This window comes from Motacilla alba, chromosome 18, assembly GCF_015832195.1.
Source record: "Motacilla alba alba isolate MOTALB_02 chromosome 18, Motacilla_alba_V1.0_pri, whole genome shotgun sequence".
NCBI classification, from domain to species: domain Eukaryota; kingdom Metazoa; phylum Chordata; class Aves; order Passeriformes; family Motacillidae; genus Motacilla; species Motacilla alba.
The window spans coordinates 1,710,029-1,828,759 of NC_052033.1; the positions used below are offsets into that span (position 1 = coordinate 1,710,029).

A 118,731-nucleotide genomic window follows, 5' to 3' on the forward strand; every position below is an offset into this window, starting at 1 on the left:
TGAGCCTGCTCAGGATAGCTGTGCCCTGCAGAGAGGTGATCCATGTTCTCACACAGCCTGGAGCATTCCAGAACACTCCAGGAGGAGACCAGCCCCAGAGAGGAAGCACCTCCAATCATTTTTTGAGGTCTCAAAAGCATGAGTTTCCCTTCTCCCTTAGATGTGGGAACAGTGGAAAGCTGCTGTTGACTCCATCAAGACACAGATTTTCAGCACCTCACTCCAAAGCCAAGAGCCATACAAGCAGGGAAAAGCAGACAAACACAAGTGTCCAGACAAGCCTAGGAAGTAAAGGACACCAAAACTGGGAAAAATCTTTGAACCACAATGATCAATCAGACAAATCCTTACAAAAACCATCAACTAGAAATTCTCTTTTAAATAGAGAGGGTGCAGGTTTGGCCACCAGGCAGTGGGATCACTCACATCTCCCTGCTCTGGGAAAACTCAGGAGCTCTGAGCACAGGAGGGCTGGGTGAGCTCCTGGGGGGATCCTGGCTCCTGGGCCAGGCACAGCACTGCAGGGAGTTCTGGCATTTTCAGGGCAATTGTGGGGTGCTGAGCCTGGTTTCTCCCCCACCACTCCAGCATAGTCAGTCCAACCCACTGGCTGCTACAAAATAAAGGGGCTGTGTGGGGGAAATGGGCGATTTGGAGTTTCCCAGCTTGTATTAGACATTGGTGAATCCACAGAGGGAAGCTCCCAAAGCCTACTAATGTGGGAATTCCTTCAGGGGCATGCCCAGCAGCCCTGTCCCATGGGAACTGGGGCTGGGGGCAAGGCCAAAATGGGGCTGGGTGTGCTGTGGGAGCTGGTGGGGGGGTCTCCATGGGCTGAGCAGGGTTTTGTCTTTGGGTTCTCAGGGGGTACTTGAGTTTCACTCCATGAGCCAGGGGGTTGAAGACAGGGGGGACAGGCTGAGGGGCCCCAGGTCTGCCCTTGCTGCTGCACTTCTGCCCTGATCAACCTGTCACCCTTTGCCTGCTCTTCTGAGGCTGCCCCTGCCAAGCCCCCCCACTTTGAACAAGGCAACCCCACAGGGGGCAAGCCCAGAGCAGGGGCTGAAGGCTTTGGGAACACAGGAGCAGCAAGGGGACTCCAGGGACACAGCCTGGCTCTCTGGGGAGGTGAAAAGGGACACAGAGAGCACCAGTGACCCTTGCAAGTGGGCAGGTGCTCTCTGGGGTCAGATGAAGACCTTGCATGGCAGTTCCAGCACCTCATGCTGTATTTGAAGGATGAACAACTTTCCTTTTGGAAACAGAATGCCAATGTGGCAAAGGGATAAATGTGGGAGCTTGAAAACCTGAAAGAGTGTAAACCTGAAAGAGCTAATGCTCAAAGCCCAGGCAGAAGAGAAAAGGAATGTTACCACAACAATGAGAGAAGGTGCAATTGGAAAAGGGGTTTTTGGAGGTAGGATAGAGCTTTTCTGGGACCAAGTTCCTATCTTGGGGAACTATCTCAAAGAACAAGCTTGAGTCAGCATTTCACTTGCATCTGATGGGGGATGAGTTCCACAAGAACCCCCAACCCTGTCTGAAAAGTTCAAGAATAACAAAATGAGGCTGTGCAAGGACCAGTCTATAAATTCCACAATGAACAAGAGTTGAGAGGCACCCACCATCCCGAGGGACCAGACCAGGGACAGTGCTGGAACCCAGGCTGGTGACACAAGTTCTTCCTCTGTTTTCCTTCCTTTCCTTCTTCCTTTCTCCCTCTCCTTAGAAGTTTAAATTGTGGCTGCCACGGGCTGTTAAGAAATTGCTGTTTCCACATGTAGTTCAGGGAAATTTAACTCATAAGCTGTCCATTGGGGTAGTTGTGTAATCCACAGGCTTTTCATCAGGGAAGTTTAATTTGTGGGTTGCTCAAAAAAGTTGCCACATGTTGTTCAGAGAATTTTAATCCACACATTGTAGATTAAACACTTAATCTGTGGGCTGTTCCTCTGGGAAGTTTAATCCACAGGTTGTCCAGGGAAATTTAATCCACAGGCTGTTCAGGAGTGTTTAAATTGTTGCCACCACAGTCTGTACAACCTATCATAAGGTTTAAATCCTTGCTGCCAAAAAACTACAACTTTCTAATTGACAGTTTGGTGCTGTTTTGCCTTAATACAGCCCCAGGGCATCCTGAAGGTCCAGGATCACCCTATCATGGCACACGCTGCCAGAGCCAGGTCATGACCTTCCCTCCTGGCAGGGCAGAGGTGGGTCCTGGGTGCTGACCAAGCAAGGACACAGTGTGAGGGCTGGTTGGGATGGCAGCTGTGGGAGCCTGTGCCCTCCCCTGCCATCCCTGTGGGTCCTGGGCAGCCACGAGCAGCTGCTCTTTCAGAGGGGCTCCATCCTGGAGCTGCCCACTCCTCGTGCCTCCCTGAATGACAGAAACCTGTTGCCATCGGGAGGACATCACCAGCACCCCCACAGTTCCATCACTGGCTAAATGGGTCTGATGCCAGGGCATCACACAGCTCCTGGCTGTGACAGCCAGAGGGGACAGGGCCAGAGCTGTCCCCAAAGGCATTGCTGTCCCCATGGCACTCAGCTGAGTCCCAGCCACACTGCTGGACAGAGGGTCCATGCTGGTGGGTGGCCTCGTGCTGGCTGCACCCATGGGATGGAGGTGTGGGTGCTGGGGGATCCTGGATGAACGCCCCAGGAAGCAGGACCCTGCACTTGCCTTTGTTGAATTCCAAAAGGTTCCTCCCCAGACAAGGCTTTTGGGTGCCCATGTGCACCAAGGAGGGGCTGTGGTGGGATCCAGTGCAGCCAGGAGGGGCTGTGGTGGGATCCCATGTACCCAGGAGGGGCTGTGGTGGGATCCAGTGCAGCCAGGAGGGGCTGTGGTGGGATCCAGTGCAGCCAGGAGGGGCTGTGGTGGGATCCAGTGCAGCCAGGAGGGGCTGTGGTGGGATCCAGTGCAGCCAGCAGGGGCTGTGGTGGGATCCAGTGCAGCCAGGAGGGGCTGTGGTGCGATCCAATGCACTCAGGAGGGGCTGTGGTGGGATCCCAGGCACCCAGGAGGGGCTGTGGTGGGATCCAATGCACTCAGGAGGGGCTGTGGTGGGATCCAGTGCAGCCAGGAGGGGCTGTGGTGGGATCCCATGTATCCAGGAGGGGCTGTGGTGGGATCCAATGCACCCAGGAGGGGCTGTGGTGGGATCCAGTGCACCCAGGAGGGGCTGTGGTGGGATCCAATGCACTCAGGAGGGGCTGTGGTGGGATCCCATGTACCCAGGAGGGGCTGTGGTGGGATCCAATGCACCCAGGAGGGGCTGTGGTGGGATCCAATGCACTCAGGAGGGGCTGTGGTGGGATCCCATGTACCCAGGAGGGGCTGTGGTGGGATCCAATGCACCCAGGAGGGGCTGTGGTGGGATCCAGTGCAGCCAGGAGGGGCTGTGGTGGGATCCAATGCAGCCTGGCCCAGGCTCCTGCTGTTTCTCCCACCACCCTGAGCACGGCCCTTTTCTGAGCAGAAAACAGAGAGCACACTGGAGCTGCCCTGGCTCTGCCTGTGCCAGGCTGTGCCTCCTGATGGGATGTGCAGGGAACAGGAGCAGAGACCTGGGGCATGCAGTGGCTGGAGGTACTGGGGGCTGCAGCTGCGCTCCATGGGCAGACCTTGGCCTCCTCTTCCTCCTTCTGCTTTGCTGCCCTCCAGGAAACCCTGCAGCATGTCCCAGCACACCATGCTGCCACCTCCTCTGGGCTGCAGAGAGGCTGGCAGGAGTGGAGGGAGCTCCAGGTGGGTTGGGATGAGCTCCCCCATTCCACTGCCCCAGTGCAGTGAGGGGCAGACCCAGGGGGCACCAGTGGCAGCTCACCGAGTCAAGGGACTCCTGGATGCTCCAGATGTTCTCTGCCACGTGCTCTGCCTTCAATTCTTGAGCTCCTTGTGGATCTCCTGGCACAGAGCCCTGACCTAGGAGAGGGGGATGGTGGGGTGAGCCCCAGGGTAGAGTGAGCCCCAGGGCAGGGTCCCTGGGGCCCGAGTCCTTTGCCCCCACCACGGTCTGCACAGAGCCAGGGGCAGTGCAGGGCCCAGCCAGGCTGGCACAGGGCACTGCAGGCAGGGCTTGGCCTTCAGCACATCCTCAGCAGCCAAAAGGGGCAGCAACTCCCCAAAAGCATGAGGGATGCAGACCCCAAAGGAGGGGGTGGCTCAAGGGGAGCACCCAGAGGGGCTGGGAAGAGCTTCTGCCTCGGTGATGTCTCTTCCACTGGCTTCCACTTCCCTCCTTATCTTCTCCATGTCTGATGGGCTGGGAACCAGAGGGGCCTCTCACAATTCCCTGCAGTGGTTCCCTGCTCTCCTGGGCAGGCAGATCCCACAGGCCCAGGTGTCCAACCATCCACCGGGGAGGTGGTGACAGGAGACAGAGCAAGATGGGCACAGCCAGCAGGCTCCTTCCTCGTCACTCTCCTCCTCATCCTGGAGCCTGCATGTCTCCCTGCCTACAGCTGCAGCCAAGCCCAGTGCTGGAGACAATTCACTGCAGCAGCAACTCTAAGGGAGAGCTATGGAGGTACCCTGACCACTGAAACAAAAGGTGATCAAGGATAATGCAAACAAGTTTTAATGAGAATTTCAACCTTGGTGGCATCTAGTTCACTTCTGACCCTACCAACAGTAAAGCCACAGATTTGCTTTAACAATACACAGTGCTTTGGTAAACCCTGTATAGCCAACCACTGCAGCACTGGGGTTAAATCACCACGGAATTATTTCCAACACAACACAGAGTATGGGCCCAACAAAATGGGAACAAATGGCAAGCTGTCACTGTTGATGTGTGTGTTGTACAGGAACAACAGGGATTTATTTGGAAAGTAACACCAATGCTAATGCCCAAGACATTTGTCTTGGCACTGAATAAAATTTTGAAACACATCCTGCTGAAATGCTTGTAAGTGTACTTATATACATTGGGAAGGGTAAGAACTATTTGTGATTCCATAGAGACCACACCACTATAGAAATTAGCCATCACTCAAATATTTGGGTTTGTAGTTTTCTCCAAAATTAGAGGATGCAACTTCAACTATTCAGTTCTGTCACAACCCATGAATTGCTACAATCTGCCTACACATCCCAGCAAGATTTCCTGCTCACCCCCACTGGAATGAACCTTGCACTGGTGGAAAAATTACTGCAGCACAAAGAGCTGTGTTCACTGCTGGACGGTGTCTAAAGCAATGGACACAGCTCTAATCACTGTTCATCAAAATCAGAATAGAGATATCATGTGATGAGAAATGGAGAACATCACCAGTGGGATTGTGTTTGGGTGGTCACCCACTGCAACAGGAATTCCAGATCTAACATTGCATCCTGTTATAATTTTGCTGATTTCTGTCATTTTATGCTTAATCGTACTGCAGTGTTCTATATGCCGGAGTGTTTATATTAGCTAGACAGGTAGCACTGTCCCACAGATGTCCTTGCATACATAATATTGTTCCCTCACATTCAACAGTCTTAAAAATCACAGTATTTTGCTAACCTGGTCAAATATTTCTACCAATTTTTAAGCTGGACACAATAAATCCCTGTTTATAGGCACAGAGGCAAGAGGTGACCGCATAGCCACTCTGTGGAGCAAGACAAGTTGTTTTTAGTCACAGGGTGGATGCTGGTGGTGCCTTCCCCCAGCTCTTGAGCTGCACTATGATCTCAGAAATGCTTGTTAGGCCTTGGCCTTGAGAACAGCACCTGGGCTGAGCAACTCTCAATCTTATCAGAAACACTGTCTGCTGCCAGGAACTTGTGCTGTCTAACAAACTCCTGATTCTTAACAAACAGCCTTGGAAAACTATTTTTCTTGCCTCAATAACAACCCGAGCGGAACAACATTTTTGTTATTGAACTTTCAAAGAAAGCTGCTGACCTGAACTGTGGCCAGGATGGAAAGGAATTATGACCATTCCTTGAGGCTCAACTCTTTGCCTGTTGAGAAGATGCAAAGACATCTGATGTATTTCCAGGAGCTCGAGGGGAATTCTTCAAAGGTTCCTTGTACAGGCTCCTTCAGGTCTGTGTGTGAGTGGGAATGCACTGCAGCAAATACACTGTGGACACTGCTCTCCTAAACTCTTAAGTATTTTAGATTTTTAAGTAAATGCTATATGAAATTGTTAAATTGTTTAACTTCAGCATAAGCAATAACTTAACAGCTTATGCTGTTACGTGCTGTTAAACCTTTGGGCCTAAGCTGTTGGTCAAGTCTGGAGCTCAGTTTTGCAAGGGGGTCAACTCTGAACCTCGTGACTCATCTTGTGTTCCCTTTTTATCCTTGCCCTTTCCTACCCTTCCCCTTCCCCCCTTCCCCAGCCTCAATGTAGATAATTTTTGGATTGATTTTGGGTTTAGATTGATTGGTTTTAGATTTTAGTTTGCTTTTACCAGGTGGTAAGTAGTAGAGTGAACCTTGCCAACAACTTAGTGGAACTTTCACTTCTATACTAAACCAGCTTTTGCTGATACCTTTGGTGATTCTTTAAGCAACCGTAAAACATTCTCTCATGACAATGGCCCAGGGCACACAGGCACAACCCTCTGCTCAGTGGTGCTGTGATTCTATGGTTCCTACCCAAATACAGCCCAGCAAAAGCAAGCCTGAATGGGGCAACAACCCTGAGCCCCAACCTTGCTCCTGGCAGGTCTGACAAGCACTTTGGAAGGGAGAGAACAGCAGTACTGCTCCCACTTTTAACACTGGCTTCCAGCATGAAGAACATTGTGCAGCACTGGCTCAGAAGAAAGGGGGCACAGACATCTACAAGGACTCCACAGCTCCAGATGATCTGTTCAACACTTGCAGTACAGCATCATCCCCTCCAGGCCAAGGAGCCAGGCTGCAGTCACAGAGCACAGCTGAGTTTTGTTTGTGGTATTTTGAAAATGCAGGAAAATCCATCAACAGCTTTGATACCTCCTCCAGTTCTGCACATCCCTCATGGAATTTGGCGTGGAGGTTTAATTCATGCTGGATACTGAAGGTATCAAGAACTCCATGCCAAGGTCCACTTGTTTGCCTGGTATTCAAAGCTTGTCCTGCTCAGTCCCTGCTGGCCCCTTGGCACATTTTATATGTTGGAGTGGAATAGAAGGGTGTAGAATAAGGATAACCAAAACTAAACAACTAAACATTTCCTGTGCTGTTGAAGCAACTGCTTTCAGCAGCTTTTATTTGTTCCTCACATCAGCAGACTAGTGGTGTAGGTTTTTCTGGAGTGTGTTTATCTCATCAAGGGGAAAGATCAGTTTGGGAGTTTATCCTTTTATCATCCTGGAAACAAAGCCCTCCACATGCATCTTGTGCTGCTTCCTCAACTGTCCCCTCCACCCAAAACTTAGTATCACTCAAGAAAAGAGTGATCAGCCAGTCCTACTTCCCCATGGAAGAAGGCTGCAAGCTGCCAAGTGAGCCTTGTTACAGCAACAGCCCCACTGAACAGACACAGCAGCTCCTCAGAGGGCACAGGATTTATAGGAAGCACCAATGCTGAAAAATCTTACATTTTTTTATTGCAGGTTCAGTGTTAGTGTTTTGGAGAGCACAGCTGCATTAGAAGCAGATTGTTCCAACTTCCCTTCCCCACAAGACTCTGCCACAAACCCAGCCCCAGGCAACTCCAAAAATCACGCCTGGTTTTGCAGTGCAGACAAGTGTTCCAGAGAGGACCAAGACCCTCACGTGACTCGTCACTGAAGAGCAATAATGATCCAAAGCTCGCAAAATGAAAAGGCCAACACATTAACTAGCATTCCCTGCTCTGCTGGGACACACACGTGAGCCTGTTCCCAGCTCCCTGACCCAGGGATGGGAGCAGCCCTGCCAATGGGTTGCCCTAAGCTGTCCTTTCGCGATGTTCCGCTAACTTAGTTTTGATGAAAGTCCCTGCTCTGCTGTGCAGGAGAGGAGAGGCCACTGAGCTGGCACAGAGCTGCTGTTGGCTCAGCTCTGCCAGCAGCACAGCCTGAACATTCCCTTCCATGCTCTGGGGTGAGACACAGGCAGAAACAACCCCAAAGGCTGCTCTCGCTGCCCACACAGCAATGAGCAGTCCCTGTTCCCTTCTTACAAGCTGACAGCTACTTCTGTTTAGCTTTTCTTTCTGCCTCTACAGGGCAAGAGAAAACACACTAAAAAAAAAATCATTAAAGGAACTTAAAAATTCAACACCACCTCATTTCTCCATCTCTCTCAATTAAGGTGTAATTCCCCCCACTACCAGTGGCCCCTTCTATTGACTTGTAAAGTGCTGGTCAGGTTGATTTTTTTTTTCTATTAGATCTCACGGCTCAAGACCCTGAAAACCTCAACACTCCTACAAAAATAAACAGCTGTGTTATGCCTATGTTTTATGGTATTGCCTTTCCATGCAGATTTCCTTCTCTCGTGGAATCCAGGACAGGGGCAGGCTCAGGTCTAGTCATCGACAGTGATGTTGCGGAAGAGATAGGCCATGGACTCGCCGTTGTGGATCCGCCGGATGGCCTCCGAGAGGATCAAACTGATATCCACAGTCTTTATCTTGGGGCACTGCAGCTTCTGCACCTCGTGAGGAACAGTGTTGGTCACTACCACCTAGGGAGGGCCAGAAAGGAAAGGAAGTTGGGCTGCAGGAACGTTCACCCTCCCTGAGCAGCCACCCTGAGGGGTGTGTACTGCTGTTTCACAGTTCAGGGGGAGAAAACCTTGCATATTAGGAAAAAAGATTAAAACAAATGGTCTCCCCTCTGTGACAGTCTGTTGAGGGGACCAGCATAACCAGCACTCTTCAACAGGCTGATGGGTCCACTCAGATCACAGGATCTATTACTAAGGTTTGAAATCCTGCCCTCTTCAAGTACCAGCAGCCCCAGATCAGCTGGGGGAGAGGGGCTGCACACTGAGATGGCAGCCACACAGCTCCCAGCTGCAGGGAGGGAAGTGTCCAGGCAGGGATGACTAATATTTTTGTTAGGGAGAAAATACACAAGGGAAGCAGATCTGATCTGAGCAAGTATTAATCACACACACTTTTTTTTTGTGTGTGTTCCAGTGAAGAACCAGCTAACTGAAAGCGCCTGATTAAATGAGTGATTCCAGACATAAGCTACGTGCCTTGGGAAGGACATCAATTAGTGAGTTTTGGTGCCAGGACCCACTCTGCAGTCTGGAGAGCAGGCTCACCTCATCAATGGAGGATTCCTCTATGAGACGAGGGGCATCTGCTGACAGGAGCCCATGAGTAGCCATCACAAAAATCTTGTAGGCTCCACGCTCTTTCAGGATCTCTGCAGCAGCTACAAAGCTTTCCACATCATCGATGATGTCATCCTGAGCAGAAACAGAAACAACATCAAAACCAGAAGTTTACAGAGCCTGCAGGGCAGCAGTGGATCTGCAGGCTACTGCAGCTTTGGCCATGCACACAGATGAAAAATAGAATCCCTGCCTACTTCAGCTGCTGCTGAGGACAGCCACGTGCATGACTAATCTGTGAATGCTATTTCCCTGGTTTAATGACCCTTTTGCTAGTGTGGAGAACAAATGTTGTGTCTTGGAAACAAATCAGTCCCTGCACATGCACTCAGTTTATCATCAGCAAGGCGTATTTTTCCATGGGGCAGGAGCTGCATGTTGATTACTTACACTGCAGCATGGCATAGCAAGTAAGAGAGGCTTGGCAAGTTTTTGTTTGGGGTTTTTTAACACTTCAGGAGTTTTCTCTGTGTGCCCTGGATTTATTCATTACTTGCAGACATCTGACACTTAGAATCAAGGCAGCAAGGACATTTTAGGGCTTAAAGAGCTGACGTGCAAATGGTTTTCAAAAGAAAGTTGAAATAACAAAGCCACCAGCACTACCGGTGAAAAGAGTGTCTAAAAAACACATTCCCACTCCTACACCAGCCATCCCTCTGACCCTCAGGGATGGAACAGCTGAAGCAAAGATGCTTGAGGAAGCCACCCCCCACCTGCTCCCCTCACACTCATACCACAATGATGGCAATCCTTCCTCCAACGTCTCCAACCACAGTTATGGGCGGTTTCTCCTTGGCCATCATCACTAAAGAAGAAGGGAAAAAAAGAGTCCAGGTGACTCAGGCTTGAGTCAAACCCCAACAGTTCCACCAGACAAGAGGCTGAACCATTAAACATCTTACACTGATGCAGACACAGAGGTGCTTTACATGCTCCTGACACCCACCTAAGTGAGAAACTCTCATTTAACCATAATTTTTCTCCTCAAATGAACAGCACTGCTGCATAAAGAGGAAATTCTGTTTCTGTGGGGATTTTGTACTGACCTCAGAAACAGAAAGCAATTCCAACTCTCTAACAGACCCCTGTGCAAGGAGAGTTACAAAGCAGCACCTGGTTTATGGGCAATATCAGTGACCTCGCTGTGCTCCAGCACAGCACTTGAAAAAGGGTCCCTTCCATGAGTGGGAACAACAAATGGGCTTTTCCAAGCAGCACCTCTCAAAGGGCAGGTGCTTTACAAGGTGCAACTTTTTACCTCTTGGACTCAGTAAATCATCTGTAGGACCAGAGACTTGCAAAATGCAGCTCATTTGCTTTCTCACATCACCAAACACAGAGGGGTCTTTGAGAGGGTGTAAGAACCTTAATACCACCTGCTCAGGCAAAGAAAGCTTAAGGAAGCTTGCAGAAGAAAATTTGCTGATTATTTTTTAAGTGGATTAATGGAAAGAGTAGGACAAAATCCAGTTGAAACTCAGTTCAACCAGCTCAGTGCAACCAGCAATTGGATCAAAGCATACACTGACAAGCTGTGCTACCTGGCACACAGTGAAGAGATGGGAAATAAGGGAATACTGGGAAATAATACTGGGAAATAAGGTTCCATTCCCTCCTGACACTACTTTTGCACTGACAGGGATCATGCAAAACCACATCCTGCCAAAATTCCAGCAGCATCATGAAAATACCAGAGATCTGAACTGAGATGCACTGAGAGTGTCCAGACGTAACACAGCCTTCAGACTTACACCAAACAGCAACCAACCTCCAGTACAGGCCAGGGACTTGCTGTCCATCTGCCAAACCTCTCACTTGCCATGGGGTGCTGGTACAAAAACCTCCAGCATGGAAAGGACACTGTGCTGGGCAGACATGTGTCAGTAGGTGACAATCCGAGCTGATCTAACCACTGAAGCCAAGAGGCACCTCCAGCATTTTGTAACACTTACCTGGCCCACCTCCACACCCCTATTTTATACTCTCCACAATGAGTGCAAAGTGTCCTACCAAGGCACCTGGTGCCCCTCCTTTTGTAAGCTCAGGTCTTGCCAGGAATCTGGCCACAGAGGCTTCTCAAGTGCCTCAAGCAGTTCAGACACAGCAAGATTTTTCTCTTTTAGGATAATCCACTTCAATGTAATGCCTGAGCAGCAGGAGAACACAAGCCATTGCCCACCAAAAAGCCTGTCTAAATACTGATCTCTGCTCTCCTCACCAAAAATGTCTTACATCAAACTCCTCATCCTGCACAGCAGGATGATCCAGTAGTATTCCCACATCTCATCAGTGCCTGGGAATGCTTAGAGTGCAAGCACAGCTGGGTGAATGACTCACACTGAGGGATATGATGAAAGCAATTCTAAGCACCACAACTTCGAAGATTCTTGTGTAGAGCTGTTCTTCACATCCATGACCTACTCCATAGGCTGGTTTTCCATAAACCTATCAGAACTGTATAAAAGGTGTCCAGTAATTCTGTTTTGCCCAAAGTCCCATCACTCATTGCCAGGTCTTGCAGTTAAAGTCACAGCTACCTTGGACTGAAGAGTTAATCAATAGCTCTTCATGGCACAGCCTCCCTTGCATGGTTATTTCTCAGCTTCCTACCAAATGCAAAGTCACATCTAAATCCTGAAGGAAAAATATTCTTATGAGAAGGAAGATTATTTATAATAAATGAAGATTAAGCGCCAGCCAGAGATAAGCAGATCATAAATTTCAGTTACAGGCACTACTGACCTGCTCAGATTAGTTATGAGTTTACTATCTAGTCTGGACACTAATAGAGCTCCTGGTGGGAGCTGTGAAGTATCAAAAGGATTCCACCTGGCTGCCATCCCAGCCTCTGTGTGTATCCACTGATGAGTGCCATCTCTTTTTACAACAGCCAGGTCAGGGGAAACTTTTCTACACAAATGGTGAACAGGCCTGGGGAGCTGAAATTCAGCACTATTTTACTCACAGAGATATGGAGTTTCAGCAAATCAGTATCCTTCTACTCCATGAAGGAAGCAGACACATTCCTTGCTATGCTTAAAGGCTAACATGGCAACCAGCAACATTAGCAGTGCTTTGCATCTCTGTCTGTTTTTTAAAAGCTGTATTTCAATTTTGGTTTATTTTTAAAGAATGGTAGGCAACGTGTCGACCTACCCGGATCTTAAAGAGATGTTCTCCCTTTTCCTTGTTCAATATTCTCTGCAAAAAAAAGAAAAAAAAAATTGCAAGCCAAGGATCTACCCACAACCACATCAAATCTCAACTGCTCCAAGGTGATGAGAGTCTACACAAGGGTTAGTGCAGCCAGCTTCTTCTTCAAAATCTTTGAACATATCAAGATGTGCAAGTCAGAACTGCTACAAGGAGGTGCCTTGAAAAATGATTCAAATAATAAAAGAGTATTTTCCTCCCAGACACAAACCCTCTGTGTTTGTAGACAGAAGAGGGTAACAGAAATAAGCCATGGTGGTACTTTTGCACGGTGTAACCCCTTGGATCATGTACAAGTTTGGTTGAAAGAATTGCTGTCTTTCTGGAGAGTAAGAAAAGATGCTTGTGGTATCTGCAGCTTCTGAGAGGGAAAAATAAAAGAGAAAAACCTAGACCAACCACCATTTCTTTATAAAACAAGAATATCAAAGAACACTTTCATTCAGATGTGCATAATATACACCAAAGTACCACATGTTAAAGGCAGGATCACTGGCACTAAGAAAGAACATTCCCAGGTGTGTAAACATTTGCTTTAATTAAGTGCTCAAAAACAGGTTAAGAAATACTAAAATAAATTCTGTTTGGAGCTGACAGTGCAAATTAAAGTGACAATCACCAAGAAATATAATGCTGCGTTTACAACAGAGCCTGGGAGCAAAAGGTTGCTCAAGAATGAACTGTTTTGTGTAGAGATAACCTTGGAAGGACAGAAAACACCCCTGTGCCCAGCCTAAACACAGGCAAGATGGGGGTAGGGAAGTAGGAACAGACCCATGGTCACTCCAGTTTCTCCCCCAAACTCCCTTTGTGGCAGCTTGCTGGGCTCTGGGATTCAAGCAGACCATTAGGTCTCTGTATAAAGTACTGAATTCCAAAGGCACTGAAATGATTTAACAGCTGGTGCTCCACTCTTTTTCTCCAGGAAACAGGCAAAGAGTCCCCATGCATTTGTTAAGGCAGAGCCCTGAGCCAGCTGCAAGCTCTGAGACACAAAAGCACACAATCAAAGGGAATAACCTTGGAGTGACATCCTGTCTCCAAGGCTCTGGTTTCAGGGGCTGCAGTGCTGTGGGCTCTTGCTGCCCCTCTAGTGAAGCATTTTAAGTGCAATTAGAAGCACCTCTGGCATTTTTCTGTTGTGGCTCCCTATGAGTCAGAATATCACATCAGGCCACACTCAGAGGACAATAACTAAGCCATTCCACTGCCTAGCACTCATTAATTAGAGGCACATGATCCCTGCTAGAACAGAGGGAGAAGGTGCATGCCAGGACACAGGAGCCTGGCCAGTTCAGCAGGAAGCCCATGGAGAATGGCACAGAGCACAAGCCATGGCTGTGGGGCTCTGGGGCTGCTCCCCAACACAGGTTTCACCTCTCTCCTGCCTCTAACACAACTGTCTGGAGCTTCAGTTGCCAAGCCTGGGATGCTCCACACTGATCTGGTTGTAGCCTAGAGTGGGATGCTCCACAAGAAGTCTCAGCCACTCCCCAGGAACATCCCCAAGCTGCCAGGCCCAGGTTTGGTTGCTGAGCCAGGTGGACTCACAGACCACTTTTGTTTTGACAGGTGGAGGGTTTTTTGGTGTTAGGAATATCCAGTTCTGAGCAGCAGCACGTGTCTGACCTTTCACAAGCAACCACACAGCTGAACCCTGCTACACACTCTGCCCTCAGAGCTTTCACCAGCAAGAAGGGAGAGCTGAACGAGGGTTGGGAATTATGTGACATTTGAGGTGGGAAGATGTTTTTCAAATGACTGAATTGGACAAGAAATGAGGCACAGCAGAGAGGGTCAGCACAGACACTCACAGCACTGCCATCCCAGCTGCACTTTCACCTCTGGCTGGCAGAGACTGTGACACAACCAGAATGCACAGACTGCTTTTAGACAGGGATGAGCTCAGAATTCTGCACCTCCAGAACCCAGCTCACTCAAAATCGGGTATCTCTCAGGTTAGAAAACTGCAGAGAAAAGCAACTTCTACTGAGAGTTTTGGACAAGTCTGCCCCACAATCCACACCATGACAGAGAGCTGCCAAGCCACAGCTCAACTGTTTTACACTGTGCCTTAGGCATGCTGGGATGTAAGGTCATTGGTCAAGTGCTGAGTCTGTGAAGCAGGAGATAAAATAAGAAAGTGGTGATACACAGCAAATTAGTTTGTGTTTGGATAGCTGAGGACTGAAAACAATTTCCCATTGGATTCATAACTAAACTGGACAAGGGCACATTTCTGTATGAACAACCATTTACAGGGTTCTCCAGCAGCACAACCTTCCACAGCTGAGCTTCTTTGAAGTGACATGGCTGGAAATAAAACGACAATCACATCAATTCCTCTGTAGCAGACAAATGTCAGCTACTGATATTCTGGAGGATAGCATCCTCCAGAATAGGAGGGGAAGGAGAAAGTGAAGAATAACCATGCAAATTCCTGCTTTCTTGGACAGGCATGAAAAATATCCCCTTGTCAGAAGCAGAAAAATAAAGTCCCAAATCCCAGTTCCTTGCCAAACCCCACCTGACCCCAAGGCCCAAGAGGAGTTTCACCAGCAACAAAAGCACTGTTCACTGATTGTATTGCAGTGAGATACAACTGGGGTGACATAAAATGCCTGCATCTTACTTGCCTCCTCTCCACAAGCTGCCCACAAACTGGTTGGATGCTCTCCCTAAATTTCCAAAGATTAGATGATTATCAGTAGCCCAAACCACTGCTGGTGTTGCCACACACAGCAGCACACAGCCTTTCCCATGGGCACTTCTCAGCCACCTTCCTGCTCCCAATTCCTGTCCTGCCACCACCTGCCCAGAAAGCTAAAATCCTCCCAAAAGGGAGCTGGATTTTGACTGCACTGTTGTTATTTGACTGCTGCAGGAATACAAGCAATCCTGAGGATGGCATTTCCCAGAACACAAGTTCTGCTCCCAAATCAATGGCAAGAGCTCCAGAAGCAGGTCAACAATGCTCCTGGAGAACCTATTCACCCCAGCCACATAAACCTCAAAACCTTGTCAAAACACACATTGGAATATGATCATCTGGGAGCCAAGGTGAAGAAGATTTCCAGCAGTAACAACGGCTGCAGAGAAGGAAAGACAAAGACCAGCCCTCCCCTCCCCAGTGGAGCCAACAGCCTGTCTCAGTGGCTGTTATCTCATTACTTACACTTTTACATCTCCCTTGTTTCATCAGCTCAATGAATTCTATTGCTGAACACTGTACAAGCACCACCTTTATCAGAGGTTTGTCAGTCTAACACTACAGAGCAGGCACAGCCAAGGAGAAAATACTGATGCTCCGCATGGTCAGAAGGAGTTAAATAAAAACCTTCCCCTGTGACTTCTCCCACAACTCACTGATATCAACCTTTCTATGAAAAAAAATCCCCCTGGTCTAACTGCCTTTAGGTTGGTTACACCCACACAGATAAACCAACAGAAATTTCGCACCAAGCTTTTCTTTTTTTTCCCCCACAAAGGTGAGCAGAGAAGCTTGATCTTACATGGCAGCTCCAGGCCAGGATGCACAGTTGCATTTTTGAGCATGGGAGGGGAGTGACGCCCATCATCCATGTCCTGCTCCGTGCACTGAGCCTCCCCATGGATCACAGCCAGCCCCAGCCGCAGCCTCTCAGCATAAGACTGAGCCCTGCAAGACAAAAACAGCCTCTCAGCAAGCTGCTGGGCTGATGCAGCTTCACAGCCCACAACAGCAAGTCTCTCCCACACCAACAGCAAGCAAAGGCTGCACCTCTGTGGCTGTTTCTCGGCAAGAAACCTCACTGGATGGGACTCTTCATTCCTCATTAATATCCCAAAGCCCACTCTACCTCCTGGCTCCACCACAGGCTCTCCCATGTTCCTCCACATTGGAAATGCTTTCTGAGATGGTCAGGCACTGCTGAAACTCCAGCAGCAAGTCTGACGCCAGGTGAACCATTTCAGTGAGACTGCCAGAGTTGATGCCCATAGGGGTGAGAATACCAAGTTCAGCTGTCTATCTGCACCACATCCATCCCATTTCCAGCCACACAAGAACTGTGACCAGACTGTCAATCCATCTGCCACCCTCCCATACTTTCCCTGGTAAACCTTCCACCAGCTCAGGTATTTTCCAAGTAACTTTTAACCAGCTAGCAAAGCATTCATTTACCTTTTGGCAGCACCAGGAGATTTGGCTACAATAACTGCGTTTCTGTAATCGGGAATCTGGATGCGATAAAAAGTTAATTGATTAAAAAAAGACCTTCTTGCTAGGGAATAACTGGTTTGATACATGGCTGAAAAATCGCACCCATCCTCCTCCCCAGCACCAAATTATCATTCTGTGACAAGAAACTAGAGAGGCAACTGCACTTGCCTCCAATTTGTGTATTCTGCAAAGGTGAGAATGTTCACTATGTTTAACCCTCCCCATATGGGGAAGCCTTGCTGTCACCATGTGGGAATAAATCATCATCTTTTGCACATGGAGAATAAAACCTCCGTGCCCTGCTCCCAGCCCTGCTGTGCTCAGCACTCCTACACTCAGCCCAAGACAAAATCTATCAATAATTCAGAGCAGACAGAAATCCAGCACAGCACAAAGGGAGAAGAGGAGCAGTTTAACAGGATTTCAGAGGTGATTAGAGGCAGAGGCACAAGTATCATCTCTCAAATGGCACTAACTCCACAGAGAGCAAGCTCCTCTCCTGCTTGTGCTGCAGTTCAGTTTCCATCCCATCAGAGAAGTGTAACATCTTTCCATGAAACATGCAATAGGTACCTTCTGAGAAAGAATTCATTAACAGAAGGCTTGACCTAGAGCGACACCACCACCTCTACTTAAGCAGAGGCCCAATCCCATGAAAATGAGTTCAGACAAGTTGATATACACAGAACTAGAGTAACCTCACTTCTTCCTGTATATACTGCAGCAAGAAAGGGGATGCTCTCAGGTTGTCTACTGGAAAGCTGAAGAAGCCTTGGATTTCCTTTTGATGAAGGTCCATAGTGATAATGTGTGTTAAACCTAAGGGGGAAAAAAAGACAACAATTTATTGAAAATATTCCCACACGGACTTCCTTCAACACCTCCATTTTCCAGACTGTTTTAGCTATTAGTCAGACTATTATGCCATGTCATAAAAGAATCATGAACAGATTAACACAGAAAGTTCCACAGACATAATGAGAAAAGGCATGTGATGCCACAGCACTGGGCTGACGCTGTATTTCACTGTAACATTTCTAGGCCACCTCCCCAGGTGCAAGTTACAAAGAAACACAAGAAAGCTGAAGAAAATTAATTCCCCCAAGGTGGCTCAAGACCTCAAGAACACATCCCCACATCAAACAGGAGAATGGAAGGACAGGTGACCTCTGGGATGCCCAGCAGCACCAAGCCTGCTGTGCTGCTGCTCCCTGGGACACTCACCTGCCTTGGCAAGCATTGAAGCCAGCAGTTTGCAGACTATGGAGCCCCTCTTCCTCATTTTGCTCTGTTTGCTGTAGGGGAAGTAGGGGATGACCCCAATGATGTTCCTGGCACAGGAAGTCTTCAGTGCATAGGCCATGATCAGCAGCTCCATGACAGCAGTATTCACATCTCTAGGAGATTTGAACACAATTCCAAATATTAGCAGGTGTTTTTCCAATGCAACTCCTTTCCCATTTACCCCTCACCAAAATTCCAAGGAAATAATGTTACATCTCAGATCTCAGGCTAATGTATGCCAGACCCAGATTGCAGCCACACAGCTCCTTCCACCACGCCACAACAAATTACAATCAACTCTTACACAGACAGGACATGACACCAGCACCCAAGAGCTGTGGACTGGAATTTGATTTTATGATCTAACATAAGGTGTATGATGATTTCCCTCCATAATCTGCCAAAAATGCTTTTTATAGAATTTACTTTGGAAAAAATGTCACTTGACGCAGCATAATTTGAAATAAAATAGTCCTTTAAAGAAGCAGCACACATGCAGCCAACATAACTTCATCCACACTGGATTTCTTAGGGTATTTTCCTCTTTAACAGTGTAAGGCAGGTTATTTTTCCTGCTTTAAGAACTACTGCAATACAAACAGCAGTACAAACTCCAGACATAGCACTTTGGTGGACATCAGCATCTCCACACTCTTTAGCTTATCTAGAGATGAAAGGAACAACAGCACAGGAAAGGCTAAAGGACTGTTTCTTGAAAGAAAAAACGACCAAACAAAAAAGTAACATAGGCCGAGGAATCATAGAATATGCTGAATTTGAAGGGCCCCATCAGGATCTGAAGTACAATTCCTAGTCCTGCACAGGACACCCCAACAATCCCACCCTGTCCCTGAGAGTGTTGCTCAAATGCTTCTTGAGCTCAGACAGGTTTGGTGCTGTGACCACTTCCCTGGGGAGATGCTCAACAGCTCTCTGGGTGAAAAAACCTTTTCCTGATATCAATCTAAACCTCCCCTGCCTCAGCTTCATGCTGTTTTCTTGAGTCCTGTCACTGGTCATGAGACTGAAATATCCCATTTACAGTTTGCTCCCCCACAATGACTGGAGTGGCCCGGTAGGAGTGTATTAATCTGCATTTTAAATCATTTTGGGATGGGGAAAAAAGCTAAGTTCCCTTTAGTTCCCCTTTATTTCTTAAGAGACGCTGTCTGCATCACCACAGACTGACTCAAGAACTTTTGGGAACTGAAGAGCACGTGCTTCAGATGGCAGGACAGACACTCCTGCAACACAGACCCCCTTGCCTGGGGGTTTCCAGCAGGCACAGCTCCCAGTGACACACCAGGTCCCCAGCCCAGTCAGGAGGGCACTGCTGGAGTGGCTCAGCTGTGCAGCCCACGGTGACAGGGCAGGGGCTGACTGGACCATCTTTCCACACAACAGCAGAGGAGCAAACAGAGCAGCCTAAAGCTCTGCAGAGCTTTCTGGACATTACCCAGACATTGCTCAGGCCCTGTTCTCCTCCTGAGACAGCCACTAGAGACAGCTTCTCCAAATGCCCAGAGACATGACCCATGACAAACCTCTGACCATTTCCATTTCCCCACTGCCCTCCCCTCCTTTGGAAATTAACCTCCACTTGTGCCTCTTCTTTTGTGAGGCTCCGGGTCTCTGTTGTCCCGCTGGCCCCGGCAGCCTGTGCACACAATGCCATTTACACACAAGAAAGCTTTGTTGGCTCTGGAGCACCCAGCCAAGAATTACATAAAACACAGCCCCCTGCCACACAGGACAACAAAGAACTGTTTCTTCCCTTTGGTGATTTAGCTGTGCCAGTGGGGCTGTGAGAGAAGAAAAAGATGCTACTATCAGTGTCATATAAAAACAAAGTGGTCAAACTGAAGTCTATTTAAAGTTCAACTGAGAAACTTAGTATTTTTCATCATTATTTTTTAACTTATTCTTTGAAAATACATACATATTCACATAGAAAGCAGGTAGAGAACAAGTCTGGGGCTTCAAAAGGCACCAGCAGTCTCGGTGCTGCTGCAGGACATCAGTAGCCACATGGATGGAGAAGTTATTCAAGGAGGGTACTTCTCCCAGTATTCAAGCAGGATCCCAAGCTGGCCTCTGCAGCTCCTGCAGCCCAGCAGGCACAGACACTAGGCAGAGGTGGATGTGTCTGTCCCTCCAGCAGGGCCCAGGGTGGGTGGGCTGAGATGGCTTCATGCTGAGCCACCACTGGTCTACTCTTCTGCAAGGGGCACTGACCCCAGCCAAGGGCACCAGCTGGGGAAAATGACATTGGTGGAGGAAGCTGAGCCCCAGCATCTCCAAAACAGGTACCCAAGAGAGCATCCCAGGCTCCTTGCTGCCCTCCCCATCTCCAGCCCTGAAGCCATGCTCAGCTAGTTACTGCTGAGAGGGCTGAGCCAAGACCTCACACAGGGGCTGGCAGCTCACTACCAGGACACTCAGAGACAGCTCAGCTATCCCCAACACCCTGCTTACCACACCAGAGCCTCCCTGGCTGCTCCTTATCTCTGCCTGGGCCACCCCTGGCCACCCTGCTCTGGAGGCTGAGCAGACAGTTTATGTGACACTCTCCATGGCCTTGGCACCAACCAGCACCAACACTCAGCACTAAAAGGCTCATTTTGCCTTTAGGGTATCACAAAATGACCAACTCCTTCATTTTTCTATTCCCTAAACATGAGCCATTTGATCTTCCCTCACACAAACGCCAGTCCACACACCAGTCTTGGATGGTAACTGTCCTTGTCACCTTTTTTTGGTTGTGCTACAGCTTTTATGACAGAGAGCCTGTATCAAATATTCAGGTCCTTCTGTGATCTCTGTGCATTTAAGATGCAGACTGTGAATTCACACTGTAGCATAACAAGGTTGTTTCCCTCTCTACTAACAAGTCCTCACATTTTCTTTTCAAACCACTTTGAGTGTAGAAGCCCTATTCTTAGATTATTCCACACAGTTGTTGTTTTGACTCTCCTGAAAAGCTCCCTGAAACCCACTGCAAAATTGAGATGTCCTTGAACCTGTTCTCTCTAGCACTGCAGCAAGGTACAGCTGCAGTTTAGGAATGAAAGATGACTTGGCTGCACAACACTGGCTCCTCACCTGGAGGGCCTTGAACATTCTGTCTATAAAAGATCCATTTCTTGGCCAAAATCACTGAATTCAGTTCATGGAAAAACAAGGGGATCAACAAGTTAAAACCAAAGGGGAGGTTTTCCCCTCCCAAAACTGTTCCTGTCCCTAAAGCTCTGAGTTAGCTCTCTGAACACTTGATCTGTTTCATGTTTACACAGCTCTCAGTTACAAGTTATTCCAGAGAACTCCTTCACAAGGGACAACAGAATGGCACCATTCACCCGAAACATAATCCTACAGCAGGGGATTTTCATCTTGCAGAGATTTAGTTGCTCCCTGAGGGAGGAAACACTTGGGGCATCTCTCTGGAGAGAGATGAGCCCTAGGAACATGTTTCTGCCTGCAAGAGGAATTCCAGAAGCGAGTAAGCTGGTCTAGTCGTCCTGCTGATTTCTTTGCAACAGGCCAAGCATTTCACAGAGGAAATGAACTTGAATTCTCAGTGGGCTCTCTTTCTTTGGCAAGCAAGGAAAAATCCCGTATCCAGGCAATTCTGCTCCCTGCTACTTTTGAGCTAAAATTGAGCTCTGCTAACTTATTACTTCTTGTGATCTCCAAAATCTGAGCAGAATTTGGTGACTTGGAAAAAGCTATCAGAGCAGGAATGTCCTTGGTTTGTTAATATCAATACCTCATCTCTGAAAACAGCACCTCCCCTACTCACAGCAGGTCAATTTGCAGTTAGTATTTATTTGTAGGCTCCCTTCCCATCGCCCCAGTGCTGTCCCATTGCTCTTCCTGAGCCAGCAGGCAGCAAGGTTCCTGGGATTACACATGGTTTTCTAGCCCCACCCTGCTTACTTGCAGCACTTCCTGTACTCCAAGCCTAGAATAGCCCAAAATAAAACCCAAAAAGCCCACCATCATCACAAACTGTAAAAGCACAGGAGGGAGGCTATAGGTTTCCACCTGAGGTCAGTTCCACACCACTACAGCAGAAGGGGAAGAGTAATCCAGCCTGCAATGAAAGCAGCAGCTGCTGTTTGATGGTGGCTCCGTTGCTTGGTGGTTGGGAAGCAGAGGAAATCACCCATCCTGGGATGGAAATGCCAGTCAGAAATCACCCAACAGCTGAGCCTGGAAGGCCACCAACACACAGAGCAGGGATGCTTCAGTGGAAAGCATCAGTCACTCCTGTTCCTGCCTCAAGTGATACATTCCAGCTATTTGATGGGAAGAATCTCAGTGCTGCAATCAATCCCCTGGGAATGTCAACAGCTTAGCACTATGTGAGGCCCTAATCTAAGTCAGAGCAATGACAACTCTGCAGGAGTTCCACTGGTTATTGTGCTGGTTTACAGTGAGCAAACCACTGAACCATCAGCTGATCCAGGTATTCAAAGCACATCCCAGGTGCAAAACTGAGCCACAAGTGCCTCACCTGGGGATTGTCTGTATGATGAAGATATCCTGTCCACGGACAGACTCTTTTATTTCAACTCTTGTTTCTGAAAAGGATGGAAAACAGAGTCAGTTTTGTTTCCAAACATCAGGTTGACAGTGACAACATGCCATGTTGTAGCAGCAACCTTGCCCCCTGGTCAGGGCAGGTGAGGACACGCTCCTCTGCCCTTTGTGCACACACATACACAGATGAGCCAAGTGGATTTTCCAAAGGCTGGACCTGAGTACAGCTGGCATAACATCAGTGAGTTAGCTGTATTTACAAAGCAAAAGCAGGCTGAATAGCTGTTTATTTTGTATAGAATTTATAATTTCAGAATTTAGAAATTAGAATTTTAAAATTTAGAAGACAATTTATCTAATTCTCAATGAGAAATCCTTTTCAAGCTTCCATGGAGTGCTGAGAGCTGTCAACAGCATATTCATTAGTAAGCAATTAACCACCCAAAGCAGAACAACCTTCAGTACTTCCAAGAAGGTAACTCAGCACTTTTTGCACTTTGCTCTTTCACCTTACCATGAGATCAGCTCCACACTGCCTGAAGAGCTCAAGGCAACACCAGCAGCACCAAGTTCAGAGCAAGAACCTCCCAGTCTCACTGTCAAGGTCAAGACACTCCAACACTGACACAGGCTGGAAGTCTGGGTCTCTGCTGAGCACCACTCCTGCAGTCCCTGACTCAAATGCAGAAGCTGAGCCTCGAGCAGCTCTGCAAAGCCCAAGCAATGGCTCCAGGTTTCCCAAGGTGCCCGCCTTAGCCATTCATTTCCCACACAGTCATGAGCTAGAGGGCAGGGGTACGGAAAAGGAGACACACAGCTCCTCAGCTATGGAATTCCATGTCCAATTGCCTTGCCCTGGCAGTAACCCTACAGGACTCTGCTGAGAGCAGACTTATTTGCTGTGCAGTAATGAAAAACTAATTCAGACCTCAGAGCAAGCAACCTGATTAAAACCAACCCCAAAGGGCAGCGAGCTCTCCCGGGCAGGAACACACCAGCCATCCCAACCATAACTCCAGCAGCTCTCCCACTGTGATGCCCATTCAGGCTGCAACAGCAGCAGCACTACCACAAATCCTCCACCCCTTCCTCTAGCCTGCAGCAGCTCTCTGGCTCTACTCTCTCTTGCAAACAAGGTATCAGAGGTGGTGAAACAGTAAATGACTCTTGGCCACAGAACTCTGCTGGCCAATACCCTCGTGTTTTAGCCCAGCATCTGAAAATGGACACTTGCAGAGTGTTAACCTCCTTAAAAACAAAAGCAACCTCCAAGAGGCATTTTCCCCAGCACAGCCATGAATTTGCAAAGCAAGGGCAGCTGTAAATTCTGTGTGGCAGGGAAGGGCTGAAAGAAAGGGACAATTTAAAAGCTCACAAGGCAGACACTGAAAAAGCAGGGCATTACTTTTAAATCTGGAGATGTTTTGCTCAGCATAGGAGCATAAATGATTTGGCAGCAGCTAAAACCTGAGGCAGGACTCTAGAGGAGAGTTTGCAGATGGGCAGACAAACAAGATAACCAGGGAAAACAAGAAACATGTTTAATTGCCTTGTCCAAGGTCAGACGTGGAGGTTTAGCAGTGCCAGGAGCAGCAGTAACATCACAGTTGAATCACTGCACTTCTTAGACAGGTTTGGCCAATGGAGTTACCCAGCATTTCTAACATTGCCTCAGAACAGTTGCAAATAGCAGAGATTTCTCTTACCTCCATTGGTTTCCTGGTACACCACAGATTTCCCCAGCTCAGCACCGAGACGCCTGGAAAGAAAAAAGGACATTAGAAATGGAGGCACCCAGCAGTTTGTGCTGCAAAACAGGACTGGACCACGTTACACACCACCAAAACACAGCACTGCCCAAGAGGGAGCCGAGTGAGCCAGCCAGGCTGCAGAACTACATCCTCCCCTTCTCTGGGGGTCTCCTTCCTTCTGAGGTCCCTGAGAGGGCCCTGGGACACACAGCTCTGCAGCAGGTCACTGCTGTACCCAAAGCTGTATGACTGACCACAGGCTGTGACTCCTGATGGCAAAGGACACCTTGCCAGCCTGTGCAATGCCCCTCGGGCAGGTCTGATGTGCAACCAGAGTTGAATGATTTACTCAGACTCAATTAATGGCACCTGAGTCACTTCTTTTGACTCCCACCTCTTTTGCTTTTTTTTTCTCCTTGAACTTTCCTTCTGAAATAACTCAAATGATTAATGAGATTTTAACTTCAATTTTTTTTTTATTTTTACAAATTACTCCTTCCTTTCCTCAAATATCAAATCTGCAACAAAGATTAGTCACCCTCCTCTTTTTAATTTCTTTCTTACAAAACAAAGACTCACTTTGAAGAGCATTTTAAAACGCTCCAAAATGCAGACTTTTCCCTCAGGTGACACTTCAGTACTTAACTGTACTGACAAGTAATCCATTAGTAAGTACTTAAAGGCTTTTGTGCTTTAACCCAGAGCCTCAGAGACCTTGCAGCAGTGGAGATGCTTCTTCGAGGTGAGATGGAGTGGGGCAATTCCCTCCTCTTCCAGGGATCTGCTCTGTGGCCATGGCCACACAATGAATTAGGGAAGTTTATGCCTGAAAAATACCTTTGTTCACCGTGCTGATTATGGCAGCAGTTTCCTGCCTGCACTTGTACAGTATTTACCTGGATATGTGCCAAAATTCTGCAGATCAGGACTAACTCTAAATAGAAGAGTCCATATCTTCTGCTGGTTTGTTTTTTTTTCCTGGTCTACAGCCTTCAGCAGTCAGTCTCACTCCATCTCCTTACCCACTAACTCGGCCTTGCTCTTCAATTGTCACAAAGATCTGTGCTATCAGAAGTGAAAGAGCAACACAGCCTGACCCTGGCATGCTTCTGTGCCATCAGCGACTGCTGGGCTCAGCTGTGAGCCAAAGCTGGAGGTCCCAGCTAGAAGCTGGCCTGGAGAGTGTGCCTGGGACAGCTGAGATAACAAACACTCGGATGCCATGGGATATGTTTGCTTAGCTGGCTCCAAAACACGTCTCTGGCACGCACACCCTCCCCACTGAGTGTCTGGCAGCACGTTTTGCAATGGCTGGGCTGGTGACTGAACTGCCACCTCGAGAGCTGGACGTGCCAGACTGTCAGCAGCCCTGCTCAGTACCAACTGCAGCATCCCCCTGCAGCCCAGGCCAGGCAAGTCTCACAATCTCTGACTGGGCTCCTCTCAGCTCAGCTGGGTTAAAACTTGCAGCTGCAATGCAAAGGCATCCTCAGCACCTTCAGTACCTTCAAAATGAGCTGGCAGCTGGTCAAGTATAAGCAAGCCTGGGCACCTCAGGGATAGATTGACACAGAGGTGAGCTCTGCAGGTGGGATCCTGCTGTCCTGATGAGGATGGTCTGGCATTTGCAACCACCAAGCTTAGTCCTAATCACTGCTAAGGCATCCAAGTCCAAACAAGCTCAGAAACATACACACACACACACCCCCACCCCAGAGCAGTGTGTGGTGGGAAATGTTTAATGACTCACACTTGTTCCTCCACAACTGCAAGTCTTGCAAGCTTCCCTTGGAGGCACGTGTGCTCTGACTTCACAGCACAATCCTACCTCAGTACTGGAGAAAAGAAATCCGTTGGAGAGACTGTGCAAGTGCTCTTAGTCAGCCCTGAATCTCATGGCAGGAAGGAAAGCTTCAAAACCAGTCCAGCCAGACTCATCTCAGCAAAACATCCCTTGGAAGGTGGCACTTCCAGTGCTAAGTGGTGGCAAACAAAACCATACTTGTGTTGCTCAAGGGAAAATGTTCTCACATTGTACTAGGGGAGGTTTAGATTGGATATTAGGAAACACTGCCCTGAAAGGGTTGTCAAGCCTTGGAACACACTGCCCAGGGAAGTGGTGGAGTCACTGTCCTTGGAGGGATTTAAAAGGCATGTAGATATGACACTTGGGGACATGGTTTAGCGGTGGCTTTGGCAGAGCTGGGTTAACAGCTATGCTTGGTCTTAAAGGTCTTTTCCAACTTGATGATTCCATAATGTAGCCAGCAGAAACCAGAGCCCAGTGCTCTCCTACTCACCAAAGAACAGCAATGCAGTTTGTGTGCTGCTGAAACAAAAAATCAGAAGTGCAAATTTGCTCCCATGGCAAGAGGGAGACCAAAACAGCTTGGCTTGGGGCATTAAAACAATTCAGTTGTCAAACCTGGGTGCAGAGAACAGAAGACACAAGACAGATGCCAGCTTAGAGGAACGAGCAGCTCTAGTCAGACAATAAATCCCAGCTCTGCTCCTGCTGTTGACTGCAAGTAAACAAGAGCAGTGGATATGAGATAAAACTGCCCATGAAAGTCCCAGATCAGCCCTGCCTGCAGCACTCCAGAGGAGCCACAGGCATCACAGGATCCAGAGGCAGCTCCCCCAGAGCAGCTGAGGTATGTGCATCCCAGGGGCACACCTTGCACCAAATCCCTTCCTTGAGGCTTCAGTTAGACAAGGTATCAGTCAGGGAAGGAGTCTGATAAACCCCGACTGAGTCAAGAACAATAAAGAGGGGACTGTTGGTGCAACTCCTGCTGTGAAGCACCAAATTCCAGAGGACTTTTATCAAAAGGGATATTTGCATGGAAGTCAAGGGCAGGGCACAACCTTATCAACCACACAGCCTGGCAGCAGCCAGAGTTCAAAGATAAATTTCCCCTTCCTATTACCTCTCCCTTGTTTTCTCTTCCATCCCAAATCTTTTCTCTCAAAATCCTCTCCATCCTGTCTCAATTGGTTGTTGCTTTAGAGGATAGGGGAATTGAATTGACAGCAAGAACTGTTTTCGTCCAGCTCCAGAACCAGCAGCATAATCACATGAACCTGGGCTACCACAGTTACTGATCACTCATCTGCAGACCTGCCCTAGGACAGAGAAGGTGCCACTGCAGGTAACCCAGACCACACACCCAGCAGAGATAAAGCTGCTTCTGGAAAAAATAACATTTTAAGTCCTGCAGATAAATCACATCTCCAAGCAAAATAAGCTGCTGTTCTCACACTAGCTCCATCACTAAACCAACTCCTCTGGGGCATGACAGCATCTAAGAGAAAAAAGAAAAAACCTCTTTATGGCTTTAAAAATCCTACTCAGAGCAATTGGCCAGTAAAAATTCCTATTGATCTGGAATCTCTGTAAACACTGCCCAGGAAGGATGATCTAACTTTCCGCAGTCTCAAAACATGCCAAGAGGATGTTAAGCTGCGAATACAAAAGTGTTTATAAAACTTGTCTCAAACTCACATCTAAATGCAAACAGCTCAGGAGTCACCTATAGTTTAATGAGGAAGTGACACACTGCAGCATTTTAGGAAACATTGTATCAGACTGTACTTTAAAATGCTCCACTGAAGACTGTCAAAAACCACTGAACCGGGCTCTTGAGACAAAGGGCAGCCAAAGAGACTCCGTGTTCAGCTGAATCAAATTTCCAGGGGCAGATGTACTCACAGTATTTTGTGCCATCAGAGCCTGTTTCAGTGCACTGAGAAGTGCCCTCAGCAAGGCTGTGTTTCCTTCTCCCCCTCTGTGACCAGAATCCAAGACATTTGTCAGGTTATCTCTGTAGAGAGCTTCCGGCCAGCTCACAGCACAAACATTCAATTTGAAGAGAAATCTGCACACAAAGCTCTTAATTATGATATTTCATTTTGGCAACATCCTCTTCATTATAAACACTTTCCCTGGTCTCAGCTCTGCAAACTCGCAACTCTTCCCCCATCTACAGACTCCAGGAACTGGTGCAGACTCAGAAGGAGCTGGAGCAGAGGACAGAGGGTCTGTGCTGTGCCTGACTGTGGCCAAATCAAGCCACAGCCTGACTCTGAATTGCTTTTCAAACTTTAGCAAATCTTTAAATAAAGATCAGTCATGGTCCAACCAGCACAATGGCAGCTCTGCTGTGCACTTCCTAATCCCCCAGTATAAGAACAGCCAGGAAAGGAAAGGGAACGGCAGCTTCCTGGATACAATCTGTTTAGATATCCTTAAAACTATCTGAGCTCTCCTTTGCCTCTCTCCATCCACCCAGCATGACTGGATATTTGAAGAAAAGTCCCTACTGTTCATTTGCCACTAGAATCACTTGTTCCAGCCACGCCAAAGCCATGCAGCCCAACTACCGGCAAACACCAGGCAGACCTTCCTCTACTGCTACCAGCAGTGAAGGAACTCCTGGTGAAGGAACTTCCTCTAAAGCTGTGCTGGCCAGCACAGAAAGCTCCACACGAGCCCAGCCTGCTCATCCACATTCTGCGCTCCACCTAAACTGCACAGAGATGCTCTGACTCCTCTCTGCCACCCTCTCATGTGCTGGCAAGATGACCTAAAGAATATATTTCCAGAAATCCTCCTTCAGCTGAGGGAGGCTGCTGCAAGTCCTCTGAATGTACTGTCTCCCCCAAAGCAGGGCTCACCTCCCACCCAGTCACAGAAAACACCACCCTGGGTTTAGTGCTGTGACCCAGCTCCCTGCAGCCAGAGGTCAAAACACAAATCCACGTTTTCCTAATTCCTGTTGTTTAGGCTCATGGCAATACTTCAGCTTCAGATCACCAGCATTTTCCATGCTGCAAACTGAGTGAATCTCTGGAATACTCACATCCACAGTTGGCAGTGAGACAGTATCACATCCCACATCACAGAGCTGCAGGAGCACTGGGGAGGCATCAGCAAGATTCAATCACCACCCCCCTCCTAGCCAAACACATAAGCAGTGAGTAGAATCTAATATTTGTACCTGCTGAGCCAAGCACTGCAGTCAGAGGGAGATCTAAATGCATCTGTTGGATTAAAGATCAAAAAGACTTCCTAAATCTCCCTCTCCCCAGCAGCACACAGGCCCAGTAGGGACCAGAATTAGGACCCATTAGGTCACAGAAATTATGTTTCTCCCCTGAAAATGCAGTTTGTAATCAGGTCCCAAGTCTCCTAATTACAGCAAGAGTTATCTTTCCATCATGGAAAGAATTTAAAATAAAATAATCATTCCTCTCAACTTATAAGAGAAAAGTAAATATATGGGTTTATTTATGTTTCAGTGGTGCTGAGTCTAAGGAACATCTTCATTATTTCAATTTTCACATGGTCCTCATAATCCAGCACCATCTCCTCTCCCTGGCAGTCACTACCACCAACTAAAGCTCTGAAAACCTAAAGTGAAAGTAAGACTAACCATTAATCATTGTCCCAAAACTAGAGAATGCTCAAGGGGAATGATGAAGATCAGAACTGTGCCAGAACATGATGCTGAGAGTCTGAAACGAAAGTAGCTCAGGAAGTTTTGCAATAAACAAAGCGAGGAGATAAATCAGGTGTCTGGAAATTGGTCAGTGTCACACTGCTCCTCTCCAGGCTTGAGATTTTAAGAAGGGTAAGTCAGAACCACTTAAGTAGAGATCTTAAGCTCACACCTACAGGTAAAGAACAGAGCCCAGATGGACAGGTGTCTCAAGGGGCCCTCCTAATATTGCGTGTTGTTTTAAAGTTCTTTTAGTACTTTTACTCAAGGTGATAAAAAAACTTTAAAAAGAACGCACAATATTAGAGGACAGACTCACCCTTGCAAGATTGCTCCAACTCTATTTAAAGGTGCAACTGACCTTCCCAGCAAAGAACAGGCTGAGATGTGAGACAGGGGGAAAGGCAGCAGCCACGCATCTTTTGCAACCTGAAAGAACAAGGGATGTGTTACAGATCAGTTGAAACAGCCCTTGAGCTCCCAAGGGAAGGCAGTGCAAAACCACTGCACTAGATGCTGAAAATATCTTTAATTTTGGGAGACTTTTTACTGTGGGCAAATCTGGACTGCGAACAGTTCCAGATTTTGCACCCACAACAAAGATAAATGTCCTTAAGCCTCAGTTAAGCGGCAGCTGTGTGTCACAGGGCTGTGCTCGTGCCACCACCAGAGCATCCAACATCCCACTGATGGCAGAGCCAAGGGAAAAACCCCACATTGCTCCTATCAGAAATTTACTTGGTGAGAGATCAAGGAGGGAGCGGGGAGGTCATTCCGGATCCAGATCCTGCTTCTTTCCCCCCCAGAACATCCCTGGGATAACGTCAGCACATCATCCCAGCCAGCACTGTGGCCTGGGGAAGCCTCTCCACATCTCTTCTCATTTCATCTTTAGAAAGAAGGGAGTTATTTTTAAGACAGAGAGCAAAGAAGAAGGATTGCCTGTTTGCTCCTCCAGTCCTGAGAACTAGGAGCTCATCCCCAGGGGAATTCTGTTGTGCTATGCTGATGCAACAGAACAAGCCCTCTTAAACTCTGTCCCATCTGCTGCAGCAAAACTTACTCTTATAGAGAGACACATTAATTTCAGAGTTCAGTGAAAGAACTGACCAAAGATAGCAAGAATACATGAGCCAAAAGAAAAAAAAAAAAACAGCTTTCCACTCCCCAACACAAGGATTTTCCTCTTAGCCCCTCACTTAAAGAAGTTCATCACTATTATCTGACACACCTCCCAGCCAAACAGCCAAGTCAGCTCCGTGGAGATAATCTGTGCTGAGGATTGAACACTGTTTATTAAGTGAGCAGGACGAACAGCAAAGTGTTTTTGTAGTTTAAGGTGGCAGCACACCTGTATTTAAGTCCTACTTCCAATTTAAGCACGCCCTTGGAGATGGGAATGGGACAGCAGATGCCTAGAAAGGATAATTGGGATGCTGTAACCTGCAGCAGGGAAATAAGCACCGAGACCCCTCAATTTTGGGATCAGCTGCCTATGAACAGTAGCTAAGAAACAGCATAAAGAAAATCCAGATCCTGTTCTAAGTTGACAGCCCAATACACAGATGCCCTTCTCAGAACAGTCCCTTCAGCTGGGACTGCTCCAATTTGAACCAAACTCATTCAGCCCCAAAATTCAAGTGCTGGGGGAAACTCAGAGCTCTGCGCACCAGGAGCCCCACTTTGGAGGCAGCTGTGACACCCTTCACTCAGCAGGACCCAGCGCATCCGTCCCGGACGAGACAAGGTCAAACTCTGCCTAAACTGATGGGCTGAAGAAAATGGGGCAGACTTTTACCCCGAAGCAAACAGCACAGGCTGCCCAGCCCTCCCAAATCCACCCTGGTCAGGGCAAGGTGCTGTGCCGATGTGCACATGGACACTCCCCTTGCCCCAGGCACCGAAGCTGTTGGGAAAACAAGGGCAGGAGTCGGAGAAAGTTCTGAGCATCTCCCAAACCTGCTATAAACGCTTTTCTGAGGTTTCTCCAGCCAAGTTTCACCTCCTTCCTCCCCAAAAGTAACAGCTTTTGCTGCAGCCCAGCCTCTCCAGCAGTGCAATGGACGTCAAAGAAGGGAGAAAGCGGCGGGTCCATGTCCATCGCTGGGTCAGGCAGAGCTGGTGAAGATTCCCAGTGCAAAATCTCCACAAAGGTGTTCGCAGGAGACGCCTTGGGAAGGCGGGGGGATGCCAGAAGCTTCTCCAGCCGCCCGAGAGGGCTCCTGCCCGCGCAGGGGAGAGATGGGGGAGAAAGAAACTTGAAAGAGAAGGCAACTTACTCCGTGATCTTCTTCGCCAGCTCGGTGGAGGCTGCGGTGGAGTTGGCCGAGAAGACCCGGTAGCCACTTCTAGCCGCGTTCATCGCCAAAGAGTCATGCAACCCTCGGGGAGCTCGAAAGTGAGAAAAAACAGATTTATAAGGCAACAACAGCTTCCGTGGCATCCTTTTCTTTCCTCTCCGCCGCGATCACCGCCCCTTAAGGGGTGGGGAGGAGGAGGGGGAAGAGGAGGGTGGGGAGCCTTGCGCTACCTATGGACTTGCTGGTCCATTCCTGCGGCAAAGTATGAACGGGAGAGTGGAAATTATGATTATTAAAATAAAATGGAGCAGCGGCTGCCTTGGGGAGTAGACAGGCAGACAGGCAACGGGTAACCCAACCCCACGCCCACCCAGCGGCCCCTCATGCAACAGGGGAGGGATGACCCCAAAATGAGGGCGGGGAGCAAGGCGGAGAGGGCTGCCTTGGCTGGAGAAGGTGCGGGTAAGCTGAGGGAGGAAGGCTGGGGGGTTCTTTGTGATGCAGCAGGGCTGGACCGAGGTCTCCGTGGCGGGGTAGGAAGTCCCTGTGAAGGGGGAGGTCTTTTTGCGGGACGGTCCCGTCCCGCTCCCCTCACCCAGCCGAGCACGTTCCGCCACCCGGCCAGAGCGCCGCTCCCTCCGCCGCCATCTTCTCGGCGGGAAAAGCCCGCCCCCGCCGCCATCTTAGGTGAGGGCACCGCCGCCGCGCTCCCCGTCGCAGCGTCCCCTCACCGCCTGCCCGAACCGCGCCGGTACCTCGGGAGGACAGCGGCAGAAACGTCCCTGCTCGGGGGAGAAATACACTTCCCGCTGCCCGAGGGCGTCTCGCAGCGCGGCCGCCTCCCGCTTGTGCCCGGCGGTGAGAGGCACCGGGTGTAGGCGGTGGCTGAAGTGCCCGTGCCGAAGATGGCGGCGGGGGAAACGGAAGCGCGGCGGCGGCGGCGCCCTGGCCCGGCTCTGTGGCGGCGGCGGGACGATCCGCCCGGCCCGCGGCTCCCGCGCCTCTCGCACCTCTTTCCCGAGGGAACGCTCCGTGCTCGGCGCTCCGCTGTCCGCTCTGGAATCCTGACGGGTACAGGCACTCGATGGTTTAGTTAAACAGGAAAGGTCAGCTCCAGCCAATCTGGCAGAGCGCTGGGCTGACCTTTCCATGCACTAAGAGTATATAACATCTATATATAACAAATATAGCACCTATAAATTATAAATAATATACACTTTTATAGGTAAAATACGTAGCCTATATGAAATATTAAATATATTACATAATATATAGTGTGCATATCACATATAATATGCATACTATAGAATTATATATAAATATATATTATGTGCTATATAGGTTATATGCATGGAATATATGTATCTTGATATATATGAGGAGGTGAAACTTGGCTGAAAAAATATATACAGGTATTTACTTTTTTTTTCTTTTTTTGATATATATACAATTACATCTCAGCCTTGTTAGTTGGGAAAATGACAGGAGGTGACAACACTGTGAGGATCCATCCCCTGTGGTCAGGATGGATCAGAGCACCCCACAGTGGAGCAGAAATGAGGGTATATGACAGAAATTATGTGTTGCAGGGAAGGCAACTGCATTAATTTAATCACCAGCATCACCCCACATCACTTGATTCACTCTGGAAGGTTTTTCCTGGCATTTCTCCAAGTTGCCTGTGTCCTCCCAGCTGGGAGTGAGGGAGAAGGAGGAGGAGGCCTGGTGGGCTTCATTAGGACATGGATGAGGTTCCCCTCCATGACCCAGTGGCTTTCCAGCTGCTCTGGTGTGTGACAGCCACAGTGCCTCCAGCAGCGAGTCTCTGTCACAGCCTCAGCTGGGGGCTGCAGCGCTGCCATCAGCCCCCTTACGCTGACACTTCATTAAAGGTTGTCTCTCTCAGACATGCTCAATGCAAATGAGACAGAATTGTCCATGTCCCCTCTGTACACCAGCACTGCCCAAGGACTCGGATGGAGAGTTTTGTCTCCTTCTGCCACACCTGGTGACACCTTACCTGTCCCTGCAGTTCCAGCCCCACATCTCCCTCCTGCTCTGCCTCCTAAATTCGTGCCTTGTCAGAGCAGGGGCTATTCCAGCTCGGCTGTAGAGGCTATTCCAGCTCGACTCCCACATTCCAGCTCATTCCCCCGAGGCGAGGCGAGAGCTGACAGCATCAGCTGCCCGAGTTCACTCTGAGGAGGCAGCACAGCCAGGCGTGGGATTCTGATCAGCCCTCCAGGCTGGCATCATCCTGGGATGAATCCACAACATCCATCAGCCAGAGACCCCAGACACCCCTCCTGGGACCCCAGCCCCAGGCTGAGAGCAGTCACAGCACCCACTGTACAGGCAGTCACTCCTCACAGGTTGCTGCCTTTGTCCTTCAAAAAATTTGATGGGAGCCAGGCTCTTTGTGATGTAGGAAGCTGGCTGCTTCCCGAGGTCCCTCCTGAACCCACCAGAGAAATGGCAGTTCCCAGAGGAGCCAGGGACATCTTGCTGTAGGGACACCCAAGCAGAGGGGCATGTCCAAAGAGTGGGGAGGGAATCTTGCCACTGCAGGAGCCTCTGCAGAGCACTCAGCCCTCCTCTATAAAGCCCTTCCCTGCCTGGAATCAGGCATGTGGAGAAGGAAGGACTGTTTATCCCCTTCCCAGCTGGCTCCTTGCTCAGCAGCCTCAGCACAGCAGCCCAGGGATGGTGCTGTGGCATCTGAGTGCCATCAGCCTCTGCTTTGCCCTCCGGGTCCCCCAGCACCCTCCTCCTGTCACCATTCCTGCTGTCCTGTGAGGAGCTCAGAGCCATCCCAGCCATAGGGAATGGATCTCATCAGCATTGTCACTTCCCTGCCCTTTTCCCACCTGCTGAGGCTGAGATGCAACAAGTTTGTAGGTTCTGCTACAGGGCAGCCCCCGGCACAGCAGACAAGGTGTGCACACCTTGGAGGGGCTGGGTGTCCCAAAACCCCCCATTCTGTGCTCCTGAGATTCCCCCTCAGTGAATCACGGGCTTCATCCCCGCGGGGAGAGCACAAAGCCTCGCGGGGGTGGCCCTGCGAGTCCCACCGGGATCGTTGTTGAAGCTGCAGGGTTGGGATCAGCCCTGGCAGGGGTGGCGGGCAGAGATCACGGCGTTATCACTGCCACAACCAGCCTTTCTCCTGGAAAGGGGAGCGACTCTGATTTCTCTGTGGGCTGAAGGTCACACTCGGTTTTACAGCCACGCAAAAGAGAAGAAAGGAGCAATTCTGTTTACTTAGGGAGTCATTAATATCCCGGCTGCTGGCATGTACCGCGGCAGCAGGAACCTCCCCCACAGAGCAGCAGAGAGCGAGGCTGTGCAGCCCTTTATTATTCCATTATCAGCCAGGCAGGATTAGGAGGGCGGGTCAGGGAACAGTGCCGGCTTTGAGCAGGTTTAGCTCCTTTCCAAAGGCTTATCCCGGCTCAGTCTCACTCTCTGGACTCGACTCACATTCTCTACGTGGAGGGGTTTGAGTAATGCTGGGGAGAGAGTGGGCACGGGGTCATGGAGCTTTAATAGCCCAGCAGGCAAAACCTGGGAGGTCCCTTTAGCAGGAACTCTTTTTATATGTTGAATTTCAGAGACCAGGGAGGGCAGTTTCTCAGCTCCACCAACTCCTGCATTGCTCCCCAGGGAAAACCAAGCCTTGGCGCTGCTTTGGAGCAGGTCTGTTCTCGGAACAACCCGGTGCTGGGGCGGGACAGCCATTCCAGGCGGCTTCCTGTAGAACTGGACGAGGTTTTGCTCTTTATTCTTACCCAAGTTTCTCCCTGGAGCCCGGGTGGGGTGGCTGGAGCGTACCGATCCCAGCCCGGCAAGGAAGGAGGAGCCGTGGGAACTGAGGCAGCAAATCCCTTTCTTCTTCCAGGCCAGAAATGGGGTCTGATGATGGGATGTTTTGTCCCCCGTAAGTAATTCTACTCTGGGAATGCTGCCCGCCGGCATCGAGCATCGCAGCAGGGATCACCCCTGGATCGGGATCGAGCGTCCCAGCCTAGCCCCAGCCAGGTGGTTTTCATTGCAGCCTCTGACTCACCTCCCAAAAATTCCAGCGCTCACATCATCGCAGGAAACCGCTACCGGGAAGTGGTAAAACCCCTGGACGGCTTGAAATTCAGCTTCCCCCAGCGAAGGGGGAGATCAAACAGCAGCCTTTGGCCTCAGTCCCTCTGACGCCAGGGCTTGTCATCGGGGGGACGTCTCGGCCAGCGAGTGGTGGGTGTGTGGTTCCTCCAGACTCAGCAGCTTTGGGAGTGTTTTCCCTGCGGAGGCCTGAGCTCAGAAATATTTTTAAGCAAATTATCAGCTGTGAGGAATGAGCTCAGCTCATCGGCATTGTTCAGGGCCTCCCGGTGAGCCCTGCAGTCCTGGGCTGTGCCGGCTGCTGCAGGGAGCTCAGTGGAGGGTTAGTGTAGGGGAGCAGCCCCCAACAAAGTTGCAGAACCTGGCTGTGATTTAGGACCTGCCACAAAAAAACTGAGCTCCTTGGAGGCTGAGAGAAGATGGATTTTGGGGAAAACCTGCCCCCCCTGGGTCATGGGGGCAGGTAGAAGGTGTAGCCACTTTCCTGAGTTCTGCAGCAAATCAGTGGCAGAGCCCAGACCTGTGTCCTAGCTCGGGTGGGATGTGATCGCAGTCACTTTCCTCCAGGAGATCTCTGTTAGCTCTGTCCCCTTCTGCGCTGTGCTGGACCCCGTGTCAGCCCCAGCCCCAGGGCTGAGCGGGGCTGATCCGCAGTCCCAGGGCTGGGTCTGCATGGAAATGGCTCCATCTCCTCCCCGGCCGCTCCCGCAGGAGCTGCCTGGAAAGTTCCCACTGCTGCAGTCGGTGCCTGTCCCCCTGCCAAGCCTGCAGCCCTGCCAGCCCCGATGCAGCGCCAGCCGCGCTATTTCTGGCTCCACCTTGAGACATGTACCTTCAGCAGTGGGAACGATGCTAAAAGAGATGGATTCGGGAGGAGTGCATCCCCCTCCCGTTCCCGTCCCCGGGTGGCTGCCGGCGGACGCGGCAGAGCGGGCAGAGATGTGGAGGAGCTCTGTGCCTCCAAGGGAACCGCTGCAGTTCATCTCGCAGCAGAGGCACATCCTTTGCACGCCTCCTCCGGGGCTGCGATGTGGCAGTGGGCATCGAAATCCGGGCCTGCCCTAGCACCGAGGGCCCCAGTTCTCTGCTGCAGCCCCCGGGGGCACGAAGGGTTATGGAAGGCGTGGGAAGCCCCCAGGCTCTATGCTTTTCTTCCCCCAGGGTAACTCCCAGTGCAGATCAACTCCTCCAGCAGCTGGGGGCAGGAGTAGGAGAAGCCTGAGGGATGTTGTTGGTGTATTTAACCCTTGGCTTCTTGCACAACTCAAGACAAACCTTGTCTGCTGTTTCTGCCTCGGTTTCCTCACACTCAGGGCACACATCATCTTGCTCAGTGGACCCAGGGCACGGTGTTTCAAATGTACAAACCTTCTCCACCAAATGATGTCTGTGGACTCTGCGATACCCCAGGGCTCCTCCCGGGACAGGAGCTGGAGCGATGTTCGCTCTTGAAGGGAGACCTGTGGTCATGGCTGGACTGGACACTCTGCTCCATGGGCGAGTCCCCATTGCAGTGAGGAAGGAAGTGGGGGGATTCTCCACGGACTGTCCCCTATCACGCCAGCTCCGTGCCACATCCCCATGTCACATCCTGGCACTTCCCTCCCACACGCACGGCCCGAGCAGCGCCACGCGGGCGGGAATGGAGCCGATCAGGACAAACCCGACCGGCAGTCGCCTGCCCCCACAGCCTGGGAGCTGCTGAGCACCCTTCGGGCTGCCCTTGGGGTCGAGGGGCCTCAGTAAGGCTCTCATAATTAAGATAGCCCCAATCGACTGGATATCAGCACAAGGAAGGAAGTGATCCCACTTCCGCCTTAGACATCACATCTGGAGGCAGACAAGCGGTGTCTGTGTGGGACCGGGTTGAATCAGCCTGTGGCTGTGGAGAGCAAAGGGACCTGCCTGGGGCTGGTGGTGGCCACAGCGCTGGTCACGGCATGAAGTGGGCATCCAGGGGTGGTACAGCACCAGGCCATTCTTCTGGGAAGTCCCCACAGACCAGAACTGAGATGGAAAAGCCGTGTCTGTGTCCACCTGCCATCACAGAGGCTGAGCCTGTGCCAGTCCCATTCCCCATCTGAGACAAACCTGGCTGCAGCCCCCAGCCCTTGGCATCCCCACCGTGCACAGCCCTTCCCCAGCCCTTCCTGCACTCATCTCCAGCCCTGACACCTCTCGATGAAGCCATTCTCAGCCCCTTCCTCCACAGCATGAGCATGGCCAGCGGAGCCTGGACGGGCATTCCACTCCTATTTAAAGCACAGGCTGGCAGGACGAAGGGGGATCCCTGTAGCCCCAGGGCACAGGGCCTTGGACGGATGTAGCATGGTGAGGACAGAGCCCAAAGCAGCCTCATCGTCCCATGGCACCTGCCAGGAGCAATGGGACAGCTGCTCTCACATCCTCCCAACACGACTCATGCCTTCCTGAACGGAAATTGGGAGCGGGTTAGTCACCGAGAAGGGTGAGGGGCAGGTCAGGACGCTGCACTCCCCGGCATCCAGCCATTTCCTCCCATGACACCTTGCTGAGGAACCTTGGAGCTGTTTACAAACGCTGGACTGTGTCATGGCAGCGGACGGGGAAGCGGCTGAGCCTGAATCTCACCCAGAATCAGCTGCGAGTGCTGCAGTTCCCAAGCCAAAAGCATCAGGGCTGGGAGCAGGTTTTGCCCCTCTGAACATCCCTTTGTGCCCACAGTTCCCAGCAAAGTCTTTGTGGAAAGTGCAATGCTCCAAATGACAGCATCTCAGCTTTCCTCATAGGTCTGCTCTGAGAAAACAATACTCAACCATGTTATCTGCCCAGCTGGTCATCCCGTGCCCTCCCTGCAATTTCTTGGCCAGTTCCAGAAGGTTTCAGCAGGGACAGAGGGCTCGCTGCTAATTAAACTGCCCTAAGTGTGAGCAGTGGTGCCTCCCTGAGGTGCAAGCTCAAGGTTAGGACAGAGTTACATCCATGGGGAATTGGTTGGCAAAAAAAAAAAAAATCCTTGTTGGGCTGGGCCAGACCCCTTGGAGCCCAGCAGTCCCTTGGGACGGTGAGGTCAGTCCTGTTGCCAGCCACAACTGCTGTCAATGATTTTTGCCAGCTGCCGTGAACACAAAGCAACTCCCAGCCTTGCTGGCACCCTCCAGACAGGTCCCCTGGGCTCTGTCCCCAGAGCTCTGTGCCCCAAGGTGGGGTTCACAGCACAGCCCACCTCCACGGGCTTCATGCCCATGGCAGGCTCGAACCCCCACGGATACCTGATGGCAAGCCACCAGTACTGGGTAGGACATCATCCCTCTCCGTCCTCCTCCCCACTGTCTGCCCACCGTCCTCACCCCTCACCTTGCCTCGATTTCTCCAGGCCTCTGCCTCGCTCCTGTCGTGCTTGGAGAGATGCAGAAATGGTATTAAAATTCTGTTCAGTCCAAGGTGGGGGCTCTGGGGACACCTGCCAGCGCCCATGCGTGCCTTGCTGGGAATGATGTGCGGGAACTGGGGCGGGGGTGGCTGCCGGGTGCTCTGCCTCCCCTCTGCCGGCAGGACCGTGGGTCTGTTCTTCGCATCCCCAGCACCGTGGGAGCACCCACGCCAGACACCCACCCCAGCAGCGCAGAACCACCCGCGGCAAACCCACGGCGTCCCTTTGCCCCCGCCCGTCTGCAGAGCCGGTTCCCCCGCGGAGCACTGCCCGGAGCGCGGGGCGGCGCTTGGGGAAACTGAGGCAGCTGGCGGGGGGGTGTGGGGGCTACCGGACCAGCCCCGGGACGGGCCCCCCTCGGCGGGGGAAGAGGTGGCTGGGGGGGTGGGTGGGTTAAATTTTTATGAATGGGGCCGCCCCGCCTGCCATCGCCGGGCGTCAGCAGCGAGCGGCGGCGGGCGGCGCTCCCCGGTGCCTCCCGCTCCGCTCCGCGCCCGCTCCGCCGATGGCCGCCGGCCGCCGCGCTCCCCCGGAGCCCGGCGGGGGCCCGGTGCTACTTCAAGGCATCTTCGGCGCGGGGCCGGCCCCCGGTGCCGCCGCCTGCTCGCTGTCCCTGACGGCCCGGGAGCTGCAGGTGCGCCGTGCCGGCGGCTGCTCGGGCGGCTCGGCCGGTCCCGACGCCGCGCTCCGCCTGGCCGACTGCGTGGGCTCGGCCGCTTTCCCCGCGGCCGCGGCCGCCGCCTGCTTCTCGCTGGTGTGTTACCCGCTGCGGGGGCCGCGCTGGGGGCCGCCCGCCCGCCAGCGCCTGGAGCGGACCTTCCGCGTCTCCCGGGGTCCCGACGCCGAGGGCAACCTGCGCATCGCCCAGGCCTGGAGCCGCCGCATCCGCGAGCTCGCCGTGCCCGCCGTGCCCGCTCAGGACGGTGAGTGCCGAGCCCCCCCGCGCCCGCCCGGCGCCGCTTCCCGCGGGGCTCGCTCGGCCGGGGCCCTGCGGGGGTCGGGGGCGGGGTCGCGGCCGGGGTCTCTCCGCCGCCGGGCCCTACGAGGGACGTCTGTGGCCGCGCCGCGGGCGCTGCGCGGTGTCGCGTTCCGGGGGCACCGGGGGGGACGCAGACCGGGGGTGACCCGCGCCACCGTGGGGTCACTCGGACACCCCCTCCCCCCACTTTCGCCGAGTCTGGGGGGACAGGGCCATCCCCGCTCGCAGCCCCAGGCAGGGGTTGGTTGTTTCTCTCCCCTTTCACCCTTAGGTTGAAGGGGCGGCAGGGACGTGGCTACACTATGGGGGCCCTTTGCACCCCCCATCCCCGTTGCTCCCGTTCGATAACTCCAAAGCTCCAAAGGGCAGCATGATCCAAGGAAAAAAAGTAATCGTTGCTGACGCAGGCAGGACGGGAGCCAGGCACTGTCCCCAGCAGGTCCCATCCATCACTTGGGATTTGGGGACAGGCAGATCCCCCCAGGACCCCCGCGGTCCAGCGGGATCTCAGGGCAGCCTGGCGGGTCTGCGTTTCTGATCCTGCTCCCCTCGGGAGCTGTCAGTGTCTGGAAGGGGAGGGTCCTGCTCGGGGGCCGCATCCCCCAGCTCCCGCAGGCAGGGCAGGGCGTGCTGGCAGATAGTTGAACATCTGAGCAGAGATTCAATTATATGCACTACTTCATTTATTTGGCTGTCCAGTCGCTCTGATCAGACTTGGAAATTAAGAGGCATGCGGTTAGAGGGATCCTGTCAAATCACATTGAGCCCAGCTCTTCCTTGCTTGGATTTTAAAATGCAGCTCTTTTTTTTACATGACCTGCAGCTACAAAACAACTTTCTGTCTCTCTTCCTAAAGAATTACAAAAAAACACAGTGGAATGGGGTGAGGGCAGAACCAGTTCCCCAGCTCTATTTCCAGCCTGAACTCTGCAGCTGGAAGTCTCCAAGCGCTTTCCAACCCTCGCCCTGTGAGCAGGCGGTGCGAGGGTGCTGGGGCAGGAGCAGCTCATTGCACGCAGGGCCCTCGGGGCAGCGGGGGGAATGAGGATGGGAGAAGGCAGTGCAGAATTTTGCAGTCACTTTCCTCGCTGAAAGCCATCAGGATTTGCAATCCTCCTTCCTCAGTTTGGGACAAAGCTAAAAATGCCCCTCGTCCACGCCCAGTGCTCGCACGTGCGGGCAGAGAGGCCTGTGCGGGACTGATAAGGCCGTGCTGGAAAGCTGCGGGTGAGTCCGTGCAGAGAGTCCTGTCACCCTGTCCCTATGGGGAGGGGACCTGGGGAGCCACCAGCGATCCCATCCCGGTGCTGTCGCAGCTCCAGCATCCTCTGGGATAAAAGCCCTGCGGAATGCTGCAGCAGGGATGGAGGGGATGATTCCCCCTCCTCATTTCACCCCAAGGGATAAACAGAAAGTTCCTCGGCAGCTGATAACCCCAAAGTTTGGGCTGCCTGCAGTGTGCCCCAAACTGCAGCTATCCAGGAGGGAACAAATTGCTCCCAGGCTTGTGTCCCAGCAGGGAAATCGAGCCCCAGGAAGCTCAGCCCCAGCCTTATTCCACCTGGCATGCTTGCTCCTTGTGCTGAGAGTTTCCAGAAGGATGCAGGGATGCAGTGGAGTGGCTTGGGCTGGACAGCAGAGCTGTGGCAGTGTGGTCCCGGCCTGAGCACAGCCAGGGCACATCACACGGGAGGATGTGGGCAGAGGGAGTGGAGCAGAGTTTGTGGCAGCAGCTGGAGCCCCTTCCTCCTGCTGACTCAGATTCTGTTCTACTCAGCATTTGAGGCTGAAAGCGACCACACTGTGCTGGGAAGTGGAATCTTGCTGGGATGCCAGGGACTGGCCGGCGTTGTGCAACAGGAAGGGTTGGATGGGTCAGGATGCTGCTGAAATCTGTCTCCCTGTGCATCACCGTTGCTGGGCTCCAGCTGTGATCCAGCACCCTCCAGTTCCACCACAGGGCTGAGCCGGGGGCTGCTGGTGTCACCAGTCCCACACTGGGATCACTCCTGTCACTACTCACAGCCTGGTACCAACAATCTGTCCCTCGCAGGGAGGGAGTTGTGGCATCCCTCTGTGCCCTGAGCAGGGTTTGTTTTCCCCCTCCAGCCAAGGAGCTGATCCTCGCACCCCAGCTTTTCCCTGCTGCCCAGAGGACGACACAGGGCACCACCCACAGGTCTGGGCAGGATTTTTAGGCAAGACTCAGCTGTAGCTCCGTGTTTGAGTGAGAAACTACGTATCTGGTTAACACTGCAGGGTTAAAAACTGCATTTAGGCTTTTGAAGTGTTTTGGCTTTTGCTTTTCAATATCCAGGGCTCGAGGGAGGAAAGAGAGAGAAAGCCCCCCAGAGAGAAAGCAGCTGGGCTTGGGTTCAAAGCCTGTGTGGGCTCTTGTCTGCATTTGCTTGCAGGGGATTCAGTGTCTGTGGGGACCAGGGAAGCTCCAAAGGGCTCAGAGTAGGGTCAGCCCAGCCCTGGGCTGCTTTTTGTTATCCCTGACCCAAACTGGAGTGGCCTCTGCTCTGGGTGCTTCACTGCTTTCCCCGAGGACAGCTGGTCCCTTTGTGTCTGGAATCCACTGATAAAGGGCTGGGGAGGGTGGTGGGGGGGAGCCACTGGCCCTGGGCAGCAGTGGGGAGAACCAGCTTGGAGCCGGTGCCTGGAGCCAGCACCCAGGGCCAGCTTGGAGCCAGCACCCAGGGCTGGCACCCGGAGCCAGCCTGGAGCCAATGCCCAGAGCCAGGCTCAGCCCTGGGGCTCTCACAGGCAGATCTTTGTTGGGGACTTGGTGGCAGGTCCCAAGCAGCTGGTGAGGGGACCAGGAAGTGTCCTGGATGGTGATAGCACCGCTGGGTGATCCATGGGGCCAGGAAATAATCCTGGTGGTGATAAAGTCAGCAGAGTGTGCTCCCAGGGCTGGGACAGGCATGGAGATGGGATGCTGCAGCCCTACCTCCCTCCGGGCAGCTTGTGGAGCTCATGGCCATGACCGGTGTGATGCTGGATGTCACCCAGGGCTGGTGACACTTGTGGTGTCCTCCATGGCCCCATGCTCGCCACTCCCCACCGCTGTCCCCACTGTGGGTGCTAGGAGGGTTTAGCTGTGAAACCCCAGCTCGTGTGTTCAAACAGCTCAAATCACTGCGTGTGTGCAGATGAGGTGGGGGCACCCCCAGTGCCACAGGGGCTGAGAGGGGATTCCCAGCCCAGGATGGTGCTGGGAAAGGCCCCTGCTGCCCTGACTCAGCAGCTCTTCCTGCTGAGTCAGCAGGGGCAGCCTCACACTGGGCCCATGTGCTGGGGTGGGCACCCACACCCCACCCCGGGCCCAGGTCACAGCTTGGGGCACAGAGCTGGTGGGGACATCCCTAACAATCCCAAAACTGGCTCCTCACTGCAGAGCCAGGGATCTCCAGAGGCACTGGGGGAGCCTGAGGCTGCTGCCCTTCCTCACTTCAGGGCTTGGGGTGCCCAGCAGCACCCGGGGTTCCTGCCCTCCTCCTTCTCCCCGTGCCCCCCTCACAGGGCAGCTCAGTGGCCTCCCCCCGTCCCCCTGCACAGGGACCACTGGGCTTGGGGAAGGAGAGACTGGAAGCAACTGAGGAGGCAGAAGGATGGGACCCCTGCCAGGCTTGTAATTACAGCCCGGCCGAGGCCTTCGCAGGCGAAACCTGAGCCCCGTGGGGAGCAGGGAGCGGGAGCGTCCGTCTGCCAGCACAACTGTCTGTCCTGGCCCCGCTCCATCTGGGTGGATACAGGCAACTGGGACCTGGAGTTCTCATCCCCCTACTCTGGTATGGCTGGAGTGCTGCAGGGCTCCATCCTGGGTGTGAACATCTCTGCTGATTGCAGGGGAGCTCAAATGAGTCCCTGCAGGCCCGTGTCCTGTCTCTGCCTCCTCCCCAGCATTCCCAGCAGGGACCCTGGATCCCTGCTCACCCCCGTTGCCTCTGGGTAGGGATGCAGCCCAGGGAGTTTGTGGGGATGGGGGAGGGCCAGTTCCCCTTCCCGTTTTGGTTTTGGCAAACGCTGCCCTGGCTGGCAAAGCCCTCCCAGGGCAGGGCCATGACCCAGCACCCTGAGCCCCCTGTCCCCCCCAGGTGACAGCTATGGGGTGCTGCCCCGGCCCTGCCACGCGCTGGTGCTGCTGAACCCACAGAGCGGCTCCGGCCGTGCCCTCGATGACTTCCAGGCAGTGGTGCAGCCCATGCTGGCTGAGGCTGACATTGCCACCACTGTCTTCGTCACCGGTGAGTCCATGAGCAGCTCCTCCTCCTCCTCTTCCTCCTCCTTCTGCCTTTCCTGGGATCCTACCTGGGCCCTGCCTCGTGGGGACAGGTTACTCCAAGGGCCTCTGACTCTGCATCAGCACTGCTCTGGGTCCTGCGGAGGAGTGGTGGCTGCCTTGCCTCCTGCATCCCTGGCTGGGGTCACCATCTGGGGCTGGGGTCACTGTCTGGAGGGTGGCAGCAGGTAGGGCAGAGGGATGGAGGGTGATGCTCCAAATCTCTCCCCTCTCCCCAACAGAAAGACCTCACCATGCGCATGAGAAGGTGCGAGATGAGGACCTGTCGCAGTGGGACACGTTGGTGGTCATGTCTGGGGACGGGCTGCTGTTCGAGGTGAGGGGCACCTCGGGGCTGGGCAGAGCTGGGGTGCCTGGGGCAGGAGCCAAGCCCTGAGTCACAAAGCCAGGCGGGGAATGGCAAAGGAGAGATGGCACCAAGCTTGGAGCAAAGCAGCCATCACCTCTGTCGTGCCCTGGGCAGGGGCACCGTGGGCTCTGCTGCCCCCAGGCTGGGCAGGGGCTGCTGGGTTCCTTGGGTACCACAGGCTCCTTCATCCCCACAGGTGGTGAACGGGCTGATGGAGCGTCCGGACTGGAAGGAGGCCATGAAGAAGCCACTGTGCATCCTGCCAGGAGGCTCTGGGAACGCCCTGGCTGCCTCTATCAACTACTATGCAGGGTGAGTCCCAGCCCCGCGGGGCAACCACTGACCCCTGCAGGCTGCACTGGAACCAGGCAGCGATGAGGGATGAGAAAGGCTGAGGGGCTGCAGCCCAGGGAAAGGTGCTGGGATGCCCAGGGATGCCTGGCAGGGTCTTCACTTCCCACAGGCTGGTGCAGCACCGCCCCAGCTGAGCAAGGGTTAATTCCTGTGTATCCTACTCCCCCCACTCCCTTTCTCTGGGCTCAGGGACTGGTAAAGCTTTAACCCAAAGGACCCACCCCAGGCACAGCTAATCCCAAGGTGTGGGGGACCAGGATTGCCCTGGCTCGGTTCCCTCTTTCAGGAACTGGTTTATCCCTCCCATCCCCAGCAAAACTACTCCCAGCAGCTGTTGCTGAGGGACACTGTCACCCAGCAGGGATGTGTTCCAGCCGTGACACAAGGGTGAGGTCTGCAGGTGGATGCTGGGGCAGCAGGAGAGTTCCTGAGCTCCAAACTCACTCTCTCCATCCTCACAGCTATGACCACGTTGCCAAGAAAAAGCTGCTGACGAACTGCACCTTCATCCTGTGCAAGGGGCTGCACACGCAGATGGACCTGGTGTCGCTGAGCACGGCCTCGGGCAAGCGCTTCTTCTCCTTCCTGGGCTTCGGCTGGGGCTTCATCTCGGACGTGGACATCGACAGCGAGAAGTACCGCTGGCTGGGCAGCGCCCGCTTCACCCTGGGCACGCTGCAGTGCCTGGCCAAGCTCAGGGTGTACCAGGGCCGCCTGTCCTACCTGCCCATCGCGGCCGAGCAGGGCAGCTCCCCGGCACCGCGGGACCCCCCCGCGCCCGTCACCAACGGGCACATCCCGCAGCCGGCGGGGACGGAAGCGCCCGGCTCGCTGCCCCCCGACTCGCTGCTGGTGCCGCTGGGCCAGCCCGTGCCCGCGCACTGGACCGTGGTCCCCGAGGAGGAGTTTGTCCTGGTCTACGCCATCTACCAGTCCCACCTGGGCACCAACCTGCTGATGGCACCGGCGGCCCGGCTGCACGACGGCTGCATCCACCTCTTCTACATGAAGGCCGGCATCAGCCGCGTGACGCTGCTGAAGCTCTTCCTGGCCATGTCCAGGGGGACCCACCTGGACTTGAACTGTCCCCACCTGTCCTACGTCCCCGTCCGGGCGTTCCGCCTGGAGCCGCGGGTGGCCGCGGGCGTCATGACAGTGGACGGGGAGGCGCTGGCCTGCGAGCCCGTGCAGGGCCAGGTCCATGCCCGCCTCTGCCGCGTCCTCACCGGCTCCTGAGCTCCCCGTTCACCCTCCCTGCAGCGCTGAGCTGCCGGCACGGCCCGGCGCGAGGGTGGCAGAGCCTTCCTCCCACTCAGGAACCCCCTCCTTCCGTAGCAATAGGTCTTGGGGGGCGTGGAGCTCATCCCCTCGCTTGCCCCCACGCTTAGCTTTACCCCTGGGGACAGCCACCAGTGCTGTTCCGAAAATGAGCCACAAGCCCCAGCAGGTACTCGGTGCCGGCGAGACGCCAGCGTGTTTTATCCCGGTACGAGGTCCCGGCCCCCAGGCGGCTGCGCCGGCACAGCCCCGTCCCCTCCCCGGCTCGGACGCACACGGTGGCATTGCTGCGTCCCCGCCCCGGAGCCAGTGCCACCCCCCAGGGAGGGTCAGGACCAATAGATCTAATACAATAAACCGACTTTTTAAAGAATGTTTCTACCCAAAGCTTCCTGTAGAAGCGGAGTTTATTCTTGTGAGAAATGCAAAATAAATATCTAGCGTTTGCAAAAAAAAAAAAAAAAAAAAAAAAAAAATTCCTTCCTGGGTTTTGAATCCGAGCTCACGGCTGCCCTCAGGGGTTGGGCTCACCCTCGGCACACGCTCCGCAGGACAGTTCAGCTCAGCGCCGCAGCCCTTCGCTCCCCGACAGCCTGACGGGAGCAGCGCGGAGCCAGGGCCCCGCGGTGCTCCCAGGGGAGGTGCTGGGGATGCGGGACACGGCATTGCTGCCACCACCCCCCCCCATTCTCGGGGTGCAGCGATGCCTCCCTGCTCCGCCTCTTGTTGGGGCGGATCGTATCCAAGGAGCTCAGCCCTGCGGTGACACCTGGGGACATCCTGAGGAAAGTTCGGTGCCTCTGAGGACTCATGGAAGAGGTTCAAGGAGCGGTCGTTTGGCTTTCTGCCTGCAGCAGGGGCCTTTTGGGGGACCCTCGCATCCCTTTTCTCGGGCTGCCCGGGCCAGCTGGAGCCCTGCTACAGGCCCCGGCCCTGGGGCTTGCCTGGGGGGGATTACTCAGCCTCTTTGATATAAAATTGCAGTAATTAAACCTCATTTTCAGCGCTCAAGTACAAAGCAGAAGAGTAAACAGTGGTGGCTGTTTGCATTTGTTCAACTGCAAACTATGCAATTAGGACGGCAGATCCGAGAAAGAAGAGCACGATTGTCCTCCCCCCACGGCCTCACTCGCTCATGGAGAGGAGTCCTGTTCCCGAGCCAGCAGGGCAGGCAGCAGCTGGGAACCACCTCCCAAAATAAAGTTATTTCCCCCGTGGCATCGGGCCAGGTGTAAAAACAGGCTGAGCAATAACTCTCCAACCCTGCTGAGCCGCTGGAGGGAGAGCCCGTGGCAGGGGATGCGCTCCGAGCTCTCGCTGTCTGTCACCGCACACGGGGCAGCAGAGCGGAGCCGTTCGGGCTCACGGCCCCTGAAAGGCTCCCCGCAGGCTCCTCCGGGGTCCTGTGCGGCTCCCAGCAGCAGGTTGGCCGGGATCTGCCCTCCCTTTCCCGGGTTTCGCTGCGCAGCTCTGCCATCACCCATCTGCTTCCAAAACCTGTTGGACGGGGAGCCCCCGGCCCTCCTCCCGCACAGCCCCTCGCTCCTCGGGCCGGGGGAGGGGGCAGAGGGTGCTGCGAACAACGCCAGCACACCCAGAGCCTGCCCGGGTCGGGCACCGGCACCTCGAGCTGTGTTATTGAGGGTTTTCTGGGCAGTCAGGACTTGGTGGAGCAAAGGAGAGATCTTGACTCCATTTCAGAAGGCTGGTTTATTATATGATGATATATATTACATTAAAAAAGACTACACTATAACTGTACTACAAGGAACAGAGAGAAAAGAATCATCAGAAGGCGAGACAGGAATAGAAAGGAATGAATAACAAAGTTCTGTGACTCCCAGAGAGTCCGAGAGCTGCTGCCTCCTCGATTGGCCACCAAGTAGAAACATCCCACACTGACCACTCGAGGAAGCACCTGCTGCATCCCACAGCAGCAGATCACAAATTGTTTACACTTGAAGCTGAGGCCCTTCAGCTTCCCAGAAGAAGAAAATCCTAACAAAGGGATTTGCACAAAATATTACAGCCACAGAGCTGCTCCTGCAGGGAGGACCCCCAAGGGGACGAAATCTGAGTCAGGACTCCCGACTCCATCACTGCTCCAGATTCCAGCAGCACCCGGCAGGCACCGGCCACGGCCGTGTCCAGCCTCATCTGTCACACACTCACCTGAGTGCCGAGGGAGGGACAGGGCAGAGCTCCCAGGGCCAGGCTGGGGGGCTGCGAGAGGTTTTCTTTTTGCCTGAGCCTGGCCATGAGCCCCGGGGCCACCAGAAGCTGCGCTGGGGCACGCACTGAGCCACCCGCAAGCACCAGGCACAGCAAGGAGCACAGAAAACAAAGAATCCCAGCCTGACAGATGCCCTCTGTACATCAGAGTCTTGGGGAACAGTTTATGGAGAGCCACAGAGGCAGCCCCTCCCTGCCTGGATCCCTCTGGCCTCACCGGCCTCGGCTTCAGCCAGCGGGACCCTGTCCAGCGCCGAGGCTGGCACAGGGATGTGCTGGAGAGGGGCAAGTGCCAGAGGAGTGGCAGGGGGTGGTGGGGGAAAGAAAGAGCCAACTCACAGATCTACTCACAGAGGCAAAATTTAATGGCAAGTCATCTTCCCTCCTTTATTACACCTTGGTTAGCCAAACAAAAAAAAATCTGCAGGTAAAAAAAGTTTTAATGGTCACACAGCACTTTATACATATATCATAAGCAACCAAGCATCCACATCTGCACGTGAACGACACACCTCTAAGCATGGCCTCAATAGTCAGGTTTGTTTTTTTATTCATTAAATACTGTACAGAATCAAGGCTACAAACTGATTTTGTAATGTTTCTTCCCCCTCCCCAGCACTTAAAACAGTTACAGGCTGCTCTCATTTGTACATCACACAGTCGTGTAGCCAGTTTTAAGGCTAACAATATGCATCATGCTTTGGCTTTTTTTGTGTGTTTTTAAATTTTTTTTTAAGGTTTTAGCCTTTTAAATTTTGTTACCCTTAAATATTACATACATACACAAAAAATTACATAGCTGCAGTGTGCTCACCACCAACCTCATCACCCAGGAGCTTCACATTATCAAAAGCTTTAGAAAATTTGTAAACCTCTGTGCACGCTTGGGTTTGGGACAGCTGCAGAGAGCGAGCGGTGCCGGGGGCAGCAGTGTCCCCTTCCAGAAGGCCAACATCCACCTCCTCAGAGGGAGCCCAGCCTGTGCAAAAGCTCTTGTGTAGGATCAGAGACTTTTTGGGCAAAGAGGAGGACGTGGTGCCTGCCCTGTGAGATGAGAGCTGCAGAGTAAAGGAGGGGAAAAGGGGAACTCAACAGCTCCTCCATCTGCAGTGGGTTTCTCCCTCCCTCCCTCCCTGGTCCTGTGGGTCATGGGGCAGCCACGGCCCGGCTCTGGGGACAGAGGGTGTCAGTGTCTGGATCACTGTGGATGCGCCTGGACTCATCCTCTGCCTGTTCTTCCCCTGCCCTGGAGCAGTGGCCTCACCTCTTGCCCCCAGCCCTCTGAGACACTCCATGCTCTGCTCAAAGGGTTCCACCCGCTCCCGAACGTGGCCGTGGCTCCAGCTGCAGCCTGCCCTGCCCCACCCACGGCTCCCAGCTCCTCTCTGCACCCCAGACCAGCACCTGCCCGACTTCCCACTGCCAGGGAGGGCTCCTTGAGCGGGGCTGGAGCTGCTGCAGATGCTGCACCCAGAGAGCAGTGTCTGGAGAGCTCTGCAGCACAGGTCTTCATCACAGCCAAGCCCTGCATCCTCTGGAGCACCAGGAGGAGGAGGATGTGTCTTCCAAAAATCCTAGTGGTGGATGGGGACATGAGAAGGGCTTTGTGCAGCCAGCCCCTGGCTCAGGAGCATCATGGGGGCAGCAGTAAAGAATCGGGAGCTGGGGGGTGGATTTGGGCTGTTGGGTGCAGCCCTTGGTGTTTCCGGGAGCAAAAAGCACTGCACCAACGTGCTGGGACCCTCCCGCTGTTCTCCGTTCAGAACTGCAGCCACACTGAGCAAGAGCAGAAGCAAAGGAGAGCTTTGGCTCCATCCTTACCTCTGGCAGAGCCATCTGCTCAGCCTGACTCCTCCCTGGGAAGCCTGGCACCACTGCCTCGCTGTGCAGCTGGAAGGACTCTCCCTGACAGACCGTGCTCCCCGTGGATGCTACGTGGGTGCCTCTCCAATGCCTGAGCACTGGGCAAAGGCAGCAGGGCGGCAGCGTGACCGCCCAGCCCCAAGTGAAGGTGTGTGCAGACTGGACCAGAGGCCTCAGGGAGGGGACTCGACCAGGGGACTCTGGCAAGTCACTGCTTCAAAGTGCTCGTGGTCATCAGCTCAGGCTGTGAAACACAGGCTGCCCTCACCAGCTGCTTCACTGAGTGTCCAGCGGCAGCGTGGCTGGGAGCAGGGAGAGGAAGCGCTGTGCCCACAGTGCTGCTGGCCACAACCAGGCCACCGTGGGAAACAGCTGGCAAGGGAAGGAGCTGATAACAGCCCAGACCAGCTGCTGCAACAGTGCAGGGACCGGCACAAACTGCTGCTACCACAACAGGGCCTCGCCATGACCCCGGCTCCCACGGCTCCTGAACACCCATGTGCAGCTGGATGAGGGAGCAGCAGCCACACCAGGCTCATCCAGAACTACAACAGGCCCCAGGATCACTCGCTGCTGCCTGCCTGAGTGAGGCCGGGATCCAGGGTGGGGGTAGTGCTGTGTGACAGCCGGGATGGCTGGGAACAAAAGATACGGATTCCTAAGCAAGTAACAAGGGCAGAGCCTTGAATCCCATGTATTTCTAGAAGACAGGCATGCATGGTGGGGAAAGGGAAGTTTGCCTCACTCTGGAGAAAAAGAAGTGGGGATGGCTAGACTCGCCTCCAGGAGACTGACCTGGAAGTTGCAGAACTGCACGGGAAGCCTGCAGCACTCCCAGGGCAGCACAAGTGCCAGTGCAGAGCTTTGGCCCTGCCTACCAATCCCAACTGGAAGAACCTTGTAGCTATGGGTGAACAACTAAGACTAGAGCAACTCCGTATGGTGTAGACAACTCCAACGCAAACACAATCCAATGTCTAAGTACAGATAAGCTGGGGTAGACTTCATAGAACCCATGGGAACGCTGAGAAAAATAAAAGACTGGAAGGGCATTGCCCTTCATTTCCAGAAACTACAGCAATCCCTTCTCCTGGCTGGAACCCCACCAGAACAAACTGCTGGGTGTGGAACTGGGTGGGAAGAGTCCTTGTGTGGAAAGGTGCCCCAAGATGAAAGTGCAGAGGGAACGTGGCTGCAAGACTGCTTCTGTGCAGGTCTCAAATCTTACCATTGCAGGGTCAAACTCGCAAGAAGAGCACGTACGTGGGACAGGGGGAAGGAAGAGGGGTTGGGGGAAAAGAGTTACTCATGCTTAAACAACCTTTCCTCAGAGGAGCAGTCAGGCCTACCACCTTCTCTGGAACAAACCAAGCTGAGGAAGAAAAGCTGGAAGGAGAAGCCAGTTGATTGATAACAGCATTTGCCAATTTACTTTCTGCTGCTTTCCCTTCTCCCCTGCACCTGCCTGTCCCTAACCTGATGGTTTATTTGTCCTCTGTCCACTCTGGGATGTTGGCCCCTGCTAAGGCAGCCCGGTACTGCTGCAAGACACCGCGGATGCTTTTAATGAACCCCTTGGACAAAGGGAAGAGGGGAAACCCAATATCAGGGTAACCGCTCTTCTCCGGCAGGAAACTCCTGTAGCTCTTTCTCCTTTTCTTTGGTTTCACGCTGGGCTGCGAGGCAGAGTCCTGGGCAGCCTTCCCCTCGTCCGTTCGGTCTCTGGCCAGGTCCCCCCTGGCTTGGCCCGTGCTCTCCGAGTCTGAGTACTGTTGGAGGTCGCCGGCGTCGGGCGTGGCGCTCGGGAACTCCGACTCGTCCGGCTCCTCCTTCGCGTCCAGCGCCGAGTCGGACAGTTCGGCGGCCAGCCCCTGCTCCGGGCTGCCCTCGGCCAGCGCCCCCGCCGTGTCCCCGGGGCTCTCGGCCAGGCTGCCGCCGGCGCACGGGAGGGAGGCGGAATCCGCCCCGTTGGCCCGTTCGTGGCTGCGCTCCACCAGCTCGTTGGTCTCCAGCCAGGACTCGATGCGGGACACCAGGCGCCAGCCGTTGCAGCGGAAATGCTCCCGGATCTCGTGCTCGAAGACCTCCACGGGCCGGCGCAGCAGCTGCATCATGGACTGCACCACGCGGATCAGCGTCATCTCGTTGTAGCAGCGGCTGTTCTCGTAGCCCTCCTGCAGCCCCCGGTCGCTGTCGAAGCCCGCCTCGTTGTAGTAGGGCTCGTTCACCAGGATGAGACCTGCCGGGACAACGGGACGCCGAGGGGTTAAGGCAGGAACAGCGGGAATCACCATCCCCTGCCAGCCCACTCCTGCCAAGAGGGTCAAACACAGGCCAGGCTGAACCCCCAGAAGCTTCAGGATGCAAAGGTCTGGTGTTGCAAGGGGAGCGCAGTGTGACGTGGCAGGGACCTCAGACTCTGCAGGGAGTGGCACCCACGTTCCCTGGCTGGCAAGAACAGCCCTCTGCCAGCACAATGCAGAGGGCACACAACAGCAGAGGAGGTTCAAAAGGGCAGGAAGGGAGAGGTTTCACAGCTCCTTTCACTTCCCTCCTGCAGAAAACCCCACAAACACAACAAAAGCTTTTATTTTCCTCCTCCTCTAAACCAGAACAAAGGCCAGACGGCAGCAACAGGATTTGAGTGGCCAGGTTTTGCTCTATCCAGCAGACTCCCACCAGACATTACAGTTCTGAGACACACAAGACTGTGACAAGTCGCCTTTACCAAGATTCTCCTGCTTACTTCTGGTCTAATGAAATTACAGGTATGTAGCAATAGCCCCAGCACTGCCAGGCTGCTGGCAGCCTGCCACAAGTTGCATTAGAGCTGGGGAAATCATGTGTCTCTCAAAACCCAGGCAGCAGGAGAGGAGATTTTCCTCTAACACCAAGTTGCTCCAGTAAAACATTTAGCGTTTCATTTTCTAAATTTGGATCCTTGGCTTTGGAAACGAGAAAAGGCTTTTATTGTGGTGTCCTTCCCCCACAGGAGGATACAGGTGGACTGTGGGAGTTCAGAGGAGCAGGAGCTGCCTGCAGTCAGCAGGAACCCTTGCTTTGTGTCAAAGGTTTCTCGCCACATGCCTGAGCTCCCTGCACAGAAAGTCACCCATGAGGAATTTCTGTGATTTAGTGTGTCTGCTCCCAAACTGGATGGGGCAGAGCAAAGCCCCATGGCAGGAAGCCCTGGGGCTCGTCTAGGCACACCCCTGATTATTCTCTGCTTTGGTAGGAGCATAAACATCAGCATCATGTGCAAAACATGTCCCAAGTAGGATGGGCGGGTGACTCAGTGGGGATAAAAAAAAGTCCTGCAAACGAGGCCCAGTTTGGCAACTTAACTAACTTTGGTAACAGGCTGAGGACACAATGGTTCACCTCTGTCAGCTCAGAGTAACAAGCAGACGACTCTGTGCTTGGCTGCTGCAGTGAGAAAAGGGAAAGCATTGTGTCAGAGCCCTGGGATGCAGCCAGAACTCTGGGCATGAGAAAAGCTGGCACCTGCTTCCACTGCTCAAGCAGAGATAAGGATACTGCTTTGTCCAGCAAGGTGAGACCACAAGGCAGCACTAACCCAACTGGGGTGGCAGGTCCCAATTGTGTACCCCCTGTAAACCAACATCCCTTCCTCCCTCTGCCTTTTCCTGCCCCACAGGCTTGGCAGGAGCATTTACCTTGGATGGAGATGAGTACTTGAAGGAGACTGGATTTACTGGTCCACCTTTCTGTCCCCTGAAATGCAAACACGAATATGTTAAAGGGCTGAAGCACCATCAGTTTGCTCTGTGAATACTGTCAGATGAAGTGAGGCCCCAGTTGCTCTGCATTCCTGTTGCTGACATCCTGTGGCTCACGGCAGGAACAAGGAACTGACTCCAGGAGCACGTGATGTGCTGGTGTCCCATCTCAACAACACATCTCTCCGTTATTTTTTTACCAGCACCACACCCCCTGAGGCCAGTTCTGTCTGGAACTGTGTAACTTACACACCAGCCATCAGTTCCAACCCCTTGCCAGCTGCCCTGTCCTGCTCAAAACCCATTTCCCTGGCTCTGCTTATTCCAAATCTCCAGCTGGACTTTGTACCACGCTACACGATTTGTCCACAGTGTGGAAGACAAAGCCCTAACCCACAGGCACACCCCATGCTGGTGTTGGCATCTCTGCTATGGCTGGACTGACCACAGACTTCTCACTGAGAAGAGACAGTTGAGCCAAATACAGACCCAGAAAAAGCCAAACTACACCAGTTATCTGCTCCAGACACCTCAACCAGTGCCCAAAGCCCAAGCCACTCCAGCTCAAGCACCACCCAAGAGAGAAGTCACCCAGGTCTGGTAGGAAGTGACTTGCTCCAAAAGCAGCCCAGCACAAGCCCTGCTCCCCAGGGACAGGTGGAGGACAGCATTACCTTGCCTATCCAGGTCCCCAGGAGGCTGACACACACTTTGCCGTTGTCGTACAGGTTGGGATTCAGTCTCCCGCTGCACTGGGAGAGGTAGCGGAAGAGGGGCGGGACTGCGGGGTAGATGTTGGGGAGCTGGATGTCGAAGAGGAAGAGGCCATCTTCGTAGGGTGTGCGTGTGGGCCCTTTGATAAGTGCTGAGAAGAGATCCTGTGGAGGAGAGGCAGGAGGTCAGGCACTGGGAAACACCCTCTTACCCTGTATTTACAGAGGGAGAGTGGGGAGGTGATTGACTTGGCCCTCTCTAGTGTCAGCTCAAGCAACACATCACAGGGCACCTTCCCTGCCAAAGTTGCACCCCGAGAGCAAAGTGAACCTTTGCAACTGACACAGGGCTTCGAGGAGGGCCAAAAATCCCAATTTTGCTCCCTGCTAACACAGCCCCTTGCTGGCTGTCTTCCCACTCAGCACCCAGAAGAGGCTCCCTGCAATCAGCAGCTCCTTTCTTGCCACCCTGACTCAGGGAATGCAAAAGCAGCCGTTTTGGGTAATTACAGCCCCGTTTCACATGATGCACACAATCCTGCAGTTCTAATGCAAAGGATTAGGGCTAAGCACGGAATTCCAAAGAAAGGGATCTGGATGCTGAGCCCAGCACTACCACAGAGGCATCTGAGAGCAGGCACTTGCCATTCGATCCTCGAAGGTTTTCACCATGATGCCATCGGGCAGGGAGGTGGCCAGCAGAGCCATCTCCTTCCGCACGGTGCTGAAGAACTTCTTGGCTTCTGGGGGCTGGAACTCCATTTTCTTGAAGGCATGGGAATCTGTGGGACAAAGGAGACAACAATTACAGCCTGCCTTTGGAAACTGCCACAGGTTCCTCATGAAGGCAAATCTCCCCATGTGTAATATGCATCATGTGGAAGAGAGGAGTTAACTTGCTCTGGTGCTGAGCCAGGAGGCAAAAGAGATGATTTCCCACAGTCCAACAACCACAACCTGCATCTCCTGTTCTCACTGTCCCACACAACACCGTCCCCTGTGGCCCAGCGAGGAAACTCGTCCCACAGCTGGGACAATCCCACAGAACAATGGCCCTTTCCCTGCCAAACCTAACACAGCTCCCCACCTTCCCTTGCCCACACCTGCAACTTCTCAACAGTCTGGCCACCTTTCCCACCCAGGTCTGGCCTGGCTGGAGCACCTTGGGCTCCACTGTCACCAATGTTCCACACAGCCAGATGCTCTTTTTTATTTCTGGCCACTAACACTGGTGCCAGTGAATAAGGACACCCAGCACAAGAACACCAGCTGTTTTTGCTCTGCTTCTCAACCAATTCAGCCTTGGAAAAAAAAAAAAAAAGCCTGAACAAACCCTGCAACTTGCAAGGAAATGTCTGCCATGGAGAGCAACTGATGTCTGCAGCCCTCCAACATTAGTCACCGCCCTGGGAAAGAGGGAAGCACACTTCTGAGGCTTGGGAAGGTGCAAGAGTGTCTAGAGATGCTATCTAAAAGCCATGCTTAGGTCCCACAACACACTGTGCTGTAGAAGTTGGCTTAATTTCTCTTCTCTAGTTAATGAGCTATGAAAAGGACTAAGAAGACGAGAGGATACAGAATCTAAAAGGTTTGAGGCAAAGGTTTTGGATAAAGCAACACTGCAGGAGAGCAGTGAAGGACCGAGTATCCCACACTCACCTGGAGCATACTCCAACACAGAGAACACTTCTCCCTTGGCACTGGTGAAGGTGACTCCAGGCTTCCCTCCACTCTGCTGGCAGAGCACTGGTGTCTCACTGGGCCACTCTGACCTTACTGGTGTCTGTGCCTCTGCTTTTTCTTCCTTCTTCTCCGTCTCTACCATGGCTTCCATCTTTTCCTCCTCAGCAATAGCCACATTATCCAAGGTCTTCTTTAGATTTTCCTGCAGCTTTTTAATATCGTCCAAGAACTTCTTCTCTCGAGTGGGTTTTTCCAGTTCCACAGTTGGGGAGGTGGGAGAGCCAGTCAGCAGCTGCTCCACAGTCATATTTTTCAGGCTTTCCAAGATCTTGATGGCCTCCTTTAGCTCCCGGAAGCTCTTTGGGGCTCCATCCTTGCCAGCTTTTTCTGTAGCAAGATCTGCCACTGCCATAGCCACAGCTCCCTGGACTTGTTCTTCTACTTTTTTCACCTCCTCTGCTCCTGGCTCCTCGGGCTCAAAGTCCTCAATTTTTGGGTGGTCATCATCCATGAGGCCATTATCTGTCTCCCAGCTGTCACTTTCATCCTCCCACTCTGAGGATGCCCCGCTGGTGCTGCCATCAACAGAATCATAGTCTGACTCCTCAATTTCTGATTCAATATTGTACAAGTGCTAAAGGAGAACAGAGTGACACCAGACTTAGGATGAAGCACAGTTTTAGTTGTTTTTAAAAGTAAGTAATGAAAAAGGAATTTCCATTTGGAATTGGTTGGGCTGTTTAAACCTATTCCATCTATACTGGCACAGATTATGAAACCACACAGTACCATCCTCCACTTTTGCAATTGTGGCATTGGGGGTAAAACTAGGGCAAGTTCCAGATGGGCTGCAGTCCTCCCAGTGTCTGAGATCCAGCCCTGGAGAGCAGGCAGGTGCCCCACAGCTACCTGGATGCCCCAGGGTTTCAGAACACAGAACTCAGAAGGTATCTGGTATCATGTGAGGAGTTGGTATTTCTGGTCCTGCTTCTGCACCAGCAACTGTGCTGGCACAGAGCCCTGGTTTGGCTGCCTCCACACTCTGTCCTTCCAGAGACAATGCTGGAACCAGGAACACATTCTCATAGCAGCTCTCCTCTCCCGGGGCACACAATACTTGCCAACAGAGCCCTGCTAGGCTGCTTTAGCTGTTATATGTGGCTACTGCTTAAAATTCAGCTGGGACAATGGAGCCTCACCCAAGTTGCTGAATAAGCTCTTACATAAAATGCTCTCTTCCCTCTCACTACTGGAAGCTGAACACATCCCCACTCCATCCAGGCTCACCTCCTACAACTCGCTTTTGCACATGCTGTGTCTCAGGAGGTCTCTCTGCAGGGGTTTACAGACCTCCTCCAGCTTTAAGCACCAACAGAGAACCAGGGGAGCAAGAACACCTTTACAGGGCTGTGTTTGCAGTGACAAGATGGGAGCATTTTATCCACAAGCTTCTGACACTTGAGTGATAGCCCAAGAATCCTCTTAATCTTGCAAGATACGACCCCAGAGGCTAAAGCACAGGGACCCTCAGTCATCTTGTCAAAGCCTTCAATTGAACCAGCACTGTTGAGCCAGTCCTGTGCCACCCGGAGACAGGCAGCCAGCAGAGGTTAGCTGGGTTCAACACAAGTGACTGCAGGCACGAAAAGCCATCAAAACTCACTGCCCTCAAAGCTAATCCAAATCTGAGTTGGAAAGTTAATTAGCCTGTTATGCCATCTTTATTTTTAGAGCTGTGAAAAAGCACTCAGACAGCTCGTCTCTGGGCACACGGTCAGGCATTGATAAATCATGGTTTTACCAACTGATAATTCATGCTCCTGACATTTCCCTAACTCCCATAATTACGCAGAGGAGCAGAATCGAAGGGACTGGCGTGACACAGCAGGAGCTGCTGCAGAGCCCCAGCACTGCAGTGTGAGAACAGCCCTTTGTGGAGCACGCATCAGACCTCTGATTGTGCCTGTGATCCAAGCACATGTGACAACGGGCAAGGGAGACAGCAGCCTGCTTTGTACGCCCCAGTCCACTGCCACAGTGCAGGCATTGACTATTCTACTGTAATTAATGCAGAGCTGCTTGGTTTAAAAAGGAATCTTGCTCAAGTACATTGTACTTGCTAAGGCATCTCTGCAGTGGAGGCAGTGGTTGCTCTGTCAGTGACAGAATGGACTCTACAGATCTAGGTTGTTTTGTATCTTTAGACTGTCTGCCTTCATTCCCGGCAACAAGGAGAGAAGACATGGGATGAAACTGTATGAGGAGCAGCAAGTATGAGTACAAGACATAACAAAAGCCTTAAAAGAACCCCAGACAAATCAGCAGTGGATTAGCAGTGTGGCTGTATCTGTATTTTTCAGCTTGCACTGAACCCTTTCCCTCCCTGCCCTGGGATAAGATTTGAGTCTGATTCCTAGGTTAGCTAAGGTGACAATTTATGGCTCTGGCCCAGCTTCTGGAGGAGTTTCTTTAGCAAAAACCCCACTATGGTGGCATTTCACAAGAGAGACAGAACACGCAATTGTCTTTTGGCAGTGCCCTGGTTGGGCAATGCAACAACCCAGGCTCCAGTCAGAACCAATGATCCCTGAGCTATGCAAAGCTCCAGGTGCTGGAGGCCAGGAGCAGGGCTGTGGGCAGAGCTGGGAGGCAGCTGGGAAGGCAAAAAGAACCTGTCCAGGCTTTCCTAATCACTAGATTAGAGAGCAGTTATGACCAACTAGCTGCTTCCTGACAAAAGGATTTTCCTGTGGTAACAGAATTGGGAAGTCACCCTCTCATATGGGACTGCACTAACCAACAGAACAAGAGTCCCTTACCCAGCCAATCTCTCTACACACAGGATTTAAAACGCTTCTTGTCAGTCAGCTAAGAATTGCAGGGATATTGGGAGCTGGAACAGGACCTCACCTGAGGCAGAATGATAGTCTTGGAATTGTCTGCCCACACCACTTCCACCTTGCTGCTGACATCCACACGAGCCACCTGTCCGACCGAAGGCTGTGGAGACAAGAGTGGTTTGTCAGTCCCTTTTCTTCTCCAGGCACTTCAGTGCAGAGCAGGAAGGATTTGAGAAACACATTCCCCAGCTGGAGAACCACCTAGAGCAACACCTGCATCCTACGTACAGGAACCACACAACTCTGCCATGGAGGTGGGGAGAACTCTTCTCCTCAAGGAGCAGGAGTGCTGGTCTGGCAGGAGATCCTGATATTTGACAGGACCAGTGGCCTTTGAGTGCCAGCAAGGGACAGGTCCTCCGTGGAATGGGGGTGCCCTCTAGTGGGGCGCCCTCAGCTCCCCAAACACCCAGCACCAGGGGCTCCTCAGAGAGCACAGGCAGGAACAAACAAGCCCCAGTCTTGCACGGTGTGCAGGCAAGGAGCACCTTACCCTGCAGCAGGTTATTTAGGTCAGCTGAGCAGGCTGGGATGTGTTTTGTGCTGTAAGAGCCACACTACACCTTTTAACACTTTTTTAGGGCAGCAGGCTCAAAAGCTGGAGGTCTCTGCAGAGGTGTTTTGTCTACAATATAAATTGTTCCCTCTTCCCCAAGGAAATCAATCAGCTCAACAAAACTAACATGAACATAGCTCAGTCACCATAGCTGAACTCCAGTCTTCTGTTGCCAAGTGGAACATGACAAATCCACCTCATGGTTGCTCAGGAGCCCACAGAATACCCTTTTATTACAAGTTACTCTGAAATCCTAAGCAAGAGTTCTAAGAAAAGCCCTCAGGCATATGTTCAGTCCTTGTCTCAGCTTCACTCTTGCTCTGCTGCAGACTGTCATCAAGGTCAAAGGATTTCAAGGTTGCATCTCCACCAGACAGAGCTCTGATGTGTTACTCATGACAGCACGGGACACGAATACAAAATCAGGAAGCTAGGGAGTTTATTTAGGATGCCCATGCGGGGCCTAACACCTTCCTATCAACTTTTCCAAGTGTCTCCACCAACACCTGGTGCCACTGTGGCCACAGCACCGTGCCCAGGACCCACCTCGTCCTCCTTGGCCGCGGCTCCGTCGGAGTTGCCGATGCGGATGACGATGTCGGTGGTGCGGAAGCGGAAGTCGGGGTGGTCGGCGATGTCGTAGACGCTCACGTCCTCCTCCTCCCCGATCAGCTGCACCGAGACACAGCGCAGCCCGTCAGCCCCACGAGGCTGCGCTGACCCCCAGAACACACCTTCAGCCCTCAAAGCACTTGGTGTTTTGTTTGATGCCTTTTCAGCTGCTCCAACAGCCTGCAAGGGGCTGCTGCTGTCCCTCTTTGTCACCTCATCCAGTGGCATGTGGATCAAGGCACAACAATGAAAGGAAGCAGATATTCTGTCTCATCTGCTCACCCTCACTTTTACCTCAGGGTCCATGTCCCCGTGACGAGGAGATGTGCAACCACAGAGTTTTATTCCCTTCTGAACACCCAGATTTCTCAAAGCAGTTCACTGGGGCACAAAGGGCAAGAGCTTACTTTTGAAATTATCCAATGCAACAGGAAGAACATGACATAAAACACTTGTCATTTAATGAGAAACATCTTTCCTTTGATTTCTCCTGGAGAAAGAGAGCTAGGAGCTCACGAATTATGAGAAATAAGTAAAGCACAACCCCAGGCCAGACACATGTTCTGCTTCTGCATGTGAAGGGCCCTGCTCAGTTATGACAACGTGGCCTGGCAGGCCAAGACAAAGCAGTGTCGAGGCCCCCTCTCATCTCCAGCTAGACTGCAGTCTATCAAGACTCTGGAAAATACAGCATTCCTACAAATCCCAAGAAAAAGGCATAGGGTAACTATGGGCAGGCACAACAACATGCAATAGATTGATCCTCTTTCTATGAACCATGGAAAGACATGGGAAGGAAAAATTCTTATAGTGAACTCAAGCAATCAATTGTCTGTGACAACTTAAGCAAAAATATTCATCCATACCAGAACCTGATGGGATGTAAATTATCTGCCTGGTCTTTGCTACTTCAGAGGCATCTACAAGTATGAAGTGACATCACCTCTAGCTAAGCCTCCCAGGCCCATAAGCACTGTTCCCTTCCTCACACAATCACTGGACACACAATCAATGCAGAACTGATTTCCAGGCTTATCTGTGTTTATCTGTGAGGCTTGTGCTATTTTGTGGCTGCTTTCTCTTAGCTGGTTGCAGCAGGCACTGGCTCCTGCACTTACCTCCACATCATCTCCACTGGGTTTCAGCTTGAACCACTTCACCACACAGGTACGGCCGATGTGGTCCCCAGACTGCACCACTCCATACAACCCAGGATCCTGGGAGCTCTGAGCTTTTGGTCACAATGGGAGGGAAGAAAACAGACAAATCAGGCAAAGGAGCACAGACTTTGCTCAGTGACTGAGGCTGTCAGCTCCTAGGCTCTCATGGCTAAAGCCTTCCACTTGTGAATGGCATGAGGAAAAACACTTCTTCCTACACAGTGAGAATTGTTGCCAAACTAGAATGGTAGAGCTGGAGCTGACGGGTAACTTCAGTTTCCACAGACTACGTGTAACCCAGAAGACCAGTCAGTCATTACTCATCAGAAATGGCCACATAAACCAGCCTCTATTTATGCTAAGTCAGCTTTCCTGCTTCCCAACCTGAGTGTCTTCTGGTCCCCACTGCTGAGGGTCTACCCTTGCTAGAAAAGGAGCTGAGAGCCAGATGGCGTCATCAATATTTCATATCCAAAAGCTGTAACTCTCCTTGAACTTGTCCTGTGGCCCTCACTAGCATCACCAATTGGTTTGGTGAAGAAAAGGGATTCAAGAAGTGGCCTCTGGATCCCAAAACTCTCCATGAAAAAAAACGTGAGGGTCGTGATAGATCAGCCATACAGAGAAAACAGCCTGAGGTAAGCTGTTTGTTTCTCCCCTCACTCTGGGACAGAGCTCAGAGCTGTTGGCCCTTTCAAGATGGGCAACTCCTGCTCTGCAGAAATACTTGAAATCCTAGTTTCAATCCTTGGTATTTATTCTTTCCACATCCTTCCTGTTGTCGTAGTGCAACTTTGGTATGTAAATAATGGTTCCCTGCTGCCATTCCCACCAAGTCAGCTGAATCACTGCTGTCCCTGTCAGGTGTCCACCTCAAGTGAGCACCAACAGCTACAGAGCAAATTAGGGGATCCAAACTGAAGAATACTTTGCAATTAAGAGCATTGCTCTGACACCCAATACCTCTTTTGTCCACCACGAAATCGCCGGGGCAGAACTCGTTGTTGTCCAGGTGATGGACAGGGATCAGCTCGTTGGAGCGGATGTTTGTCTCCACGGTGCCATCCTGCCACATCACGTCAGCTGAAGTCATCGTGGTCACCACTTCCACAGCAACCCTGGCAGCACACAAAGGCAATGAGTTACCAAAGAGAACATCAGGGATCAAGATGGACCTCAGCAACACAAAGGTACACGGATCTGCAGGCTGGGAAGCAAGTCAGGAAACCCCACGTGGAGCTCATGGACACAGCCACACAGCAGGCTTTGTTTGGATGGGCTCTCAACCCTGCAGGTGTTGCACTGCTGAAGGAGCACTGACTTTCCAGGGAGCTCCTGCTGAGTTCCCTTTTATACCTATGGAGGCAAATTAACATCTACTAGCACCCACTTTCTGCCCCTGACAGAGGCATGACAGGAGCTTCAAATAGTTTGAAGCTTGAGATCTTCTCCACTGGAGCACCTTCAGCTCTGAGGAGTCTTTGAAACTAGAAGAACACATGACTGGAAAGATAAATCATCACAGCCCTTCCAGAGAGAAAAAAAAAAACAAAACAAAGAGGCTACACATTGAATGTGAGTAAAGCAAAAGGATTTTGTTTAAAAGAGAAAAATGTCCTCCCCAGCTGTTCAAACACACACGTGTCTCTGCAGCTCAGAAATTAAACCCAAACACGCCACAATGGACCACATGCTGGTTCTCTGCTGTGGGGCTTGACAGGGATGCTTGAGGAGGCAAAGTGCTTGGAGCAGGAGGGACAGCCTAGCTGGACACCCTTCTAATGAGCCCTCCACTAATTTCATCTCTCCTACAAAACAGAACAAACCAAACCCCACACTGGCTTTAAATCTTCCCTTTACTTTGGTGGTCAGGCCTTCCAGAATAACACAAGTGCTGGATTTATGTTGGTTTCAGAACCAAATCAGAAAGAAGATACAATAGGCAAATACAGTTATTTGTCCCCAGTCCTGTTTTTATGAATGTCAGAGAAATATTTTTAAGTGGAAACAAGATGAAGTTTTTAGCAGGGCAGCACTCAACAACAGAAATTATCAGAGAAGGGTCTGTAACAGGCCAAGTGTGTGTGATACACAACAAGATGGTTTCTGGGTGACATAGAACATGTCTGGGGGACATAGGACATGTGCAGCTGAGGATGGGAGCGGAAAGCCTGTGCAAGGAAATGAGGCACTCTTGCCTGCAGCAGTGGCTTCAAACAAAATTCAAGACTTGATGTTAATAAAAGTCCCTGTATACCCTCACTAAAAGATATCCAGCTGTCTGTGTGCTGCACGGAGAGCTGCAGCAGGTCACTCACTGATGGTGAAGCCACATGCTGAGCTGGCCCCTGCAGCTAGACTGCCCAGGAGCTGACACATCACATGTGGTGACTGAGTGCAGGCAGCCCAAGCACTCAGCATTTCTCAGCAGTGCCTGGCAGAACATCTCTGATGACCAGAGAAACATCTCTGATTCCTCAGCACCCCAGAGGAATATTCAACAGCACTGTCCCCTCACACTGAGCTGTGCCCAGCTGCCCCATGTACCCTTCACAGCATCAGCTGGGGGCTCTCAGGCTGTGCTGAAAAAGCCTCTAACTCCTACTCTGTGTCATGGGTTGTCTCTGCATCTCCTCGTATGGAGCTGCCCTCATCCAGCACTGGAATTTCTTGGGGCTGCCACAGGGATTTCTCCCCTGTGAAATTGCCTTTATGGTACAGGGAGCCACCAGGTGCCCTAGCTAAGCTCTCCTTTGCAAAACCTTCAGTAAAACAGAGACACTCAGCGGGGGAGTGAGACATGAAGAGTGAACCGAGAATCCCTTCCCAGGAACTCTATCACACACTCCCATTTTTTCTCACACTTGGATGCTGCTCTGCTGGGCTTTGTGACCTTCAAATCTAATTTCTCCAGAACTTACAAGGACTACAAGAATCACGCAGAGGCAAGGCTAAATACCTACAAAAATGCCAATGAAGTTCGTGACATTCTCAAACTAGTGAATCTCTTGAATAATCTCTGATAATGTCACTTTCCTGCGAAAATTCTCCCATGTTCTCTTGCATCAGTTGATGCAGAATCTGTACACAACTAAGCAGCCCAGGGAAGCCTGCAGACAGGCAGACCACTTGTCAGATGTCCTTGCATCCCATGAAAACAGTTTAAACATTCCTAAGTTAAAGGCAAAAGCTGTCAAGATCCAGTTTTATCTAGAAATGGGCAGATACATGCAGTGCTCCCTCCCCCAAGCTACTGAAATCAATCCCTCCAAGGCTCTCAAGGAGTGAGTGCAATTTTTTAATGAAAAATTTCTAATATTAAGAAGTATACTGCTGGCAAAAATTGCAGATCTCTGCAGAGCTGGGCCAGGATAACAGAGACCACGGCAGCACTACCACCTGCCAGCTCAGAGCTCCGTGCTGCTCTGGAGACAGCTCTCCAGGATAAGCTGTCCATTCCTAGCATGGTCTGTCCTCAGCCTCTCTGCAGAAGCTGCCAATAAGGTAACCAATTAGTGTCATGTTTAAGCTGTGTGATCTTTATTCACCTCTTTCCCTGCACACAGAATCTAGCACAGCACAGATATGCTGTCCATGCCCTGAGGCACAGCTGAAATGGAATAGCATCAGTGTCAGGTCACATGGCCCCAGTTTCATCAGCAGCTGGACTGAGACCAAGCTGATTCCACACAGGCCACTGCACAGTCATCACAAGGTAATTGCTGTCAGTTACTACCAAGCAGTGCCCAAACTCCCCATCAGCCTGCACCCGAGTTCAGGTGCTGCTCTACAGCTGAGCCCTTGGGGAAGAGAGATTTTGGCAATTACACATGGGTGTGGAAATGCAGCTCACCTGTCTCCCGGCTTAAACTCTCGTGAAACCTTGGTCTTCTTCTTCTTGTGCTTCCGCTTCAAGTTTTTGATGGAAAGAGGGATGCTCTTCTTGCGGCAGGTGCCACTGCCACTCTGGGACGAGGCAGTGGAGCTAGCAGAAGAGGTGACAGAGCTGGTGTCATCAGTGTCATCTGCTGCTTCATCATCAGCATCCTGCTCCATGGACTGCAGCCGGTAGTCCGGCAGCCCTTCATCCTTCAGGAGAAAGGGAGGCTGCTGCTGCCGCGCTGCTGCTCCCCCTTTCTCCTTCCCTGTTTCTTCAGGCTGCTCCTCCTTTCTCTCCACAGGACTTGGTGCACTGTTGGAAGAGTCATCCAGCTCACACTTGGATTCAGGTTTAAGCTCTTCTGATTTTTGGTCAGCAGCTGCAGCAGACTCTTTGTCAGGGGCTTCACTGGTGCCCTGAGACTCTGGGGAGCACGACATGATCTTCACAATCTGCTTCTTCAGCAGCCGTCTCACCTGGAGAGAGCAGATGTGGGTCAGACCTGTGCCTGGGCACTCAGCAGGCTGTCAGTCAGTCTGGGGAATGCTCAGCTTTGTGCAGGAAAAACAGCACCCATGGGGCTCTGCAAATTTCACCTGCACCAGACTATTCTGCAAACCAGCAACTCACAGTGCTCTGCTCGGGAGCAGCACTGCACTAGCCCAAGTAAAGTGAGCTTTGCTCCTTCAGCTTATTTTAGGCATGTTTTGAACTTTGTCATGGAAGGTCACAAGAAGCTGCACAAATAAATCCATGTAACATGCACAGACATGCAGAGAGATCACCATCTACACACTGATGACATCCTGTTATTCTAGGAACACCATGGCTCTACAGCCAGCAGGTACAGACCATGGCATGATCCACGTGGCCTAGGAAGCAAAAACAACTTCCTTGTTTCACTGTAGCAAGGATTTAAAACAACTTCCTTGTTTCACTGCAGCAAGGATTTAACTGAACATTTCAGCTCCATGAGAATGCTAAGGAAAACAACATGTTTTTAAATCCCAGCTGTCAGAGTACACTTGACCCCTGCAAGGTGACATTTCTGTGTTGAGGCCCTGTTCGTGTTCTGTCAAGGTGTTAGCTGCGTGCTTCACCCAGAGCAGTCAGAGTGCTCCACAAGGTGACTTCCCTGCTGGCAACAACAAGCCATTACTCTTCACAACCACTTCAGGAGTCACATTTCAGACCACATGACTACCAGGAAGATCTCAGCTTTAAAAGCCACAGTGACCACAAATGCTTAGAGAAGTCAACACCTCCCCCGACCCCTCAACTCACCTTTTTGGCAACTGCTCCTTCACCCAGGACACAGTTCCTCTCTGGACATTCACAGGTGATTTTTGCAGGTTCCACTTTGTCTGGGAACACGTAGAGGCACCTTTCCCCAAGCTGCCTTTGGGCATGGTCAAAGCACCCCAGACGCTTTACCCTGGCAGAACAGGAGAGCCATGAGCACAGAACAGTAACAGAACCCAGCAGTGCCCAGGGCCTTGACAAGGCTGGCATGGCCTTCCACCAACAGTGCTGCTGCAGGGGTGGCAGAGCACCACACCAAATCATTTCCAGGCACACAATTCCAAAGGAGAAGTGGGACTCTCACCAGGGACTGGGTGGGGACACAAAGGGTTTGGGTGGGACACAAGTCACTCCTCTCCCTGTAGCTCCCCCTCCCTTCCCCCAAGAGAGAGCAGCCAAGAGACATTTGGGGTTTTTGCTCTAATTTGAGATCTGCTCCCCTCCAGTGCAGGACCCACACTGACAGTGCTGCTGTTCATCTGATTGTCTTTCGAGCTTTCCCAGCCCATTCCAGCAGCTGCAGCCTGCAGAGGGCACCAGTTACTGCCTCAGCACCAGCCCGGGCTGCAGCCGCACCCCTGAGCCCCACCCCTGACACACACGGAGCTGCAGCCTGCTCCAGGCCGGAGCAGGAGTCGAAGGACAGGGAAGGAAGCTGCTACCAGACACCACTCTGTGCACCTGTCAGCTGGAGAGAACTTGGCATTAGCAGGATGCTTGCCCTAATCGTGCTGGTAACTCAAGCGTCTGCTAGACTAATTTGGAAGTTACTCTTGTAGTTTTAAAGCTCTGCAGGCATGCAACACAGAAAAAAACCCTGCTGGAAACAGCAGCATTGTGTCTCTTCACTTGGTAGGCCTGTCGCCCACAGTCTGCAGGGCCTGAGTGCCAGGAGTGAAAAGGGATTTTCAAGGGATCTCACCTGGACAGCTTATCCTGGCTGATTATTGAGGGAGGAGGGCTCACACTGTCAGTACCTCCAGGACAGAAGCTTTTAGTGATCCAAGTAACTTTTAGTTCTACCACCTGTACCTACAATGCAGCGATAGAAAAGGCAATTACACATTTCAGAGACTTTCCCATACTCGTATCTCAGATCTCAAAGTTTACATACAGGAAAGTGCAAACCTGTTTTTATCATTTAATATGGGCAAGTGAAGCTTTACCACATCCAGGACAATCACAGTGCCCCCATAGCCTGACCCCTGACAACAGAGATTCTACCTACAGCTTTTGACTTCAAGGAAAGACAAGTGGTTTGGGAAGGAAGCTATGGTACATGCAAATCAGCAGTCCAATGTCACAAAGAGATATGCTAATGGACTTGGAGCTGCTCCTTCCTTAAGCAAAGAATCAGCAATACTTCTCCCTTTTTGGACAGCACGCACCATTAAGTTTCAATAGAAGATGTGCTCCAACTGCCTTAATGATCAGCAGTGCTGCCCTCTGAGTGTGCTGACACATGATCACTTTACAGGCTGCCAGCAGGGACCCTTGCTAGGATGCTCAAAAAGTCCTGCCAGTCCCCAGTGAGAAATCTGTCACCTCAGAACACCACAGCCACAGCACATTTGCTCTTGGGAGGTTACCATGGCAAGCTGACTCTGCTCCAAACAGCCAGCCAGGGACCATGCAAGGCAGGAGGTGGCCATGTGTCAGGGTATCAGTACTTACCTCTTCCACCACCACTCTGAACTTGCTCTTTGTGCTCAGAACAGGCTTCACACCTGAGAGCCACTGCACACTGGAGAACACTTTAGATGGCCCGATGAGGACTTGTCCAGGATAAAAGCCATATGAATCATCAAAGAAGAGACCCTGTGGGAGAAATAGAGGGGAGAAAAACAGCATAAAGGACTCTAAGATTTAATATTCCAGCATTTCCCTTCCACCTTTTGTGATCAGTAAAATTAACTACAAAAGGTAAAGTCTGCAAGATGCCCATCGCCTGTATCTCATCCTCTCCTGAAGGTAACCCAGCAGTTCCTATAGCAACTTGCTCTGTCACACATCCAAACAGGACCAGGACTTGGTGCAGGAGAAGCAAAGGTACTTGCAAGAAACTAAAGATACATATTTCCACACAGAGGTTCTCCGTAACAAGGTAGCCAAGGTCAGCAGGGCAAGGACATCTCTTTTCCATGCTCTAATTCAAGCACCTATATCTTTCAGAGGGAAAGGATGTGTGCCTTCACTCCCCTGCTTGTCAAATTTAGTGTGTAAGTATTATTCCTGTCTCAGGTGGATTAGTTAATATGACAGTTCTTTGAAAACAAAAACAGGACAGTAAACACAACAATTGCTTTCCTAGAGCTCCTTCCCACTGATACTGAGATTCAGAGTGTGGGGGCGGACAGAGCAGTTTAGGGTAGATAAAATACTGAGCACAAAACTGCATCAAGTCTTGTAATTTGTCAGAAGGGATAAGAGCAGTGTGACAAGATCTAAGTCAAGTAACCATCTAACACACAGCAATTCTGAGCACAGGATCAAGAGAACACTGGAGACAGCTATTCAGCCCAAAATGTGATTCCCCAGAGGACAGTACACTTTAAAGGCAGCCTGACTCAAAACAAGCCATCTCACAATTGGGTAACCAGAAGCTAAATGTTGCTACAACATCCATTTAGTGAGCAGAAAACACACTGCACAACCCAAAGTAGCAGAGACTGAGGTATTGGAGAATATCAAGTGACAGAGCACTCCTTTTCTGTACAGAACCAGAAAACCACAGCAGCACATCCTATTGAACTGATATTCCATTTACTCTTCAACAAGCTGGCATCAAGTTTTAGCAGAAGTGCAGTTTTAGATCAAAGGGACCTTTGCTTTCAAGGCTGGGAAGGATAAGAGCTCAGTGCTTTGCTAGTTCCTGAGAATCACACGTCATCCTCTGTCATCTCCCAACACTGCTGCCAGGAGTGCAGCAAGGCCCTTTGGAAGAACAAGCAAGCTGTCATCAGCCTTTGAAGGTGAGAGAGGTTAGATCCCATCACACAGCAAACTGTTTTACCCAAAAGCAAGCAAAACCTTCCCTGCCATGTGATTTGGAAAATGCCAGTGTGGTGGCAGTTCAAAACATGCCACAGACTGCAGTAACAAGAGACATTATCTTACCTGACCTGAAAACCTGCTTCTAACAGAACACCTGTTAAACAAAACCCCTTCTTTCCAGAAGAGGAACAGTTTTAAAAAGCAGTAAATGGAGTAAGAGCCTTTAGAAGCATGTGCAGGTAGAAGGAACAGGGAGTGAACTGCCTTGACACCAGCCATCTGACAGCATGTTACACAAGCTGTTTACAAAGAAACCAGTTGGATGTATCAATTGTAATATCCCCTCAAACCCTGCTCATGACTAACATCACCTTTAAACTGTTACTCTAAGTGATACATTCTTAGGATTAATAAATGCCTGTGAAATTTGCCTCCCCCCTCCCTCCTGCACAAAAAGCTTGCAAGACAAAATTGATCAAAAGGACTCTCAGGACAGCCAGCAGCTCACCGAGTCACTGACGTGGGGACAAACATCATACAGCTTGGCTCCATCTTCTGTGCTCATGGAACACCTGGAAATAGGAGACACAGGGTCACATTTCCAGAGCCATCCACCCCAAAAGCAAACAGCACCCCAGGAACTGACACTGCCTGAGCATATCTGGCCGTGCACCCAGCAGTGTATCACTGAGCTTTTATGGGCCAGAGAAAAACTGGCTATAGACAAGCTGTAAAAGCATTAAAGGTATCCAAAGGTCCCATGCAACATGTAAGAAAGCAAGCTAAGAAACAGGCTGGGTGCTTGACAAGATCTGTCTGCTGCAGAGGTCCCATGTGTTACTCAAGTCATGCTGGGACCTAAAGGCAATTTGGGCATATTTCCTTCAGTAATAGTTTCATTTCCAGAGTAAGTTCTGGTGGCCTTTCAATTGATTCACTAGGAAGAGGTTTTGCAAGCAGTACCTCACTTTACACAGCTGTGCAGGAGCTGGTACAAGATTCCAAGCAAAGTTTTAAATGGCACCAATAACTGCAGGCACTACAGACAGATGTGTGGCTATTTTTCACTCCTAGTTTAACACAGACCTGAGAACCTTCCAGCCTGGGCTAACTGCGCAGCAGCACAGTCAAACGCTCAGATGCATCCACCAATCATCTGCGACAGCTCTTACATTACTCACTTCTCTGAAACAGACTCAGAGCTGGCTGCAGGATTGGGGATTTGATTGTTATGTTTTAAACACCAACATCAACACTCAATTTACAAGACAGATGGGTTATTCCCCAGCTGCCAGGCCCATGCGCCTCTTGGCCCTCCACTTGTTCCTCCCTTCCCTTGCATCAAGAGTTTGTTGGATAAGACAGGCCTCAGTAACAGAGACTGTAGTGAATCCATAAGGGTTAACACAAGTCACTCTCTCACATGCAGGAGAAACAGGATTCAGCTCCTTCTGCTGGCTTTGCAGAAATTTCACCACATATTTCTTTCAATATCTCTGGTTAAATCTTTCTCTAGACTTTGGATTGTGTTTTCATTTATAAAATATTCAGTGAAAAAGAAAGCTGTTCTATATTGGGTTGCTTTTTCATCTTTGATAAAAACCACAAGCCTGCAAATTTCCATCATTTCACAGACCCTTTTTTAAGGTAAGAATTCTCCCTGCATCTCGGTGAAGTTATGCTCTCCTACTGACAAATAGTCTGAAACAACCACCCATCTTAAACAGCTACTTTTGCAGAGGAGAAGTACAGTATAAAGACCAATGTGTTTTAGTTCTGGAGCATTGATCTGCTGGGATTGGAAAAAATTGTCACTTTCCAGACTACAGCTTTTCCAGAGGGTTGTCAGTGAATCTCAGTGTTTTCAGAGAAAGAAGTATTCTCTTGCTCTACATCTGAAGATCATGCAAGCAGATAACTTTTCACTACGTAAATGAAGCCCAAACTTTTTTCTTGCTCTCATAAAATAGATTAGGATTGTGAAAACCAGGGGGGACAGTTTTCCACAGGAAGAAGTAGAAGTACCTGGCTCCATTGGAGAGCTTGAGGATGACCTGGTTCTTCAAGTCATAGACCTTGCCCAGCCAGCAGTCATAGGCTATGTAGTCACCATACATGAAAGGCTGTGAGGAAACAAAACTTTTAAAGTAATTGTTGTAGCTGGAGCCGATTTTTATCACTAAGACTAATTTTTCATCCCAGAGGAGCTCATATCCTACTGTCTTCCCACAGGCTGTGACTTGGGATGGTTATGACATTCCTGCTCTTCACTCCCAAATTATCTTTATCTCAGAGGAAAAAGAACAATGAAATCCTACCCCACCTGGTCTCTGGAAACCAGCTATCCACTCAAAGAGAGAAACAGACATGTTTGAGACTGTTCCAGCTCAACAGAAACATGCTTGATTCATCTCAGCATTTTTATAGCCTGTTTCAACAGCAGTGATGTCACAGCTCAGCAGCTCTGGGCCACAGCCATGGGCTGCCCTGGTCAGGCTGTCACACCAGCTTTCCACACTCAATGCAGGAGTTCTCACATAATTTAATGTCAATCTAGCTTTTCAAGAAAATTTGGTCTCAGCAGTGTGATGAGAAACACAGAACAGATGGGGAGATGAGGAGATGCTGCATCATCTTCTGCTAGGGAGGTTTTTTAAATAAAACCAAACTGCAGATGCATCTTGCACAACATGGATGCTTTGCCTCCAAGAGAGACTTGAAGTACAGCAGCACCCCTCCACACCACCAGGCCCTGGCTCCCATGTGTATTTTGGCTGTGTTCTCACCCAGATATGCTGCAGGTCTTTGCTGTTGACAGGGTAGAGGATGCAGTTGGTTCCCACCAGCTTCACAGCACACTCGATGTTGACGTCAATTACGGTTCCACACTGGCTGTCCTGAAAACACAAAAGGGAAAAGAGGTTTGTTACCTAGGGAAGGTCCTACATATAAATGTACGTGTTTTGTGTACAAGTCATAAGTTCAGAGACAAAAAAACCTCAACACTCAATCCCCTCTCACCCTTCAGGTCCTTGTTCTGCAGGGGCATTTCAATCAACACTATGAGAGCTCAGAAGGTGAGATCACTATTATAGACCTGTAGTGTTTTCTTCCCAGTTAGAATCTGAAATAGATGCTAAAGTAGAGACTCCTACACCTGGTCAAATAAGACCATACTATCTCAGGTGATCAGTATTTACTTGCTTTAAAATCTGCTTTGCTCCCAGCTCCACAGGACCATTGTGCAGGTATTGCCTTGAGTCTGCAAAGGCAGGGATAGATCAACAACAAAACAGAAATTCTTTCAAGTTGTTGTGACTTTAACTCACAATTTTGAAGGACATTATAAATAGTCTTTATTTTGTGTTGTACTGAAAAAAAAAAATCTGGCACCTGTGGTCAAATTTCAAGGTTTGCAGCCAGATAATTCACAGTTGGTCTAATTATAAGATGGTCTATCATTATCTCCCTCATTTTTTAACGAAGTTTTAATCTTTTTTTGTCCCCAAGAAAACAAGGCATGCTGTCAGGAGCCTTCTGGGGGCAGCCTGGCAGGAAGCACACAATGTGCACGTTGCTCACACATATGGTGGGGGCCTGCAAGGAAGGGCTGCTAACCCAAACACTGTCAAAAGCAGCAGCTGCCCTGGCCTCCTGACAGCTGGGACAATCGATAGTCTTATTTACTAAAGACCACAAGTCCATTATCAAAGCTGACTGAGGGCCAGCATGACAAATGCCCTGGTATGAGCTGTCCTTATCTCAAACATCAAGGTCTCTGCTCCAGCAGGACTTGAGCACAACACTCAAAGGGCTTATACCCTGCAAGAAGTGGATTTGTTTGCTCAGTTCTGTTCTTTCAACCACAGGAAATGTTTAGTTGAGGCTTTCACTCAGAGCCCTGGGCAGCCCTTGCGGGAGTTGAGGACTTTGCTGGTGCTCAACTCATTCAGTTTCATCTTGAGGACTGGCAGCTGGAGCAAAGACAGTCCAGGGTAATTCCTGGACAGACTGCTCAGCCCTTCTGGCTGGTTTGCTTTCCACCTGCCTGCTGCTGGTTCTCTCCTCACCCCAGACCAGCCCAGTGCCCTGCAGGCAACGAGATCAGGAGAGTGGGGCCTGCCCCAGGCAGAGCTGTGCCAGCACAGCCAGGAGGGCTGGGAGAGCCAGGCTGGCAGAGCCCAAAGCAGCAGGGGCTCATTCCCTCCAGCTGCTCCACATATCACTCCCATGCCTTTCCAGAAGGGCTGGGAAGCAAAGGGAGCCTTTCCCAGCTTCAGCTCCATCACAACAGACTGCAGCTAAGCTTGTTGCCTGCACAGGCTGCCAGCAAAGAGCCCAGCAGAGCTGTACCATCACTCTCACCTGAAATGGATTGGCCGGAACTACTTTGGCTTCACAACAGCTACTGCCAGCACGATCCGAGCCATGGGATGAGTGAGGCCTGCTCAGAAGTGGCACCTGCTCAACAAACCCACAGCTTCTGCAGGCTACAGCACAGCCACCTGCCCTGCTTTTCCTCCAGAGTCAGCTAAAACAAGTATACCCACACCATCCTCTGGCTGTGTTTTGCAGTTCAGGCCCAGCGTTTGAGACTATTTGTTAGACAGAACCAAAAAACCCTCCAGAAACAAATTCCTTGCCCTACACTGCGCATTTCAAAATTAATTTTTTTCCTTTATCAGCAGCCAACATGACAGCAGCTCTGAGACATGATACAATCCAACACCTGTGATTTCTGTGGATCATACTGTCTCCTGGTCTAAAACCCATTTAATGGATGATGAAAATATAGCAAGCAATAAAACCAGGACTGGAGTGACTGATGCGCTCCAGCACCCTTCTGCCTGTTCTCGAAGAGATTTTCCCCATGGAGAAGATACCTGCACCACCCTAAAGGTGCCTCCCATCTAACATAGCTGGGTGCTATTGGACATGGCCAAGAGCAACAGGTTTAGCTCAGCTTGCTTCTTCCAGTTACAAAATGCTTGAGGCAAGTGCAGAGCCCTGTCTGTGTCAAACCACAGTTCTCTTCCCTCACCTGCTACTGAACCTCCCTTTGTTATGAGTTTACTTATTTCTCTGTCACATGAAGCATCAGCCTGAGACAGAGGATGCAGATTCGCAGGCTGAGGGGTTCTGCTGAATCACTCTGAGTTTATAGCAGTGCTCAGCAGTGCAGTCCCAGAAAGAGACATTGCCAACTTGTCTCATCTTCCAGGGCAGGTCCTCAGCTGGGCACAGCTCAAACACACCTATCCTTTCATTAACTGATCCCATTAAAGGAGAGGCCAAATGAAACGAGCTGACATTTCACAGCTCTGTTACAAAAATCCATTTCCATCAATTGCAACAGCAGAACTGGGAAAGGGAGGTGACTGAACCGAGCGAGGAGAGCTGATGGGTTCAAGCCTCACTCACTCCACAACTGAGTGCACTCTCTAGACCTTGTTCCTGCTTCTTCTGGTACCCTGACATCATGCACCACACTGGAGATACTGAACTTTTAAGCAGTGAATGGATTCCTTCCCCATCAGAGATAAGGCTTTAAGGCAGACCAGTAAACTCCCATCCAAGAGCTCAGCAGCTCTGGAAACACAGCCATCAATCCCATATCTCCCACCTCCCATCCTTCTACTCCTTCCCTCTTCACTCTCTTTTCTAATAAGAGGATCTTTACACCATCCTTATTCCTTTGTTTAAAAGGGACAGCATAGCCCAGAATCCTTTGAAACAACAAAATCCAGGTGTCTGACAGATTACAGACCTGCTTCTTACCTTTTCCCCAAATTAGCATATCACCTGGAAAAATTACCTCTGCCACTTCTCCGGCTTCTCATCCAGCTGGATTAGACTTTCAGGCCCAACTGCATTCAGTGAAAATGATCTCATTTCATGCATTTCCCCCTGAAGCAGTCTTTTCCCACACTCAGTGCTCAATGAGAAGCACATGGATTTTGAGTCAGCTCTCCTCTCTTGAGGAACAGAGGATTTTGAGTCCTTCTGGCTCAAGGTTAAAAACAAGCCCTAAGAGAGTGTGTTGAATACAGAATAAGTTCCACATTCTCCATTTGCCAGGCCAACTGGCACAGGGCAACCATCCCACATCCTGAATTTGGCAGGCTGACACTTGCAGGTTTTCTATTTTAAATGCTCCTGTAATTTTTGGAATACATCTGTTAGCAAATTAAGGTTTTCTTTGGGATAAAGGGGGTTTATTGTTTAATTGTTTATTGTCTAATTTACCCCCACTAACATTTAGAAACATTTGAGGGTGAGGACATGTAAGTCATCCTCAGATTTGTTACGCTTTTTAATAGAAAGAAGAAATTGAGTTATAATCTCATCATTCCATCAACAAATTCCACCATTAAAAAATGAAGTTACTGGGCACAAGAGTCAAGCAAATACCATTATTCAAATATGCAAACCAACAAAAATGAATGTGCAAGACAACTGCTGGGTACATATCTACCAAAGCATATGCAGCAAGCCAGGGGAGCCAATTTCTGCTCAAATGAGAATGGAAATTGCAAACAAAAGCAGCACATCCATGTTTGCCACAAGGAGAACAACTTGCTGTCCTGAAAGCTTAAAATGACTTTAAGAAGCACTGGATAACAAACAGTGGAGAGACAGGACTCAAAGCATCCCCCTGAGTGAGAAGAACATTCTGACAGCTCCAGCTGTGCCAGGTACAACACTGTTAACAGCCTGTAATTCCAGTTTCTACCTGTTCATTGTTTTGGATGAGAACTCTTTTATAAAGCTGCAGTTTTAGAAAAATATGTTGACTTCAAATTTCCACTTCAAACAACCATTAAATTTCTTAAGGAAATACTTTGCTTCAGCAATTTTCAAATTATTATTCAAGCTTCTCATTTCTTTTTTTCTTTCTTTGTAATATTCTGTGAAAAAGGGGGTGGGTTAACTTTCATTAATTGACAAAAAAGGCTTTATTTAAAAATAGCAAAAACCCAAACAAGCCATACAGGTCAGAGAACAGCCTTCTCTATCCCTGCACCAGGCTGCACACCATGTGGTGCAACTGCAGCAGTTAGTGGCCAGCTGCTTCCTTCATCACAGCCTCGGTAGCCACATTGCTGGAAGCAAGTCAAGATAAGAAGAGGCAAGCACATGGCAGGGCCATATGGCTCAGGGTTAGAGGTTAGCTCTGAGCCACAGCAAGAAATTGCCAACCTTGCTGAGCTCCTAAAGAGTGCACATCCCATCTGATCACCAATACTCAACAATACAATCTCCCCAGTATTCCCTACACAAAAACCAAATCCACACATCTCTTATAGGCACAAAGTGGCCGGGACATGGAACAGCATCCAGAGAGAGCAAAGGGAACAATTATCAGCTGCTGTTTAAGAACCAGCTTGCTTTCTGTCAACCTAGCTGTATTGGATGCTCCAGCAGTGTTGGGTTTGCTGAATTTCTGGGACAAGCTGGAGAAGATGCTGCTTACTGTAGATTGAGAGGTGTGTATTCCCTCCAAATTCTCTACCAGGGCACACAAAGAGGCAAAGGCAAGCAGTGGAACTGGGATCTGCCCCCACTCCAACCTCCCTGTTAGGTCTGGGAGAGTAGGTCCACAGTCCCCACATCTCAGAATGGATTAATGTAAAACTTTAATAATGGCAGGGTAGACAGGCTACTTGTCTCCTTCCCTGACCATTCCCAGGACTGCTTGCTCAGGAGACCTTTGCAGATAAGAAACTGTAGAAAGGCAGCCTTAGCAGAATTCCATTTTCACTGGAGGCAGCCAAGTCTATCCAACACACTAAATATAGAACATGCTCAAAGCATTACTGTCCAGCTCCATTCAGGCAATTTGGCAAGTCCTAGAAATCCATGCAGCAGTATCACAATCAAAAAGGGACAAAGGAAGAAAAGCACTTACGCTGGAGCTCATGTGTCTGACCACATCTCGAGGGACCACTGAGCGATCTTCAAGCTTCAGCTAAGGAGAGAGAGAGAGAGACTGGCTTTAGTGATGACCCCAGATGATACTCAGTCAGAAATAACATGACAAATACAAATGCACAGTATCCCAATCCTCCAGACTGAGGAGGATTGCAGTGGAGGATGCTGAGGCACTTCCATACACAGAGTTAATCCCCTTGGCACAGTTGCAAAATCCAGTTGACAGATCTGACATAAGCAACCAGGGGATCCATCCATGACTGTGCTCTAAGTCAGCAGACACATCAAAAAGGGTGCAGACATTGACTCATTCATCCCCTCAAGTCTCCCTCTCCTCTTCCTCTGCCTGCACCACGCATCATTTCCTACCCACATCCAGTCTATGTAGAAGAGAAGACAGAAGACACACAAAGCAACACATCACACCACAGTTCTGTGGCTCATCCTGCATGCTCTTCACCCAGGATACACCCAAATATCTGTGGAGAGTCTGTTTGGCTTGGGACACATAAAGCAAGTACAGTACAGTACAGTAAAAGTCTTGGCTGGCAGGGGAATAGGTGACAAATAGGTGACAAATCCACTGCAGCAAGAACTTGTCTTGGAAAAAAAAAGGAAAAGAAATGGCTGTTTGTACACTTAAAACTCTCAGGTAACAAAACATCAGTAAGACCATGGATAAAGTCAAAGCACTGCTTACTTCAGCTCCTGCTAAAGCACTTGCTGACAAAAACCTTGTTCTGGCAACAAAGGATGTGGTTGGACCATCCTTACGTACCCTACAGCAGCTCACACAGACCTGTGGGCACCAGGAGTGCTCCTGGAGAGGGAATGGATCACTTGATGAATCTCCAGTGATCAACCAAGTGATGTCCTCCCAAAAGTGGCCCTTCATCCAGCTGTTTCTGGGGCCTCAAGACTACTTGGAGGCTATTTCATTAAGTGTTTTCAACAAGCTTAAAACTACAAAATGCAGCTGCCATCAAATGCACTGGAATGCTACCTGAGGGATGATGTCCAAGGGGAGGCCACAAGACTGAACTCCAATTTCAGGCTTGCTCAGCCTCCCAGTAACTCAGCTAAAATCTCCCTCTGCTGAACAGGGGAGCCTCATCTGCATTTCAGTGGCCCAGAAGTTATTTGCATTGGTACATCACGGAGCCCTGCAAACACACTCATTACACACCCTGTGCTCTGCAAAGTGCCTCATGAATGCACCATCAGGGACAGAGTCTCTCTCACATGTCACTTTCAGAACCAGCCTTGCCAGTGCTGCTGCTGCATTCCTGACTTTTCCTTGTTCATCCCAGCCTGAACTCCACTGTGCTCTGTCAGCATTTCATCCTAACCCACTCCCTGTCTTACAGCCTGCTTTACTAAATTAGACAAATCTATAATCCAAGAACAGGATCTGGAATCAAACCAAAGCACCTGAGTATTTATCATCTTCTTGACTGTGTGTTTCAGTAAGAGGGGAAGAGACCCAGCCAGGTAGGCTTTTAGACCCAACTTCTGGAGTCAGAACCACACTGGAGTGGGAAACCTGAAGCCCACAGCACATTTCCAGATTGTAGAAGTGTTTTCACTGCCTCCCACATCCCACTGTGGTATATAGATAGACATCAATTTTTATACAGCTTTCTAAAATTATTTGTTAAAGTAAGTACTGTATAGGCAGCTTTTTAAAATCCAGAATCAGGCTGCAACATTTACATTCCAGTAAGTACTCAAGCATGAGCAGCAGTTTGGTACTGTAACTGAAGTATTCTCACTGCACAGCTCCAAGTGTATGATGATACTTTCATTTCAAAATGCATTAGGGCTTAAATTGATGCATTATGTTTCAACACATCACTCAGCCATACTGTTCCCTATGATGCAGCCTCTAAAGAACCCAGATCATCAAGATGATTTGATGTTACCCAGCAGCAGCAGCAGCAGCAGCAGCAATATCTTTGGGTTAGTCAATGCTGGTAAATCACAGAAGCTGTCAATCAGCAGCATTCCCATTTTGTGATCCTTCCTCAAGAATATAATCATGCCAATTCTTCCCAAAGCAAAGCATAAAACTTCCTCTACAGGGGGACTATATTTAACCTATTTTCAGGTCTCTTGGCTTTTAAAGGCAGCACTATTTTCAGCTTCATGTGCCAGACCCACCTGCCTCAGTGGCATGAAAAACCAAGCCAAGGAGCAGGCAGACTGCCAGCATCAACAATAAATACTTCACAGGTCTGTCATGTCAGAAAAGACTCAAAACCCACAAGAAACCCAACCAGAGTGAGCTGGAATGGCTGCTGAATACAACAGTTCAGTGATTCCTCCTGTCCTCTGTCACACCCAGAGCAATGTGATCATCAACTGATGGACAGGCCCCTCCCTCAGCACTGAGGGAATTCTGTTGCAGAAGCACTTTTAAAATAGGTCCTCACAGTTGCTATATTTACTTCTGTGAAAGTCAGTATTAACATGGCTGGGTTTCTGTTCTAGCCATGTGCTTCAGTAATAGCCCCAAGAATGAGAAAGAGCAGTTTCCCAGTGATGCTCTGAGGAATCCTATGCTCCTGTATGCCAAGCTGAGCTCCCTCCTCAAATGCAAGATGTGTTTTGTGCTGCTTTTGAAAAAATAAATTCACTATTACAATTGTTAAATAAGGCAAACCAAAGACACTCATCACTACACCCACATTTTACCCTGGAGTGAAAAGGGTGCCACACCCAGCATGGGGTCAGTTATGTTCCTTAGGGCTTTGACTGCAAAAAAGTGGCAGAACAGCTCTGGCCCCCATTTATTTCCTTTGCTATTCAGGTGCTCTTGGTGCTCAGCACTCAATCAGAGCCTGAGCTCCACGGCACATTTACTAATCAAAAGGCAGCAGCTGCAATCTGGAGAACACCTGATACTTTAGCAGGGAGGATGATGCTCTCAAACCACACACAGCAGGAGGAGTACACAAATTCTGATTTTCTGCATGGAGAACAAGCACCAAAAGGACCACATTCTCCTCAGCTGAGTCATCTCACCTCAAAGAAAATAAGGGAGCCATCAGGGCTCACACCTGGAACTGGGAGAGGACAGACACTTCCACTGAACATTAGCTCATTAAGCCTTCGGAGCTTTCTGCTTTCATCCACTTGCCTAATATTTTATTACAAACTTGTCATTTGAAACAAAATTTTGTGGTTTGGATCTTGTTTGTTTAAACTAACAGCAGAGGTTGAGAGAGATGTCTGTGACAGAAAACTGGATTCTCACTTTAGCAAACAATTTGGCAGTGAGGTGCAAACATCCCCAGGCAGGGGTGGGCTAAACTCCCACTGTAACTCTCTGGGCTTAATCTCTCAACTCCCTTGAACAAATGCAGGATATAGTGCCAATTTTCCTCTCCAACAGCTCCCTGCCGACAAGAGCTCAAAACCAGAACAATTTACTTTGATGATCTGGACTAGCCACAAATGCCAAATACTGTGGCAGGTAAATAAGCAGCAATCACTTCTGAAGTTCAGTGGCAGATAATATAGGAGTTGCTGGGATTGATACAGGGACAAGCAGCCCTGGGTGGTGTGAATCCAAATAAACAGAGTACTGGAGATACTCAGTAGTGGCTGAAATCCCTGGTCTCTCTCTCTGCATAATTAAAGCAGAGCTCAAATTCACTAATTAGCAATTTATGTTTGTTTGTAACATCACTGGTACCCTGCAGTGGACAAAACCACTTCCACACAGGCTCCAGCTACCGGTGTCACCATCCCTCAGAATGTTTTATCCAACAAAGGAGAAAGGACAACTCGTTCATGCTTACTGCCAGCACATCCCTTCCTTTCCTATTCCCACAGTTTCTCTGCTGCATGGGGCAGGAGTCTTGGTGTTTACTTCAGGAGAAACAGAAGGTGGTAATTCTGCCTGCAATCAGCATTTTGGTTTGCTACTGCCACACTGTGCTGCAGGTAAACAATATTGTCAACAGGAGGTAGGGATGAAAAAACTGTCCCTTGCTCCAACCATCCCAAGAACAGAAGCTGGGGACAAGTTTAAACCCAGACAGGAGCTTGAATGCATCAACACACAGTCGTTGGTTGTTTAGTCTCAAACATGCCAGGACACACCTCCCATCAGAAGGGCTGACTGCTGAGCTGCATGCAGGTTCATCCCACACTGGGACACCAGGAAGGACAGGCGACCCTGGCACTGAGACTCAACACTCAGCTACACACAGATGTGGGAGCACACCTTCCACCTGGATCAGTCATGGCTTTACGTGGATTTACAGCTGCATTTCTGCTCAGCTGCCCAGCAACAGAGAGCACCCTGGCTGTGGGAGAGGGCACCTGATGCAGTATAATGCCTGCCAATGCCAGCTCCCTGTGTTAAAGTTCATGCTTGGCCAGCGCTGTCTCAGATTCTGGAGCAGCTGAGGGAGCTGGGCAGGCTCAGCCTTGAGAAAAACAGGCTCAGGGGGATCTCTTCCTTCTCTGCAACTCTCTGATAGAAGCTGTAGCCAGGTGGGGGTCAGGCTCTTCTCCAAAGTAAGAAGACCAGAAGAAGCAGCCTCACATTGTGCCAGGAGAGCTTTAGACTGGATATTAGGAAAAATTTCTTCATCAAAAGGGCTGTCAAGCACTGGCACAGGCTGCCCAGGGAAGTGGCAGTCATCATCCCTGGAGGGACTTAAAAGATGTGCAGCTGTAACACCTGGGGACATCATCTAGTGGTGGGTTTGGACGCTGAGTTAATGGTTGAACTCAAAGGTCTTTTCCAACCTAAAGAACTGCAGTGGCTGACCAATAAAGAATGACATTTGCTCAAGGGTGACAGTGTGATCCCACAGCCTCTACCTCCAACACAATCACTGTGGTGACAACAACACTTGCTATTCCAGACACATCCTGAATTTCATCCTCCAAAACAAGAGCTCTGGAAATAAGCTGGTGCAGATGGAGGAGAAAAAGCAGCACACACACGCTGATATCTGCTTATAAAAATGAGACTACAAGGATCCACAAAAAAATGGAGGAAAGCACAATGCTGGATATGAAACTCTGTAGGTTGGCCTGAACTGCTGTACGATGGCTGAGATGTTTATCCAGCTGACTCAGAAGTAAATTATCTATTATGAAAGCTGCTTCTGCCTCTTGACTCAAACAAGGACTTGGACAGCAGTGGCCACCACAAGGGCAGAGAGGCCTGGCTGTGACCTGCACAGACCTGTCACTTCTACTCAGTCTGGGCTACTTGCCCATCTCACAGGTCCCAACCCTCCCCTTGCACATCTTGTGTAACTGATCTCATTTCAAGCACTGCTCCCAGGCTCTGCACCTACAACTGTAAACAAAAAAGGCAAAAAAGAAGAAGAAATTACTTGCAATTCTGTGAAGCCTATTTTGAATTCTCTCAATGGGACTAAGAAAGAAAGTATGAAGGGAAAAATAATAATGCCTTTTTTAGATGTATCATCATTTTCTGGCCTCCTTTTTAGTCAAGCCAAGGTTTTATCCATAGAAAACATGTCACACTTGTCTTTTTGTGACAATGGACAAACTGTGATGGAGGAGATAGGAACTAGGTACCTGATTTCTGTCCAACATCAACAAGTAGAACTTTAGACTCAAACAGAGGGGTTTTTTTAAGCTGTGCTGGAGAGTTTTCCTGGCAAGTCAATATCTGAAATGTTCTGGAGTTAAAAATTAATCCACTCCCTGGGACACTCCTCCAGGGTCACCAGGACTGTCACTGTCCTACAATCCCCACATTAGCATTCTGTTTTGAATGGACAGCACCTACTTGAGAGCTTGGAGGTTGCCATGGAAACTTGCAACAGCAATGCTCAGAAGAAGAAGAAAACCCACAGGTTAAGAGCAAATCACAGGGAAAGCAACTACTGCAGCAACAGGTAAAAAGACATGACAGACCTCTCCAAACCTCAGTACCACACTCCATAACCAGTTAAAGCTAATTTCAAATGCCTGGTGCTGGAAAAAGGTAAAACCTTGCTTCACTGAGCTGACAAACAGATTCCTTGGAGGTATTTTGAAAGGCCTGGACAGCCTCTCAGCACCTGAAACAGGACATGATGTACCACAGTTCCCATGCCTGGTTTCTAAACCCAAAAGCAAATAGATCCTTTTCTCCTCCAGTCCTGAAGCTGTGGCTTGGAAACCTCCACCAGATGCAATGGTTTGTGACTGGGACTGCCACCAGGCTCTTACTGGAGGTTAAGAGGAAACCTCCTTCCTACACGAAGCAGCTCCTGGCCACCACCAGCTGCAGCCCCAGGCACGAGGAGAAGACAAAGCAGCTCCAGAGCTGCCTTGGCACTGGAAGGGCTGTGGGGTGGATGCTCATGGAAATGGGCAGGAGGGAGCACAAGTGGCAGCAGCCAACCCAACTCAGCATCCCTCAGTTCTTATTTTTTTAACTCTAAGGTCTGATTACACACCCAAATTCACTTGAGCTAAAACAGTAGAGTAGCAATCAACTTAACACAAGCTGTTTTTATTTTACATCTAGATGAGGTGTCTAAAACAGCAAGTCAGCTGTCCAAATATAGCATGGATACACCAAGTTAGATGACAAAGGTTCAGAGAAATCCAATGACCCAGAAGATCTGAAGCCAAGATATTTTAATATCTTTTCAGTATCAACACATTACCAATGGTATCACATATTACTCTTGGAAAAACATGTTTCATATCCAAAGTTCATCTCCCGTGAAAGACTTGTGTTACATTGATCAGATTGCATTGCACATGAGCAGTTGTGACAAGGAGAGAAGAAAAAGCAACAGCAGAGAATTCCCTGGAAGCTCAGAGTTGATTCACACTGTGACATTTGATGTTGCACATGTTGCTTCACTTCTAACTGGAGTTTTTCAGCCACACTGGATTTTTATGGGAAAGAAAGATGGACAAATGGAACAGAAGACAAATTAACAGAAACTTAAGACTCCTGAGAACTAAAATTCTACTACCCCAGAACAGCTGAACAATGAGCTACACAATACAGAGGGTTTTAAAAACAACCCTTGAGGGATGCAGCTGCAGAAGTATGAAAATAAATCTTTTGCACTGACTGGTATAAAGTTCTGCCTGTGACACCTCCTGGCTACTCCTACATGGCAAACACAAGTAGCTGTGGCTTTTCCAGACAAAAAGTTCAAAGTCTCAGGAGGCTGTGGAGACTCCTGCAGTACTTACAGAAGAACTACACCCTTCTGGGGCAAGGTCTAAACCTTCACCTGCACAAGTATTAAATGTCAGAGTAGTATGTGGCTCCCTAACCAGCAGAGAACTGAGCTGGTCACTGCTCTGCCACATAACTCATACCTTTAATTCATAGGATGGTTTGGGCTGGAAGGGACTTAAAAACCATCTCGTTCCACCCCTGCCATGGGCAGGGACACCTTCCACTATCCCAGGTTGCTCCAAGCCCCATCCAACCTGGCCATAAACACTTCCAGGGATGGGGCAGCCACAGCTTCTCTGGGCAACCTGTAGACACGTGGAGATTTCCACCCATTTCACTTCAGCATCATTCTACATTTTCATAAAATCATGATATTGCTCGTCACCTGAAAGCCCTCAAATAACCACAAAAAGAGAAAATATTTAAGTTACTTAGGAATTGCATTAGGAGATGAAAAATTTGTTCAAATCTGAACAACTGAACTAACTCCGAAGAGCCTTGAGTGACTCAGGAACACACAGTTCCCTTTGGTTTGGTCAAAGCAGAGGAAGGACAGTGAGCAGGATCTTTGTTTCCTGTATTCTGTACAAGAGTCCAAAAGCTTGCTCATGAGGCTGCTTTGGGCAGAGCAAAACATCCCTCTGTGAAAGGTCAGGTTGATGATTAACTTCAGGTACAGAAGGACAGCACAGGGGTAGGCAGTGGGGGTGCTAAAATGCTCCCCAGATCTGAAACAGATGTTTTAGAACACTTCACAGAGGCTAAGATGAAACCAAGACAGCTTTGCATGAGCAGCTCTACCTGCAGGCAGTCACCTGATCACAGATTACAATTCTTTTGTTCATGCAACCAGCAGCTCTGAATCTGCCCATCATCCAACATTCAGCACATCCACAGCAGCACAAACTGAGATTCAAAACTAAGCCAAAGCAGTGCCTGTTACCTGCAAACTACTGTGGATTGATTGTACAGTTTAACGTAACTTTTTTTTTTTCAGAAAACAAGAAAAAGGCATGGCCTAAAGCAAAATTTCCTAATTAGCTCATGAAGATTCCATCAGTGGTAGGGATGAACACAGCAGTTTCCAGCTCCAGGCCAGCACACACTAAAACACACTTGTCTGTCACCACCTGAATGCCTACAAATCTCCAAGCCCCCTGTACTAAGGGAACATGATTTTTTATCTAATTACACACAAATTGTACCCGGGGCTGCCAGAGCCAGGCAGCACCTGCCATCATGCAGAGCCACTGAGTAAACAACAAGTGAGTTTGTGGCAGGCAGCAAAGAAGAGAAGCCTCTGCGACACCCACAGGAGACAGGCAACCTGAAAAATGAGAACAAGATCACTGCCTCCACACCACTGCTCCCTTCTGACACTGCCAGAGGTGCAGGGAGCCTTGTAACACAGCAGCTTCAAAATCCAGCTGTGTCATGAGTCCCGATAATCTCCCAAGGCTGCGAAGCCTCCCTAGGGACCCGCAGCTCTCGTAAGACAAAGTGACAGCTCTGTAATTTGTCTTTGTGACATATTATGGAGACACAGAAACCTGAAGTCACTCAGTTGAGTCCCTTCCAAATGCAGGCTGAAGCTTCCTGAGTCTCTCCCTATTTTCACATTGATCCCCAATGGACTTGCAGCTACTTTTGTTCCTGTTCATATTTCTAACCACACAAGCTATTTTTATTTTTGTCTTCCACATTATTTTTGGGTAACAAAATACAAAACTCCTTCCACAGCAAAGTTCTGGTCTTTCAGTCACAGCCAAACAATGCAGGATCTTCCCCTCCTCCCAACAAATATTACCTTTGAGCTTCCTGGCAGAAAGACACTGAAATATTCTACTTTCCTTTGCCAAGAGGTAGAATTTATTTAAGAAGTCTGAATAAATCACTGGATGAAACAAAATTTCACTGTAATTATAATGAGGGTAAATGCTGTGCTTTGGAGCAGAAGAATTTGGCTTTAACAGAAATCTTTTGCCAAGCAAAAGTAAACCTTCTACTTGGATTTCCCTTGTCCAAGAAGTATATTTATTTTACTGACAACAAATCACTTCTGTGGTTCTGCATATTTACATGACATTTTGGAAAACACTACAACACAGATTCCCTGGCCCAGTGAACACACCATTCTGAAAAAGAAGTACAAGGCAGTAGTTCAAGGGAAGGAAGATAAGAAACAGGAAGATTACTGGGTTGTTATTATTTAAAGGAAAATAAGTAGGTTTGGGAGAATTTCCAGAAGAGAGAACGTGGCTGGGAGAGAGGAGGATCCTGGAAGTAGACAAGAAGAGCTGCATAAACAACAGCCACTCCCAGCTTTTCAGTATGCTCAGCCTCACTTTTCTACCTGGTGTGTAAATGCTTAACACCACCACACACTCACATGTGCCAGCCTGGGTTGGACACCTGAAAAAGGGGTAAAGCAGCGAAGAAAACCTGGTATCTAAAGAAAAAAATTACAGAAGAGATTGAATTTTGCCAACCATGTCACCCAGTGCTGTTTGTTCAAACAGCACATTCCATATACTCACTCCCATCAACCAATAACCAGGATTTTCATCTGGGAACACAATCAAACCCTGTGTCTGCAAAAAGATTTGCAAAACTTTAGAGGAAATAAAAATAAAAAATAAAGTAAAAATAATTCAGAAAGCGTGAACATAATAATGCTCAGCATAAAGATATAGAAGGGTAAAGTTCAAAAATACAAGGCTATGACTAGAAAATATGTAAAGATCTTTCAGGAAAAGCTTTAGTGAGTAGGAAGCCACTTAGAGTCCTACAGGGAATCTTTCAAATATGTCCCCAGTTACAGGATTTAATCTAAATGTTGGATTTTAGTTCCTTGCAGCAGTTTAGAGTAAAAAAATGATCTCCCTTCTCAGTGTTCACAGTTCTTCCCTCATGTACTCAGTCTTCTTGTACAGCAGTTCTGGGAACATCAACTGTTAAACAGAAAGGACAAAAGGATCATCTCCACGTGCCATGTCCCCAAAGCACAGATTATTACAGGATACCCCCTCCCACCTTCTTACAGTAAGGTGAGTGAGTAAAAGCCATACTGCTCTCCTATCACCTCTGCCTAAGTACTTGAGGAAAGCTTGACCAAGAGCAGTGCTCCAGCACCAGATGGCACTGTTACCTGAGGAAAACCACAGGAGACCAGTTACAGGCACAGGAGAAGCTGGCTGAGAGCAGTAAGCAGGAAAGTGGACAACATTTTGCCTATCCATCAGCCAGCACTGCTCACAGAGGCTGCCTCAACTCTCCTGCAGTAAAGCCTCACCCAAAGTACAGATCAGAGGCAGCAATCTCCAGGAAGAAACTGCTGTGAGGAACCCAGCAGCTCCACAGAGCCCCAAGCCCAGTGTGTCAAGAGATGCCTGGTTCCAGCAGGACCTAAGGAATGGCTGCAGAGACCCTGGTGAACATCTGACCACGCAGGTGAAAGCAATGGCTGTGCAGCTCTTCTGGCAGCATCTGACAAGCTCTAAGGGAGATACATTTCACTGCTAGAAGAAACTCCCCTGAGGAGCTCACATGGATGCTGACACCATCCAGTGTGACAGGAAGAAGAGATTCCCATTTCAGCCTCCAGTCTGGATTCCCAGGATTCCCAACAGCCCACTGTTAAGCTGTGTTCCTCCTTGTGTGCAAAAATAGTCTGTCCAGAAGTTCTTTCATTTACCTAAAGCAAAAGAATTCTTCAAATTGTTGCCTTGGGAAGGAGATGGCAGTTATTATGCAACAGGTTTTCCAGGTTCTTGCTGGACCTGGATGGATGGGGATGCCATCTGGACAGCATCAGCAGCACAGAAATGAGTCACTGGCCACTCTGAGCTGCATCTGGGGCATATGCCAGGTCTGGAGGAAAGAGTGGGGCTGCTTAGATCTCCATCTGCCTTTCAGAGGATAAAAAAGGATGCTGTGAGGAAATCTGTGTGACTCTTGCTGGCCAATTCACTATCGAGGCACAACAGTGCACCTCACCTTTCTATAGCTTTGAGAGGAGAAGCAAAGAGTGCATAGATGAAAAATACTCCTTTGCTCCACATTCCTGGAGCAAAGCAGGGTGGGCTCTTTTGCTGAGCTAAACTGGACTCTGCTGGGTTGGTGGTAACTCTGTGCTAAGGCACAAAGCACCGTCCTTCCCCTTTGCAATCAGGTCAGCAGCGTGCAGGAGAAACTCCTTATTAGCCCACAGCAAAAAATCCACCTTGCAAAAACTGCCAGGGAACAACAAGAGGGAGACATATCAACAGAAAATCACCGTGTCTGCTTTCCAGCTGGTTAGCTCATTTGCTGCTGCTGTGAATACAAACCAGCCATTTAAATTAGCTTCTAATTGTTCACAATTATTCAGACACAGCATAACCTGCAAGCAGGAAGACGTCAGGCAAGTAGGAGAGAAAGAATGGTTTCAGATGCCTTGACAATTTTCACATATTCATGCCTTGCAAGTCTCACAGCCTGCCTTCTCCAGCAATGCTGCCTCTCTCACAGACCCCCCCAGATGTACACTTGGCATTGCAGAGGAAGGAGATAATCCACGGGTGTTCCTACACTTCAGGTTTCTACTCTTTCTTGCTCCCATTTTTGGACTGGTTCAAAAATTAAACCAATAATATTTTGGTCTACCCCAGTCGTTCACAGTCTCTGCACACGCAGGCAGTTTGAGCAACACTATTTATAAAGCTGCTTAAAATTCTGGACACAGCCAGAGCTCTTTGATAGGATGTCAGCCATGCGACACCCGAACGTAGGAGGTTGACACAGGATGGTTAGTGTAATACAGCCCACTCTCCTTTCCCTTGCTTTCACCCAGAGCCTCCACTACCACCCTCACAGGAGTCCCTTCCCCCACAATTACTGCAATTTTCTCTCCTAGGAAAGATATTGCTGTGTTATCCTTAAATCCCTAGCGTGCCTGTTTTACTTCACATAGGATACTCAATGCAAGTCCAGTCTGCAGGCCAAATTACTTTAGGGGACTGAATCCAGACCTACCTTAAAGAAAAAATCCCCTCACATTCAGCCCTGTTTAGATTCAGAGCTAGAGCACTGCCACAGAGCTACAATACTCAAATAGGTCTAGGAACTTCAGCAAATTTAATAAACTTGAGTAAGAATATTTTATCAAGTACAGAATCTCCTAGAGGAGACAAAATAACCCTGAAAAGCAATATATAAATAGCTGCAGCTGAAAGCACAGCAAATGCTGTGTCATGCCACATTCCCAAGTCAATCCCAGCCAGTGAGTGCGTGAAGCTGCCGAGCCTCCCTTGTACCTTCTCTGAGGTTCATGCTCTGGAATCAGAGCATCCCCCTGGAGAAGTATTCCTGCTTGATCTCCCATGCAGAACACACTCCCCAAACACACTGCAGTGCCTCAGTGCTCCGTTACACTGGGGGAACACTGCATGGACAGGCAGGCTGCCTGCAGCCCGAGGAGAAGAGGGAAGGCAGCGGATTCCAGAGGCAGATCAGGACCCGGCTGGCTTAGCTAAGAAATACAGGATGCTCAAGCTGGCCTTGGGGGCAGTTTCCACAGCCAGTGATTAAGAGCACTCTGGGGACACTCAAATTTAGCTGACAAGGAAACCAGTGGTACTGTCTCCTCACGGGGCCGCAGCCAGGACAGAGGTCTGGGGTCACCTCACTCCCTCCTGGCACAGAGCAAAGGCAAACAGACTGCTTTAAGAGGTACAATAGCCAATGCTTTCTCCAAGGTAAAGCTAGCATTCTGCAAAGGCTTCCTGTTAAATAACACTCCTTCTGAGCCAGCTGTATCCACAGCTAAGTCATACATTCCTTAAAAAAAAAATAAAAAATCAATGCCTTTACATTCAGCTGAAGCAACCTCTGGAATGCTAGAGAGAATCCACCCAAAATTCATGACAGTGTGGGTACCCCGTGCATGCATTTATTTCTGATAAACAGCAAAGCCACTCCCCCAGCTCACACTGCAGAAGAGTATGTGAATGCTACTGGGACAATGCAGCACAATTGCATCATTGCCCAAAAAACCTCAGCTGCATTTTCTATTCACTGGAAGAGTTTCAGTTATCCCCCACATACATAAATGCTGTATTGGCCACTACAAAAAGGAGGAACAGCCCCCAGTGAATACATACACCAAGCTACAGAAGCCCAGATATGTAATGACTGGATTTCTGCAACCCCTGCACTGTGACATCCCTTTCTGTGAGGGGTGGATCCACCACCTGCAGAATGGCTGGGGAATGACTAAAACATCTCCCAGCCACAGCAGATTTAATTCACTGCCTTCTGTTTATACACTCCGTAATACAAAAGCAACCAACCTTCAATTCCTTTCAATAAATCTGAGAAAGATCTCAACAAGAACTGGTGACAGTTACGATGCAATAGAGACAGAAATACAAAAGGCCTGCAGTTTGCCTTAATACCCCTGGAGCAAAGCCTTGTTTCTCTCCTCCTGTACAGGTAAGTCTACTGGACTGACTTTTTTTTCCTTCCCATCTCAGCCAGAGCACAAAGCTTTCAACACCATATTTAAAACTCATCAATGTCATCATAACAACACTCCTGTATCATTTTGCCTTCAGGTGTTTTCTTGGCTGACTTCTAAACCATTTACTGTAAGCTCTCCAGATTCTGCCAGCAGCCTGAGACAACACAGCATTTACCCAGCAGAACATCCAACATGGAAACACCACTCTCCTCCCCACGTTACTCTGCAGGTTCAGTTATTCACCAGCATATTTGATGTGGCAATAATTCAAGCTTATAGCTTGGGGAATCTTCTTTTCTCCCCATCTCTTCCTTGGGAACTAAGCAACCAAGCAGCACATCTAGAGATGGCTCACAGAACTTCACCCAGCCCCTGGTGTAAGCAAACACTCACAGCAATGGCACAGGAACCACAGGAGTAATCAAGCCAGATGTTCCCTGGTTTTCTACCGTGTACACCCAGTTCCCATTCTAAACCTGCTCAAAGGTAGATCATTAAGTTCTCCTCTACACATCTTTTAAGGCAAAATCCTTTCTACATGCATTAATCCTTGCCAGTGTGGTTTTCCTCTGGACATAACACACAGACAGCTACAAAATTCCTACAGGAATATATCTTTATCTCCTCTGCTCTGCACATGGTCTACAGCCCAATATCTACAGAGCAATCACAAATTACTGGGAAAAAGTATCTCCCAGGATACTCAAATCCAGTTTCCAAGGAAGGCTTACGTGTTTAGGAGACCCACCATCCAAAGAGTCCCTAGGGGAGTAACATACTTCTAGACCAACCAGGAAGCTGTGAAATATTCCATTTTTAACAAGAGGAATGTTTCTGAGAGACCCGGAACTGCCCCTTCACTAAAAACATTTCTGAAAGGTCACCTCTTACAGGCAAGCAAGGTGAGATTGATTGTTAGTAGAACTCACCTCAGAGCTATTTTCCCATAAATGTCAAAGACTAAAGGCACAGACTTTTCCAAACTGGAGTTTAAAACTGTTTAAAGGGATGCTTTGCTGCATCTTTCACCTTGCATACAGATCAAGAAGCTGCTCCCAGCAGGAAAATTTCTTTAGTGTCTTCGTGGCCTAACGTCACAAGCATCACACAGTAACATCACCTGCAAAGTATTTCAGTGCAGAGCTGGTTAGAGAGGATGCTAAAACATGATTGGAGATGTCAAGTTTGACTTGGAAACTGTCAAATGTTTCACATTTACAAAGTGCATTTGTTCCCCTCCTGTCCTTCCCATCCCTCCTTCAGATGTGCCAGCTCAGCCTAATGTCTGAGATAAGCCAAGGTCTTTCATCTAAAGCACCTTCACTGCCACTGTGGACTCCCTCAGGTGTAACCTAACTGGATGTAAGCAGCTCTGCTGAGATGCCCTTAGAGGAGAAAGTGCTCACTCCAGATAGCACAGGCAAAAAGCACCAAAAGCCTGTTTGCCCAAAGTCAGCAGTTCTGCCACATGGCCAGGCAGTGAGAGGCTGTTTTTTCTCCTCTAAAAAAAGCATCCAGAGCATCTTTCAGAGCAGAAAAGTAACAGGTCCTAGCACAGATGCACTACAGAGTCTTGCACTGCACCTAACAGCAAATATCTTAACCAAGAAGAAAAAATACTAAGGATAAAAGATAAAGCTAATCCATTACAAAGCCACTGATCCCTGTCCTGGCAGTGACTTGACTCTAAGTGCACACTTTGTACAGCTGGATGCCTTTGCATCTACACATCAAACAATAAAAACAGTCTGGTGAACAACTAATCAATAGTCTCCACTGCAAAATAAATTTTACCTTCTTAAGCCAAGCCTGCTACCCTTGACAGCGAGCCCCATATTTCCTGGAACTGTAATTCACTTGACACCTACTTCCTGAAATTACCTTTTTTGAGGATATATTGCTATGCACATACACAGCAGTAAGTGGGTATTTTGCTTTAACACCAGATTGTTATGTGCTGCACATACATAACAAGTCCTTTGCTGTAATGACTTCAGCTATAAGACAGGGATTGTAGCTCATCACAGCCCCAGTGAAACACTGAGCCATAAACACAGGTAGAGCAGATTTGCAAACACTATAAAAATACCCTTGCAAGATGACTGAGAGGGCTCTGCTCCCCTGACAGCTGGAAGAGTGCTCTGCCTCCTCCTCTTCTGAAAAATGAAGGTTAACTGAATCTGCCTTTACCCAGCACTGACAAAATGCCAGTGAGGACTGTTCTGAAAAGCCTTGAAACAGGGACAAAGCTGCAGGCCTGTGACTGAGGAAAGGAATGACTGGACAGCAGATTTCAGAGTTGCTGAAGAGTCACATGGCATGAACTGAACAGCATCAGCACAACAGTAAGCAGAACTGCTCTGAGGTGCTGAGCCCCAGCCATGTTCTGGGAAGGATCCATGGGTTGATAAGCCTTAGGCTGCATTACATGGTCTGTCATTCCTAATTAAACACATAAACTAAGTTGCTCCTTAAAACTGCCCCTGCTCATTAATTGCCACTCTACACTACTGAGATGTGGCAGGCTCCTGAGCAGGAGATGTAACCCCCAGCAGCAATTCCAACCAAGTCACACGAGGCGCTGCCAGGACACTCCTATGCTTACAACAGTGATTTTTACCTTAAAAAGGTTGCTCAGCTTTGCAGGCATATGCAAGGTACTGTGCCATAAGGCACCAAAATGCAGCAGCACTGGGGTTGAACAATGGTACTATGAAAAACCAGGTGCACAGTTACACTGGGGACAACAACACACCAAGAAAATGGCACTTGTCCTTGCAAAGGTGAACATTCTGCATATACTCAAGTATCTACTCATGTACTCAAGACACTGTCAAGATTAAAAAGTATGTTGAGTATACAGAAAAAAAAACACAAAAGAGACACTTTTGCTAGGAATATGAAATGACCCACAAAATACAGAAAGCACCTGATGCAGCAGAACTTCTACTGAAAAGTCCTCAACCACGAACATCTGCATAAAAACCACCAGCCTGAGGCTTGCTGCTGACAGGCATTCATCATCTTCCTGTCAGAATTTTTTGGGGAATACATCCCCTACCGGGTGTGCATTAGGTGGTCCCCTGCATGTTACAACACATACCTTTGCAACAGAGTCAAGCAGTGACCAGAGTGCCTCTTCCTCCCCAAACAGCCAGCTTCCATCCCGCTTCATTCCTGCATTTGCATTCATCTCTCATTACCCCAGAGCCCTGTGCCTGGCTCAGACTGCCATGGATGCACTGTTACCTCTATCCTATCTGACACTTCACAGGGCCTCAAACCTCACTGCTCCCCTCTACCCTGGCCTTGGGCTCTGACACCAGAGAACCATGATTTGGACAGGGAAAACATGGCACACAGGAGGATGAATTGGTCAGGATGCCAACGCTAAAGCCTTAAGGATTTTAAGTGCCGTGTCATTCAGGAAGGCTGAAGCTGCTGTTTAATTAGGCTTGCTTAATGAGTCATATTAAATAGCACATATATAGGACCAGGTTTTCTACTAGTGCAAGGACCTCACTGGATTATTGTGGTGAAATGCTGCCACTATGATGGAGTAGCTTTTCATTTTACATACTTAACCATGACCTACAATCCTTTGCTCAAAGGTGCCCCATCTCCAGAGGGAATGTGCCTCTTTAATCAGCTCCAGCATTTTTTCAGGGTTCAGCAGGGCTGGATGGAGTGGCCTTATGTCTCTTCAGATAACACAGCTCAGAGAAGCTCCACGAGAGAGTGGTAAAAAAGCCACCAGGTTCAAATAATGGAAGGCAGTACTTGCAACCTGGTCTGATGGGCATCCTCTGCTCCACTGGGATGGATGAACTCCAAAGCCTCCACATGCCCTCAGTGAGCCTAGCCAGCTGCTTTACCTTGCTGGCCTTGGAGAAGAGCTTGTCTCCTGGAGAAATTGCAGTCAAGATCAGATTTGAGGAGGAAGACAAATTCAGGAGGCAGCTTTGGGGCACTCAGCAAGCTCAACTCTTGTCTCCACAGAAAGGAGACTGTGAGCCATTAGTGAAGACAACAAAGAAAAGCAGACCCATGGGCTACATTAAAATACAGAAAAAAAAAAAGGCAACAACTCACATGTAAGGATAATACCTAACTCTTGTGTCCAAAAAGTTAATGGGAAATTCAAGCTGCTATCAAGATCCTGCCTCTACTAATGCAGAGCTAGCAAAAACCAACCCTCCAGAACACACACACACACCTCCAACTCACCCTGAGAAAGTCCCCAAGCAACAAAAATGAAACACAGAAAGTTCAAAAGAGAACCTGTGTAAAGAGAATTTAAAAAGAGAAAAGAGAAATTGTGTAAAGCTGCTCTGGGGCAGCATACCCAGGGAGCCAGGCCCATCCCTCAGAGCTGCAGCCTGAGCTGCTCAGAGCATCCCCATGGCACACCAGGGACATGGACACAGTCTGTCAGCAGGGCATCAGGGACAACAGCTCACACTGAGGCCATCAGAATGCAAGAGAAACTGAGAAAAGGCAGAAAAAGCACTGACAGAGTAACACACCTCACTGCCACAGCCTTTGGAAAACACACATTTGAGCAGCGCATTCTCCCCATTGGAATTTGTTTCAGATATGTTTTTCAATCCCATATCAATTTTAGACATTCAAAAACCCAGCAGTTTTTACAGGCTGAACCTCATCATTTTTCTGCCCTCTCCATCACCGGCAGCAGCCCCTGGTCCCCCTGAAGGCTGCTTGCTGCTTGCACACCCAGTGCTGCAAAGCTCAACACCACTGACAGCAGTAAAAATAACTCCTGCTTTGGTACACACTAAGCAGTTAAGAGCAGCAGATGCACATAGAATGTGCATACAATAAGCTGTCACAAAACAACAAGGATTATGTTGCACAGAAATAGGTCTCAGATTTAAACAGATATGAGATCACCAGGGGTGGGGTAAGAAAATCACAGATGAAGAAAATCCCACGGTTTTTCCTCAGGTTTGTGTCACTCCAAACAGAACAAACTAAGGAGAGATCAGGCTTAAAGTTCCCTGTAATTGGAAGGAAACAAGCACATCCTCTTTCATAGTATAAACTCCTTCCTTTTTTCAGGCAGCTTTTCTGAGATGCTGGCTGGGAAATGTCAGTGAAAAGAACTTTACACTAAGGCAGTGGTCAGGCAGGTCTGGCAGCCACAGCACATCCAAATCCAGGCTCTCCAAGGCACGACAGACCTGAGTCTCTCTCTGCAGCAGGACCCAGCACCACAGACACCATTTCTATGACATCCACCCCCTCACTGCAGCACCAGCACTGCTCAGGTTCCTGGTGCTGTTCAGCATGTCATCTACTCAAACTTCTCCAGCCTTGGAGAAATGAAACAAATCTCCCAAAGCCAGCTGTGTGCAAGCAGGCACCCTCACTCTGTACAACATACCTGCTGCTCCAGCCCCAGACTCAGAGCTCTTTACAGCTTCCAGTCTGGTCAGCAGACCAGGCTGAGATAGATGTTAAGACAAAAATAGGAATTACTAAAAATCACTTATACAGAGGTGTGGTACACTCTTTTGCCCATCAGTGCTTGAGTCTGCCACCACAGCTGTGCTCCAGATCCCTTTCAGGATTACACTGTCACCACAAAGACAGTACCCACAGGCTTCTGCACTAAAATCCTCTTTGACAGTCAAAAGCAGGGCAACACAGGGATAACTTCCATGGGCTTTGGGTGTCCAAGTTCTCCAGACAGGTGCTCAGAAGCCTCAGTGTTAAAGCATTGAAGTGTCACACACCTTATGAACTGGAACAGCCTGAAGAACTGACATCTGCTTAAAATCAAAGTCTGTAATTCAAAAGTCCCAAATCTATTTCATCTAGCAAAGATGTTTTCCATAAAGTAGCTTTTAAAAAAAGACATCAATGAAGTTTAAAAAGAAGCTGCTGCTCTCATCTCAAGAGCAAGTGATGATTGGAAGAGATCATCTCAAAAAGTGATTGTAATAATGGCAATTTGCAATCGAATCCTACTTTTCTTCTACCACATGTACCAATCTCAGACCCTTCCACAAAGTCCAAGAAACACTCCAGGGCTGAATGGATGGATCAAGACAAACTAATTTTCCTCTTGCAGAAACCATCAGTGTCAGAGGTACAGTCCCACAAAACACTGCAGAGACAGCATGTGACAGATAAATATTCCATTGGGAGAGTCACCATGGCTCACTCTTTCAGAGGACAATTATAAAAACAGAACTGTGAAGATACTTAACACTCCACCAAAAAGCAGACTGCCAGATGTTACCAACTGTCTGGGCACTCAAACAACACTTCTTTTCATAACAATGGGGAGAAAATAACCCCTTGTGATGTGCACAAAAGTAGGGAACTGAAAAAGTATAGAGTTTCCTGAAAAAAATCCCTTATGGTGGCAGAATACGGTGGGATAAAACCAAGACAAACCTAACAGCGCAACACTTTAACAACAGCAGCTTTTGTGAATGGAGCACCGAGATGATTCAAGGAACTATTAGAGTTTCAAAACACTTCAAGAGTAGCTCTGATCGATATCTATCTCACCATTACAACATCTCTTGGCAGAGACACCGCACGTTTCAATGCACCCGACGAAGACAATGCCTCTCTTGGCTCTGAGACACACACAACATGTCACTCAGATTTCACCCAAGTGACATTTCAGTAGCACCTGCCCCCAGTGAAAGCAGCTATTTATAGCAAGGTGGGTGTTGAGAAGGGTGATTTCTCCCATCACTTGAGGCCTGGGTGTAAATCACAGACTGCATGTTGTCATTTCTGATTAAAAGCTCTTCCTGGTCTCTAATGAAGATTTGCCACTTTGCTAAATCACACTGGAGCTGAACGTGGCAGGTGCCTGGTTTTCTTGAAAGCAAGAGATAAACTCAAAGGCACTGTTTGGATGAGACTAAGCTTAAGCAGCTGCACTAGGTACGCACACAGCACATAATAACCTTGCAATGTTCCTCCCAGAGCCTCATTTCCATGAGAACAGAAGAAACATCCTTTGTTTTATTCTTCTTCAGAACACAGACAATCCTGCTTCATTTCATATACCCTCAAGCAATTTGGGGGTGGGGGAGGGGGAAGGGGAAATGTTATTTTAGCTCACGTGCTAGAAAAGGAAAACCAGCAGGAAAACCTAAAAGCTCAGCTCAACATCACTCTTCAATTCAGATGCAACATTCCCAGGCCAGAAGGTCATAATTAACCAGTTAGGCATTTTGAGAATATCTAGGGATCTTTTTCTGATGAAACTGGAAAACTGAGAGAGCAAATGGATGCCCTGTCAGCCATCCAGAGCAGGGTGGGGACTGCTCTCAAGAGCAATGAACATGCTATTGCCCCGAATAACTTAATTCTCAGAGAACAATGAAACTAACAAAGATAAGAGATGTGAAGAAAAAGGGTCTTTGAGCCTCTCCACGTGTGGAGAGAAAACTAAATCTAATCAAAGGGAAGAATGCTTCAGGAGCTCTGAAGCAGCCAAATGGTATCAAAATCAAAGAAAGAGTTATGAAAAACAACCTGCTACAACAACAAACTTTTGTGTACAGCAGCAGTACCTGATCCTCTTACAGCACAGCAGGAACCAGCTGAGCCAAGAGCCCAGCTAGCAAATACTGAAGAACCCTTTTGAAGTGAACTTGGAGACCTTGCCCAGGAATGGTTCTCCAGGTCCTCACTGTGAAACACTTGCCAGCTGTTGCAGACTCTGGGTAATGGTACAGCGCTCAGAGAACTGATGATGCATTGTTCTAAATCACTATCCTATCTCTCATGTGCTACTAATTCTGTGTATTACCTTACTTATTTCTGCTTAGTGTGAGTTTATTGCTTCAGAGAAAAATTACAAAACTTACAGTTGAATTATTGGAACCAACTTACCAATTATTTAATAGTGTTTTAGATTGGGTGCTTTGTCCTGTCATTATCCCTAGCTACAGTCTGCAATTTGCTGTCTTTTCTACCATGCTCAGTTGAATACACAGGCTGGACAATGATGCTCTGAATATAATTTTGTCTCTAATCCTTGATCTTTTGTTTTAAGGTTTTATTCAAGCATTGCCAGCACTGCAGATCACAGGCAGGCAACCTGAACTGTGCTAAAGCTGGGCTACGTTAGCAGCACTAACAAGAACAACGGGCATTTCATAAAGATTCCTTAGGCTGCTTTCCAAAACAACTATCATGGACTCCTCAGCTCCCGGGGTGTTCAGTTGGCTGCCACTATCACAAATTCTTCCAGCACCAAGAAGAAGCAGAAAGGAAACACAGCAGAGTTCTAAGATTGCTCATAAATGCTTTTATAGAATGGCTTGCTAGCCCAAACAGAACCAAGCAGCCACAAAGATCCCAGTTCTGGAAAAGAACTCTCCACCCTGAGTTTGCTGCCCTCAGCAGTACCAGAGCACAACACCCACTCAGAGACAGGTACAGGAGCACAGAGCTGCCCTACAAACACCACCATGAAAGCTGATTTTTCAGTCCCTTCATTTCCCATCGAAGCTCTCCTGACAGCAAGCACTTATCACTGCCAGATTAGAAGAGATTATCACAAGAGAAAGTTAAGGTTCTTTCAGACACCAGGACAGCAAACTGCACTCAGTGGTTACTATCAGAGGTAGGGTGGGTGGATCAGACCTCTCTACCCAACTGACCATGGCCAACGACAAACGCTGTTGGTTAAATCCAACAGGCTGGGTTTCCAGCACTGCCAGTTTCCAATCTGGCACAACCACTAAAAGGGAAAAAAATGGCTTTTGCAGCTTCACTTTGGGAGCTCTCAGATAAGAGCATTTCCTCCAGAGCTGTCCTGCATGGCTGTACATATGCTAATCAGAGACTGCTGGAGCACAAGAGAAAGCAACTGCGTGGGGCACTAACAAAAGAAACCAAAGCATCCCTGTGAGGGAGACACGAGGTGTGAATACTCGAGCTGTGTTTGCACCCAGTGCCAATTAAACAGCAGAGTACACGAATTAGTGCAACACAAACACTCAGGCTGCATTCACTACACTAAAATAAGAGGAAATTCGAATCACAATTATTTTAACCACTGTGCACAAGCAGATAGCATTCAAATGGTAACCAATACCTATGGATAGCAAATTGGTACTAAATTACGTTACTGAGAATAGAAAAAAGAATACAGACAGCACAACTAAGAGGAAGCCAGGAATTCAGCCTGGATTTCTTCCAGAGTTCAAAGTGTCAACACTGAAAAAAAACCAAAGACTCTTCTAACTAAGAGTTTACACATTCATTGAAGTGACCAGAGCATTCACCATATTGGTGATATTTATTTTCCATAAATTAAATTTTCTCTAGGCTCCACAACAGGACAAGAAACACGACAGCAGATCACATAATATTCCTGTGAAATGCAAAGAGTGGACGTAGGAATTTTTCATCTAACACTTGGGCTCAGGAAAGAAAGATTAACAGCATTCAACAAGGTACTTGAGGCTGATCAGGGCAGGCAGACTGAACTCTGATGAAGAAAGCACGGTGGGAACTGGAGTAAGTGGACAAGGGTTGCACAAATAGTGAGGAAAGAGCCTCTCTGGGAAGGAAGTTAGCGATGTACAGTCTGAGGGTGAAAAGGGAGAAAATAATTGTGCTTCAGCATATAATAGCACATTTATAAAGACAGGCAGCTATTTAGGAGTTCCATTTGCTTTTTACTAGAGGAGATGGGTGTAAGCTGTTTGCATGTTTATGCTAGAAATTACAGCTATTCTCATCCAGACTGACACAGGTTCCTAATGCAAGGAATCACAGCAAATAGCTAACTCTTGAACAGAACTTTTCTGAGAGACAGAGCAGGCTGCTACTGCAGTGATGCCCTCAGAAGCACCAGCCCAGGCTGCTCACAGGGAGTTCCTGGCCAGCACACATTTTGTTACAATGAAGTCACCCCACACTTTGCTTTATCATTACAAGGCAGATTTCATTTGTGAACCAAATGACATTTTTCTCCATCATGTACCAGCACAATCCCCATCACCACTACAAAACAAAACAGAGGAAGTTTCTGGCCCCAGAGTCAAAAGCACCAAAAAGCCGAATCAGCTGTGCAAGTCAGATGTTGGGGATGCAAAAGTAGTTACTGAGTCCATGACACACTCTGGATCTGCTCGTCCAATTTTAACACAAAGTGAGATCTCACAACATTGACATGAGGGTGATAAAAATATCAGTTAATTCATTAAGAAAGCCATCATGAGGTTTCTTCCTAAACTAAGCAGCCAGGAATGCTGGTGTTTCCTGTACAGTGTCACCTTCCCTGCTGTGGCATTCCACAGGGTGCTCTCTTCTTTCTTGTATTTCAGGAATGTACAGAGATGCACAGTCGAGGAAGTTTTCTGATTATGTACTACTACAAAGAGGAAGAGCTTCTCAAGCTCTTTAAAATACACTTGAAATATTGGCCAGACCACCCCTTACAGGAAGCAAATGAATCATCCATCCACATCTGCAGACTTCAAGAAACAAAAAACACAAAAGCAAGTTTTAAACAAAGGATGGAGATTCCTCCCTCTTCCCTGCTCCCACTTTCTGCTTTAAATTGAACCCATGGACAGTTCACTAAGACAAGGCTGTGCCACAGCATGGGAAATCAGAAAAATTTCAACAACCTGCAGCACAAGGACAGAGAAAAGACTTCTGACAGAAGCTACATGTGCTAAGGACAAAAAAAATCTGAAGAGGAGGTTCATGATGTATCATTTCCAGCCAGTTATCCAACTGTGTAGTAACTCTAGATTTAGAAAATGTGGCTATTTTGTCTCAAGAATAATGCTGTTTCAAGGAACTTGGGCTCAGAGGCTGAGCAGAAGCATAAACATTACTTGCAATAGTCATGAGATTTATTCACTTGGATTTGGTACTTAACCCACCTTCCAAGAGGGGGAAAAAACCCAAACTTTCATCTTCAAAAGCAGACAGAAGGGCAAAGCCAAAGGACAAGTAGGGCCTTGCTGGAAATGCCATCAACTCTCAACAAAAATATTAAGCAGTGCTCTGTGCACACTCAGTCCAAACGCTGAAAAGCAAAGAGGTGAGGGTGGAGAGCAGAGGCAGCACTGGACACTGGGGAAGGGCAGCAGCCCCCAGCACTGCTGATGCCCCCAACCCCTGTCCAGCAGCAGGCAAAGCAGAATAGCCATTCTAGTGCCATGAGGGTAAATGAAAATACAAAGGCTCCTTGGTGATCACTACTAATCAAGCTCCAACTGTTTCTGTATAGCTGCTGCCAACCATTTCACCGAGGACTGAGATCTAGGAGCAGTTCTCTAACAACAGATCTTGAGCCAAGAGGTCTGAAACACCCACTTGATTCTAGAAACACCACTATGAACTAGCTTAAGAGTTAATCTTGGCTGTTCCTCATCGACTACTGACTTTTTATCCAGCCTTGCAAAACCCCCAGCTCACTAGATTTCCACCTAAACTAACCCTTAAAACACTGGGTTACTCAGTTTAGCTCCTCACATAAGTGAAACCAAATCAAACTTGAGTTACTCAATGCCAAATCGTGAGTTCCTAAGCATCCAATTTCACACATACACCAAATAACCAATGTATTCTGGCTCTGCCTGAGAGTAATTTTCCCAGACAAATCTCTAGCTGTAACTGCACTGAGGAATGTCAAAAAGTTTTTCCACTGAGCAGCCAGGTCATGCTCTTGAGCCCTGGAAATGGTCAAATAGAGAAAGCACTGAGCACACACCAGGAAAACACCACCTGGCAGCACTAATGCTGCCTGTCTTACCCAGAGTCACCTTAGGGGAGAGTTTCTGTCACCTTTCCAACACCCACTGCCACATCAGAGCCCAGGAAACGCTTTGAAGATGAAAAGTGCTACTTATTTGCTAAGTATCCTTTATCAGCAGAAAAGCAGCACCATTTCTTACACCCAAATGATTCATACGCAAAGTTCTTTTATTCTCAAAGAAGTTCTATCCTTTCAAAAGTACGTAAAAAAAAAATCAGTCATGATGGAACTAATTCCAGCTCACCCTATTAGTGTATTTTACTGAGCAGAAGATTCATCATCCACTGACAAATGACAACTGTACCCAGTCACTTCCACAGGAATAAGGTACCAGAGCTCCCAGCTCCAGGCTAAGAAAAATAGTTAAAAGCCTTAAGCTCCTCATCTTTTCAGCTGGTGATTAAATAGCCCTCTTCACTTGTCTGTCTCCAAAACCTTCCCTCACAAGCAGAAAAGCTAAAGGTTTTATACGCAGCAGTAAGAGCAAACCACTGAGACTGTGTCTGATGTGTGCTGAATACAGAACCACACGGTACCACTGCTGCAGTTTCATTGTACAAAACCAATCCTGCTTAATGGACCAGGGGTATGGCTGTGCAGTTTCTCTTCAACTCAAGAGGCTGTAACCAGAGGCTGTGAAGTGATACCACTGCAAATGCAAGCTGAGCATGGTTTCCTTGTTCCTAATGTACTCCTGTGAATTTAATTTTTCCTGGCCTGGAAGCTACAGTAAGACACCAAGGGCTCCTGTCCTCTCCTGGCCTGCTCTGCTGCCAGTCCTTGGTCTCACCTCCTGCCAACAGCCTCTACACTGCCCATTCTTTCACACAGAGAGCAGCAGCACCAGCTGTTGAGGCAAGAAACAGAAGTCATGATTTTAAACACAATGGCAAAAGCATGGAAAAAAAACAGCTCTGCAATCTCAAAGAAGCCTACCTACCTAGACTATCCAACATACATCATCAGGGAGCTGATTGTTCAAACTCTTTGAAAAACTGGACAGGTTATTTATGGTGTAGCTTGATGTGTCCCACTTTCAAGATTTCAGTATATGTGCACAAAAAGCTATTTGTATCTTGGCTTTCACCTTGTATATCCAAGCAACCTTGTTGCCAGCAGCTAACACAGCAAGCAAATCCAAAAACCCACCAAAACTACAGAGGCTCATCGAGATACTGGTCTAAGACACCACTTCCACACATTAACTTTTCTTTTGTTACATTTTAGATCAGCAGGTCAACAGGTCCACGGTGCACAATCCTATCTCACGGCACAGAAGCATCAATGCTCTTTAGCTTAAGTCTTCCCAGTAACCTGAACTGAACCCCAGCTCCCTGCAGTCACAGCTTCCCTGGTACAACCTGCACCTGACTGATGGACAAGGCTGAACAAAGCATAGAATTGATGCCATTTCTTTAAAAAGTAATCCAAAACATGTACAGAGATACAGATTTCTTAGTCTTCAAATCTGCCCACTCTCAACCCATGGTTTTGGCCTTGACCTACAGGTCATTCTGTGAGAGGAAGAAATTCCATGTGCAGGTACTTATTGGATCTGCCTCTCCATTAAGTTGCTCTAAACCCTAATACAATTAAGGACAGAAAACAAAGATAACATCACCTGTCCTTCCCCTTACCTCTCCTGCAAATGCACATGTCCAACATAGTTATCAAATCCACCTCCAGCACCACTATATTTGTTTCTATCTACACCACATGCTGAAGATTCGAGCCCAGTAAATGTTCACAGTTTCCTCCAAGTGCATCCAATGCACAGCAGAAACACGACTCCAGCCCTTTCTTTTGGCCAGATGTGCAGTCAAACACAGGGGAGGTAACAATAACCCTGAAATGCACAGGAAGATATGCTTTCTATCCAAGTCTGTAAGTCTCCAACTGCACCAAGCTGGGCTGTGTGTACTCTGTACCACCACAGGCACAGGATCTTCTGAAATTCAGTCAGCACAGCCCAGAAACAGCATTAAAGCTAAAAGACACCTGTCAACTTGAAACTCAGGCACATCTGAAAGTGCTGCAGTTATTACAGTAATCAGCAATCCCTAGCATCTTTACTGTCAAAACCACATGCTGTTCATAGTATTTGATGGTTTTAATCACCCCTAACAAGCATTACACCTCAAAGTTTCCTGCTCCCTTCACAGAAACATCTAACATTCAGAAAGAAAAAACCCTATCCCAGTCCCAGGATAAAACTCACTTTTGCTTAACTTCACAAATTCAAGTTAGCAGAATATTTTTGATTCAGACATAAACATGCACATTTCTATCTGGCAGCCTAAAAGCAAATGGAAGAAAGCCCAAATATTGCCATGGAGCCTCCCTCCAGGTTTGTTTTTTTCCCCTAGGAGTTAGCATTCTCATACCTTGCCACAGGTCTAAAGGTCTCAGGAATGGGACACACCAGCTACACAAGGTAGAGCCTGAGCTGAGTTACAGGTCAAGGACTCTGGAGAACTATGTAAAACGCAGAAGCTGAGCCATCATCTCACATCTCAGTTCCAGCACAGTCAGGACTGCCAACCTCAAAAGGAAGAACAAGGATTTCAGCTCAAATGATCAGCTCCTGTACTCAGGATGACCTAAACACAGGTCCCTTTGGGCAAAGACCCTGCACATGGTGGGAGGTAACAGCAGAGTGGAAAAAATGAGGCAGGGTTTTCCTAAGTAGCATTTAGGAAGGTGTCATCACCTTCTGAGCCTTTGAAATCCCCCAAGCAATTAAACAGTCAAAGGAGAAGAGGCTTTTAGCTTTCCAAACACCAATTATTTCCCACACCAACACAGATGTTGAACATTAAAAATAATGTCTTTCCTCTGAAGACAGGAGAAGAGCTGAGGACAGCTGCCATAGGCAAGCAAGACCTTGTCCCAAAAAGCATTTGTCAAAGCTGCTGCTATTTAACTTCAATGAAGAATCTTCAGCCAGAAAAGAAACTTTATAAAATTGCCTAGAGTCCCTTTTTTTTGCCAAAGTCTGCACCGGAGCAGCATTGCATCAGCAAATAAATTTGTATGAGAAAGCTGCAGCAAAATGTCTCACCCACACAGGTATTTCAGAGCCTGTCACGGGCATCGATTGATTCCTTCTAAAGCTTTTAGTGCACATTAGTTTGTTTACTAGTCCTAAAAGCATTACTAATTTAGTTTGGGGTTTTTTTAAGCTACAGCAGCACAGCAGTGAAAGGGAGCACACCTTAGAAGAGAGCAAATCACAAACACTGCTTCTTAAGGACAGGCTTCTCTAATTTTAAAAATAACACTCCTGTCTACATTTGGAATAATTATAATAAATGGCTTAGCCCAGATGGCCACTTTCAACTCCTGAATTACCAAATCACTCTGCACACAGTACACAAAGCAGTAACAGTGTACAATATTTAGTACTCCTGAGACTTCCACACTGTGAATTGTGCCGGATTCCACTTTTGCAGTAAAATATTAATGATGATCCCCAAGTCTATATCACAAGAGCCAAACAAATCAAAGTAAAATGGGGAATTGACCCAAGGGTACCTAACCTTGCAATGGATACCCACAGGATGGAAAGGTCACACATTAATTGGTTCTATATTATGCAGAACTGCAAAAATTCCAGTAAGCCTTTTCTCTTCTGTCTCTAACAGCTACAAAAATCAGGTGGTTTCAAAGAACCCCCTTGGGAGACTAACTGAAAAACATCAGATGCAAGAAGAGGGTTAGATACAGCTTCCTCACGCAGTAAAACCCACTGGTAATAGTTCATGGGCAAGGGATTTGTGCGCTGCAACAGAACCAGAGTTTGGCTCTGTGGCCAGCATTTCCCAAAAAGGAACAGCGCAGACCAAAAAGGATCCTGCTATCCCTCTTCACTTGCCCAACGTGCCCACACTACACCACTGCACTTCCAGATGGCCAACACCTCACCAGGTTTGAAGATGGAAGATTTTTAAGGCTGTTTTCATGCCTCAGTTGTAAATAAGTTGCAGAGTCACTAGCCAGGATTAACATCTGAAGGGCACAGGCTGGTGGGCTGGGATCCCAGCAGGGAGGGCTCAGAGTGGCTCTGAATGGACAGAGGGAAAACACAGATCTTGAGGATCTTCAGAAACTCCTCCCGTGACCTTGTATTAGATCCATGACTCAATATCTGAGGTCAGGAAATTACAGGAGCAAAGGGTAGAAAAGAACAGAAGGTCTGTGTGGGATGAAGCAGAGCTGAATTCATGGAGAGCCTTTTGGAAATAACATCAGATAATTTCCAGGTAATGAGTTTATCAGCCACCAGCTTATATCTGAGGAGTCCTGGTAGTTTGAATCTGTTTCCAAAGCAAAGCTGAATGAGGTAAGAGAGTCCTCTAAACTAAATCTTATTCTATACCTTACAAAAAAGGCTGTGAAAAACTTTTTTAAAATTGCACCTGGACTCTTAGAGCAAACCTGGGGTCCTGCCCTCACTCCCAGAGGCAGGCACAGGGAACTCAGGAGGCCTGGCCGGCTGAAGGCCTTCAGATAAGGTGCTGAAACACAACACCTGCACTTTCTATTTCCCCCAGCTGCACAAGAGGCCAAGCTGCCTTGCCCAGGCGTTATGAAAATGAAAGGTTGCAGAGAGCTCTGAGGCTTTCAGGGGAGAGGCAGGAGGAAGGGCAGCAGCATTTTAAAGTCCCCAGAGCTTGACTAATACCTGGTATGTTCAAGCATTCCCATAAAGTTCCCAAAGGCAGCTCAAGTGTGCAGTAGGAATGCTGAACTACAGCAGAGAGATCCTGAAATTAAAATTCAGCTGGGTCCCAAGAACTCCTGATAATTTATTAGAAAAAGCATCAGCAGTTTATAGTACTTCCAAACCTGCCTTCCAAATTACCTCCAGAGATATGGCTTTAGCCAGCCAGAGGAACTGCTCTGCAGACTTGTTGGGTCAGACAAGACACGGATGGCAAATATATTTGGAAAGGGAAGCTTTCTCCTTCCAGGTGTGCTTAGGTTTTACAATACTCAGCAACAGTGATTTCCTAGTGTCTTAAATGGGTGATATGGCCATGGAGAGCAGGAAAAGAGCACTTGAAGCCAGAGAGAAAGAAATCCTGGCTCTTTTTTTTTTCTCATTATTGTTATGCTGCTAATGACTATCAAGAGGGGAACCAAAGGCAGGAATGTGCTCACATATACAATTCTTGGAGGAGGTGGTGGGGCTTTGCACCAACTGCTAAGCTCTATCTCAAGAGAAAGTTTCTATTACTGACTAGCATCAGTAATTGTGTGCCTGGGTTTAAGTGGCATTCTGCCACTTAAAAGATCTGCCGCTTGAAAGAGCAACAGCAAGTGTTGAACTTCCAGAAGCAACAGCAAAAATTACTGGACAACCTAAATAAAAAAACCCCCCAAACTGTCCAAGAAAAGCCAGGAAAGCTCGAGGATTATTAATTGGGTACAGAAAGCAGCTTTTGACCTTTGCACTGGAAGCCAAAGGTGCTGTTTCGCTGGACTCAAAATTTCCAACAGCTTTATTTCTCCCTCAGTTACAACACTGGCTCTATCCGATACACACACCAGGATTCCCAGATCCTGAAGCACCTGACAAACAGGAGGTAAACAGGCAGCCAGCCTTCTGTGTGGAATCAGGATCGGATACACTAAATAGACACACAAAAGCCCCGGTCCCAAGAGCACCTTCACCCTCTGGCCATTTCAGATTTAAGGGAAATAAAAGAGAGCAACAAGCATTCTCTGGGGGCCAGGGCTGAGCTGTCACCAGGACAGGTTAATGTTTTAAGGACATCAAACAAGACCCTTACAGCCAAAGATGCCAGAGAGTCAGGCACAGCCAAAAGATGTACCTGTAGGCAACAGCACCAAAAAGCCAACAAACTTCAGACCCAGGATAATCATATAATTCCTATGGTTTGTACCAGCATGGACAATGACAAGCTTGTCAGGCTTACCTGGCTAGTTCTCACACATCAGTGGAACCCAAAGGAGGCTGGGTCAGCAGACGGCTAAAAAACCCAATTATAACCACAAAACCATGATCAGTCCCACTGCATGTTTCCAGTGGCGTCAGGTTTGTTTTCAGCAACCCCAAACTGCAGTGCAGACTGTACACAATGCCTCTCAATTTGGTTAGTGGGCAGCTTTCCAGAAAAAAAAAAAAAAATCAATAGAAGTACACCTAAATTTCTCTAGCACTCAGGAAACTTCTCCCCAGGGTCCATTACCCGAGTGGTAAAGGCACCTACACCAGGGCAGCAGCACTAAAAGGGAAAACAGACAGACTGTTTATTTACATAAGTGTCTTTGATTTCTGATCCTCCTCAGTCCAGCTTTTTCTAACACTGCAATGGGTGCAGTTACCAAGTGGCTGAAGTGAAGTGAAGCGAGAGCTAATACTTCTGGATTTAGGAACCCAACAGCACCAACTAAATCTGTGTTTACTCACCCAAATGGAGGTGGCTTTGTTTAGATGCTGAAAACCAAACTCAACTCGGGACACATTTTTGCTGCAACAACACATGAAGATTTTACTGGAAGGCTGCAGTGACTGAATTAAGTTTCTCTAGAGAAAAGAGGTGGGTTTTTTTTAAGGTAGAAATACATCATGTGGTAGTATCTTTTCAGAATACCTGTTTTCGTTTTTCCTTATCTCCAAGCAGTCACGTGTCTAATGACACTACCACCTAAATTTAGCTCATTCTGTAGCACTGGCAATCCTAGCGATGCCTTTAAGACTGCAACACACCTTTCTTCCTCTCAGTCTCCCCTCTCTCCTTCAGCGTGTGGGGCCGTTTCTGGACCAGCAAAGCAGACGGGTCTCCAGCAGCCTCCTGCTTTCCACTGCCAGCCCAGAGGAGCAGGGGGAGCCTGCAGGGACAGTGCAGCCACCCGTTCTGCTCGGCGCAACGCCCATCCCTGGCAGCCCCTTTGTGCTCTATTACAGTGCCCCCCTCGCCCGCTTTTGTCTCTGAACTGTCAGTCAGCCTGGGCTAAAACCCCAGGCCACACCAACTTTGGGAAGTGGGAATATTCCAAGGCAGACGTACACCTTGTGGCTCGTCAGATATAATTAAGATGCCACAGATTTACGTGCAACTCATCAGCAAGGGGTAAACGCTCACGTAAACAAGGGCAGATCCAAACCGTGTTTGCTTCCTGCTGAAATCTTTATCCAGGGGTGGTTTCCCTGCTCAACTGCTGACTCCCCAAGAACAGGCGGTGACGACACCGTTCAATAAAGGCTGAGACACTGGCCTACAACTCCAGCAAGTAAGAGCAGTCTGGAAGTTCGCTCAAATCACCTTCACAGGCCCTCTTCTCCTTATGCCAGCAAGCCCCAGCGCCTCAGCAGAGCAGCCGTGCTCTGCCATCAGCGCAAGGCAGCGGCAGCATCCATGCCGGGCCACCACAGGGAGCGTGATGAAGGAAGGGAAGGGGATTTCACTCTCCGGACAATACCGTGCCCCTGCCCCGCTCCGGCCGCTCGCTGCACGGGCGGGCGAGGACGGCCGTCACGGGGGAAACGGGGCAGCAACCTCCGGCTCGGGAGCCTCCAACGCACCGACCCCGCAGGCCGCGCAGGCCCTGCCCCGGGAGGCCTCCAAGGCGGCGCCCCGGTCGTGCAGGCGGCGCCAGCCCCCCGGGGAGGGACCCGGGCCCGTGCAGGCCGCGGGCCGCCCCCCGCCCCGGTTACCTTGGTCTCCTTGACGTGCTGCTTGATGCCCTCCGGGTACCACTGCACCCGCACGTAGCCCCGCCGCAGCGGGCTGGCGCGGCCCTCCTCCCCGCCGCCGGCCCCAGGGCCGCCCGACTCGGAGCCGCCCGAGCTGGCGGCGCCGCCGGCCGCGGTCCCGCGCCCGCCCTCCTCAGAGTCCTCCTCCGAGTCCTCGCCGTGGATGAGGCGCACCAGGCCGAAGCGCACGGAGCCGCGGTAGCGGCCCGACACCAGGTCGTGGGAGAACAGGAGGCGCTGGGAGCCGCCCGGCGGGGCGGAGAGGGGCAGCGCGGCGGGAGGAGCCGGGGGTGCCGGTGCCGGCGCTGCCGGTGCCCCCTCCTCGGGCTGTTCCGCCATGGCGCCGGTGAGCGGGAGCGCGCGGCCGGCAGGAGGGGGAGGGCAGGGGAGGGGCGGCAAGTAACGGCCCAGGGGCGGGGCCAGAGCGGGACACGCCCACAGCGGACACGGACCACGCCCACTGGGGTGGGGCGAGGGATGGGGCGGGGCCGAGGCGGGGCCGGGGCGGGGGCGGCGGGGCTGGGCTGCGTTACCGGCCCCGGGGCGGGGCGGCTGCTTCGGCTGCTGAGCCCCGGGAACGGGGATTGCATCATCGCCCCAGCGATGGGCACTGCATCGCCCCAGCGATGGGCCCTGCATCGCCCCCAGCGATGGGCCCTGCATCGCCCCCAGCGATGGGCACTGCATCGCCCCAGCGATGGGCCCTGCATCGCCCCCAGCGATGGGCACCGCATCGCCCCCAGCGATGGGCACTGCATCGCCCCCAGGGATGGGGCACTGCATCGCCCCCAGGGATGGGCACTGCATCGCACCCAGCGATGGGGGGCTGCGCTGCGCCACTGGCCCCAGGAATGGGGGGGCTGCATCCTCCTCTGACCCCCAGGGGTGTGGGGCTGCTCTGCATTATCCCCAAGGATGAGGGGCACTGCATCATCATCCCCAGGGATGGGGGGCTGCACTGCATCGTTCTCTGGTCCCCGGGAAAGGGGGGGCTGCTCTGCATCGTTCTCTGACCCCCAGGGATGGGGGGCTGCTCTGAATTATCCCCAAGGATGAGGGGCACTGCATCATCATCCCCAGGGATGGGGGGCTTCACAGCATTGTTCTCTGATCCCCGGGGATGGGGGGCTCTGCTGCACCATCCCACAAACCCAGGGATTTGGAAGGGGAGGCTGCATTGCATCGTCCCCAGGGATGGAGGAACCTGCACTGCATCACCCCCTGGTCCCCGGAGATGGGGGGGGCTGCACTGCATTGTCCCTGAGCCCCAGGGATGGGGGCACACTGCACTGCATTGTCCCTGAGCCCCAGGGATGGGGGCACACTGCACTGCATTGTCCCTGAGCCCCAGGGATGGGGGCACACTGCACTGCATTGTCCCTGAGCCCCAGGGATGGGGGCACAGTGCACTGCATTGTCCCTGAGCCCCAGGGATGGGGGCACAGTGCTCTGCATCATCCCCCAGTTCTCGGTCTCTGCGGGCTGCCCTGCATCACCTCCCGCTCCCCAGTGACAGGGGCTGTGCTGTTTACAGACCCCTCTGCCTGGGCACAGCTGGGGGTCCATCCTGGCACTGGGCACACTGCTCGATGCTGGGAGCTGCTCTCCAGCTGACATCAAAGCCTGGTCTTGCTTTTCATGGCTCCTGGAAGCCCTCATTAGGGTGTGCAAATGAGCAGAATATTTGGCTTCGTTGACTAAGGATTTTTCCCCTCTGTCTGCAGAGATTTTGTAAACAGAAAAGTTTTTTTTTTGAGCAGGTCCTGCTGCTCTGGCAGGCAAAGGACTAAAGGAATCCAAAATAGCCTTCACTGCCTATCTTTTACCACAACACATCCTGCGTCTTCTCTCCCTAGACCTTCCTGCCTGTGCAGCGCTGGCTTGAATATCAAGAAAATGCCTGAAATCCTCAGCCTAATTTGTTCTCTTGCAGAAAAAAGCCCAGGAGCAGCAGAGCAGCGTATTCCCTCTAGTCCTCTCCCTCTCAGACTGCTCTGCCTTGGCTGGATCAACCAGCTGGCTTTCAGTCCACCTTTCAAGGTTTCTCCTTTTAGGAAAAGCAACCAGGATAAAGGTCTCACCTCCTAGATTCTAGAAGCCTCTCCTCAAGAATGGGATTTTCCAATCTTGCAAATGGCCCTGCGGCCCTGGGAAGCAGCTGAGAAGATGCTGGGCAGGCAGTGTGTGGGTGATGGGTGCACTGGGAGCTCTGCCCAGCTCCTCACTACCCTGGCTGTGGGTGGCGGGGCAGCAGGATGCTGGGAGGGATGGAGAAGTACAAACTATCCCTGTCCTGCCTCCAAATCAGAGAGCTGCAGGCAGTGAAGGCCTCCAGCCCCTGTCTGCTCCCAGGCCAAGCCAGCCTCCACCCCAGCATTTAATCACTCCCCACAGCATCCCGTTAATCAGAAAGGCAATGTGTTAATGTGATTCCTCGCTGGGGCATTTTTGGCTCCAACCCCAGGGATAAGAAACAGAATAGAGCTAAAAGGGACCATTGGGTGGCTAAATAGCAGCATGGCCCACAGGGAAAGGCAGTTTAAATATCCACCCAGTGCAACCGTGGGTTTGCAGCTGTTTCCAGGGGTGTGCTCCTGGGAATATAAACATGCATCCACATGCCCTGACCTCTGTGGACGAGCTGTAGGGTTGATAGGCAGCAGGTTGATAGGGGTTGATTCAGAACTTCTAGAGCAGGAGTGCCTCTGGAATGAGGATTTCACCCTCTGAGCATCACTGTGCTGGAGGGGGAGTAGGACACATCTCCCCAGGGCGTTCACCCAGCCCACCTGGAGCTGTGGACAAGATACCAACCCCTCTCCCTCTGCAGCCAGGGAGGACTGTGCCTTTGTGGAAGCAGAATCAGGCCTTTGAGAAAGGCAGAAGGTGCCCTTTGGCTTCATTTAATCTGATGCCATGTCTTCTCAAGGTTTTAAAGCCGAGCTTTATCCAGCACAGTGATGCTCCTCATCATCTCCTTAATGTACATTGCAACAGCCACTAATAAAATATAGATACAGTAATGGGCACAATCATGTGTGGAGATGGAAACTGTCCCTCTTCAGGGCAATTATGTGCTGAAGAGCAGTGGTGGGGTTTCAGGTAGCCACAAATAGCCACGAAAACAATCACATTATACCCCTGATCGGGCTCACGGCAGGGGGACTATAATGGGGACAAGTCAGGGCTGTTTGCTCGTTAGCAGGGTGTGTTTTTGCACTCTGATCCCTGCTGGAGCTCTGATATGCTTCCATCAGGAAGTGCCACTGAAGGAGGACTGATTGCTTTTTTTAGGACACAACAGCCCAGGGCCTTGGCTGTCACAACATGGACGGCCTGCAGATTTTACAGTGCCTGGGTGTCAAAATGAGCCTCTCCTACTTAACATCACTATTCAGATGTCCACTGAGGCACCTCTGCAAGTCCACAGCACCCAGCAAAGCACTCAGGACTTGTGCAAAGTGACACATGCCAAGCAGCCTCCCGGCCCCGTTTAGGGACAATTCTTGCTGGGAAGGCTGTTTTGGGAAGGGATGGCCTTTACTCTGCAGGAGAACATCCTCCCTGGAACCAAGCTGTCCCTGTGATCTAACCACCTTATGGCACTTAGGTTAGATCACCAGCATCTCCCTGCTGAGCTACTGCTGCCCAGAGGGCGTGTCAGAATGCCTGGAGGGTGCCAGAATACCCAGAAGGTGCCAAGATGCCCAGCAGATGCCCAGGATAGCCCTTATCTCCCTGTAGAGATACTGCTGAAAAGCAAGCCCTGGCCTTCCTCCTTGGGCCTCTCCCAGGGCCTCTTCGCTCAGGGTTTAAGGGGCAGGTGCTGGGGTGCCCACAGGGTGCTGGGGGGACTGCCAGGTACTGGAGGTACCCACAGGATACAAGGAGGTGTGGCAGGTGCTAAAGATGCCAGCAGGGTACCATCATCTCTGTTGGGGTGCACGAGACCGAGAGTATTTTGGACCTTATTAGCACAAGAGATTTGATAGACAAGACGCCTTGGCAAAACCAAATGGAACTTTAAAAATTAGATCTAGGTAGCAAGAAGATTTAATCAGACAGGTTTACCAGAAAAAGAAAATCCTATTAAACTCTGCAAGCAAGAGATGTTGCAATATGCATAAGTTTGTGTATGTGATTTTAACCTAATCATTGTAGTACACATTACTGGTCTCCCTGAAATAGTATATAAGCGTTTGCATCCCACAATAAAATCGGATTCTGATCACCAAGTCAGTGTCCCCGCCTCTCTCCATCGCCGACAGATGTCTGCTGGGTGTTGGGGATATCTGCCGGGCTCCGGGCTGCCCACAGGGCCTGGGATGCCCGCGGGGTGCCGGGGTGTCCCCTGGGTGTCCCGGGAGGGTTCCAGGTGCCCGAGGCCGGCCATAGCCCGCGGGGTGCCGGGGTGTCCCCTGGGTGTCCCCGGAGGGTTCCAGGTGCCCGAGGCCGGCAGACGCCGCCGGCTCCCGCGGTGCCCGGTCGGGGCCGGGGCCGGGCTGCGGCGGGGCTCTGGTGCCACCTCGTGGGCTGTCTGTCGCCTCCCGGCGGCTCTGCTCCGGCGGGGGGCAGCGGTGGCAGCGGCCCGTGGCTCCCCAGGGGTGGCAGCTCCGCTCGGAGCCCGCGGCTGCAGCCGGGCTGAGGCTCCGCGCTCAGGGCAGGTGAGCGCTCACCCCCTCTGCTCTGCTCTGCAGCCCCTCCTTGGCCAATCCTCCCAGGGCTTCCCTCTCTTGCTGCTTCGCAGAGGCAGAGTCCCCGTCCTTTCCCTGCTGGGAAAAGCTGGTGCCTTCAGGAAAGGTCTTTCAGAGCCGCTCGTGTCACAGGGAATGCATCCAGACCCTCCCGCAGGGAGAGCTGGGGGTTTATCTTCATCATCACGCAGACAAACAGCTCAGCAGGAGTCCCTGTGTCCCCATTAACATCAGGGAACAGAAATATGAGCAAGGGATGCAGCATATGGCAATCCTTCATCCTGTCTGTGTGATCCCAGAGAGCCTCTGGAGGCTGGGTGGGCAGGGGAGGAGACTGTCTGTGAAATCCCTTCCACCTCAAGCCATTCTGTGATCCTGCAGGAATCGTGATTACCCAGCCCTTCCCCCTCTGGCTGTACTGCCCTGACCAAACACTGCTGGCTCTCCTACAGAAAACTCAGAGCAGCATCACTTTGTACCCGAACAACTCGATGTGAGCATGATCCTCCTTCTCTCCCACCTCTCACCCTTTTCACTGAGACCAAGACCTCAGAACTCCCCCAATGGGCTTGGTCCAGGCTCAGCCTTGCCCTCCAGGATTTTTCTTCCCTGTGGGTGGCATCTGGTCCCCAGCCATGTCCAGGGGTCACCCTGGCTCCCAGCAGCACGTGCCAGGGTTAGGGCTGGGCACAGGACAGATCCTGTCAGCAGCAGGATGCCCCAACAATTGCCAGGCTGCTGGAATCTCCTCTTCCCAAAGCCACGCTGGCTCTAAACTGCTTGGAGGTTTGGGTCTGGAGGGTGGGGCTGCTACTGCTGAGCTCCTTCCCACCTGCCCAGCCCTCTTCTCCCGGAGAAGCTCCTGCAGCCCCCACTGACACCCTTTCCCCAAGGACTGTGCCATGAGTGGCTGTGACCTAGTTACAAACCCCAGCTCGCAGAGAGGAGAGGAGGTTAATCAGCAGCAGTGCTGCCCTCCAGGGAGGGGACTAAAGAGGTCGTGGCACCCATCCCCTGCTTTTGGCTGAGATTGCCATGGCTGAAACCATCTGCCGGACTTGTTTGTTTTCCTTCCTCAAAGGTAGAAAAGCAGCAAGACACACCAGGCCTGCAAAGGCACAAGTTTATCTACTGCAGGTCAAAGCCAGAGTTCAAAGCCTGTTCCTCCAACCATTGCTGAGAACCCAAAAGAGCTGTGGAGTAACATCCTTTCCTCCTTTCATCCCTTCCCCAGCTCCCTGCGAGTGTCTGTGGGGAGAATCAGTCCCACCACTGATGGTGGAATGTGCCAGAGGAAAGACATATGCATGTATATTTGCATGTTATTCGTATTATAGAGATACATATATAAACACTTCAGAGCACAGAGGAGAACTAGCCCCTCCAGGGCCTGTTCAGAGCATGAGGCTGTGGGCTGGCCACCCTCCACAGGAGCCCTGTGTTGCTAGTTTGAAAGAGCAGCAGCTGGTAGGCTCCTAAACCACAATGTCCTGCTCCAGAGGAAAGGCTGGAAGCGTGCTGGCTTCTCAGGAGCTGCTGGTGAATTAAAACCACTCCTGGCAGCTCGAGAGGGAGCACTGGGGGACAGAAGCAGCAGGTGGGCAACCTGGCAAGTGCTGAGAATAGCGAGTGTGTCCAAAGAGCCACATCCTGCTGGGAAGTTACTGCAACAACAAGCACCAGCTCGAGTGATGAAAAAGAAGGAGGTGAGGGAGAAGGAAATCAGAGCCCACAGCTGACCTTGCAGCAATGCCAAAGTGCAGAGCCCTGCTGTTAGGTCATTGCCGGGAAAAAAGCATCACCCTCTTGGAAACGTGGGTCCCGATGGCCAAGCCAGAGGAAGGTGCTGAACAGGGATGTAAACAGCATCCAGCTTGGGAATGATGCAATTACGTGAGGCTGAGAGAGAAACCTCTCCAAAGGCGTCACACAGGGAAGGATCCCGATGCCGTCTGAATCCCGTGATGGCAGCCCCTGCCTCAAAGCCAGGCCTGCAGACGGCACAAGCAGCTTAATCCGCTGAGCACGGGGATAATGGGGCTCGGCTGAGACGCAGCACCCCCTGAGCTGCGTGTGCACGGCTTCATTCCCAAGCCCTGGCAGAGGGGGGGCCAAGCCGTGATTCATCTGCCTCCCACATGTCACCCCTCGCAGCAAATCCTCCCCGGAGATAATTGCTGTCTTCCTGAGTGGGTACTCCAACAGAGGGACCAGCCCGGCTGCGGGGCCGCAGCGGCAGCTCGGGGCTCTTTGAAGATGCTGAGAGAGCTGCTAAATATGCAAATCTAGGCACACTGCTGTGGCTCTAATTTAATGGAGCTGTTGACCCTCTGCAGCTGTGTGGGAGCAGGAAGAGACAGACTGTGGAATGCGGCATCCCTGATTGACTATTCCAGCCACGGGCCAACCTCTGCTTTGCTGGGCTGCTTTAATGGCTGGG

At 50.0% G+C, this 118,731-nt stretch overlaps 3 protein-coding genes across 13 annotated transcripts; 1 reads left to right on the plus strand and 2 right to left on the minus strand.

Annotated features, from left to right (window-relative positions):
• Positions 1-7,512: 7,512 nt before the first annotated feature.
• PRPSAP1 (phosphoribosyl pyrophosphate synthetase associated protein 1) lies at positions 7,513-33,287 on the minus strand. Of its 8 annotated transcripts, none has more exons than XM_038156908.1 (11): positions 33,066-33,287; positions 32,035-32,146; positions 24,210-24,262; positions 22,478-22,544; positions 17,902-18,074; positions 17,381-17,496; positions 16,639-16,694; positions 15,989-16,134; positions 9,998-10,068; positions 9,189-9,335; positions 8,288-8,600 (listed from the first exon to the last, which is right to left on the minus strand). In XM_038156908.1, exons 2-11 carry the CDS (start codon positions 32,115-32,117, stop codon positions 8,442-8,444), a joined length of 1,071 nt encoding a protein of 356 aa, XP_038012836.1. In that variant the 5' UTR covers positions 32,118-32,146; positions 33,066-33,287; the 3' UTR covers positions 8,288-8,441. The 8 variants fall into 8 exon arrangements, with proteins under 8 accessions (XP_038012833.1, XP_038012836.1, XP_038012837.1 ...); XM_038156909.1 differs by lacking the exon at positions 33,066-33,287 and adding an exon at positions 32,811-32,943; XM_038156906.1 differs by lacking the exon at positions 33,066-33,287 and adding an exon at positions 32,651-32,802.
• SPHK1 (sphingosine kinase 1) lies at positions 32,439-47,325 on the plus strand. 4 transcript variants are annotated; one of them, XM_038156903.1, is made up of 5 exons: positions 32,439-32,517; positions 44,663-44,812; positions 45,090-45,184; positions 45,414-45,529; positions 46,033-47,325. In XM_038156903.1, the coding sequence occupies exons 1-5, from the start codon at positions 32,439-32,441 to the stop codon at positions 46,805-46,807; spliced, it is 1,215 nt and encodes a 404-aa protein (XP_038012831.1). In that variant the 3' UTR covers positions 46,808-47,325. The 4 variants fall into 4 exon arrangements, with proteins under 4 accessions (XP_038012831.1, XP_038012832.1, XP_038012829.1 ...); XM_038156904.1 differs by having other exon boundaries at positions 32,439-32,511; XM_038156901.1 differs by lacking the exon at positions 32,439-32,517 and adding an exon at positions 32,821-33,126.
• Positions 47,326-49,425: 2,100 nt separating this feature from the next.
• On the minus strand, positions 49,426-111,986 carry UBE2O (ubiquitin conjugating enzyme E2 O). Its single transcript, XM_038157038.1, has 18 exons — positions 111,559-111,986; positions 78,394-78,453; positions 73,271-73,381; positions 72,510-72,607; positions 70,993-71,056; positions 69,165-69,308; positions 68,413-68,522; positions 67,473-67,623; positions 66,162-66,664; positions 63,272-63,426; positions 62,267-62,379; positions 61,083-61,208; positions 59,991-60,080; positions 57,057-57,714; positions 56,043-56,179; positions 55,359-55,562; positions 54,622-54,679; positions 49,426-53,183 (listed from the first exon to the last, which is right to left on the minus strand). The coding sequence occupies exons 1-18, from the start codon at positions 111,934-111,936 to the stop codon at positions 52,429-52,431; spliced, it is 3,915 nt and encodes a 1,304-aa protein (XP_038012966.1). The 5' UTR covers positions 111,937-111,986; the 3' UTR covers positions 49,426-52,428.
• Between the last annotated feature and the right edge of the window lie 6,745 nt (positions 111,987-118,731).

Bases quoted from the DNA above. Each gene is read 5' to 3' on its own strand.
- PRPSAP1 (XM_038156905.1), bottom strand. From the start codon at position 32,198: ATGCCACGGAAGCTGTTGTTGCCTTATAAATCTGTTTTTTCTCACTTT. The intron at 17,497-17,901 runs GTGAGTGTCCCA...TTTCCCCCTTAG, and splicing joins TTCAATGCTTGCCAAGGCAG to GTTTAACACACATTATCACT. The intron at 16,135-16,638 runs GTAAATGAATGC...TTTGTCTTGCAG, and splicing joins TCTCCTGGTGCTGCCAAAAG to GGCTCAGTCTTATGCTGAGA.
- UBE2O (XM_038157038.1), bottom strand. From the start codon at position 111,936: ATGGCGGAACAGCCCGAGGAGGGGGCACCGGCAGCGCCGGCACCGGCA. The intron at 66,665-67,472 runs GTGAGTTGAGGG...TGCTCTCTCCAG, and splicing joins AAGGAGCAGTTGCCAAAAAG to GTGAGACGGCTGCTGAAGAA. The intron at 56,180-57,056 runs GTGAGTGTGGGA...TTTGTCCCACAG, and splicing joins TGTGTTGGAGTATGCTCCAG to ATTCCCATGCCTTCAAGAAA.
- SPHK1 (XM_038156900.1), top strand. From the start codon at position 39,984: ATGAATGGGGCCGCCCCGCCTGCCATCGCCGGGCGTCAGCAGCGAGCG. The intron at 40,504-44,662 runs GTGAGTGCCGAG...TGTCCCCCCCAG, and splicing joins CGCCGTGCCCGCTCAGGACG to GTGACAGCTATGGGGTGCTG. The intron at 44,813-45,089 runs GTGAGTCCATGA...TCTCCCCAACAG, and splicing joins CACCACTGTCTTCGTCACCG to AAAGACCTCACCATGCGCAT.